This window comes from Abrus precatorius, unplaced genomic scaffold (genome assembly GCF_003935025.1).
Source record: "Abrus precatorius isolate BTA unplaced genomic scaffold, Abrus_2018 Scaffold7, whole genome shotgun sequence".
In the NCBI taxonomy this organism is placed as follows: Eukaryota; Viridiplantae; Streptophyta; class Magnoliopsida; order Fabales; family Fabaceae; genus Abrus; species Abrus precatorius.
In genome coordinates, this window is record NW_020874417.1 from 33024003 (window position 1) to 33146844 (window position 122842).

General features: G+C 31.1%; 12 protein-coding genes across 14 annotated transcripts; 5 read left to right on the forward strand and 7 right to left on the reverse strand.

The window, feature by feature from the left end:
• Nucleotides 1–4168: 4168 nt before the first annotated feature.
• On the reverse strand, nucleotides 4169–6622 carry LOC113872512 (subtilisin-like protease SBT1.3). The gene has a single exon (XM_027510121.1). The coding sequence runs from the start codon at nucleotides 6529–6531 to the stop codon at nucleotides 4189–4191; it is 2343 nt and encodes a 780-aa protein (XP_027365922.1). The 5' UTR covers nucleotides 6532–6622; the 3' UTR covers nucleotides 4169–4188.
• A 6620-nt stretch (nucleotides 6623–13242) lies between these two features.
• On the reverse strand, nucleotides 13243–14709 carry LOC113873736 (3-ketoacyl-CoA synthase 6-like). The gene has a single exon (XM_027512020.1). It carries the CDS (start codon nucleotides 14707–14709, stop codon nucleotides 13243–13245), a length of 1467 nt encoding a protein of 488 aa, XP_027367821.1.
• Nucleotides 14710–20782: 6073 nt separating this feature from the next.
• LOC113873773 (alpha-L-fucosidase 1-like) lies at nucleotides 20783–23275 on the forward strand. The gene is made up of 3 exons (XM_027512079.1): nucleotides 20783–21418; nucleotides 21751–21990; nucleotides 22514–23275. The coding sequence occupies exons 1-3, from the start codon at nucleotides 20871–20873 to the stop codon at nucleotides 23199–23201; spliced, it is 1476 nt and encodes a 491-aa protein (XP_027367880.1). The 5' UTR covers nucleotides 20783–20870; the 3' UTR covers nucleotides 23202–23275.
• Nucleotides 23276–24580: 1305 nt separating this feature from the next.
• On the reverse strand, nucleotides 24581–29383 carry LOC113873771 (DEAD-box ATP-dependent RNA helicase 7). Its single transcript, XM_027512077.1, has 14 exons — nucleotides 28796–29383; nucleotides 28491–28625; nucleotides 28258–28398; nucleotides 28041–28152; nucleotides 27324–27394; nucleotides 27081–27235; nucleotides 26880–26991; nucleotides 26658–26759; nucleotides 26510–26570; nucleotides 26249–26417; nucleotides 26087–26183; nucleotides 25862–25956; nucleotides 25430–25563; nucleotides 24581–25164 (listed from the first exon to the last, which is right to left on the reverse strand). Exons 1-14 carry the CDS (start codon nucleotides 29264–29266, stop codon nucleotides 24911–24913), a joined length of 2109 nt encoding a protein of 702 aa, XP_027367878.1. The 5' UTR covers nucleotides 29267–29383; the 3' UTR covers nucleotides 24581–24910.
• A 2502-nt stretch (nucleotides 29384–31885) lies between these two features.
• Nucleotides 31886–33654, reverse strand: LOC113873774 (embryo-specific protein ATS3B-like). The gene is made up of 3 exons (XM_027512080.1): nucleotides 33446–33654; nucleotides 33181–33294; nucleotides 31886–32363 (listed from the first exon to the last, which is right to left on the reverse strand). Exons 1-3 carry the CDS (start codon nucleotides 33572–33574, stop codon nucleotides 32037–32039), a joined length of 570 nt encoding a protein of 189 aa, XP_027367881.1. The 5' UTR covers nucleotides 33575–33654; the 3' UTR covers nucleotides 31886–32036.
• Nucleotides 33655–40932: 7278 nt separating this feature from the next.
• LOC113873772 (xyloglucan galactosyltransferase XLT2) lies at nucleotides 40933–42807 on the reverse strand. The gene has a single exon (XM_027512078.1). It carries the CDS (start codon nucleotides 42595–42597, stop codon nucleotides 41113–41115), a length of 1485 nt encoding a protein of 494 aa, XP_027367879.1. The 5' UTR covers nucleotides 42598–42807; the 3' UTR covers nucleotides 40933–41112.
• A 10267-nt stretch (nucleotides 42808–53074) lies between these two features.
• Nucleotides 53075–58158, forward strand: LOC113872088 (cysteine and histidine-rich domain-containing protein RAR1). Of its 2 annotated transcripts, XM_027509341.1 has the most exons (7): nucleotides 53075–53252; nucleotides 53287–53392; nucleotides 55711–55713; nucleotides 55817–55899; nucleotides 57065–57216; nucleotides 57333–57574; nucleotides 57700–57997. In XM_027509341.1, the coding sequence occupies exons 2-7, from the start codon at nucleotides 53294–53296 to the stop codon at nucleotides 57793–57795; spliced, it is 675 nt and encodes a 224-aa protein (XP_027365142.1). In that variant the 5' UTR covers nucleotides 53075–53252; nucleotides 53287–53293; the 3' UTR covers nucleotides 57796–57997. The 2 variants fall into 2 exon arrangements, with proteins under 2 accessions (XP_027365142.1, XP_027365141.1); XM_027509340.1 differs by having other exon boundaries at nucleotides 53075–53392; nucleotides 57700–58158.
• A 7563-nt stretch (nucleotides 58159–65721) lies between these two features.
• Nucleotides 65722–75548, forward strand: LOC113871263 (LRR receptor-like serine/threonine-protein kinase ERL1). 2 transcript variants are annotated; one of them, XM_027508248.1, is made up of 27 exons: nucleotides 65722–65948; nucleotides 67118–67256; nucleotides 67361–67432; nucleotides 67541–67612; nucleotides 67731–67802; nucleotides 67885–67956; nucleotides 68139–68210; nucleotides 68306–68377; nucleotides 68474–68545; nucleotides 68631–68699; nucleotides 68828–68899; nucleotides 69038–69109; nucleotides 69189–69260; nucleotides 69337–69408; nucleotides 69494–69565; nucleotides 69665–69736; nucleotides 69834–69905; nucleotides 69991–70062; nucleotides 70155–70226; nucleotides 70325–70396; nucleotides 70492–70563; nucleotides 70663–70734; nucleotides 70811–70884; nucleotides 70965–71096; nucleotides 71182–71520; nucleotides 71714–72081; nucleotides 72365–75548. In XM_027508248.1, exons 1-27 carry the CDS (start codon nucleotides 65813–65815, stop codon nucleotides 72716–72718), a joined length of 2979 nt encoding a protein of 992 aa, XP_027364049.1. In that variant the 5' UTR covers nucleotides 65722–65812; the 3' UTR covers nucleotides 72719–75548. The 2 variants fall into 2 exon arrangements, with proteins under 2 accessions (XP_027364049.1, XP_027364050.1); XM_027508249.1 differs by lacking the exon at nucleotides 67541–67612.
• Nucleotides 73574–74867, reverse strand: LOC113871264. Its single transcript, XM_027508250.1, has 2 exons — nucleotides 74019–74867; nucleotides 73574–73699 (listed from the first exon to the last, which is right to left on the reverse strand). The coding sequence occupies exons 1-2, from the start codon at nucleotides 74865–74867 to the stop codon at nucleotides 73583–73585; spliced, it is 966 nt and encodes a 321-aa protein (XP_027364051.1). The 3' UTR covers nucleotides 73574–73582.
• Nucleotides 75549–75573: 25 nt separating the features above from the next.
• On the forward strand, nucleotides 75574–77804 carry LOC113871265 (mediator of RNA polymerase II transcription subunit 31). Its single transcript, XM_027508251.1, has 6 exons — nucleotides 75574–75693; nucleotides 75754–75820; nucleotides 76183–76280; nucleotides 76782–76878; nucleotides 77130–77208; nucleotides 77506–77804. Coding segments are annotated over exons 1-6 (627 nt in total). The 5' UTR covers nucleotides 75574–75692; the 3' UTR covers nucleotides 77791–77804.
• Nucleotides 77805–79593: 1789 nt separating this feature from the next.
• Nucleotides 79594–83183, reverse strand: LOC113872178 (ATP sulfurylase 1, chloroplastic). The gene is made up of 5 exons (XM_027509509.1): nucleotides 82520–83183; nucleotides 80797–81202; nucleotides 80327–80587; nucleotides 80154–80240; nucleotides 79594–80022 (listed from the first exon to the last, which is right to left on the reverse strand). The coding sequence occupies exons 1-5, from the start codon at nucleotides 83023–83025 to the stop codon at nucleotides 79885–79887; spliced, it is 1398 nt and encodes a 465-aa protein (XP_027365310.1). The 5' UTR covers nucleotides 83026–83183; the 3' UTR covers nucleotides 79594–79884.
• A 21082-nt stretch (nucleotides 83184–104265) lies between these two features.
• Nucleotides 104266–111176, forward strand: LOC113872719 (protein argonaute 10-like). Its single transcript, XM_027510483.1, has 21 exons — nucleotides 104266–104706; nucleotides 104975–105183; nucleotides 105374–105523; nucleotides 105634–105767; nucleotides 105856–105965; nucleotides 106058–106164; nucleotides 106259–106397; nucleotides 106482–106598; nucleotides 107007–107114; nucleotides 107215–107286; nucleotides 107627–107749; nucleotides 107839–107998; nucleotides 108144–108265; nucleotides 108612–108749; nucleotides 108842–108984; nucleotides 109106–109168; nucleotides 109800–109863; nucleotides 109945–110080; nucleotides 110199–110272; nucleotides 110685–110811; nucleotides 110983–111176. The coding sequence occupies exons 1-21, from the start codon at nucleotides 104266–104268 to the stop codon at nucleotides 111174–111176; spliced, it is 2931 nt and encodes a 976-aa protein (XP_027366284.1).
• Nucleotides 111177–122842: the final 11666 nt, after the last annotated feature.

A 122842-nucleotide genomic window follows, 5' to 3' on the forward strand; every position in this document is an offset into this window, starting at 1 on the left:
TAATATTAATAATAAACACACTTGTTCGTATATTGTATTTTTTTAAATACACAACTTCATTATTAGGAAAAAAATAAAAATAAAAATAAAAATTTTAAACCTTAAAACATTTATATATTACGCATATTTTAAATTCTTTTTGGTCGTGAAATTTTAAACTATTTATATAAATAAACACTATGGTCTAAGAAAGTATGGTATTACGTAAAAGTTGAATAATAAATTAATAATAAATCCACGTGTGCCGCATGTAATGGGGCCTATATTCACTAATGGTGCTTTTGACTTCAGATTTGATTGATTAATCAAAGCAAGTAGTTAAAAAATGTGTCCCTTCTGCATTGAATAACTTGATTTTTTTTTTTCTTAATCATAAACAGATGGTGGGAAGAGAGAATAGGCCCACCTCTTCATATTATTAATGTTTCTTTGGTTAGGAAATAAGCTATGCCCTTTAATTTAATGCACCTGTTGTAACAGCGTACAAGTTTTAATTATTCAAACTTTCAAGTAACAATTATAATCTCTTAAATTGCCGACTATATAAATGATAAAATCGGTAAATATAGTTATTTTTTAAGGTTTATATATACATATATATTAAGTAGTATTTATAGGGCATTAGTTAAAAAATTAGAGTAACCTTTTTTTATTAGAAATTGAGTTAGATTGTATTGAAAATAATAGGAGGTTTATATTAATAATATATTTCTATGTTTTGCTAATTTTACAATATATTATGTGTGTGTTGAATTTTAAAAATAATTGCTTGCGATCAAACGGATTGTTTAAAGCCGTCCATTAGTGTTTTCGCTATTTGGCGGTGGAAGTCAAAACAACATAAAAAGATGAATAATGAATTGAGAAGATGAAGTTGATCGCACTTTTGGGAATTAGCTACGATTGTTTATGAATATTACTGTAAGGCTAACCCTTTAAACGATGTTGCAACTCAAAAATCACTCAAACAAATATTTTATTTCCCCAAAGTCTCATAATTTACTTTATCCAAGAAAACTAGAGAATAAGAATGCGCGTGAACTTCAATAATAATACTCACACATTCTTATCGTTAGTTACACCTGTATTACTTTGGTCCCATCAGGATAAAAAGTTTTTATAAAAAAATATTTTTTCATAAATTAAAAAATATACATATATAAATTTTGGAAGTCTTTTCATTTATTTTTTAATTTTAAATAAATAAGTTGTTTTTAATTTATGTAAAAAATTATATTTATTGTTCATAATAAAAAATTTATAAAATCTTTTTTAAAAGTTCATCCAAATAAAATATTTATCGTATGCTTCGTTGTCTTTTAATTACTGTTAAGATAAGCATAACTTATATTCGATAAAAAATAATAAATCTCCTGATGTGTGCATTGTATCTCGGGGCAGAGAGGGGTTCAAAACATTCAAGCAAATCTCCCCAAACATTATATTTAACTTCAAATTTTAAAGCTATTAAGTTGCAAGTTATTATTATTTATATTTTTTTTTCATTTTTACTGAATATGAAATATCTTCACGCACTTTTAGTATCTCAGAAAAAAAATTATTAAACTAAATCAAACACTTTCTGCAGCTTTTTTATTTCCTATGATTAGAATAGCGTTTATTTTAATTAATTTTAAGCTTAAGTCACAAGAAAGATAGCAACGTTATGCTTTCTTTGAAAAGTTTATTTAAAGATAATGTTGATCGATATATCAGTGAAAATGACATATTTTAAAGTAGTTTTTAATGTTTGGAGTGTATTTTTAAAATAGGTATAAAAATAAAATAAAAAAATTGCTGCTTTCAACTAAACTTTTGTGGATTCTCTCAAACCGAGTACAAAGGAGAGACATGGGAGATGGTGCAGCTACGTGAAAAGAGTCTCGAGGGGTAGATGCTGCTTATTTGCTTTAGGAATGAAAAACGAAAAATTGAAGTGTGGAGTTGAACACAGCTACTGGTTGGACTTGGGCCACAAAAAGTGCAAGGTTTGAGATCTAATCAACTCGTTTGGATCGCTTCGGTTATGGTAGTCACAAACACCAAAACTACCTGTGATATTCATTCAGATAAATTAATCAAGACACCCTTTAAACAAACAGTAAAATATAAGTTATTTTAAATTTTAAATTTTTTTAAGTTAATTTGGATAATTTTTTAAAAAATATTATAAAAAATCAATAAAAAATTTCTTTAAAGAAAGAAACATAAGTACAATTTATGAAATAAATTTCATTCAACTTTTTATACTAATTTTTTCAATTTTCTACAAGTTTATCCAAAATGGATTTTATTTTTTTATATTGATTTTTTTCTTGTATAAAAAATTCTTTAAGAATTTACCGATTAAGCTTGAGTAGATTTTAATTAGCGTTTACTTCTAATCATCAGCTAAGTTGGATGGAATGGTTTCAAAGTTAAAATATCAATACACAAGAGGTGAGCACTGAGGGTTGAAAATTAGGTTAAGTTTTCCTCTTCTTGTTTTCTTCTTTTATTCATCTCTAATTACTAATGGTAATTTATACATTCTAGCCTAATTTTAGCATGCCTTGTTTTTGGACAAATAGGCATCTTAACTCTGGTGTCATTAGCCATTTTAAAGCATAAGGTACTTGCATCAGCCATGTCATGTCAGTTTCTAAGGTGAATAGTTAATGCGACAGAACCCCATTTCCATTTTTCAGCGCTACCCTCGTCCTTACTCAATTGACAATGACATCCTGCATCACACATTGGTATTTTTACCATAGCATATGAGACAGGTGTGCATTTGTACTATAGAATTGTAGGCCTACTATTCCCCGTTGCTTTGAGAATAATACATAGGCCCAAAAAGATTGCCACGTTCGCAGGTTGAAGTTCTCAAACGAGCTTTTTTTTTAAGTCTGAATGAACTCCATAAATGCTCGTTTGAACGTCCCAAATATCTGTTTTGTTTTGTTTCCTTATATATCTTCTTTTCTTTTCTGTTCCATCTGAAATGAAGTTAATTTAACTAACTTTTCTATTACCCACAAGCGCAGTTAGGTTTTAGAATCCTGAATAAAATAGGCCTTAAATTACTCTCATGATTGACAGATACCATCCATAAACAACGCTCCTACTTTCCGAAAAGAGATTGAAAGTGGTTTACAGGATCATTGCATGCATATGAATGGAGTTATCTTGCATAATATCAAAACCTTTACCGGCAACACTTTGGACCACAAATTCTTGACGGACCCAGCTATTCTGTTAAAGCTCACATGCAAGGTGTACCTTGTGTCTTACTCAGAATGTATTCACCAGCAGCATAAGATGTGAATAGTAAAACAAAGGAAGAAGTGAAAATTCAATGTGCAGTTATATATTCATTAAAGACAAAAGTACAATTCCTTAGGTCTAGTTTGTATTGTTTGATAATCAAAATTATTATTTTTAAAGTAGTTTACAACAATATTAAATGTAAAATATTTTAGTAAAATAAAACTCTAATTTTAATCGACTAGTTACTTATAAAATAGCACATAAGTTTTGACAATTAAATGCTTCTCATTCTTCTCATGTTATCAATTAAATATTGTTTCATGTAGTCAGACGGGTTTGTTTAAACTATCATAATGGCAGAGTGAATGAGTGACCCTTACTTCTACACTAAGAAAATTAATTATTGTAACAATTTAAATGTAAATGCTACGAAACCTTAACTCATGATGTCCAATACATGATTCTATGATCTTAAAAATAATCAGTATAAACAAAATACAGGAAGTGTAAACGAATGATCCTCCCAGTGTTTAATTCCTTCAGCAAATGAGTACTTATGCTACATATGAAAAGCATCAGCTTCTCTTATATTGAATTCTTTAACCTATCTTTTATTGATGATAAAAAAATGTGTAAGATGAACGTTTGTGTAAGTAATAGATGACATCGATGAAACAGAAGATCTCGTGACTACAATGTTTGAGATAAAATCCATTTTGTTGATTATTTTAAGCAGTCTGCAACTAAGAATTGCATAAATGAGAAAAATTATGGTAATTGAGTTCTAAGATGCGTTAAGAAGTGTGAAAGATCATTATTGAAAGCAGGCAATATCAAGCATTTCTTGTAATAAAATTGCCTACAATTCATAGTACAGAAAATTTGCTTATTGCAAAAAAGAAATACTGCTGAACTTGAAGGTAGTCCAAGAGTGAAGTTTCATATTGGTGGCAGATATGTTATCACAATTGGACTTCTTACCCTGTGTGCACCATCCTTCCATACAAGACCTCCAAATTCAGGTTCTGTTTGCCGAGATTTTGTTGTGAAGGTAACCTTGTAAGATAGTTTCTGGTATTTTCTGGTGAAACTCAAGATGTCTGGTTCAACTTTAACAGAAGCACCTCTAAATGGTGAAATCATGACATGGTATTTGGAAGTAGGAGAACCAACATTGGTGGCAGTTCTGTGAAAGGTCAAAACTGAAGTGGAATTTTTCAGTGGAAAAACTACTGATATAGCCGGGTAGTTCAAGTCCCCTGGACTTGCAAGAGTGTGCTTGCAAGTTCTGTTTGCATGTTTGGCAAAAACTCCAAGTTGGGATGGAGTTAGACTCTGTGTGCAAAGGAATTCAAAGTAATCCTGTGGCTCAATATCATAGACTAAACCTGGGTTAAGAGCTCTTCTGGGGTGGATGTGTCCAGCACCATGATCATAAGGAGTTGAAGGTTCAGCAGTTGAGGCATCTTTCAGAGGCTTTATGGTATTGTCATGGACATAAGCTGTTGTCATCAATGCAGATTTTATAGCAGCAGGACTCCATTCTGGATGCCTAGCCTTGAGCAAAGCAGCAATGCCACTTACATGAGGGCATGACATTGAAGTTCCAGAGAGAATATTGAACTTCACCTTCCTATGATCTGTTGGCAAACTTGATGGACCAATGGCTCCACTCCAAGCTGCAAGAATGTTCACCCCAGGAGCCACCACATCAGGCTTCAGAATTTCAAGGGTAAGAAAATTAGGTCCTCTTGATGAAAATGCTGCCACTACAGGAGATGGTCTAACTCCCAACCTTGTATCCAGAAAAGCTAGAGTTGCAGTGGCTTTTTTACTTGTTAAAACATAATGTTTGAGTTCCTTGCCTTCTTTCTCTCCAACTGCAATTGCTGGAAGTAGGTGACAGTCCGCAACCAGCTCTTCCCCATTGGTTGCAGTGTTAGCAAGAATCATTCCCACTCCTCCTGCATTTTTCACCACTTGACCCTTCTGCACCCTTGGACTAATGCCTCTGTCACAAATCACAATCTTACCTGAAACCATTTTGCGATCCAAAGTACCTTCTAAGCACAAAGATCTAGGATCAGGAATGCTTGAGTTGCTACTGCCCATGTATACTAAAGGGTATTGTTTCTTAACCGAGAGCATGCTTTTCCCTTTATAGAGTGAGGTTCCTGTTATCTTCCTTCCATTTCCAAGCTTAACATCTGCAGGAAAATCTCTATCCATTGTGCTGGCTCCAACTGTGGTGATCCAAGGTGATACATTTGTGAGGCTGACAGGGTCAGGGCCTGCATTTCCAGCAGAACATGAAACAAAAACACCCTTCTCCATTGCCCCAAATGCAGCTACAGATAAACTATCTCGGTAGTAAGAGGAGACTCCACCACCCAAAGAGATGGATAGAACATCCACACCATCAGCTACAGCTCTATCAACAGCTGAAAGAATATCTGAGCTGAAGCATCCACCAGTCCAGCACACTTTGTAAGCAGCAATTCTTGCTCCTGGTGCCATTCCTCTTGCTGTGCCATATGCATAACCAAGAAGATTAGCACCATGCACTGGAGACCCAGCAACTGTAGCTGCAGTGTGAGTTCCATGACCATCTTGATCTCTTGGTGACTTGTATTCTGTTTTCTCATCAATTTTACCTGTTGCTGCTTCATATCCATGGTAGAATATTCTTGCCCCTACAATCTTCTTATTGCAGTGATGTTTTCTGAACCCCCTCCCAGTCTCACATGCACCTTTCCAGTGAGCTGGTACTGGTCTCATGCCTGTGTCATTGAAGCTCTCACTTTCAGGCCAAACCCCCGTGTCCAACACTCCCACTACAACATCATGGTTAGCTAGCTTTTCTGACGACATGTCAGTGCTTTGTACTGGTTCAAGCCCAAGGAAAGTTGGACTTCTTGTGGTGTGCAGTTGATACTTTGTATCAGGAAATATGGCCACAACACCTTCTTCTGCTTCTAGCTTCTCAGCTTCTTCTTGGCTCAACTTGGCAGCCACTCCATGAAAAGCAGTTTGGTAACTGTAAATGATTCTCTCTTCACTGTGCATCTCAGCTTCTACTGATTTGGACAGAATTGATTTCACTTTGGATGAATACCACTCAAGGTGAGTGGAGAAGGTGTCTGGCTTTGCTGACTTGTCCATTTGAATGATGTAAGTGTTCTTGACAAAGTGAGCACTTGCAGATAGGACTATACACAAGAGGAGATAGCTTGATAGAATGCAACCCATCTTTTCCATTGGAGTGATTGTACTAGTAGTCATTTTTACATGCTAAGAAGAAGGAAGCCAAGATTTTTCAAGCATTGGGTTTGAAGGGGCAAAAGATGGGTGAAGAGAATTTAATAAGGGTTCATGATTTATTGAAATGAGTTGTGTGTGTTCTGATGCCTAAGATATTTAAGAGAAGAAGAGAGAGGAGTGATCTTTGCTCTGCCACCAATGCGCAGGTAATAAATAAAGGTGAGTGGTTGTTTCGTGGATGGCAAGTTGAATGGTGAGTTATAAGAGCTACCTTGTGGTTGGTGCTAGAAGTTAATATGGTTATGGTCCTCCTCTGAATCTGAGCAATACTATTTTCACTGGTTTTGCTATTTCACAATTCTTACATCACATTTACCAACAAGTAGCATCATGTGAGTTTGAGGACCTCAATATTTCATTTTCTCTTCCAAACAGTCGTATAATTGTACACAGTAAATTTGAACAAAAAATTAAATCCCAAGTTAAAATATAATTTTTAATATACAAGGTAATGAAAGGTCTTTTGAGGACTTCAACTCTCTATAAAGATACTCAATTCACTTTTCTTTATTCTGACAATGGTTTAAAAGCTTTCTGATCGAGTATTTCACTAAGCACTCGCATTGCCATGGTACTGAGTCCCAGAACATCTGATGAAACATGGTTAAAATAGTGACTCTTGTTATCAAGGATCAACGTTGTTGTCCATAGGAGGACAAATTCTTCAATAGATTTAGTCCTTCTTACATGTAAACAAAAATCTGATGATGAGACCCCACCTTTACAGAATGCATGTAATACATCTGAGCACTGCTGAGTTCAGATTCCTTTAGTGGTCAATTATTCATCCACTTACTCAATTATTTGTGTTGAAGTTGCGGTACACATACTCGTCTGTTTTCATGAAGCATGGTGTAATCTTCGACTGCCATTTATGTAACTATTTACTGTAATATTGATATCTGCTAAATAAGTATTGGAAATGTCAGGGGAAGAGAGAGAATAGTTGCTCCTTGAGCTGAAACAAAGAAAAAGCCTATAAAGTAGCAGAATTCCTTTAACCATTTGGTTTAAAAGATGCAACACTTGGTCTCTTGCCACATGCAGAGAACATGTCAATAAAAAAGTGGAACTTTCTTAATTATGAACGAGTTATAAGCCAAAGGGATTAATGGGTGTTTTTCATTAGCCTAAGGCAATGTGAGGCTTTCTTCTTTGTACCGACACTATTTTCTTGTAAGAAAAATAGTAACTATCAAGACATCTCTCGCTAGTCACTGTCTTAAGAGTACGAGATTAATATATTTTTATTAAAAATCATGTTAAAATGTATTAAAAATCATAAAATCAGTATATATTTACTTTTTTAATAAATATTTGTATTTTTATTTCTTAATTAGTGCTTTAAAGTCAAATTTAGCATTTCTTCTTTTAAATTTATAAAAAAACTCTTCCGACAAACAAATGTCCCCAATAATGGTTAAATTAAAATTATTTTTTTTGTCTAAAAATATTATTAATATACATTTCTTTTTCATTATTTTAATAAAAAAATATTTTTAAAATCTGAACTGATGTGGTACTAGTTAACAAGACTCTTTTTCTTGATACTAAAAACGAGTAAACGGCAAAGTTGAATCTACACAATATTCTTTTACATTAATTTCAACTATTATTTTAAAAAGAAAATAATTTTTTTACACTAAGTTTAAAAATTTCTTACATTTAATTTGAGCCTTTTATTTAATTTAAATCTAACGACTAGTGAAGTAATAAATTATAATTCATTAAATTTAAATTAAATAAAAAAACTCATAAAATTTTTTAAACTTACATTATTTTAAAAAAAATAATAATTAAATTCAAACTGGTACCATAAATCTTATGGAACATAAATGTAGTCTTCATTATCGAATTACTCAGAGGAAGTAGTTGACACACAATAAATTTGAGCGAATATAGTGAAAATAAGGCAAGTTGCTTGATTCATTATCTTTAATATGTCTTTTCCTCAAAATGACAATTAGTGCTAATGTGGGTATCCTATCTGCTAGCCTACAACCCACTTTAACAAAAGCATAAGCCAAGTCCATATTTAGTGCTGACCTTAGCAGCATTAAAGGAAAGGACAACTCTTGTTGGACTTTAAAAGTAACCATATCCTATTATCCTTTGATCACAGCTCTATTGTTTCTATTTCTAATGATTTAATTAATGCCAATAATCGTTTCTTTCGGACACAGTGTTTGTTATATTAATAGTTAAATGGTAGTGAGACAGGGTCAGAATAGAAGTTATGGAACTTATTTTTTAGGGTACCTTTTCTTAATTTTTATGAAATATGTTAGATAGTACAAATTTAGTTTTGACAAAAGTTAATACCCCATTACTGATTGCTGAGAGCTGAAAAGTATCGATCTGATTTTAATTAATATTATATCTATCTATTGATCTGTTTGAGAAAAAAAAATATTTTATTCTTGTTTATTTTTGTAGAATATTGAGATAATGTTAATTTTTATATTTTTCACTAATATCATTTTCTCATATAGAAACTATAAGTACTCCTTCTATTCTTTTTTATCTGTCTTCTAATTAAAAAAATTATTTAATATTTTTGAATTACTAAATTTTAACATCTATTTTCATATTTTAGTTTTTTTATTAAATTATTTCTAAATTGAATTTTGACTACTCCATGACTTACTTAGAATTATTAATATTAATAAATATTTTAAAAAATTAACTATTCACGAGATATTTCTAGCTCCTCCTTTTTGACCGTGTTAGCTTTCCATTGATATTCCAATCCATACTGTTTTGATGCAATTCATTAAATTATCTTATTCTACCATAAACTTCAATTTGTCATTTTCTCTTTCACTTTATAATTTAAAATTTGTTACCACTAAAATTTTTCACTTTGAATATAGTTATAATCATGATGCAATGCTTGATGAGTAGTCTAAGAATTAAATCTATCTATAAAAATTAGGAAACAGAATATATTACTAAGAATTTTCTTTAATTTTTGAAATTTGTATAAGTTAATTAACCATTTCATTTATGTAAAGGGTAAGAGTATAGTAAAAAAATAATAATAAATGTATTCTTAAAATTTTAATGAAACAAATAAAAAAGAACAAAAAATTTTTAAAACGGAGACTAATAAAAAAGAACGGAGATAGTATAATAAATAAAATATTTACACAAGTAATCTAAAAGTTTTAAGAAAATCCACTAATAAAAGTTTAGAAAATGTAAACTAATGTTGGTTAATAAAAAAAAATTATTGAAAACGTTAAAAGACTCACATTTCTGTAATTTTTAATACATTTTAATGTGATTTTTAATAAAATTTACTATCTATTAATTCCTTAACGGGATATTGATCAACAAAATCTTAATGGATATTTAAAAATTTTATTACATAATTATAATAAAAAAAATTATATGAATAGTTATTTTTCTCAAAACCGATAAATAACATGTAAACATGATGTTTGTGATATTTTTTTGACGAAAAGCTTACCTACTATGCATAATTATGATTGTGCAAAAATCATTTAAACAAAATAATTTAACTTATACTACATTTTAAAAAATAACTGTTTTAAAAGAAAATTAGTATGTTTTTAACAAACGGTTTAGTTATCCTGTTCTTAAAATCAAGTTTTATTTTATAATCAGTTTTTAAATTATTTATATTATGAAATTAATTTTTAAAATTAATATTAATCCAGTTCAAAATCATTTTTAAAATAATTTTGCATTTGAGGTATATACTTACTCTAGTCCTCTTTATACAAATCTTTTACCTAAATCATACTTACAAAAACAAGTTGTTGTAAGTAGTTAATTTATTAATTTTAAAAAATAATTACGGCATTTTAATTTTGTATTTAGTTAAATTAATATCTATTATTATATTAACAGTTAATAATTTAAAAAATAATAATTAAAGGTAAGTATAAAAATAATAATAAATATTTCTTAAATTTTATAAAATGTCTTATATTAAATACCAATAAAAAATATTTGAAAAGTTCAAGTAGCGAAATAAGTAATATAAATGTTATTTATTTTTCGATACGAATATACACATGTTGGTGAGGCCCCTAGTTTTAGAGTACTCAAACCAGAAAAAGAAAATTGAATTTTATTTATACACATTGGTTTGTAGTAACAAATAACTGTAAATAATTTCTTCTATTGTGATACATATTTTTTTTTATTGTTTTAAAAAATTTGTCAATGATACACTCTGTATACCATATTGTGAATTGTCTGTTCTTAACGTCAAATTTCCGATTGCACTTTCCATGCATGAAAACCTTTAACTTTTAGCCTTTCTCTTTATCAAAGAATGCATATATAAATAGACTCACCAATGAAGAACAGCGAATGAAGAGGAGAGTTCGTGAGCAATATTACTTTGAAAATTCTAATGTGTACGAGAGATTCTTCTTACGTCTGAAAAAGAATCATTTTATAAAGAAAGTAAAAGTGCATTTAAAAAGTAATCAGACATGTAATGACTTTGAATTTCCCAATGATGCCTTTATGCTATTGAAAAATTTACTATGAAAAAAACGAATCAGATATAATCACTCTTTAATAGATTTAATGTATCTTCTGTTCATGCACGTTCATCAATTGATGACCATTGGGTACACTTAAGGTTCTTTCGTTCAGCCGTGGGAAAAAGAAAAACCCTTCAACTTAATTTGGATCAATTGAAGGACATTATCAATTGTAGAAATGTCAGTTTTAAACAAAATGTTATTTCTACACAACCAAAGTGACCAAACAACAGCATACCAAATATAACCTCCATGATGAAAACAAAAGTGCCTTACACTCTAATCCTTCCGTCGATTTCCATTATAACAATGTTGAATGTAGTTGAAATCTAGGTTATTTAACCAGAATCTAAATAATTAGTGAACATAATTATTATGAAATATAATATAATTTAATAATTGTATTAACAAAATTTAACTTCCGCAGAAGGTTATTTATTTTATCAAGTTAAACATTTAATGTTATTTGAAATCATATATTATCTAATCAATTTAAATAACCCATCCAACCGAGCCTAGTTGAGTTTGTTCGGGTTAATTGAAAAAACTGATAAACTTAATTTTACTTAATTAAATTTTATCTAATCAATTTAAATTTTAATTTAGTTTTGCCCAAATTAACCCAATCCAACTTGTAATCGGCCTATAAAGCACATGTTTGGTGGCACAGAGAAGGCGCACGGAATTGTAAGATTGGGCTTTGGGCTTTATAATCTTACTGTAGTTTTTTTTGGAGTTGGTAGAATGCGTATCGATGTAACACAGTAACATTGACAAAAATTTAATTTAATAAATTAAATTTAAAAAGGCATCCTAATCATTTAGCTAACTAATGTTATAATAAAATAATCTTAGTATCAATATTTGTTTCATATAAAGATAAATTACTAATAAAGTTTTAGTTTATATTTGAATATAATAAGATTTTAATGTTTAAAAGTAAACTTCTCTTTAATTATTTGACTAATCATTTCATTTAATAATATTTAGATTGATGTATTGAAAATTTGTTACATCTAATAATATATAAGTTCAAATATTTTTAAAAAATAAAAATACCAATCACAATAATTTTGCACAGGATACAGATAACATACCTTAGTAGTTAGAAAAGAATATTTCAGATCATGAATAATTTAGTTTTCTTATACATAAAAACATGGGTGTGATAGCGTGAATGAAGTAGGTTATAAAATGCAAGCAAAACGAATTTGGTGAAACTTGATATTAAGGCTGAGGAGGAAATGTGGAGAATTATGACTAGGTAGTAGTTAGCATGCATGTAGCAGAAGGGTTTTCCGGTGCCTAGGGTAAAGGCAACACCGCAACAGTGGAGGTGGAGACAGTCCCAACTGGTGTCATCACTTCCTGAGAGAAACAATTAATGATGCAAGCAACCACCTCAGTCCAACCCGTTTACCATTTACTTCTACAGATACCAAAAAGATACACAGTAGTAAATGTAAACTCACCCTACTGATTCATTTCTCAACAAATCACTTCTACAACTGACACCCTTGCCACTCTCATTGAATATGAATTCAGTGATATTAGATTTTCTTAGTTATGAATACTTCTTTCGCTCATTTTACAGTTCACTTAATTGTAAATTGTTATATATTATAAATTATTAAGTCCTATGATAATTATTTTCTTTTTATTTTTCTCAATTCTTATAATTGGATTTAAATAATTAATAATAACAAATATTTATTATATTATAAATTTTAAAATTAATATTAACAAAAGCATTGCTTTAAAAGTAATATTTAAAAATGATTTTAACCTTTCAACAAAATAAAAAGATTATAATTTTTTTAATCTTTGTAACATGATTGACTATAAGAAATTGTATACACTAATTCTTTAAAAAAGTTATATAAAATTCTTATATTTAATCTAAATCTTTCATTTAACTTAAATATAATAGTTAGTAAAATAATAAATTATAATTTATTAGATATAAATTAAATAAAAAGTTTAGATAAGTGCAAAAGTTTTTAATCTTACTCTAATATAAAAAAATATTGCCCATGTATATACTTAAATGTTTACTTAAGTGCATAAAAATGCAAGATGTGAAATGATCTTCTAGCCATATACAACTCACGATAAAAACACTGAGAAATTTATAATCAAATTGGAATTCTTAATTGACAGTGAATACTGGGTATTGATGGATACAATCAGCCCAGGGCCCCTTCTGGTACTCTCCAACTATAGGCCTAATACACTTTAAAACCACACTGTTACACTTGGGTCCACTTCCCATGCCAAGTTGCCAAACCATGTCACCCTTATGCACTCTTTCCTTGGCTTCCAAGTAAGCTAGTTCGTACCACACTGAGGAAGAAGACTGATTTCCAAACCTGTGCAGTGTCATCAAAGCAGGTTCAATGTCTCTGTCTAAAAGCTTCAACCCTTTGCCTACTTCTCTTATCACTGCCCTCCCTGAACAAGGCAAGCAAAAGTGTTGCACCACTGTCTTGAAATTTGGCACGTAAATTCCCTCAGACTTTATAAACCTCTTTTTGATCACGGAAACCCCGTACCAAAATTTTTCTGATAGAGGAAAGATTTCATAACCCAAAACGGAGATGTTTGCACGGAGAGTTTCACCAGCTACTTGAAGTAAGTCTCTCTTTAGTGTCACCCCAATTTTTCCTTTAGAATCTTCTTCCCTTACGGCAGAAAAATAAGCTTGATCATCAAAGGCTCTCTGGGTTCTGAGTGTCCTAACCAACCTGTATTTTGCATATTTCTTTGCTTCTTTCTTGTTTGAGAGAAGGATCGCTGCACTTCCCATCCTGAAGAGGCAATTGATCAGCAACTTGGACTTTTCATTCCCTGAATACCAACCAGTTGACAAAATCTCTGTGCTAAGAACAATGGCATTAGTGTTCTTATGAACTCTCAGAAGATTCTGAGCCAAATCAATGCAAAGGGCACTTGCACTGCACCCCATGCCAGAGACATTATAGCTCTTAATGTCACTTCTCATAGAGTATTTGTTGGTGACAATGGAAGTTAAAGAAGGTGAGGGGCAAAAGCCACTACAGTTTAGGATAAGAATGTCTATATCAAGGGGTGAGACATTGGTTTTTGCAAGAAGATCGTCCATGATGGGAAAAAGTACCATTTGCACCTCTTTGATGGATTCTGTTTGATGGGTCTTTGGAGGAATGTAGTGCAAGGAAGGTGGGAGGCAAGTTTCTTCACCTTGTCCTGAGGAATGAAGGACTTTGGCCATAAAAGCTATGCTTTCAGAGTCGAAAATCTCAAACATGGATGCATTTTCAAGAAATGCTGCGAAAGGCACCCTGCAATAGCTGGGTGGCTTAAGACATGAGAAATCCACAAGGTAAATGGGAGAGGGTCTTGAGAGAAAGTACTTAACAAGGAAACAAAGAAGGAGGAAACATGGTATCAGAAAATGGAACATCAGTTCCCAGTTTTGAAGAAGTAAGAAAACTTCAGCAGATGCTGCAATAAAGAAGATACAAGCCGATAGAAAGTTGATGAGTTTTGGAAGGAAGTGATTTGAGAAGAGGGTGAATTGATCAGGGGTGGTTGGGTTGAAGGGAAGGACATGGTTTTGCTTGAGAATGGCTTCCATTATACGATCATTTCATTGCAGTGATGATGGCAAGTTATTAGGGTATAAATAGATGGCGTAAAATATAAGGGCAAATAAGAAAATAAAGCGGGGAAGTTTACTTATTGCCACGTAGAAAGAACCAATATTTATCTATTCTTTTTCTTTTTAAACTTTGTGTGGCAAATGGTCATGACTCATGATCTCAACCATACTAGAAATTTCCCTGAAGAAGAGAAAGACCACCCTAGCTTTTTGTTGTTGTTTTATTCTTTTTGGCATGTTTTTGCATGGTCACACTAGAAAAGTGTGTGCGATTGGTTGCGAAAAAGAAATGATAATATATATTGTTGGTTCGGAGTATGCATATGAAATAGTGTCATGCCACCTGATTCATTAATGAATTGGCTGACATTTTACAGCGAAAGGGCTTGCGGGGTTTTTTATGGCTACAGACTTGTACAGAAAATAAATGAGGACAAGTTCCCAAAAGTTCTAGTCGTTATGCATCTACAGATACAAAATGAAAGAAAATTTTATTTAAGTTGAATAAGAACGTGGGTGAGGGCTAAATTATTTTTGGATATTTAATGTAGCTGTATTGATATTTTTTGTTAATTAATTTGTTATGGTATTTAATGTGTATATTTTAAAAAAATAAAAATTATGAAATTTTATTAAAAATTATAATTATAATATTTTAATGTTATATATACATTATGTGATATCATATTATTTTATTAAAAAGAAACTTTAGTTTTACTGTTCAACGGGATTAATAGTTCTTACTACTTAAACAACAGCAGAAAAAATTATGTACAATATTTTTTATAATAAAATATTATAAATTTTAATCTATTAATAATATTGCATTATTAAAAAATAGAAAGAAGAATAAAAATATTGTTGGTTGAAGTCGTATCAATTGGCACCAATTGTATAACAAAGGTAACAGCAAGGTTTGATCTTATATAATATGCAGAAGAAAAAAACAAGGAATGTAGGACGTACCTAAGTAACGGGGCAGAGATGTTTTAATGTACTTTTTGTTTTCTTTTAAGAAGAAAACAAATCCAGTCGCCCCAACACTGTTGGATATTGCTGTTGTTAATTGGAAATCTTAACGAAAACGAGCTAAATGGTAGGAAATTATTAAAAAAATATATATTTCTTATTAATTTAAAATTATTTGCATTTATAAAAAACTTAAATTTAAATTAATAATAAAATAGTTTTCACTATAATTTGTATACATCTGCTTGGTGGTAGAATTTGGATATGAGAAGCCTCTCTATTTGATTTGTCTGAACTCTGAACCCATTGTGAATTGCGAGAAGATATTCTCAATGCTTTATGGTAACGATGATACCGAAATCTGAACCCATTGAAGTGGGCTAAATCCTTCATAAATTTTCTAGCATGCTTCCTGCTAATCTTTTTATAAAGTTTTTATTCATTAATTTTAATTGTTTCTATTAATTTAAATAATTAAATTATAAATTAATTATAAATAAATAATATATTAACATTTCTATATTTTCATACTTATCATATCTTACATTTATTTTTTTATTATGTCATCAATCGCATCTCTTATACTGTTCTCTTTCTCACCAACTTCACACACACAATTTATTAAAATTATTTTTATAATTTTTAAAATTTAATTAACACTTTAGTGAGTGAATTTATTTAATATATAACATATATTTTAAAATGTAATTAAAAAATAACTATAAAAATTATTTATCAATTTTAATTTATTTAAAATTTAATGTATAATCATAATATTAATATCATATTATTTAATAGTTAAACTTATTAATTAAAATGCTATAAATAAGACATCAAAGGAAATAACATTTGCAATAGTAATTTTATTAGTTATTCTAAATAAATTGTTCTATTTTTTAAATAGTGATCCTACTACTTTATAAAATAGATATTAAACAAAAATATATATTGTGTCTTGAAAATATTTAGAAAATTAAAAAACACAAAATTATAGATATTAAAAATGAAAATATTATTTTAAAGTAATATCATCATCTAAAATAATCGTGTTACTTTTATGTGTATGTCGAAAAGGAAGTGAGTAGTTGACAGTGGCTGCTTTTCTTTTGATTTATGAACAAGACTGGCAGGTTGTATCTTTCACCTACGACAGATCATAAAGAACCCAAAAATTGTTGGGTTGGTTTAGATGGGCTTCGGGTCCTTTCTCAAGTCACTTGCAAAGTTTCCAAATGGCGGTTCAGTGTACCATTGAAGGGATAATCTTATTTTAAGACAAGAAAAAGTCCTTAAATTTGAATGATAATTACAGTTAACTTGTTCTTAAAAACTAGTCCTTAAGACTATTTTAAAACCTACTTAATTAGAAATGGCAAATTTCAACTCATCCAAAAAACTTTATAGGCATAACTTTTTAAAGCTTTATTAAGTAAATTCAAACTAACGTTTTATGTTTCTGAAACTCGTTTAATGGATGATCTTATCTGACCTACTTATCCACTTGACCTCCATGTCTATCCTTTCTTAGTGGGTTATTTGTATTAAGCTTAGAATCTTTTGTCATTTACAAAAAATAAAATAAAATTAATGTCTTAAAACATCAATTTAATCGTAAAAATAATTTTTTTATATATAATAGTGCCAATGGAAAATGACACTCCTGAAAGTGACATATAAGTGTGTAACTCACATTAAAAGAGGACACGTACCATAGGTCACCACGTGTTCTAATTTGGTCTATGGTTCTCTAATGCAAATCATGTCATATTTTGGTTCGTTACTCTTTTTTATTTGTTTTACACCCTAGAAATTGATACATCACACGTTTTCCATTTAACTAAAATTTAAGATTAAAAAAATTAATTTTAAATTTAAATTTTAGTCAAAAGGAGAGCAAATTAATATTTAAATTTTAATTAATATAAAATATTTTGAATTTAAACTTAAATTAATGTAAAAGAAAATTTAAATATAATTTTTTAATTCAGTTAAGATTGGAGGAAAATTAAAATTAAATCTGAACATTAACAAGTAGCACAAAACGTGACATGTGCCAATTTCTAATGTGTAAGTAAAATTAAAGAAAAATAGATCAAAATACAACAAGTAACACTTTATAATATATCGTGTGATTCGTCACGTTTTGGTGTATGATCTCTTTTCTTTTACAATATTATTTATACAGTATACACTATTAAATTCACATATTTTGTAATTTCTTAAATAAAATTAATTTAATAAATAATTTTAAAAATTATCTTACTGCGGTTAACAAAAGAGCAGGTAAATAGAAAAAAAAAAAAAAAAAAAAAAACAGGTTAACACATACTTTTGATGAGTCCCACACCAAACCTAATCTTACTCTTCATAAGAAGTTAATGTAAAATTCAAATGTCAAGATAAAATAATAATAATAATAACAACAATAACGTAAGATGACTTATGCGTTATATTATTATCTCATAATATAATATTATAATTATTAATTATAAAATAAATTTTTTATAATAAATTTAATTTAAATTTTAAAAGATATTGTCACATTTAATCTTTGAAATTTTTGTAATTATCATTAAATTTAATTTTTATCTATGTTTGGTGATTCACAACTTCTTTTAAGAAGTATTTATTATAAAACTTTTTCATAATATACATATTGTTTTCATGCAGTAATTTTTTATAACTAATATAATATTATAACAGTACAATAAATTCTTAAATAATAAGAGAAAATAAATGAATTAAATAATAAAAAAATTATGCACTTTGACTAAAGAAATTTAACAGTTTTATATTTTCATTAGTCAAAATCACATTCATGCTATTAACTTAATTTTTATTTTCAAATTTAGAAAAAAAAAAACTGAAGATGAATAATTTAAATTATTATCTTCTAATATACTTCCTAGGTTATATTTTACAAAGCATTGAAATTGTAGTCATTTTGGAGAAATATATATATTTTTTACTAATAAAAATTATTATTTTAAACAAATAATATATACATTTTCTTATATATATTAAATAAAATATTTTTTTCTGTTTATTAAATGTTTTACGTCTATCCATATAATTCTTTGTACATGCATTATTTAAATATATTTACAATATTAAAATTATTTAATTATCTATAACAGATTTAAATATTTGAAATATAAATTTATATTAATTCTTATTCATCTCATTATTACATAACCTTTCGAATGAATAAATTTATTAATTCTTATTTAATTATTCTACTATTCTTTCTCATTAATTAAATATCAATTATTAATTTTTAATAATAAAATTTATAGTAAATTATTAATATTAAAATTTATAATTGTCTTAAACTTTACAAGAATAAATACAGCAATATATTAATATTAAAATAAAAAAGAGATAGATATATTAATCGCACTAAATTGATATTAATTCATATTCATTTCATTAACTTTTGAATATATAAACTCATTAATTCTTATTCATTCATTCCACTATTATTTGTTGATTATATATTAATTATCAATTTTCAATAACAAAATTTAAAGTAAATCACTAATATTAAAATTTAAAATTATCTTTAACTTTGCAAGAATAAATGTATTACTATATTAAAGTTATAAAAAAAGGTAAATATGTTAACCACACTAAATTAATATTAATTCTTATTCATTTTATTTTTACATTAACTTTCGAATATATAAACTCATTAATTTTTATTTATTCTTTTCACTATTATTTATTAATTATATATCACTTATCAATTTTTAATAATAAAATTTAAAGTAAATCATTAATATTAAAATTGACAATTGCACTCTACAAACTTTACAAAAATAAATAAATTAATATGTTAATATTAAAATTATAAAAAAATATAGATATATTAATCACACTAAATTAATATTAATTCGTATTCATTCTATTGCTGCATTATATTTTAAATATATAAATTCATTAATTCTTATTTATTTATTTTATTATTTCTCTTTAATAAGATACTAATTAATCAATTTTTAATAATAAAATTTAAAATAAATTATTAATATTAAAATTTAAAATTACTTTAAATTTTACAATAATAAATATATTAATATGTTAATATGAAATTATTAAAAAATATATAAATATATTAATTACACTGAATTAATATTGCTGTGAAGATAAACTTATCTCAAAAACTCATCTATTTATATATAGAAAAATAAAAATATAAAAATAAAATAAAATCATTATTATTAACATAAAACACAAGATAGTTATAAGTGTATTACATGTTTCTTAATCAACACTACCGTAAAAGACAATGACTCATTAAGTTATAAAAAGTTTAACACGCCGACATATATGTCATACGTTAACAATAATAAGTTGAAGAGTGGACAAAACGACAATTGAGAACACAAGAAAGTGAAACCCCATATAATGCTACGTTTTAGTCTTGTGAGAACTGAGAAGGAATCGAGAACAGGAAAACCAACCCGTGAATAATTGGAATGCATCTAGGAAATTGAAGGAGGGAAAGAAATTTATTGTTAAATAATATTATTTTTAAGGATTTATTTATTTTAAGATATCGTAGAATTCTTTAATATGTAGATTTTAATTAAAAATTAAATAATTAAAACATAAATTTTCCATAACTTAAGATATTTTTTAGAATCAAGAGTGAGAGAAAAAAATTATACATCCCTTTTTAAAATAATAATATTATTATAATTTAAAAATTTAGAAAAAATATCATTATGAAATATAGTTTACAGTTAAGAAAATAAATATGCTAATAAAATATTTTTTAAAAATATTAATCAATTCAAATAATTTAATGATTAAAAAGTAAGATTAATTAATTAATAATACTCATTAAGTATAAATGATTTTAAAATTTAATGATACTATAATTTAAAATTTTTAAAATACCTATACTGAAAGAAATAGATGTAAAAATATTAAAAGAAATGATGCATATATGGTACGATGACGACAATCAGAATAGTAGGAACCAAACAAAGTGCAAACCAGAATGTTATCTTTATTTCCCGTGTGTCCTTGCTCCAATTGAACATCCCCAAAGAAAATCAAACTCCACTTAAACATCCATTCTCTTCCATTTCCAAAAGCACATATATATACAATTATACAGCATTAACATCTGGAAAGGAAACAAGTAGAAAACAATCTAGAACATGGCTAGGCTATGCTACATTTCTTTCTTAATCACACTAATATTCCAACAACTCAGATTCTGCATTTCATGGCATGAGGAGCAAGTACCAACACCCCCTTTGCCACTTATCCCACTCCCAACATATTCTCAGTTGAAATGGCAACAAAGGGAGATCATAATGTTCCTTCATTTTGGTGTCAACACATTCACTAACAGCGAGTGGGGCACAGGCCATGAAAGCCCAGAAATCTTCAACCCCACAGGGATCAACACCACCCAGTGGGCCACTGTGGCAGCAGATGCAGGAATTTCATTGATGATATTAACTGCAAAACACCATGATGGGTTTTGCCTCTGGCCTTCTAAGTACACTCAACATTCTGTCATTAGCAGCCCCTGGCAAGGTGGCAAAGGTGACGTTGTTCAAGAGTTTGTTAATGCAGCTACGTCGCAAGGAATTGATGTAGGGATCTACCTTTCTCCATGGGATAGACATGACCCTAGATATGGCCATGACTTGCTCTACAATCAGTATTACTTGGCTCAATTGCAAGAGCTACTCAAAAAGTGAGTTCCCACTCTTCTATTATTATTATTATTACCTTGGTGCTTTGTCATATTTTTGATTCAAACGGATCTATCATATATATATAATATTTTTAAAATTTTAATTTTTACTCAAGTTTAATGGCATCATGTCATTCAAGCAGATGAGCTAAACTAGTAGAATTATAGTTTTTCCTGTTGTTTTGTTGGAAGTCAATTAATTACTTTTAGCATTTTTGTATTCGTATTTAAATGTGTTTTATCTACTTATAATGTGTTAGATCCATATTTACAGATTTCAAATGTGAATCCAAAACACATAATTAATTAACCTTATGTTCTATGGTTTGTAGATATCAAAATGTTAGAGAAATTTGGTTTGATGGAGCAAAGGATCCAAAGACACAGAATGTGTCGTATTACTTTTCAGATTGGTTTTCCATGGTGAAGGAGTTGCAGAGTTCTATCAACATCTTTTCTGATGCTGGTCCTGACGTTAGGTGGGTGGGAGATGAATCAGGGTCTGCAGGGTACACATGTTGGTCTACCATTAATCGAACGTCTCTATCAATTGGAAGTCCAAACATTACTCAGTAAGTTCAGCTTTTATAAGCAAAGCACTACAAAATACAAATAAATAAGGTGCCACTTTTTCACTTTGTTACGCTGAACTCCATATTGATCTAGAATGATAAGGTACGAATGGTGAAGCTTCACTGAATGCTCACTTTTCTTCATTAGAAATAAAAAAGCCCATCTTTCATTCAAAAGGCAAAAGTAAAGAAACTGCAACCTATTTTGATAATTGAGCGTGTGCTAACCGACCAAAGCAAATATTTTGTGGGTTACCAAACTTTGTCATCATAATGCTTTAGGTAAAAGATAAGAGGAACTTTTAGAAAAATATCACATCAACTTAGCATCAAACTAATAATTGATAAAACATTTATTGGAATCTAAATCAAATCTCTTGAAATGTTGAACCAATTACCCATTCCATCATGAAGAAATTATAGCGATACACCTAGAGTACCTACCATTTTTTCTTCTTAAGCTTAGGAGTTAATTGATGGGTTGATTTAATCAACACTTGACACTTGTTTATATCCATTGCAGGTATCTTAGCACTGGTGATCCAAAAGGGACAGATTGGCTACCAGCGGAATGTGATGTTTCTATCAGAAATGGATGGTTTTGGCACAAGTCAGAATCCCCAAAAAAGCTAAGCGAGCTACTTGATATTTATTACAATTCAGTTGGGAGAAATTGTGTGTTACTTCTCAATGTACCTCCTAATACAACTGGTCTTATATCTGATCTTGATGCTCATAGATTAAAAGAATTTAGAAGTGCAATTAATACAATTTTTCATCAGAATCTTGCTCAAGGTTGTTTTATTAAAGTTAGTAGCCAAAGAGGGGGGAATGGGGGAGGTTTTGGACCAGAAAACATGCTAGACAGTGATCACGTGTGGTCCTATTGGGCCCCCAGTGAAGATGGCGATCAAGAGGACCATTGGGTTGAAATTTGGGCCAAGGATAGAAGTGTAAGATTCAATGTGATTAGAATACAAGAAGCAATTGGACTTGGTCAAAGGATCGAACGGCATGAAATCTATGTGGATGATAAATTGATCATCAAAGGGACAACAGTGGGTTACAAAAGGCTTCATAGGCTTGATGGGGATGATGTCAATGCCCATGTTGTGAGGATAAGAATCACAAAGGCAAGAGGAGTGCCTCTTATTTCTTCTATTGGCCTGCATTTTGATCCTTTCTGGCACTCTAAGTTTACTGTGACATGAAGAGTTAAATCTGAGAAGGAAAAAAAAAGGAGCATGGAATGTTGAAATCTTGTTTTTTAAGTAAAGAACAATAAAATAAAATTACTTATTTTCTTTGGCGAAAATTTTACCTACTTTTAAGTTTTAATTTCTCCATCCAATGTTTCTATTGCTTGACGAGCAACAAAATAGTATAATATTTTGAGTGCATATGTTTGGGAATATTGTACTTCTACGTTATGATTTTATTTTATTTTTTCACTTTTTTTAACATGATAAGAGTAGAAATCGACAATTGAATTCACTACACAACTTATTCTTAAGAAATGTCATATGGCCACTCATTCGAATGTGGATATTCTGATACTGTTTCCAAAGAGTAGCATGTCTACCATTTCACCGCAGCAGCTTACTCGTCAAGGTTTTATAAAACTGGGACGGGAAAATATTATCATTGATTGCTTCATTATATGAATAAACTAGGAAGATTTGAATTTCTTGTGTTTTACCTCTTGGGGAGTTGAATCCTCATCAACTTGGCACAAAAATAATTCTCTCATTTATGATATATGTATAAAGATTTAAGAAATGGGTAGAAATAGAGGCATAATTTTAAATTTAACAGTTAATATTATCTTGAAAATTCAAATAAATAAATACAAAATTTCTTTTAAAAGTGAACAGATTAAATGAAAGGAACAATTAATATTTAAAATAAAGATATTGTTAAAAAAGAGTAATTAAAGATTTCTAGTATTTAAAAAAAAGAATTCAAAGTAACATATATATATAATTCACTCTCAACATAATCATTAACACACTCTAATGTACTTTTTATTAAAAAAAAAATCTTAGCTACACTACAGGCATTGATTAACAAAACCCAATGACAAAGTAAAATTTTCAAAAAAAATTTAAGCTAATAATGTTTTCTCTCCCTTTATTTGTCCACTTTTCAAATAGATCTTCATTTTTACTTATCTATTTATTTAAGAGTTTAAAATAATATTAAATCTTATCTCTACACTTTAAATGCTGATCATATATATATATATATATATATATATATATATATATCATCGGATGTATGCATCTAAGGTAAAGATACCCTAGATAGGAAGAGGAAAGAGAGTTGAATAATGTGACAAGTAATGTGATACAAAGGAAAATATAGAAAGAAAAATGAAGTGACAGAGGGAAAATAACTAATCAAATGTATGAATGTTATTTTTTATTTTGTTAATAATATTAATTATTACTGTTATTTCTTTTTCTGTCTCTTCTTAAGAGGATCATTCATATTTTAAGAAATATAACTGATATTCTTGTTTATGTTAAAGTTTTATATATATATATATATAACAAATTCTTCTGCAAAAGTAAATCACATATATATATAGAAAGAGAGAGAAAATTTCCTTTACCATTCCCATTCTCATGTATTATAAAATTCTGATCTTACACTTCCCAGTCAGGAATAAATAAAGAAAGCGGTATCAATAGCAAAGCAATAAAACATAAAGAATACTATACCAGAAAAAAAAATGTGTTAACGAGGACAAGTTGAATCCATCTGAAATTGGATCCTCCATAGCCTATGAAACAACATAAAATATTTCGTCGGCCAGAATTAATGTTGTAGTCTCCACGGCACCGCATGCAGTTATGCTCCTACTTGGAACAAAAAAACAATGAATTGAACTCCCTAAGTCCCTAGCTCCCTATCAGCTTCACCATCTCTTTCCACCCCAGTTGCTACGACCTCTCCCACCACCATTGGAAAATCTATCGTTTGAAAATCTACCATTTCTGCCGCCGCCACCCCCACCTCTTCCCCCTGAAAACCTGTTTCCCCCACTTCTATCACCAAACCCACTTCGACCACCGCCATCACCAAATCTACCACCTCTTGATTGATCTCTCTGTTGCAAACGTGGCAATGTTTTCAACACCTCTAAACTCACATTCGAGGCATTTTCCTGACCTGAAGGACAAATATGATTCAAAGAAAAATATGGACAAAATAAAAAGCGATATGTAGAAATGTAGATCCATATTCTCTACTAGTGATAGTTCCTGAAAGATACTCATTTAAATGTGCTCAAAATCCTAAGTCAAGAGTTATGTGGAATTTTAAAAGTGTTCAAAATTCTTTTTCTCTCTGTCCCTACCACTTTAACAATTAGAAGATTTTTTCTTCTAAAAATGTGCTCAAAATACCAAGTAAACAGAATTAAGTAGACGTTTACCAGTAAGATATGTATCTAAATCTTCAGCTGGTACATCAAAAACAACACCATTTCCATCAGCAGTGAGTGAAAGACCTTTCACTGCCTCAACCTTCTCTTCAGGCAAGAATCTCCTCAAGACTCCGTACGCAAAACTGATAACATCCAGCAGTTGAAGAGCAAGTCAAACAAGTTGAAAATGCTCAAATAAGTGATACTTCAAATGTAGTTCTATTTTTATTCAGATAATCAGCCTATTTCCATCACAATGATTGTAGTATGCACAACCAAATAAACCAACAAGCAGCATATACACTTACACAATATAAAGAGATAAAGCATAATTATATCACACATTAATTTGAATGTGCTTGATTTCTTAAGTTTCGAGATTCAGAACTAAAGCAATATGTAAATGCCATAATGTGTAATCAGGTTTATTGAGGTTCTCACGATGGGGTAAATATTGGTCTTCCAATCTCAAGAAGTAATGTAACATAGTTCTCCATGGAAGTGAGAAGGGATCTTTTCTTTATTTCAGTATAACCCTACAAATGCATAAGACAAATTTTTCCAGATTAGAGAAAAGTAATTGAGACTAAGGATTCGATGTATTTATAAAAAGACAAATTGCAAGGAAAAATTAAATGGAGAAAATGTGGGAAAACATTGACTCACAACGGCCTTGGCAAGAGCCTTTGCAAGCAATTCAACAACTGATAAACCAGAACTGTTTAAAAGCTCCTCAGCAGCAGGCTTGAATGCAGGAATCACACTGCATTTATGACATATGTTAACAGCAAAAGACGGTGCCAAACAATTAGCAAATAACAAGAATACCTATCAGACACTTGAGTAATCATTTCAGCAGCTTCACCACCAACAGCTTTGGCAATATCATCAGGCTGGGGGGCAGATATATGTTCAAATTTCACGCCAGATTCTCTTTCTATTTTAGATATATTTGATCTTTTTGGATCATAAAGCATAACAGCAACCCCAGTATTACCTGAATAAAAACCAAAGCCCAGTATAACACTAAAATTGATAACTCCAATATCACAATCGCATCATAAACCAATAGCAAAATCCTGTACAAACCTGCTCTCCCTGTGCGGCCAGAACGATGGATATAGGCTTCTACATCCCTTGGGGGTTCACACTAAATCAAAATACAAATGTCAGCATATCAAATTGTGACAAAAATAAGGATGATCTGATACATTGCATGTATATGCATCAAAAGTACCTGGATAATTAACTGAACGTCATTAATATCCAGCCCACGAGCTGCCACATTTGTGGCAACCAATGCCATGAATTTCCCAGACCTAAAGCCAGACAAAGTAACCTGCAGGGACAGGACACAATTGAGAAACAATTAAAAAAAACCACAAGAGTGGCTCAATGCCACACACTATAATTTACATATATTGTGAAAAAGAAAACACAACGTCAGGTAAGAGCTCACCTCACGTTGTGCCTGTTGTATGTCACCATGGAGAGCTCTTGCTCCAGGCAACATCCCTGCAAGCTGAGAAGCTGACTCCTTTGTCTCGGTAAATATAATAGTCCTGCCTCCACTGAACCAGAACCATGAAGATTAAATCCAGTCGACTATAAACAGATATCATATGTGAATAGAAATCACAAGTTGAATAATAAAAATCACCTGCTATAACAGCGAATAATGTCCGGGATAAGCTGGGACCTGGCAGCACTTGTACAAGGAAGAACAATATGCCTAACATTGGTGCTAGCCTTCATTTTTGTATTTCCAACAAGGTCAGCAGTTTTCTTATCTGGCTTCAGAAATTTTCCTGCAATCTGGCATGAATAGCACTCAGACAATGTTAAAGACCATAAATATAAATTCCAGTCAGCATATAGAAAAACTCATTCAATAGAACCATACATGCTTAACCCAGTCTGGCAAAGTAGCACTGAAAAGAAGTGTCTGAACTTTACTAACATTTTCTACCTTACCTGCAAAGATCAAATAAGAGACCAATGTGATACCAAAACATCCTCTCATCTAACACATGCGATGAAAATGAAATATTGGGCAGTCACAATTAAAAAACATCATGCACAAGAAGATGCGAAGAAACATGTTGAAATGATACTAGGATTTGCAAAAAATTTAGTCTAGTCGAATTAAAATAGCTCAATTTATCAGAATCAAAGAGAAAAATGAGCTACCACTGAAAGAATGCTATATTGAGAAAGCATCCTCAAAAGTATAGTGTAATTAAATAAATTAAGCATGAAAACAATAATAGAATGGGATGTTCTAAGGAAGCTGTTTACAACTTGCAATTTTCATTAAGATGATTGAATAGACATCGTAAAGTAGAGTATTAGACAGGAAAAATAGAATAACCAAGGAACAGAAGCATAAAGATTACTACTGTTCCCCACAAAATGGTGAATGTTCCAAATTATTCTTGCAAGTTGCGACAACTCTAACAAGAATTAACTAAACCAGGTCAATAATTTAGAAGGCAAGGTGTAAATAGTCTTAGCATCACAAATTCACAATGAGTTTAATACATGATTAATTGATGCAGAAAATGACACTTAACAGCATCTAAATGCCCCAAGCATTGAAAAAAAATACAAAAATACACACCTAGAATCAATTCAACATCTTCAACAAAACCCATCCTCAGCATCTCATCTGCTTCATCAAGGACACGAAACTTTAGTTGGCTCAGGTCAATATTTTCCCTCTCTATATGATCCTGCACCAATACAATGTCATAAACACACAAAGCAAAGCTTCCCAGCAATCTACTTTTGCAATAACAAAGCTTCCACACATAATAAATTAACATTACTGCAATTACCTTTACTCGACCTGGTGTGCCAATAACAATATCAACACCTCTCTTTAGCTTAATTTCTTGACTTTGATACGGAGCTCCACCATATAAACAACAAGAAGTCAACCCCATTGCACCGCCATAAACTTCAAAATCAGCATGCACCTAATGCACAACACTCCTCATAAGTGAAAAAATACGCGAACACAACAAGAACAATATTCACCCCCTGCAATGACAACTCTTGCACACAATACCTGACAAGCCAATTCCCTAGTAGGTAGAAGCACAAGAACGCTCGGAGGCCTCCCATAGCCGATCTTTCTGGACGCTTTTGCAGGACCATTCGTTAAAGACTCTAATATGGGTAACACGAAGGCCAGAGTTTTACCCTGAAATTTCCAACAATCGAAATCAAACAAAAGGCTTCAAAAAAATCAAAAGCAGCACATTGAAGTGAATTTAGTTATAAAAAAAATAATCAATAAACACGTAGCCAAAAACAACCACATTTCTAAAGAAAAAAACTAATAATTATAAAGAATTAAACACTGCACAAGACCTGACCGGTGCGAGCCCGACCAACCAAATCAGAACCATCGAGAATGGTATCGAAAGTCATGGCTTGAATGGGAAAGAGCGATTCGATTCCCTTTGCCTTCAACTTTTCCCTCAACGACACCGAAATCCTGAATTTGGAAACCGCATTGGGATCGTCCTTCCTCTTTTCTCGTTCTAGTTCTTGTTCCTGTTGCATTAATGAAGGTTCCTCCGACTTGGATTTTTTCTTCTTTTTCTTCATCTTATTGTTATTCTCGTCCAGGTCGGAACTAGTCTCGTCGATCGTCATGGCCTCTAAGTCTGAAGCCTTGCGCTTCTTCGTCTTCTTCTTCTTCCCCGAAACCCCATCTTCGGGGTTGGAATGGAGTATGGGTTCGGTTATGGATTGGTTTTTGGTTTTCTTGGCTTTGTGTTTCTTATTAGTAATATCTTTGGGAGTGGCTTCAGCGTCAGAGAGAGGAAGAGAAGGCATGGCGGCGTGTGTAGAGAGAGATATTCTTCTGCTTGAAAGGAGGGAGTAACAGTGAGGTGCAGAAGAGGGAGTAGAAAGAGGAGCAAAGAGTGTCGAGTATTTCGGTTTTATGGTTTTGGCGGTGGAAACTTTCTCAGCTCTTACATCCTCAAACCCTAACTTTTTTTGTCTTTTTTTTCTTAGCCGTTGGATTCATTATGAACCATCCCAACTTTCCTTATTTATTTTCCATTTATTAACAATTAACTAATATTTATAACAACCTTTTGTCGGTTTCACCGCCCGGGAGTTAATTCCGTCAACGTTGGAAATAACTACTAGTGTTATTTTGACAAAAAACAATACAACATGTTCGAGAACAGATTGTAGTGCTTATTAAGATATATGAAAAAATTATAAATTATTTATTAGAATAGTTTATGACTCATGTAAATTTTTTTATCTTGTATGGTTGTGTTAAATTAAAATAAAGTTTTATATAAAATTTTAAAATATATTTCATAAAAAAATTAGTTTTATAATTTAAGATAGAAATATTTTGGTTATTAATAATAAATATATTGGTTTCTTAAATGAAACTAAATTAAAGAGATTGAATTTTTAAAATGGAAAAAAAATTTAACTAAGATTGAATTAAAATAAAAAAAAATACCTAAAATGATTTTTTTAAACATATGACTCACAAATTATTATATATTCAGATAAAACAAAATTAGTATAGTTTATATAAAAAATTGTCCTGGTAAATGTTATGATTGAATTCATATTATAAGTTTGTGCGATAAAAAATGATTAAATAAGTATTTAATGGAAATTTTATCCAAATATATCCAATGTCATAGGTTTTCACACTCTCAAAACTACTATTCTGAATAGAAATTGTCTAACTATTGTTTGAAAAATATGATTGGATGTAAAAATAATAAAACATAAGAGTTGAATGAGAATAAGATTCGATAAATTATAAAAAGTCTTATCTTAATTTATTATCAATGTTCATTGAAATAATAAACTAAATATGTTGTTTTGTTTTGTTTATTTTTAACCCGAGCTCCCCTTCGTTTTATAGAAAAAAAATTACACTAAAAATAAAGATTTAATAAACCCATAAAATAAAATTATCATATATTATTGTTAAACTAAAATTAATTATAAAAGAATAATCTTATTATATTCTCTTGTATAGTTTACTCAACAACTCTGAATACCCTCAATAGTGAAAAAAATCAAGGCCTACTCCTATAAAATAAAAATAAAAACCATACAACAGCATATGTGACCAAATAAACCTTTTGAAATAGTTATTTTGTTCCACATTCGAATTGAAAAAAAGAAAAACGGTTAAAGCTACCTACATTTGTCACGACTTTAAGGATCAAAGAATACACTTCACAGTTTAAAGAATCAACATCAAGCTCGAGCTTTAAATGCACTTCCATCACTCAAAATTTATTGAATATCCACACCCATGACCTAAGGGTCTATAATGTCTCCGAGTTCATATATAAATGAGAAAAAACAAAGACTTTCATATCATCATTGGCAAATTCGAAATCACATTTTATTTCTGTCTCAATTATCATTAATCTATTGTTTTTTAAGAATGTATGAAGAAGAAATATAATTTTTTTATAATATCAATGGTAAGGGTGGGGGGGGGGGGTGTTCAGAGGCTCAAATACTATAAAATATAGTAAAAAAAATTCATAAGCGAACAAATAAGTTTGTTTATCAAATGCCTTTATTTAGGGTTTTTTTTGGCAACAATTGAAAATAATATCTAGATGAAAATTATTAGGTTATCTTATTAAAATTAAAATATTTAATAAACTATATATATCACATTTTATTATGTTTACTGTAATTTATACTTATTCTCAAAACATGAGTTTTTCCTCACTTAGGATATCAAACTTTACTTTTACATTAACTTTAGCCGTCATATTATAATCATAGTGTGTTATTAATTTTTTAACATTTACTATACCTTAACATCTGTCTTATAGCACCAGTCAATATGTCGAATGTGTGTTTCCTAGATGTTATACTACATTATATTATCCATCCTTTTACATGATTATTCTCGAGAGTAACGATTGTGATATAGTTTTAGCAAGTTAGCAACCATAGCTTTAGCATCCATCCAACCCACCAGCATCCAAAGGGGGAAAAAGAATTAGTCTAAAATCGTAAAGGAACCTCCATTCCATTCCCTTTTGTAGCCATCAATTAATTGTCTCAAATCATGAGTTACGAGTTATTATGTCATTTAAACTTTTCTTAAACGCACGTTACTTCTCTTCAAGTTAAGCTCCCAGTTTGCTATGATACTTACCAACCAGTTAAGCTAACCTCTGAGAGCTTAACTTGAAAAGTCATCGGGGAAAGAAAATCAGGAAGGGCAGTGATTTGGATTATCTCATTAAGTTGCTTAAAAAATTCAGAATCTAAACAAAATTATAAATAGTATAACCATTGTAATTCAAAACTCTATTGCTCCCTTTCAAATTAAAATTCATTTTGATAAAACTACCTCTGACGAAACATAAATTGTTCAGCAAATACTAGGGTGATTAATTTGTTTTATTGGGCCATCAGTGTTCAAACATTAAGTTCATCATAAACCAAATAAAATAAAATAAAATAAAGAAAGCCATTAATAAACAGAGTTTAGGTTCGACAGATCTGGTGTCTCTACCTCTTCTGCATACGATACTAAGTTTCATGACTACAAGCTATAGGAAACATAGAAGATGGAAAGTATATAAACTTACAACCAAAAACTAAGAACAAATCCTAGAAACATAAATATAAGCCACTTCTGCATAGATAATTGGGATGAAGAAGAATAAGCACCACTGCACAAGTCAAATCCATACCACGTATTTTGGGGGATGTATGTGTTGTAATAGAAAGTAACAGGGCTTCCGTTATAACTATTGATCTTCACACTTTCAGGTTTCCAACCATCAGATCCTGATCTATACAGATACAAGTAACATATCTGATATGCACATGGACCACTTATCTGAAATGTATCTGAAGAACAGCTCTCAAATGTACCTGAAGCTGGATCATCCAGTCTTGGTACATATATCTGGTAATATGTAAAAGTAAAAAATGAGTTTCCAATTATTCAAATTGAAGTTTCCTTGGTTAGGTAGAAGTATAACCATATTGAGACCCTATTTTTCAGATTCTACATTTGAGTTTGTTTTACTTTTATCCAATTTACAAACATTGATTCAAAAGCCACGGATCTATTCAGTGATTTGGCCATTTCACAGTAGAAACCCATCTTTCAGATTTAAGACAACTTGGATACACTTATCTTTGCAGATCAAGTCATAGGACGTTTGACCAAAAGTAAACAAGGTTCTAATCTTAATGCTTATGATATATAATATAAAGGCTTTGTCAGTTATAGACTCCAAAATAAAAGAGCTGAGCAACAAAACTACGTCTGTGTTAGTCAGTTAGCCTTTCCACAAACAAATATAGAAGCAATAAATAATTCCATATACTTTCGAGGCCACAAGAAAGTGGTGATACATAAGAACAAATCTAAGAAGGATCTAACAAAATATCTGGAAATAAAATTGAAGACTCGTGTGCATAGATGCTAAAACCATCAACCCCACCAGCAAAAAAATAAGAATCAAATACTGAAAGAAACTTATCATGTAACAATAATGAACTCCAAAAAGATACTAAATTTCCACGATTCTAAGTTCAATTTCAATAGTGGGTTGGTACATCGGTCCTCAATAACCAATATAGTTGGAAAAATCCACTCAAAATCCGATCTTGGCCCAAAAAAAAAAAAAAACTTCAACCCTTTAATAATTAAGACAAGCACTTCCACTTAAAAAACAATAGATAAGAGGAGAAATTGAATGAAGACAAGAGAAAACCTGGTTGCCGTAAGCATCCCCAAAAGCAATACTGATCTGATCCCTTGTATACTTAGGAGACGAACAACTAGTGGATATAACCACCAAGTAAGAACAACTCCCCACGTTCTTCAGCTATTTAAGGAACAGTTATTAAAAAAAAAAAACTATTCAACTTCATATTAGGCATAAAAGTAGCAAAAAATAGGAAGAGGAAAAGTGAGAAACAGCAAAGGGTTTGTATTTTATATTTTGATTCATGAGAAGTAGTAGTTAGCACCAGAACCTGGATATAGCTGACATTGAAGGACTCAGCTGCGTGAGGCAGCAGAGGAGCAGATTGGGACTCGGAGACTGAAAGGGTCAATCCAGAAGCCAAGAAGAGGAGATGAAGAAGAAGAACCTGTTTAACCATTTTGTTGTTTTCAACTCTGAAAGCCGAAACTTAAGCCAACAAAATTTTAACAAGAGCAAAAAGAGTGGACTTATAAATGAAAGGGAAAATGGGTTTTCGATGAGATTTTATAATTATATTTATGGTATAATATTTTATATAATTTTCTTACGTGCATAAGACAGGGGGCAAGACTCAGCAAGGGTAATTAGGTGAATGTGTCTTGATCATTTGTCAAGTTTCCATGAGTTCCACGCTTGTACTAGTATTTATTGTGTTTCGAGAAAATGCCGGGGCCACACAAAATTTGAAGTACCATACGATCCATAGTTAAAGAATGAAAGTGCCATGTTAATTTTTAAACTAACACAAACACTCAAATTCATTTGTACATGGAATTCTAAGGCAAAAACAGAGGAAAAACACGTAGCCTTAGTTGACAAGAATGTGGATAGAACATTCCAAAAAAAAAAAAACGGAAAAGAGAAACATTCTTGAAGTAGGAATTTTTTTCAATAATGTGCATACGCCCTTTCTTTGTATAACAATATCTACATATACATAATTATTTTTTTCTTAATTTCAAAACTTTTAAAATTAAAAATAAAGAAAAAAATTATTAAATAAAAAACTACCACTGACAGAAATATGGAATACCAAAATTTACTCGATAAAGAGCCGTACAGAGAGAGGCCACTCCGCAAGTTTACAAACCTACCCACGGATATCAAGAAACTTCGAGTGTTTGTTTTTCCATAAATGTTAAATCATTTTATTTTTAAAAAAATATTATTAAATATTTTTAATTATTTCATTAAATTACGTGGATTTTTTAAAATGAATCATTGGGTTTTATTTATAATTCTTTATTTTTTAAATACTGATATTTAAATTTAAATTATCATATTATTAAATATTATTGCATTATTAAAACTGATATTATTATTTTAAAAAAATTATTTTTTATCTTAATCAATATTAATTAAAATAAATTTAAAACCTTAAGTTTTGACACCTATGTAGCTATGTTGATAAAAATGATGTCTCCTAATTTAAATAATTTAATTGTATATTTTTCTTTTGTATTGAAATACTTCTTTTTTCCTGGACACGGTAGCTAATCAGCCCAGAAACAGAACTAATTTAAAAATCTAAGAGTCTAAGTACTAACAGTATCTCAACTTAAATAGGAGTACCAAAACAGGGGAGCATTATCAAAGATAATATAAAGTGAAACAAAAAGTGTGAATATTCCTTAACATTTAGAATTTAAGAAATAAAATTCTTTGAATCACTCTTAATTTAAATATTATAAATACCCTTCTTAATGTCCTTCTTAATAGTTAAATTAAATTTAAGATAAATACTTCACAAATCAGCTTTTAAAGGGAATCAGAATAGGAATGGCAATGGGTAAAGTATCCAGGGTCACCTACAAAATTTATCCGGGTATGATATTTATCCACTATGGGTAGGATATTTACCCACTATACGGGTACGGGTATAGGTGTGGGTAAAAATTTACAAATTTTAATGGAGATAGATGTGGGTATGGGTATCTAAGTACCTATCCCGCCCCATACACACACATATTATATATATATATATATATATATATATATATGCTTGAATTTTATTCTACAATTATGTATTGAATTTTTATATTATTATATTATTTATGTGAAGTTATATAAGATTAATATAAAAATATATTTAATAATAAAGTAAACTAAAAAATTAATTTTGGTTTATATTTTTAATAAAAAAATTTATTTACTATTTTATATCATTTAATTAGATTAATACAATTTAATTATTACATCGTTAATATGAGATTGACTTTTTTTAAAATATTATTTATATATGACACACATAAAATATTTTTTACACAAATATTTTTGTTAATAAAATCATATTGATGTTTAAATCATAAAGTGAATGATAAATAATAAATATATTGTAAATATTTTATAAATTTTATAATCACCTACTATTACCGTAAACTTATTATTTATTAATAATATTTATATTTTAATTTAAAATAATTTTTTTATGCAACATATGTATTACAAGCACAACTACAATCTATTGAATCTAAATAATATTATTTTTACTATTTATTCACATTCAAATAAGTTTTTGAAAAGATATAAATTTTAAAAATTATTATTAATTTTTATTTGTTAATTTTTTTAGATAAAAAAGTATAATTTTTTTAATATACACATATATTTTTTTACTATAAAATTTTATTGTAACTATTTATCTTTTATTCAAATTATTTCTTTAAAATTTATATACATTATAAATATTTAATTCATTAGAATAATTTTTCAAAAATTTGTATTTTTGATAAAATACTTTCGTATAGTATATGAGTTAAAAATATTAGTATTAATATATATATATATATATATTATATTATTTTAATTAAATCTATTATTTTTCTTACAATTTCAAATTCAAAAGTTAAAAAAATATTTTATGTATCCACTTTCTGTTATTAGTATTAAACTTCTCAACTTTAACTTTATTCTTATTCTCAATGTTTGTCTCATTAAAACCTAACAACTATGAAATATTCATTAGAATTAGTTGTCAATGCCGTCACAAGATGTCACTAAGTGATCCCACACGAAGGGACAACCATTACATAGATCTATTTCGTTGTCGACATTACCAATCGATCAAATCTCACACAAAATAGGGTTATCACTGACAAATAACTTGTGTGTTTAGTTTCGCTTATTGTTTCTAAAAATTTTAGTTTATAAAATTATTATATTATGATACATTTAACATTTATGATATTTGAATATTTATTTTTTATCTATGTTTGTACCTTATTCGACAACTACATATTAAATTTTTGTATTATTATGTTACTTATGTGAAATTATATAAGCATATATTTTTTTTATAAATATTTTTTTTTTCAAACAAACGCGGGTAATGAGTACAAGATGAGTATGCGAATACCCAGAAGGTACAGGTACAGAGATTAATGTTTATACCCACGTGAGTATGGGACCGGTACCGGTATTTTTTAAAACGCCCTAAATCAGAAATCCAATTTGTTGTTGGAAAAAAAAAAAAACACTTTAAGCGTCTTTAATTTGTCCTTCACTTATTGGCTGGGGAAGATAACTCAATCACCGTCTAAAATTTAAAGTTACACATTTAATCAGTATTAACTGTTTAATAATTCTATAAAAACATATAGAAAATTTATTGAAATAATAATTAAAATAATCAATACATAGAATAATATTTTGAATAAGCAAACTAGGTTGAATAAAAGAATTTTAAAATATAAAACAATTTCTATCCTTTCATAAATAATAAACAATGATCTTAAAATCTTATTACTAATGAGTTATTTTTAATTATAACTAAAAATATTAATGATATTAAGATATTGAATGATCAAGCACACACTCTGAATTTAATCGATTAAATTAATTTTTAAATAAATATATGACCTAAATACACGTTTGAACAAATTATATGATGATAACTGCATGTTAAATTCATGTTTTATTTTTTAAAATGTTTTATAGTAAATATTTAATATGGATGTCATTCTACAAGATTCAAACAATTAAATTTTTTCAAATTTATACTAAATATATTCTAAACATAACCTTCAGCGCTATGTAAAATATTATTTTTTTAATTATTAAAAAGATAACGAAAATAGAATGTTAATTATTGAGGAAGAAAAACGCATAGAGTAGTATAGAACTTGAAGTGCAAAAATTTTGTAATTATATGTTATTATACAAATACTATTAAATTAAAACATATTTTTTTAAAAATAATTAAAATATATTATGTAATTATTTAAAAATTAAAAAGTTTTAAAAATATTACAATTAATAATAATTATTATTATATCAAATAAATATTTAAATTTTAAATTACAAAATAAATTAATTTTTAATGTGGAAATATCACTTGCCATGAAAAAATTTTTGTTAAATGCTATCTTTTAAGAAACTCCTAAAAATATGTTTAATTTATAAATCGTATTCATAAATTGTTTGTAGAAATTGACAGACAAAAGAAGATTTTGTTATGATATTAAAAGAGTTTAAAAGTAAATAAATTGTACGTTTTTGTCTTTTATTTATAATTTAAATTTCATAAAAACAAACAATTTTATTTGTATTAGCATGTATTTTTATTTTCTTTTTAATGCAAATAACAAGAACGATATTTTATGTTGTTATATTTAAAAAATTATATTTATTTAGTAATAATATTTATATTTTAATAGTTTGTAAAACATATTTCATTTCAATTAATAACTTGCAATAAATAAAAATAATTATAAAGATTTCGATACTCACAAACATAAAAATATATATAAAAACGTGAGTACAGTGACGAGTATTGTGCTCATTCATTTTAACTTCATCCCTTGTTATCTCTAACGTGACAAGACTCTAAGTGAGAATTTTTTTTTATAAGTTTTGTTATATTCTTTTGTACAGAGTATTAAACAAATAAACATTTTTATTTTTTATTTTAAAATATAAAAATATTTAATAGTTTATTTATTTCACAATTAAGGACATGCATACAAAATAGGGAGGTTTAGAATTATTATTATAATATATAATATAAATTTTGAAAGAATAAATCAGTCAAGCTCCATAATTAAAAGTTTAATTACTCGATGACAAGTGATTAGACCTTGACGCAATTTAATTTACATATTTATTTGAAAAATGTGCTTTTTCATTACTTTTGCGTACACGGATTAAATAATTTATCTGTTTTTGTAGATTTGCTTATCTTTATTTTTAAAATTAATAAAAATATATATATAATTTCGCCATGTAACCACTTTCTAAAGATTCAAAAATTTTAATGTTTAAGATACATAATAAAAAATCATATATAATTCTTTTAAAAATTATAATATATTATAAAATTTAATGAACAACATTAAATACTGCATGTTTAAAAAATATTATGTATAATAGTTTGTGCTATTATATAGCATTCAGCAGATGTCAGTAAAAAAAATGTCAATGATGAGGCAATTACCATTTTGTATCTGGGATGATTTTTACCATTCATAGTTGGGATGTACTAAATTATTTATCCTCTCATTAATGTCAAGTTGGGTTAATTGGATATATATTAAAAATAAATAAACTCTCATAAGGTCACTTCCGATTTCGGGGATTATCGTAATCAGATACAAGGAGGAAATGGAAGAGAATAAAATGAATATTGGTCAAAATCAATTCCCAATGAAGTTAGTGGATATAATTGCAGTATATCTGACATTTAATTTTTTTCTCTTATTGGAGAAACGCTTTGCTATTTAAAGAGGCAATGGTTCAGCCATGGCACGAAAAGAGTGTGTTAGAGGCAAATGAAGGGTATGGGGATGAAGAGTAGGCTAAATATGTTGAGGGCAATATTTGTAATGGCATTGACAATATCAGTGTGCATTTCTTTTTCTCCGCTGGAAGCAATGAGTCTCAAAAGGGTCACAACCTTTGGCAGAGAGGGTTTGGATTTTAGCATTTTACCGAAAGGTATGGTTATTCCTCCATCTGGGCCTAGCACAAGAACTTCAGATCCTCCCCCCAATGCACCTCCTCAGTCAAACTTTGATTTTGGTATGTTACCCAAAGGCTTTGTTCCTCCATCTGGGCCGAGCCGTGGGAGTTCAGATACTCCACCTGGTACACCACCACATCCTGTTGTTTAAGCCTACCAGTGGCCCATATGTTCATCCACCATCATTAGGATTTTCATGTTGAAATTTAAAGGCTTGGTCCTTGATGCTCTGGGCTTTAAATCTCCTCTTCGTTTTAAGACCAATAAGATGGTGTATTAAATTAAATAAAAATATTTTGTAAATTTAAAAATAGCTTTATCCAAAGAATTCTCTTCTTTTTCTTTTCATTCTTTATTTTCATCGTTCAGGCCTTCGTGTTCAAAAATTTGAAGATATATGATGATATTTCCGTTTCTCGTCCAATAATCGTGAGAGACATAAAAATGAATTATTCACTAAACATTATTTGCTGTTTAGTGATTTTTTTCAATACTAATCAGATAAATTTGTTGCGCAACTTTACAGATCGAACTGTTCTAAACAAGCTATTTTTTCTTGCGAAACTTTCGCTTGAACAAGATGGTTTGATGTCTTCAATACACTTAGTTAACGTTCTGCACAAGAGAAAAATAGTAAAAAAACTAATACAGACAGTGTCACTTTCATCACCATGATTTCTCCTCCCACTTTAACGTGTCCATACTTTTCTGTCAATTCCTTCTTCACAGTGCAACTATTATGGCACCGTTATAAAAGGATTGCCAACGAAAGAACGTAAAAAAAATTGTGCAAATTCCTTTTGGTTTATTTTTACTAATGAACTTTACTAAACCTAAAGGTCTTAAACACGAGTGGGGAACTTAATAGCGCTTTATTCTTGCGCCTTAGCAGATTGTTTAATATGTGGGCAAAGGACAAATAGACTGAGATTCCACTCAATTTTATGCTTCATTAACCCTTCGAAGGCCCACAAGGTCACCGAAGAAATTGAATAGATTCCCCAATTTGATAAAGGCACCATCTTTCAAAACCCTTCCTTTTATATTGGAAGGCACAAATTTTAACCTTTTGTGTTCATACCTTGCGGCGGTATGCATCTATTCCACATGAACCAATCAAACTATAATAGTAACACGGTAATAAGAGTTGGAAACGGGATTGGCAATTGAGTTTTCCCTCGATCCACTCACAGGCACTCAACTGGCTCCTCATCGCGTACCTTTTAAGCTCTTAATCATTGCTTCATTTGCTATAAGGTGAAACTGATGCAATTAGGCAAGTGTATTAAAGATAGCATACAAAATTTTATCATTGCATAAGAAATGCGATACATTGTTCTTTCCTCCCAAAAATAATAGTAACAGATAATAATATACAATATATACAAGTAGCAGACAAAGTTCATTATTGTTACGCACATACACTTCCTGAAAGCTCACCAAAATCATTAGCAACAACAGATAACAACACATATCCAAGACGTAGTTTTTATAATGCGATTTTTTCTGTCATGTTCATGTTGTGTCTATTTCCCCTATCCCATGATTGCACAGAAAAATAGAGTGAAACCCTGAAGCAGCAGTGTGAAGTCAGAGTATTGTTAGAAAGATATGGATCAGCGAGGGCCACCAATCCATAGCCAGTAACAGCATTTTCGTAGCGACGTAATGGTATGCCATTTGGTACGTGAGTTGGACCGGATTACATGCAATCATTTAAAAATTTATGCAAGTAATCTTGGGTGTCTATGATATTGAATTGATTTCTGATAAAATTGACACGATTAAGTATTCTGAAACAATAAACATCAATGTCCATCGTAGTAAAAAATATCACAATATCGATATGATACATCACATTGTACATCTATAAATTATATGCCTTGTAAGAAAAAAAACTAACCTACCAAATTTATGCGAAACAAATATATAGTATATTTTTATTAATTTGTACTTTCTAAATCTAATCCCAGGCTTAGTTATTTCCACTTATGAAACTCCGGTTCTTGCTGATCCTTAAACCTTCTTAGCACCCCTTCAATGGCAACATCAAATGCATCATTCACACTTTCCAAACCTTGTTTAGGTTTCGCATAAACCAACCTCGGAATGTACTCGATCACTTTCTCCCTCATTTTCCTCACTTCCTCCTTGCTGAAACTCTCGAGAACGGTTTTCACCGAAGTCCCATTCTTCACCGCATTCCGGTCTATGAAAACCGAGTAACTCTCCGATTCATCCGGCAAGAACCATTGGTACTGCCAATACGCGGTTCGCCGCCAGAAAAAAACTGGAATCGAACCGGCCACCATGCAATCGAAAATCGAGCGGCGCGTGAAGCTATCTCCTCTCGGTTGCAAGCAGAACTCCGAGTCCAGAAACGTTTCGAGGATCGCCGACGTGCCGTTCGAGCACCGAGTCCCGGTGCAATTCACGGCGCGGCACGACCCGGCCGAGTCGCGGCACTGACTCAGTAGAACTCCCCTGAAGTCGTTACGGAACGCGCGACGAGGCGCGCCGGCGAAGCAGAAGAGCGCGTGGCGGCGGCGCTCGCGGACGAAGCTCTGCCAGCGCGTGACATCAGAGATGGAGCGGGGGTGGAATCCGGTGGGGTAGGGAACACCGACGTCAAAATAGTCCCAAGGGTTACGCTCGATGAGAAGGCGCGTGATGTTCCTTATTCCTGGCTTATGGATGCAGCTAGAACCCCAATCCTCATCCTTAGAGCGCCGAAAATCCCATGTGATGCGCCCCATGGTAATGAAGTGGTCCCAACCGTTTGATCTTTTGTAGAACGGTTGTTCCTGAACCCAGCGCAGCATCATGTCGCAGTGGCGATCGCGATCCTCTGCGGTGGAGTTGAACCACAGATACTGCCCCACCGCGAGTCCAGCGTAGAACGGAATGTAGAACGCCGTAGCGGACTCTGGCTCTGTGACTCTGCACTTGTGGTTCATTATGCGGTTGTGGAAGATGATTTCGGAGACGAACTGGTCCGTCCAATGCCACGCCGGGAGAAGATCCTCTGGCACGATTCCGGCGACCACGGTGGCGCTCCGGCCGAAACCATCGTTGGAGAGGGCATCGCAGCGGGAACTCCAGGGATTGAGATTGTCGCAATTTTGGAGAATTTCTCGGTTGAAGGTTGCAGGAAGGTCGTAGACGAAAACTTTGCCGGAGCTGCATTGGCCGTGGTGGTGGACGGCGGGGGAAGAGTCGTGGAGGGCGGTGAGGGGAGTGGGAAAGTGGTGGTGGGAGAGGGAAATTGTGGAGGGGAAGCTACGGAGGTTGCAGAGGAGGAGGATCTGGATGAAGAGGAGTGTGAAGAGAATCCATGAGCGAGGGTTTTGAGGGGAGAGAAGTGGTTGGAGAATGGAAGTGAGAGCAATAGTGATGGAAGTTTTGGAGTGAAGTGTTTTACTGGGTTGGGATTCCGGCGAGTGTTGAACTGAATTGGAAAGCATGAGAAATAGGATTTCCCGGCGAAAGTGAACCGGAAAATGGGGGATTGGGTATGAGTGGGTGCGTAATGAAAGTGTTTAAAGGTTGGGTTGTGTGAAGATGGGGTGTGTAGGGACTGGGGATAGAGAAGAGGATTATGAGCGTCCTGACACGTGTCCACTGCCTCTACCGTCTGCGAAGAGCAACCGACAAGGGATTCACTGATTAGGGGACGCGTGGCGATTTCTGTTGCAACTGTTATGCCTCCGTTTTCCCCTGTAATTTCTGCGGTGGTTTTCTACTGATTACTGTTGAAAACTCTCACTGATTGGTTCTCGTTTTCCCTTCATTAAAAACGCGAACAACTACATATATAAAAAAAGAAACGCAAACAAATTTCTGTGTAGTGTTGTTCTTAAAAATAAATTATTAAAGAATTTTTAATATTTTTTATTCAAACATGTAAAATTCTCTTAATTTTTAACATATCATTAATATCATTTTTTAATATATATCTTTCATATAAGTTTAATAAAAAATATTAATTATTACTTTTAAAATACTGATTAATAAGAATTTAGAAAATGATAATAAATGTAACCACTACCAATTTTCTCATTTTCAGTTTTACAGCTTTAGGTTACACGGCAATTTTATGAAAAAACTTCAGCATATGAAGCTGAATAAGGAAGGGGGAAAAGTACAAATGATCTCAGTTATAAATTTACTTAACATAAAAATATATAATTATTTTATTTACGATGTTTAATTTATATTATTATCAATGTTATTAAACATAATACACACATCTTTATAGTTAATTACGTGTGTCATTAATATAAGATTTTGTTCCCCTATAACTTGTTCATGTTTCATATAATTTATAGCTAGGCTGTTTTTTTTTTATACAGTATTTATATTTAATAATAAAAAATATGATTTTTATTTATTTATTACATAAATATAAGATCAAATCTCTCCAATGACATTTTTTAATTTATAAATATCAAATCACATAAAAACTCGTTAATGGCGATATTTAAAAAATATATTATATATTTATAAAATTGGTAGTGACAATGTTTATGATTTTGAGAAAATTAAAAATTATATATAAATTGTCATTGGCGAGTTTTAAATATTTAAAAAATACATAAAATCACTTGTGACAACTTTTGAGAGTCTAAAAAATTAAAAGTATATAAAAAAATTACTATTGGTAAATTTTAGATGGTATTAAATAATCAGAAAAAATTAAAAATCGTTAAGGGAGACTTTATGATAATTGCCTATAAATATTAAGTTTTTCATTCTTTAAAAGTTGCAAGAGTAAAATTTTAGATTGAGTAACGGAGAAGAAACATTTTAGATAGAAAAAATGAATTTATCGTTAAAAAAAATATTAATTTTATATACTTTTATTGATACCTGTGAAGGTGTGTATTTTTATTGATTTATTTTAATTGTGAGATTATTACAAATACTTGTGAATGTGTGTTATTTCGATGTAAAATGACAACATGTGCATATACGAGAGATAATCTATCATTTGGAGAAATGTTACATTGACTTATTGAAAATATTATATTTGAGTTTTTAAAGGCAGTAAAAAATATTGTTTGAGTTTCTAAAGGCAATGAAAAGTATTGTTTATAGATGTTCAATATCAATATTTGAAGGTTTCATACAAATATCAAACACTTTCAATAATGAATGAGGTTGATGTTCTACAAATGTTTCAAATACATCAACAACGTTATCTGCAAACTCTTGCCATTGAGTTATATGTTTTTTTCAAAGACATTGCAGTTAACATTGATGAAGAAGATGCAGATGAAACATATGCAAGCGGTATACCAAATAGAGATATAGAATAAATTAATACTAGCAATGAAAGTGTTGACTATGACTCTGAAGGGGAATACGGAAGCACTGAGTTGAGTGAAGATAAAGATATGGATAACAATGGTCATGATGAGATCTATTTGTCAAACACAGTGATTGATCAACATCCATTAGGGAGCCATCCTTTATGCATTCATTAAATTTTGATACTATGTATGCAACTGAGTTTCCAGAGTATGCAAATTTAGGCATGTCTTATTTTTAGAAATGTTGTTGATGAATTAAATTATAGTTTTTAAATTTGTTATATTTGTGTTTGCATTTCATAGGTTTTTCTGATGTAGATGGAGACTTGTATGTTGGAAAGTAATTTACATGTGCCACTAACTGCAAGAATTTTGTATCCATGACCCAATAAACAAAGTATATATCCGCGTGCATATTATGCTCTTCTAGCATTGGAATTAACAGGAAGCCAACAAAGATGTTGTATAAGCCATTTTGATTTAATTTTTGATAATTCAATATCATTATTGACAGTCGACAGTTTAATAACTCATCACACATGTTTAGAATCACTGCAGAAAATGGATTAGTTAACCCAATCACTGGTAGACCATCAACCCGTAGTTCAAGTAACATACCAACATCTTCTAATGTAATTGTGCATTTTTTGCAAAGTAAATGAAACGTGTGTGTTTCAGGTCTAAATCGTTCAACAAGTGCATTAATTAAAGGACCGTTAATTTGTATATGACAAATTTTAGAAATCTGATAAAATTCAGCATCACGTAAAATTTTATTTGTTTCTTCTCTAGGTGGCATTATGGATAAATGACGGGACCATAATAGTCTAATTTCCTGTTATAAAAAATAATATCAATAAATACAAATAACAAATAATTTAGGTGAAATTTATAAACAAACAATAAAACAAATTATAAATTATGATATTTACTAACTTGTAAACAAAATATTATGTTGATAAAATAAAATAACATAATTTTAAAAATACATATTGTAATTTATTATATTTACTAACGTAATTCTAAAATTTATATGAAAAAAATTGATAACACTTTAACATAAATTACAATATGTTAATAAAAGACAAAAAAATAAATAACAAAAATTAATATAAATTAATTTAATACAAAATTAATTATTATTTTGATTCTAAAAAAAATTATTTTTCAAACTTTTCTATTTTTTATATTAAATATTTTCAATTATTACTTAACATTATTTTCTCCCCAAGTTTATTTATCAACATAAATACAATAATAACAATTAATTATAATACCATAAATGTATATTTAGCAACTTAATTTTTACTTACTCACTAATTATTACATTACCATAAATATTTATAATAAATTTGTAATCAAATTTAAATTTTAATTAAAATAAAAATTAAAACACTTACATCTAAATTGCAGATGCTTTCTGAAATATGCTGACTTAAATCACATGTAATATCTCTAACAATCTTTCAATTTTAATTTGTTTTTGAATTTAAGTATTTTTCACTCAAATATTCTTTCATTCACTCAGAACACTCCTTCAAAATGCTCCCTGAATGCTCCTTCTTCTTCCTTCATTTTTACTCCCTCGCTTCTTCATGCATGTCTTCTATTGCTGCACTGGAGTGGGATTTATAGTCATGGTAAGCAATAGTGCATTGTGACAACAAATTTCTAATGGGTCAAACATCTCCAATGGCGATTTTTCAGAAGCTTTTCAGAACAAAGATCGCCAATGACAATTTTTCAGAGATTCATTGCAGTGTTCAATGACTTTTCGCATGGGAACGATGCTTCCTGGTCAAACATTGCCAATGACGATTTTTTGAAAGATTTTTCAGAGATTCCTGCGTATATTCGCAAGTAAAAGAGTCAAAGATCACCAATGACGATTTTTCAGAATTTACCAAAAACATCATATTTCTATATATTATTTATATTTTACCATATTTAAATTATTTTACCTTTTATCTTCTGTATGTTAATTTTTAAATTATAATTTGTTACTAAAAGAGGAGTCCTTTATTATAGTAATTTTGTTCTTTATAATATTTTATAAATAATAAATTTTACTAATTCAAGCACTGGTTTAAAAGTTTTTAATAAGTAGATTGAGTTTTATATATATATATTTTATTTTTTCTTCTTAAACAAAATTTTTCGTATGTATAGTATATTTTTAAAATATGAATAAGTATTAATTATAAATTTATATAACTATAAAAAAATTTCGTACATATTTATAAAAATAATATTATATAATTTAACAGTTAAATAAATATTTTTTTTATATTTAAAAGATAATGGAGGTAGGCAACGAAGACCTGTTCTAAAGGTTTTTAGTATTCAAATTCTTTTTTTTAGACTTTGTTTCCTGAAACCCATGTTTATTAGTACTTATATTTCTATGAATATTAAAATATATTTAGCATATTTAAAATATTCTTTAGAATATTATATGATATTTTATATAGATGTCTCTATCTCAGGTTTTAGTTTAAATATTACTTTCTAACATATTAATGTCTATTTAAAAAATAATTTTTTTAAATAATTTTTTTACTCAATGATGATTGGTGAAATTTTCACATCACTAATTAAATATATGCTTTATTAAAAATATAAAATCAAACTAAATTACAAAATAAACAAATAAAACAGAATAATTATAATATAAAAGTGTGAATGCATATGTGTATAAAAAAATAAAATTATATAAAATTTCAAAATTCATCAATTACACATGTTATAAGAAGATTGTTATTTTCTCAGTGCACTGTCTTCTATGAAAAATACATTTCAGTTTAAAAAACGAAATTTAAAATATCCAAACTTTATTATGTAAAATTACTTTTCTGGAATTATATCATTTTTATTTCTCACGAGTCTAATGTATATTCTATAATTTAATTGAGCTTTTAACCCATTGAATATATTAAAAAAAATGAATTTAATTAACTTTCACGGATAATGTAAAAACTTTCTACTATATTAAAAAGTCAGCATTTTTTTTATTTTACCGCAAACGTAACAAATAAATCGCAAATGTGCCAACGTGAAATGATACTAAGTAAAGCTTCCCCCTCCCCAGGTTTAATTTTCTCAACATATATGGCGAGGGAATGACTCAAGTAATAATTATAGCTGATTCTCATAAAAAAAATAATTTTTAAGAATAATGAAAAATACACATAATTTTTTAAATTATTATGTGATCATTCTTAATTAACTTTAATTTTTATCATTGATATAATATTTAATTTTATAATTTTGATAATCTCAAAATAATAATTATTTACACTAAATACGCCCGTATAACCTCATATGTATGATACATACACAAGCAAACGCTACTCGTATACATGTGTACAAGAACACACACATCATAAGCTGTAAATATACTTGGATTGATAATATAGACCGTAAGAAAATAAAATAAAATGTATATTGCATCATTTCCTTAAATACTTATTTTTGTTGTCAGTTTTTGTGAGTTATGTAGTCCTTTTAAGTGAGTATGTAATTTTTGTTATCAACATTTTTAAATATTGAGATAATATTATTTTGTCTTTTTTATTTCACCAACTTTTTATATTGTTATTTAAATATAAACTGTTAAGTAAAAAAATGTGTATAATAAATATTATAATTATATCTACTATACAGTGTATGTTTATAATGACATTACATTAAAATTAAACTTTAATTATTATTAGGTTTCCAAATGTAACTGAATATATGATAAGTGTTAATTAATGATGGATGATTTTTATGAAAGAGAGTGGGAGAGATAACTCAGATAAGATTGAAATAAAAATAAATTGTTGGGCAGAATATAAAAGAAAACATTGGTTACATGCGATCATGTTAGGAATCCAGAGAAAACACAATAATTAAAGTTAATTAAATTCACTGTATCTATGTTGGACCATCGAGATTCGCCTAGAAAGTGTGCCTTTTGCGTCAAGGGTCCTGCTACGTGGAGGTATTATTAATGGGCCCCCACGTCGACAAGTGCTGCTGAATTAAAAACGAGGTCGTTTCTAATCACATTAATGGTTCTAGACGCGGTCCATTGGCCATGAACATGTAATGATAGGTGCGGCGGTGACATGGGCACTGAACGGTGCGTAGCATTGGGGCAGCGGACAACGTTGGTGCCCCCCATATGTGCTGTTCCCAGTGGAAGATGCGTTCGTTTCGTGTGCACGTACCCCTTTCCGTTCAAACATAAAAGAGTTACTGTGCTGGCTGTGAGGTGTAAACCTTTGACAATTTGAGTATGCAAATCTTTTCTATAATCTCTTTCACATATAAAATTCAATTGGATCATAATACCACAATTTTGATGTTGATTAACATTATTTGTAATGAACTTTTAATTAGGTTTAATAATAAAAAACTTAAATATATTCTCAATTTTGAATTGGAGAATTTCATGTACACTTCCTTCTCTATATTCTCACGGAGGCATGCATGGCTAACATTCAATTGATGTAGATATCAATTATGATAAGATGCTGTGGTTAAAAGAAGTCTGATAGTCGTGAATTTAACTAATAGAGCTAAAGTTTCATAGTGATCTAAATCCTCAGTTTTGCGCTTGTTTTTATCACAAATCTTGTCATATATCTCTCTCAATAATCTTTTATATTTGGACAAGTTATTATATGACATTTTTTAAATAAAGTTACATTAATAAGAATTATGAAAATAAAAAAAAATCAAAAAATGAGACTAAAGCAAAAAAACATTATATATATATATATATATATATATATATATATATATATATTATTCTGTAAAAAAATACCTGGAACATTAAATATATTTATGACCATTCTGTAAAGTTTATTCTATCCTTTTGTACTACAAAAGATTAACAACGTTTCCGGAAGCGATCTAAGAAAAAGTCATTTTCATCCATCACAACATAACAGAACATCGTATTTTGTCTTGGATGAAAATAAAAATTAGTCCAACTTTTCCAGCAAGCCAGCTATTTTCCAGTTCATTAAAAAAAAAAAAACAAACCTACATCCTTTGAATATGAAAAATTCCAAATCCGCTTTCATGGTTTTGGTAGATGGGTAGGTTGCGGGTCTAAGCAAACTGCTAATTACTGTTAGAGCAGACAAAACGCGCTTTATTTGCTTTCAACAACTTTTGAACTTTGAATTTGAAATGCAAGGTAGCAGCACCCTATTGGGTTTTGTTCTTGGATTGATCCCTCGGTTTCTTTTTAATTTTCCATTAGCATGTCGTGAATGAGTTGGAGGTACAGGGTGTTCAAGTCGTCATCATTGGCATCAAATAATGTTATACAATTATTATATATATTTTCTTTCCAAATAATCATATATGATGAAATTTGAATTATTATTTTGACAATGAATTGATCTTTTAATGTTTTTTTTTCACACAGTTATTTATTTTTCAGTTTCATTTTGTTGTACATGTCTTCTGGATTTTCATATAAAACCAAAAAAAAAAATACTTTACCAAAAAATAGTCTTTACAAAAAAATTAATAGTAAAATCTCTTTAAGTTATTTTTTTAAAAACTTAATTTTTCTTTAACCAAAATTAGGCATGATAGTGTATTTATAAATTAAAAGTAAGATAATCTTTATCAATTCAACTAATCTTTTAAGATTTTTTAAATCTAAAATGGAGTTTTGTAATTTAGATTTCTACACTGATCGATGAGTTCGCATATGAGAAAAATGGGGCAAATTATTCTTTTCCAGTAAGACAAATTTTTAAAAAGTGAAAATCCGAAACCCATCTGGGTGAGACCCATTTACTTTCTGTCTTGTGAAATGCATCTAGGTCCCCGCTTATGTCGATTTTAAAAAAAAAATCCCCCACTAATGTATTCCATAACTTTTTTTAATTACAATTTCAGTCTCCATATTAATTTGCGTATTATTCTAGTTTTTTTTTTCTAATTTTGATTGTACATATTTAATTTTTTATATTTTTAAATATTTAAATTAGATTTTATCTAAAAACTAATAAAGTTAATATATTATCAACTTAAATAAAATTTCAAAAATATAAAATAATTGAATAATTTTTATCATCTTTTATGCATTTCATTTATTATTTTATATAATTTTTATTAGTTTATAAAAATCAATAATGCATGGCTCTATTATATATTTGTTAATTATTTAAAAAAATTTCACATACGAAACTTAATTTAAAAATTAAAAAATAAATACAAACAATTAAAAATAAATAGATTAAAATTGTGCATAAATTAAAGTACAGAGATTGAGAAAAAAAAAATCACATACCACAGTGTGGTGGGACTAAATTTCTAGCATTTTTTTTATGGACGAGTTTTTAACCTAAAATTTTATTTTATTTCTAAAGATAAGAATATGATATCTATAAAGTGCTACGTTATTTAGGCGAGAAATTATTGAAACTTTATACATCAATGTTCACTTTGAATCTATGAGAGTTTATTATTAAATGTTTGGGTTGGTTATTCAAATTGGTAGTTTAATCTCCTCGGCGCATGATATTAGGGCCAGGCAATTTAATCAAAGTCATGGTTACATTCGATCTCGTTAACCGTCCAAATAAAAGGCCTTAATTTAAGGGAAATGCGGCAAACAATAACAGCAAAGTTAATAAACTAATAAATAATATAACTGTGTTGGACAATTCAGATCAAAGCGAACAACCATCAAACCTAGTATTTATAATACTGTACCTCAAAAAACTTTGCATTTATAATATCATTGTTACTGTTTCGTTTATCAACAGGTGTAATTAATGTTGTTCAAAACTTTTAAGAGCTACTTATTTAAACAATTTAATTTTTATTTTATAATTTTTTATAGTCTTATAATTATATAAATATTTTTTATTATTGAAGAAAGTTTTATCTTTATTAATAGTATTTTTTTTAAAGCTTATATGAATCTTATAGTTGTATATCATTTTTTATTTTTAAAATAATATGAATGAACTTACTTTTTACTCAATCTTTGTTTAATAGATTGCTCATATTAAATAGTCAAATATCAAATAAGTTTAAAAATATGTTAAAAAAATTAGTAGTTTTGTTTTGTCTAAAAACTAAAACGTCATAAATTAAAGAAGATTTAATATATATAATCTTTAAAAATAAATTTATTGTTGCGAGGGAGTCAGAGGCCGGTGGCCAGCATCTATAGGTACCGAGCTTGCTAACAATTTATTGTGTTTGGCTTCCCCCAACCAAGAACACGATTCTTATCATTGTGTTGCATGTTTCAATTATACAAAAAAAATAACAAAAAATAAAATATTATAAATATGTGATGAATCGTTTATATTACATATTTGTATATTTATGAGTTGAAAATTCGATTTTTTTATTTTTTAAAGGAAATACGTTTTTTTATAATAATAATAATAATTTACAAAACACATGTTCATCTGATCAACTCCCATACAAACTTAAAAAAATCTCGATAATCGCTCCTCGCTGGTTCAAAATCAGTAAGGTTCCAGAAACGCTGCTCATGACAGATGGAAAATTTTGTAGGAAAACTTGATATTTTTATTTTTATTTTTTGTCAATAAATGCTTCCATACTTAGCAAATTTTTGGTCAAGATAGATGAAATGCATTTTTAATCCATTAGTTGTTCATTATCCTGAAAATGAGCTTAGCCCAATAGCGTGACTATATATTACCCATACCCAGCACACAGCATTTATTGATGGGCCTGATGCAGTGGAGGCCACAAGCCCATAGCTAGACTCATGTCATTGTTGAAAAAAACGTACTTGTCCAAATTGGAAAAGCAGTCTCGATCCACTCAAATATGCATCATACAAGTAACTAAAATAGGTTTTACAAAAAAATTATTAAGAAGATTAATCCCCGAGCATTTGATTTACATGCAGCATTTTGATAAATATTTATTTCAATGATGCAACATTACTTGAACTCCAAAGTTTGTTTTTTTGCATTACGAAGGTTCAAAATTTTGTATGGAAGCTTTGCTCAACTCTTAAATCTTCACCGGCATAAATATTCACAATTCCAAACGAGTTTTAAATTATTGAGAAAATACATAAAACCTAATCCATGTTTTATTTCCACCGTTTACAAAAAATGCTTTATTTATTATTATTATTATTATTATTTATTTTATCATAACTCAAGGTAAAGGTAAAGAAATCGTAAATTTATGTAAATGAGTGAAAGAAAAGACATGATAAAGTGAAATAGTTATCTAATCAAGTGAAAGTTCAAGCTTAATTGTTTTAATCAAATTCAAACGCCTCCGATCAATTTAAAAATAATATTTTATTAATTTAATATTTTTAAAATATGAATTTTACTAACTTTAATTTTTAAAATTGAGTTTAAATATTTATAAATATTTTTTTATAAAAAAATTATATAATTATTATATTAAAATTATAAAATTATAATAAATATTTCTCTTTCTAATAAAATTTTATTATTATTAATTATTTATCTTCTTCCCTAAATTTCTAAATCCTCATTCCTAGCTGTCGATGTTAACAATTTTTTTTTTTAAATTTTGAAAATAATAAATTCGAAAGTCACCATTTTTTTTTTTTTATAATTGAAACTACTGTTGGCATGATTTACATGCTTACTCAGACTGGAACCTGCTGGAAGTTGGAGTGGAAACTGAGAAGAATCTGTTTTTTTTTTTTCGTTATTTATTTTACCTGAACAGCTTCAAAGCCCAACCCGTTTGAGTTTGGCGAGTCTGATAAATAAAACCACAACAATAACGCTCCAGGTTTTCCATTGTGCTTGAACCTGAAACTGTCTAAGACAAAACGACAGTGATCGTGTCGATTTTGAGAATGGAGATGGGAGTTAAAGTTCGATGCCAGAGAATTGGGTGCGACACTATGTTCTCCGAGGACGACAATACTGAAGGTTCTTGTCGATACCATCATTCGGTACTCTCTCTCTCTCTCTCTCTCAAATACACACACCCATGTACCCACATGTACCCAAGTTTCCACCTTTTTCACGCATGTGTTCTTCCCCCTTCACTTCAAGCCTTTCACTTTTCAAATGCCCACTTTTTGCATCGTTATTGAATTAATTGATCTTTCTGTAAATTGGGCAGCGTTCAACTCTGTTCTTGCAACTTTTATATTGTATTTGTTATCTCAGTGATTTGAGATCTTGGTTTTGTTTAAGTTTGTGCCTGTTCCTGCGGGATTTGGCTTAGTGAAAGTTCAATTTAGAGGAAAAAGTAAGAAATCTGCATCATTGATGGAAAAATCAAATGGAAGATATTGCCTACTCATGATATCATCTGATATGATATTCACATGCATAATAAATTCTGAACTGGATTTCTTGAAATTTACTCCTTTGATTTTCTCAATAACGGTTGAGATTTTTCACTTTTCTCTCTAAAATGGATTACTCACATCTATTATTTTGAAAGTATTGAGATATGGTATTTCAGCTCAGTGACACACGTATGGCCAGGGAGACCGAGACTAGTACATTTAGTACTTTGGCCAAGGATCCATAGAATCACTGAACAAAATGATTTAGGTTGACAAATGACTTAAGTTATTTGAGACACCGAAAATCATTTTCCTGGTCTTTCACTCTCTTAGGTCCTGATTGAAAGTGCACACATACACATGTATAGGTCCAAGAACTTGGGAAGGGAATTCTAACTAACACTTTAGGGTGAGGACACTTGGCACCAATATTGTCAAAATCGATATTTTTGGGGGATTGTGAAGGGGATGAAAGATTGTAAATGTAGAAACATGACATGGATGATAAGATTTTACTAAAAATGCAAAATTATATTTAAACATATACAAACGCATAGAAAATAATGTAGATAATGAAAATAACCTCAAAATCATATTCATTAAAACTGAAAATTCGTAAGCATAACGTCCGAAACGACCCATAAGTCATAATTACTCACTTAAGTTTATCATATAAAAAACAAAAAATCAGAAACAGAGAAGAGAGGAGGAGGGGCACTTGATGTGAGAGAAGAGAAACTTCTCTCTTCTGAGCCTCAAACCAAAGCGAAAAGGTGAGAATTGAGAGAACAGGGGGTTTTGGTTGGGGTCTTTGGAAAGGAAGAGTCACCAAGAACTTTGTTTGTGAATGGGAGAGGGCTTTGTATCCAATTGGGAGATTATATATATTTTTCAAAAAGGGTTGTCAATTGAGTCAAGAAACCCCTTCTGGTGCCTGCGTTTTCATGGAATCATGCAAGTTGATCCAAGCTCATGATTTCACGCTCAAACTCGACGATTCCACTGGAGTACAAGCCTGCTTGTGTTCTGGATTGCAAGGGCACCAAAAAATCTCAAAATCATGCGGTTCCACAATTTAAAACACGAAGTTTAAAACACTGCTTGGCACCATAATTCTGACTTTTTGTGATCTTTGCGGTAATGGGCGCAAACCCAATGTTAAGAATTTATTAATGATCTTGTAGTTTTGTTGGATTATTATGTGCCAAAAAAATAAACTTTGTCATAGTGCTCGATAATTTCTACTTGTCAATAGTCAACCCTTCATCATTATGTTGTATTTTTTTCCTAATAATTGGTAAAATTGATTCTATTTTTCTTTATGTGTGGTTTATTTTCCATTTTATTAAATCTATATACTGAGTACCTAGTATGCTTATTGCTTATTCCCTTGGAATCTTTATGTTATTTGGTTATAGTTGATTAGGCGTGCACTGTATTTTTACCTACAGGCATAGTTGATTAGGCGTGCACTGTATGGATTCAAGAATGAGCAGCTCTTGCAGAAAGATCTATTTTATCTTAAAAATGGTTCTTAGTTTGTTATCCCTGTCAGATGCTTAGACCAAAAAGTTGGTTCCATTTGAGGATTCTGTTTAGTGGCCTTATTGTACATTATATTGTTATGGATTCTTTCCAGATTTTGTATGAATTTAGTGAATTAATTGTTTCGATGTCCTGTATACTTTCTTAAAACAAGTATTCCATCCATACTGTTTAGCTTTTGAGAAATTATTCTCGAACTCTCCTGATTAAAATTTTGTTTGTGCATTGATGTTCTATGAACACTTTAACATCATTATTTTTGCTAATATCATCACTAAGTGCATACTTGAACTTGGTAAAACTTCTTATTCATTGGTACATCATTGTGATGACTTATGACATGGCATCTTATGGGATCTTACTGAGTCACTTTCCATCTGGCATGTTTGGGACTTGGATTTAATACTGGGGCATCTTCATTTGTTCAGGGAGTAAGTCCTGCCTATTAATCTATTTTTTCACAATGTTTCCTTTTGTATGAAGATTAGTTATCAGTTTTTTTGCAATTGATTACGCTTTCACTTTAATTTCCAGCCTATATTTCATGATGGGATGAAAGAATGGAGTTGCTGTAAGAAAAGAAGTCACGATTTTAGCTTGTTTTTGCAAATTCCAGGGTGAGAGATATTCTCTGTTTCTTTTTCTAGTCTCCTATTTTGCAAATATTGAAGAGTTCACTTTTTTTAGTAGAATTATAATCTATTAATAAATCATGGAGTTTACTTTCTGTTACGGAGAAAGCAAAAGGAACATAGTGATGAGTTAGGTTGTCAAATTTTGTATGGTGGATTTTGGATGTTTTACGCTAATTTGCATAGACTTTATTTACCACTTCTGCATGGGTTGATTTCCTTTACAAATTTACATAGTGAAATCACCACCCCGTTTCAAGAATAATGAAATGTATTTATAATCTCTAATGTTTGTTATCATTTGTATAGTTAAGAGTTCAATCTTCATTGCCAATTCATACTCTGAAGGTACTTGTGGAGGTAAAATGCTCCTCACTGAGGAAAATATGGTTTTCTAAATTCTAAATGTAATAAGATTAATGATTTAGAAATTAGAAGAGGGAATCCGCCTAGCAATAACCCTTGTTAAATTTTCTTACAACATTTGCAAGTGAAATTATCTGCTGCTCCTCAGAATATCTTGATTATATACTGTAGATGATTATGCTTGTGTCCAAGGAAGCATGTACACAACATGAGATATGGATACAACATGATACAAATATGGTGACGTGGCACATTTGAAAAAAATAGAATGCGACAAGACTAGGATACGTTATGTCAAGAAAAAAAAAACATATTTGAATAGCAAAATAAAATATCTCATATAAACTTTGATCTAACATAAATTAAAAAAAATATAATATATTAAAATCATTACAGAAGTTAATGTATTATCTCATCTTAAATATTCACTAAAACTACTAGTAATTAATAGGACATGTATTGGAGTGTGTCATTGATCTATTCCTATTTGACATGTGTCTGACACCAGTACAACAACTGTCTTGCCACGTCCGTGCTTCCTGGCTTGTGTGTAAATTTGTATCTGCCAGACCTTTTTAGTATTAGATCTTAATTTCTGTAATGAGCATAGAGAGCGGTTCAGCTTTGCAAATGTTGGTTTATTAGTTTTCATGATGCTAGTGATTAAACAGCTATCCTGGGAATATATATAGAAAAAACTAACTATACTATTCTATTCATTTTCATTTTATTTTAATGTTCCTTGCATTTGTTGATTGAAGTTTTTCTTTTCTTTGTAATCAAGATGTATGACAGGAAAACATACAACAGAGAAACAAGTAGCTGCACCTGTTAAGAAGAGCACCATGCCCCCTCCAACTGTAACTCCTTCAACCAATGCATCTTCTAAGGACTCTTGTTCAAGGTGTCGGCAGGGTTTCTTTTGCTCTGATCATGGTATTCATATGCATCTGCTATTGACTCTGTCTCGAGTCCTTAGATATTTTTTGAGTAATCCCCATTTCATACTTCCAAAGCTAAATTTTCTTCTCGTGTACCACTTGTATTTTCAGGTTCCCAAAGCAAACCTGTAAATATTGTTGGAGACAAATCCGTAAATCTTGCTGGAGACGCCTCTGCTGTTAACAATTCAAGTGTTCAAGCTCCAAAACCTCCAAAGAAGATAGTTGATATAAATGAGCCCCAGGTATGTAAAAATAAAGGATGCGGTCAAACATTCAAGGAAAAGGATAATCATGACACTGCTTGCAGCTACCATCCTGGCCCTGCCGTCTTTCATGACCGGATGAGAGGGGTCAGTATTGAATATTCCACTGAATGTGCTTAGTTCATTTTTATTTCTTTAATGAAATAATGCCTGTAGCTGTGATATGGTTCTGAGAACTACATTTATTTTCCCTTCCTCACATTATCTTGCAGTGGAAGTGCTGTGACATTCATGTGAAAGAATTTGATGAGTTTATGAGTATTCCTCCTTGCTCAAAGGGATGGCATAATGCTGATCCCGAGTCCTGATCAATGAAGACACCAAAGGAGGGGTTATTTTCTTGCAGTCACTGAAATGGAAAAGGTGCTGTTGATTGATACTGTATTCGGGTCATTGCTTAATTAGAACAAAACATTGTCTCCTCTTTTTCATCAACTTCATTCCCTTTCAATTGGTCAACCTCTATAGTTAATTTGCTGAAAGTCACTTCATAAGGATGATTATTGTGATACTGTAGGACCTGAATTTTTTGTCATGTGTTCCTTGAATATTGCAATTTTCTTTTTCAAGTTTGGACCCAGCTAATGTTGAAAGATGTTAAACTATCTATAGGTTATTTTTAAAATATGGCAATGAGTATGATTTGGATAAGATATAATATTTTTCATTTTTATATTTGCATCTGAGAAACGTATTTGAGCATGGATTTATATGGGTAATAATTTTAGTGTCTATAGTTGAGCTTTACAAATATCTGTATATATTTAGACTTTTTTTTAATTAAATTAAAGTTTTTTAAATATCTTAATTAAAAATATCACAAAAATATTAATTAAATTAAAATTCAACATAAACTTTATCTCAAAACGCAATGTATTTTTTATGTAAGTTCAGTACTTGTAACCATGGCATGTGAGAAAATCATATATTAACATTTATTGGGTTATATATAGGGTTTTGTAAAGCCAAGAAGATAATTTTTTATTACATATCAATTCGGGTAATATTTTTTACATATAGGGATTTGTTTAATGTTATTCAAAATAATACAGTTAGTTATGTGAAATGTTTGTGTAACATTACCTTATTTTAAATTTCATATTGTAAATAACATGTCTTGAATTTCAAAACAAAAATACATTTCGTTTCTCCTTTGGTCAGTGTCAAAGCTAAATTATCAGTTTTGTGTGTGTGTGTGTGTGTGTGTCAAGAAAGATAAATTACTGGAGGAAATTGGGTCCAATCGCCAAACCCTAGAAGGCATCACAAGCAAGGCTTCCTCAGCTTTAGATGGCCCAACAGTTATGGCTTTTATGTCTTTACAAATCACCTAACCTCACTTGTCCATGACCAAAATTAAATAAAATACCCTCTGTTGTGTAAAATGTCAGTCCGTTATATCATAAATAAAATATCGATTGAAATTGTGAAATTTATACAGTGAACTAATCTTGAAAATTTAAAGTCTTTCATTATAATAAATTAATATATACAGCGCATTATTAAAAAAATACATGAAACGTGTAAAACTTTCATTTTAATGCCGCAAGTTGGAGTTGTCATTCAGTATAATTCTACAAAATCAAATTTCTTTTTTATAAACTGAACAATAACTCAATAAGACTTTTGAGCCTATGTAGTTAGTTGTTTTAATTGTTTTATATATTTAACTACCTTAGAAAACCTGTTTGATTAATTTAGAGGTAATTGTATTTAAATAATTTTGTTTTATAAATATGGTTAAATTTTATTTTAATTATTTATTCAATTTTATTTTTTGAATTTTATTTTACTTTTAAAATTATTACTATTCTTAATATTAATTTGTCATATAATAAATATGTCGCATTAGTAATTATTTTAACACGAGATGCCTGCAATTTTCTGAAAACTAAATCAAAGAAATTATTTTAAAATATTTTTTTAAATTAACAATAAATGAATCTATTTTAAATTTTCTGCTATGGCAAAGTAGTGGGTTACACATGACCCAAAATGTCCATGATTGGTAGGGAATTAGTGCTGAAAAATATTGGACTGAAGTCTTATTCTACACTAGAACGTGATTATATAATTATACTATAATATTAATATGTAATCATGTATGCTCCACCTCTATGGGCCCCCAATGTATGATAGTGTAATGAAATATTTAATATGTGGGCATCATTGAAAGTATCATAGCTTCACATCACATTATGATTATACAAAAACAGCATCAGTTGCATGCAGTTGAGAGGGGCATGGGCTTCACGGGTCCTATGATGTGTACAATCAATTATCAATCACTTTCTATTCGCTCCCCTTTATGTCTCAACTACATCTGCGGCCATTATTATAAGTTTAAAATAAACAAACAAAACAAATACTCTGTTTGAAAACCACATTTTGGGAATTGACGTCTGCAATTCTATTTGCTTTCTAACAGTGGAGGAATTGGTCTTCTTCTACTGTTTCTCTTTCTTCAAATTATGAAATAATGACTGACATGCAAATACTATTTACTTTATAACTCTACATAATTCCATCTTTTAATTTAATCCAACCACAACTTACTCTGCTACTACTTGTCCTTCACTGCTTCCTTTGTAAGACCTTTTTGTTTGACTAGTTAGCTACTATTTTTGAAAAGGGATGTTCTTAATGTCCTACTTAACAAGTTATTGGGCTACTACCTTTAACATTATTACAATTATTATTGACTAATAAATGTTTGCTTTTACTTTTCCGGTTCATAAAAATAAAGTAAACATTTATTTGACAATAATTATAAGTGCAGACTTTAATGATTATTTATTGAATGTGGTTGTCACATTTGAATCAGCTTGTGAAATCAAATTTCATTCGAATGTACATGTATGTTGTTTGGATTTTTACATATTTTAAATTGCATAGAATTTATAAAACTTGTTTATAAGACAGGGTGACTCGCAGGCTCCAATTATGTATATTAGGCGAAATTTTGAGAATGATATTTAATCTCCTGATCATATAATTTCTTTAAACAGTTGATATCACTCAACTTGGAATTATTACATTTTGTAATTACTTGCGAAATGATCATTGAGGTGGATCTGCTGTGAGATTTTTGCAGGTGAATACGAAAAAGTAAATGACAAATGAAGTGTAATAACATCTTGAAAAGAGATTCGCAATTGCCATCCAGAAACAAAAAAGTGTATTTTTATTTTGATTTTTTAAAATGTGTGTTACCGAAAAAAATATCATTATTAGTCCATCTTTTAAAATTTAAGGATTATTTAAATTTTAATTTTAATACTTGAATATAAATATTTATATATTATTAATTAATTAAAAATAATATAAACATGTTTTACACGCGTTTCGTAGTCAAAGTAAAAGAAGATAAGACTTAAACTAGAATTTAGGTCCAACGGCATTAGAAGTCGAGAGAGCGGTGAAAAACTATTCCTTTCAATCCTAAAGTCACTTCTAAAGAGTTTCGGTATTTTGAAACGAGTTTTATTAGATATGACTTTTATAAAGATTATTAAAAATTAATAATAATACTGTGTAGGTTAAAATCACAAAATTTATAATATTTTATCTGAGTAACCCGTAGGCTTCTTGTACTTCAATGTCCATGAATTATTTTTGTGGGGACACTTTCCTTTATCTGAATTCCATTTTTTTAGGTAGAAAGCAACAAAAGTTTTTGATCTGTTTTTGCTGCGTAAAAACACATTGTAGTTGGAATTTGGTATTGTTTTAGTAAAGGAGATAGAGACGCATGTTCCACCATTGTGGTCGAGACTCAATATACCAGATGCACACACATGAGAGGACGAACAATTATTTGATTTGATGAGCATCGTGTTGCTGAGTGCTGGTTCCCCCAAACGACGATGATTTTGGGTGTATTCTAAAAGTTATTGTACATGTTACCAAATATAAATTATTCAAATTTTGTTGTATTCTAAACATTTATTATCCTGTGACGCCTGTTTCTGATTTACTCTTTTATTTTTTATTTTTTTAAACATTTTCATTTAGTAAAAATTTATCTTATTCTTATATACTCATCAATACACACATATATATTAATTATTAATTATTATTAACACAAAATCACACCCTACAAATTCATGAATAGTATTAAATATAATAATTTTAAAAAATATTATTTTTTATTTTTTAAATGCCAGTTTTGAACACATTAAAAATTTTGAACGAAAAAAAATAATTGTTATAGAAATTTATTATATTCCATTCATTCTAATAATATTTATCTTTTAAAACTGATACATTTATATTAGAAAAATATTAATTGATGTAAAAAATATCAATAAAAACACTTTGTTTTGTCATTTTATCAATTAAAATCATTTTCAATCAATCATTTAAGGGTTCGTCAGAAAAATAAACGGATCTTACTTGTTCAAAATGATAATAGTTTTAACAATCTTTTAAAATTTATGTAACGTCAAATACAATGAGAATTTATATATAATAAATTTATACAACTAAAAATTTTAAGACTTTGTATAATCTAATGCATTAACGTTATTGAAAGGTACAAATTTATTAAAAATTATTATTTAGTTATTTACTAATTTTTATTTATAATGTTTCATAAATTAAAAAAACTTTTTAAAAGAAAACAAAACTCTAGAATTTTAGTAGAGAGTATCTCAAGACTTTTTTTTCTAAAATGGTTTGTAAATAAAATATTTAAAGTTCAAATTGCCTTTTCATAATTAAGATTTTAATCATCTTTAAATATTTAATGTATTAGAAATTCCTTCACATTTTCATATTATGTCTTATTTTGTTGTTTTATTTTTGAAGACCCATATCATGTTTTGTTGAAGAGTACATGACTAACGAACTTTTCTAGGAAATTGAACCCTTATTAAACCATGTCGCAGCAACATGCTGGAAAAAGTCGATGGCTTTATAAATCTCACTGAATCATTATCTGCACTGTTCAGAGGCCAGTTTTTATTTATTTATTTCTTACAAATACAATTTATCAAATTTCAATATAAATCTAATTTTTTTTAAACATATAACAAAAATAATATTAATTTTGTATTAAAATTATATTAAATTCGATCTTGAAAATAAATAAACAACTAAAAATAATAATTAAAAAGTAAATTATTATTATTATTAAGATCAAAACATTACTAATTATTATAAATAGAACTTAAAATTCAAATTTTTTGATATATTTATGTCATGAAATATTATATTTTTTAACAAAATTTATTATTTATTATATATTTTTAGGCAAATTGAAAATTACAATATATTATTGAATATTAATAGTATAAAAATGTAAATTTTATTATTTAAACTATCCACAAACATTCCTCTAATGTCAAACTGTTACTCAAAGAATTAGATCTATAATTATCAAGCCTATTTTATTTTCTATTAAAAAAAAATGTAAGTTTGTTTGAGGTTGAGCGGGGCCCACGTTACGGAGTCACGCCGGCCAGCCGTACGCTGCTGACGGCGGAGTACCGGCGGATTTGGTGCCGGCCGAATCTCCCTCTGAGGTCTGAAGCACTGCCTCTGCCTCTACGGACAGTACTACTCTGATGCTATTCATAGATTATCACAGGCCTGATGCACTCCCATTGTGATCTTGCCACGTATACGATTTTGTCTTCAACGCAATAAAGCAAAAAAATTACTTGATTGGTGAAAATATGAAAATTAAAATGAGTCTAAAGAACAAGTAAAATTAATTGAACACGGAGGAAAGATGCAGGCAAGTTGAAGGTTTACAGTGGAATTAAGTTGAGAAGCTATTTTACAGTGTGTTTGGATTTAGTTTGGAGTGTTTATAAATTTATATTAATGTTTTAGAAATAACCGTATTGAAACAAAGCACAGTATAATTGTGTTGTCGGTGGATGGCAAACAACGCAGAACAACAATGTCTGTGAAAGCGCAGTGGGTGTTTGAAGACGAAGTTGAAGGGATTATGAATCTGCCATATAGTAATAGCAATAGCAGCTTTCCGCAGTTCAGCAATAACACATGTTTGCATTTTGCATCGTATAAAGCTGCGTCCTATTCCTTTTCAATTACAACTGTCTTCTCTTCGTTTGGTAATTATCCTTTTGCCTCCTTTTTACTTACTAGTATTTTTATATCTCCTTCTCTTCCTTTTATTACGCTCAAAAGCTTTTTCCTTTTTATTTTCTTATGGCTACAATGTAATGCCACTGTCTAGCTCCACTTCCTCGTGCCTTCGCATTCATTATCATTATTCATTCACCCAATAAACAAGGTCTAACCCCACCCCACTATCCAAATCCATGCCAAAGCCAAACACCGTTTGTCCTCTCAAAGATACACACACATCTTTTTCAGTTTTTCTAAATACCTAGTCTTTATGTAGTATTTTATTGTTGTACTGTATGCTAAATTTAAGCGTAAACTGTATATATAGTTTGTTGTAATGCATTATTTTAATAGTCGATATCACAAAGTATCAGATAATTTTTAAAATATTATAAAATTGATATGCTGGATAAAAACACTTAAACTAATAGATGAATTAATAAAATTTATTATTTTTGTACCTACACTCTTGAGTAAATCTTTTCTCACTTTTTACATTATATTATGTAAGAGGGTAGTAAGTAGAACTAACCTAATAATGTTCTAGGATAAAATACTTTTTTTATCTATAATTATTTGATACCAATTAAATGATTTCATTTTAACAAGGGCGATGATCGTATAGAATAGTAAAGTTTAAAAATAGTAATGAAAAAAAGTTCCTCTTCATTTTACTGTATTTAAATATTTTGGGATTGGCAAAATTGTGGATAGAAAAGTGGGCCCACGCCTGTTAGTTTTCATCCCTGATTCTGATATATGGTTTGCATAGGAAGAGCTAGGAAGCCATGCACAACTGTAGCATCTGCATCAACGCAATAACCACACGCCATTCCTCACATCATGCATTTTATAAAGTTTTTTCATCTTTGATAAAGGTATAATATTAATATTCATTAATGGATTGGAACTTATAGACGCTCTCACAATGCATTGGTTTTCATATAACGACAAACATCCACAAACTCTTCTTCTTCCTTTTTTTCTTTTTATGAAAAAAATAAATAAAACCTCAATGGCCAAAAATGGCCTGGCAAATAAGGACAAAACCTTTTTGAAAATGATATTGTATTTAATATATATATATACACATTATTTTTTGACAGTTATTTTGTAAATTATATTGAACCCTTTCATAGTTTGTTTAGATGAATGCAAATTAATAATAGTAATGTTTTTATTTAAGTAAAAAATATTCATTTTCTCTACAAAGATTTAAGGTTTAATTATCTTAAAAAATGAAAGCACAATATAACAAGAACGGATTGAGCATTTTTAAATGACGTATGTTTATATTCATATTTTGTTCATTTTAAAAAATAATTGATGTAAAAGTTGCATATAAATATCTTTTTATTTACCCCATTAAATAAAATAGCTTAATTATTAACTCTTAAGTTAATTTTAAACAACTTAAAATGTCAGATTTTTATGAAAAATATTATATTATTATAATTTTTTAATGTATGTAAATGTGTTAATTTTGAATATGTTGTAATTTTTAATAAAAACTATTATTCATAAATTGTTATGGTGTGTTCTTCTATATATTTTAAATTTTTTTCATAATTGATATTAAATTATTAAAGTTTTTTAATTTTAATAGTGATATTTTTTAATTAAAAATAATAAATTTTTACGTGTATAAAATTCATCTTAAACATTCAGATTTACATTTTCTCGTAAACTGTCAACTGTTTTTATTGGATTCACTACAGCTTTAGTAATTTTCATTTTGGGAATCTTATAGTTCTTATATCTTAATCTAACACGCGCCACAAACACGCGCTCCATGCTCCACGATTGTTCGAACGAGGTCTCAGCAGCTCTTTGAGCGCGTAGCTAGAGTTAACCTTTTATCACAGTCATGAATGTGAAAACAGAAAGAGGTTATAGTGCACGCAGGGACAGGCGCGTGTGGAAAGAGCTAAAGCCTATAGCTGTCAAATATACTGGGAAACGGCAAGTACGAATGACGGCGGCTACCACCATATATACAGTGATAGTCAGCTCAACTAACGTCGCTTCACCGCCGTTTCCCATTCTCTCTCTTCATTACACTGCCTTCAGTGTCTCCCTTACAGTTCACGCCAAACGCCTGCTCTCTCTCTCTCTCTCTCTGCGCACAACAAGAACAACAACAACAAACAAACAATGTTATTGTAATCACCACATTTTCTTATAGTTGGTCTTTTTTTCTACCGAGTGTTGTGGGAAGAAAAAGCAATGGAAGATGATGGCTTGGTGCTGTTGTTCTATGCTAATGCAGCTAACCATCGCAGCAAGTTCAGCTCTATCATGGTTCCTCTTCTGCTCCTGCTTTTCCTCCTCTCTCCACTTGCCTCGCCATTCAGTGAAGAAGGTATGCTTTTGCGTCGTGTGTATGTCTCTGTGTGTGGGCATTGTCATTTTGACTAACCCCTTTAGTCCTTTTCGTTTTCTTCTTTTACTGCACCATCAAAATTTTGTGTTGCATCTATTCTGTTCTCGTTTTTTCTGCATCTGAGTAGCTTTCTCTCACTTGTTTGTGGTTTGGTACTGTAAATGCATCTCAAAATTTAGCTTTGTTTCCGTTTGTTTCCCCCCCCCCCCCCCCCCCCGTTTGTGCTCTCTAAAGGACTTTAAGATGCTTTTTTTAGATGTTTTTGCACAGCAAAGTGAAGTGAAGCTTTTTTTACATTTTCTTTGTGTACTTTTTTTTTTGGCACTCGGTTTTCTGATGATTTTGTCGGGGGCTAAGTAGATATTTTCGTTGTTGGATTTGGTGAAACATTCCTCGAGGAAAAGCTCTTTTCTGTTCGCAGAAAGAAATAAACCTGTTATGTTAAGACACCGTGAATCAGAATCGAGCAATGCTCTTGTCCTCCTTTTGGAGAGATTCACCGCCGTCTTCAGGTTCCCATTTTATAGTCGTTCAATTTTGTGGCCGCTTAGTGTGGTTGTTTCGATGTGATCATTGTAACAGGAATATGCTCCATAAGATAATCTTATCATATATTATGATTACATTATATTATGTATGTATTAAGTGAGGTTTAAGCAATATTTAATTTGATAAGTGTAAGTTGATTTATGTAAATTTGACCGTTATTCTTCTTGTTCGGCGTATTCCCATAATTTATATTTTTTATTTATGTGGCTTCCCATTTTCGTAATTTTATATGCCTATGTTGTTATTTTTGTTCTTATCATAATACTTATTATTATTATTATTATATCAAGTTTATCCTAATCTTTCTATTTCATAGTGTATTGTTTTTGGATTTATTTCCCATATATTTTTTTCAGAGGAATGATTTTATTTATGATTACTTTACGGCAAATTAATTGCCTTGGCTTTTCGAAAGTATTTCTATACTAGAGTGTTCATTTGCCCAAAAGTATATACTTTTTCAATTGTGGTATGATGTGCTTTTGTATGCATCCTAAGCATAAATAGTAGAACTTCATAATGGATTAATAATGATAAATTCATACGTCAGTGAGGTTATATAGTGTGCTTGAAACTTGAATGCCCTTGAAAATGCACAGGACAAGCATTAATGGTGATGAAGGCTTCCTTCATCAATATGGCGGACGTACTCCTTGACTGGGATGACGTGCACAATGACGACTTTTGCTCTTGGCGTGGAGTTTTCTGTGATAATGTCAGCCTTACCGTGGTATCTCTGTGCGTTTTCTATGCTTTAAGACACTTTTCTATATTTGTGTTAATCTCTCATTAGCCACATTTTTCTGATAATTGCTCAAGTAATTTTCCCCCTTTTTCTGAAGGAATCTGTCCAGCTTGAACCTTGGTGGGGAAATATCGCCGGCCATTGGTGACTTGGGAAACTTGCAATCTATGTATGTTTGTTTCGGCGGATATGGTTGCATCTCTTAAAATCTTGTGTCACGTAATTATGTGTTAACTTGAATTTGTACCTGAAAAGTATGTTTTTTTCGCAATCACAGAGACTTGCAGGGGAACAAGCTAACTGGTCAAATCCCAGATGAAATTGGAAACTGTGCAGCACTTGTTCATCTGTAGGACTTTCGTTTTTTTTTGTATTACTACTTATTTGCGTGTTGATTTTGTCTTAATGTGAATGGCTTTTGCTCTATGACATTAGTGCTTATCACTTGCTTTTTGGTGGAATTGAAGGGATTTGTCTGACAATCAGCTATATGGGGATATATCTTTTTCCATATCAAAGTTAAAGCAACTCGAGTTTTTGTAAGTTTGAAAGCAGAATAAGGAATTCAATATGTCGTGCTGTTCTTAGTGGATGAGTTCTGAGTCGAATTGGTGAATGCAGGAATTTAAAGAGTAATCAATTGACTGGTCCAATTCCTTCAACTTTAACCCAAATTCCAAACCTGAAGACTCTGTAAGTTCTGTTCTTTTTATCGTGGTTTGAATTTCAGTGGTTGTGGCCTTGTATTTCAAACTCAGACGTATTCTCATGCGATGGAAATGGTAGTTTTTTATTACACTTCTATTTGTTTTTCATGCCTCCCAGCATGAACTGCCCATAAATTTGTTTTGATAATTGTTCTGTCATGTTTGCAGGGATCTTGCTAGAAATAAGCTCACTGGGGAGATACCAAGGCTTCTCTATTGGAATGAAGTCTTGCAGTATCTGTAGGTTTCATCTTTTTATCTGTTATTTTCGTCTGTACCAGGATGTTTCTGAATTATTCTGGAAAAAAGTTTATTGTGATTGCACATTTGTGCAGTGGGTTGCGAGGGAACTTGTTGACTGGAACTTTGTCCCCTGATATCTGTCAATTAACTGGTTTGTGGTATTTGTGAGTAATCAAACCCAGCCACTTCGTGGTCTTTCTTCTGTTTTTTCTTGTTGCCTTAAATCTTTTTTGATCTTTTTGTTTTCCACGGGTTCTCAGTGATGTGAGGGGCAATAATCTGACTGGTACTATACCTGACAGCATTGGGAACTGTTCAAGTTTTGAAATCTTGTAAGTTTTAATATCTGGTGTGTTTAATATCTCGTTTCCAATATTTTTTGGCTTCGTCATCACTCTATCATTTCATCGAGTTCAGGGACATATCATATAATCAGATTTCTGGGGAGATTCCCTACAATATTGGATTTCTGCAAGTGGCTACTTTGTGAGTACTTTGGTGTGGATTTGTTATTCTAATGATAACGATGTTGTGAATATCTCGCATTGCATTTTTTATGATGTTTATTTTCTTTATAGACAATGATGATCATTATCATTGCATTTTCTGCGTAGGTCACTTCAAGGAAATAGGTTAACTGGGAAGATTCCAGAAGTCATTGGTTTAATGCAAGCCCTTGCAATATTGTAAGCATACTTAATCTTTCTGTCAGTATAGCTTTTATGCTTGCAAAGTAATGGCCGGATGATCCAATTCAGTTTTCTGTTTATTGTGCGCTGGTAATTGAAATGTGGGTTTTCTTGTATTTTGGCATTGTTGTGTAGGGATCTGAGCGAAAACGAATTAGAGGGATCAATTCCTCCAATACTTGGCAATCTGACTTTTACTGGCAAACTGTGAGTGTACCTTACAGGTCACACGACTAAAACTCCTTTTAGTTATATTGGTTATTGCTTGAGCTGTGCAATTATTCAGGTACCTTCATGGAAACAAGCTTTCTGGTGCCATTCCTCCAGAACTTGGCAATATGTCCAAGCTTAGCTATTTGTGAGTTGATCAATAATAACCTTTCATCATTTTATTAATTTCTGGTGTATGTAAGTAATGATTATAATTTTTCCAGGCAATTGAATGACAATCAATTAGTGGGTAAAATTCCAGATGAAATAGGGAAGCTTGAACATCTTTTTGAATTGTGAGTTTTATTTTCTTTTGTTGCATCGTCCTTTAACAGTTGTTGATGTCTGTGGTGTAAAGCTGATTTGTTAAATATTGTTTAGGAACCTGGCAAATAATCTTCTTGATGGATCAATTCCGCATAACATCAGCTCCTGCACTGCCTTAAATCAGTTGTAATATTTCCCAGCATTATTTATACTTGGGATATTTGTAATTTTCAATACCCAAGCATGGGTTATCTTTTCATTTATTTGCCTTTTTTATTTTTGCAGTAATGTGCATGGTAATCGTTTAAGTGGATCCATTCCATTGAGTTTCCGCAGCCTGGAGAGTTTGACGTACTTGTATGTTATTGTAAACTGTTTGTAGTGTTTATATTATTTTGGTTGTAGGTCATTTCTCTTTTTAGTAAATCCCATTGTAAAATTTTTTGATACCCAGAAATCTATCTACAAACAATTTTAAGGGGAACATTCCAGTTGAGTTGGGGCATATCATTAATCTTGATACACTGTAAGTTATTTGGACAAAGAATTGTGACCTGCTTACTTTCATTGTATGGCAAATATTGATCAGTTTATTTTGTACTTTGTTTTAGGGATTTGTCAAGCAATAATTTTTCAGGGCATGTACCAGCATCTGTTGGTTATCTTGAGCATCTCCTGACCCTGTAAGATTTAAATTGTAATAAAACATGTGATCATACTATAAATGGGTCCCCTATTGCCCCAGTTGAGTGAAATTTTCATTTCATAATTTCAGAAACTTGAGTTATAATCACCTTGATGGGCCCTTACCTGCCCAATTTGGGAATCTCAGAAGCATTCAATTAATGTAGGTTTGCTGGACCTTTTCTGATGATGAAAATTCAATCTCTTATTAGGTTATCTGTATTTGTGATTTCATTGAGGCTCAATTTATTCTTTTTCCAGTGATTTGTCATTCAACAACTTGTCTGGTAGCATACCTTCAGAAATTGGACAGCTGCAGAATCTTGTTTCTCTGTATGTTTTACTGTAAATATTTTGTGCCTCATGAAGTGCTGATTAATTACTGGATAACTTGGTCATTAATTTGTTTTACCTTGAACTTGTGATAGGATTATGAACAGCAATGATTTGCAGGGGAAGATTCCTGATCAGCTGACTAACTGTTTCAGTCTTACTTCCGTGTGAGTGTGCCTGCCAGCCAGCCTGTACCTTCATGTGCTTGTTTTACCCCTAAGTTGAATTCTCTGATTTTTTGTTTTCTCTGTTTTTTTGTGTTTTAGAAACTTTTCGTATAATAATCTTTCTGGTGCAATTCCTTCAATGAGGAACTTCTCTCGGTTTTCAGCTGACAGGTATTTCTGTGAAACCTAGTATTTTTGTAGTTTTCTGTCTTTTATGTGTCAATGATCCAAATGTTTCATTTTGCAGCTTCATCGGAAATCCTTTATTATGTGGAAACTGGGTAGGATCAATTTGTCGTCCTTACGTACCAAAATCAAGAGGTGTGATTCAATTTTAATGCCTTGACAGGATGAGTTTTTTAAATATAATGAGGTCTTGATTTGGATGTTTTATTTTTCAGAGATATTCTCAAGAGTTGCTGTTGTATGTCTCACACTGGGTATCATGATGTTGTTGGCAATGGTAATTGTTGCTTTCTATAAATCCAGCCAATCGAAGCAACTGGTTAAAGGATCTAGCCTAACTGGGCAAGGCACGTTGATTGCTAGCGTTCATGTTATAGTATTTTAGTGTTAGCCTGAATTCTTATTGATTTGTTACTTTGTGCTTCTTTTCAGGGCCTCCTAAACTTGTTATTCTTCATATGGATATGGCTATCCACACCTTGGATGATATAATGAGAAGTACTGAGAATCTCAATGAAAAATATATCATAGGGTATGGTGCCTCTAGTACTGTATACAAATGTGTTTTGAAGAGTTCACGACCTATTGCAATTAAGCGATTGTACAACCAGCATCCGCACAATTTAAGGGAATTCGAGACTGAACTTGAAACAATTGGCAGCATTAGACACAGAAACCTTGTCACCTTGCATGGATATGCCCTCACTCCCTATGGAAACCTCCTTTTCTATGATTATATGGCAAATGGCTCACTCTGGGATCTTCTTCATGGTAATTTTGCTGAATTAAAGATGTTTCCATCTTAATTTTGGCGGATGATTTTGGATTATTTGGATTAAAATTGTTTATTTAAATGTGTTGCTTTGGACATTTTTATTTGTCAAGATTGAAAAATGCATGTTTGTTTATTTCTTCACATTGTTGCAATGCAGTTTCAACTTTTGTGCCTTGCCTTGTATGACAGGTCCCTTGAAGGTAAAACTTGATTGGGAAACACGCTTGAGGATTGCTGTAGGAGCAGCTGAGGGACTTGCTTATCTCCATCATGACTGCAATCCTCGAATTGTTCACAGGGACATAAAGTCTTCAAATATCCTGTTGGATGAGAACTTTGAGGCTCATCTCTCTGATTTTGGCACTGCAAAGTGTATCTCAACCACAAGAACTCATGCATCAACTTATGTTCTTGGAACTATAGGCTATATTGACCCAGAGTATGCTCGAACATCTAGGCTGAATGAAAAATCAGATGTATATAGCTTCGGCATTGTTCTACTAGAGCTACTTACAGGGAAGAGGGCAGTGGACAACGAGTCTAATTTGCATCAATTGGTACGTATATTACATGCAGTTAAGCTTTTTTTTTGGTTCATCATAGTCATCGTAGTTACCCTTTGTAAAAAGGAATACATTTTGTTTATTTGTGTTAATAGCCCTTTGCAGGGGTCATAATAATGTAGTTTTGATATGCTTACGTTACATTTAGTATGAACAGTATTGTCATCTTGGGGAGCTCAGTCGTTAAAATAGTGCTGATATATGCATAAACTCTTAGCTTTGTTGATACAATAAGCCTTTAAGTTTTATCTCGATTAATTTTAGCATTGATTTTCAGATATTGTCAAAGGCAGATAACAACACTGTAATGGAGACTGTGGATCCAGAGGTCTCCATTACATGCATTGATCTGGCTCATGTGAAGAAGACCTTTCAGCTTGCTTTGCTTTGCACGAAAAGGAACCCTTCTGAGAGGCCTTCCATGCATGAAGTAGCCAGGGTGCTGGTATCACTACTTCCTGCACCTCCGAGTAAAATCCTTGCTCCCCCTGCAAAGAACTTTGACTATACTCATTTTGTGATTGAGAAGGGACAACAAAAATTGGAAGCGCAACAACCTCAGCAAGATAACAATTCATCCAATGCTCAATGGTTTGTTCGTTTTGGAGATGTTATATCCAAGAGCACTTGACCCCTGGTACCTATGTACCTTTAGGATTCGTGTCAGACAAAAGTGATGTTTCGGTAAAAGATAATTGTTTTTTGTACTTTTTTTTGGTGATCAATACATCATCCTTTATATGCCTTGAACGAATAGAGGATGGACCACATGGATATAGAACGTATTATGGAGCTCAAGTTTCTACTGTATATCTTATCAGCACTGGTTATTAATATTATTACCTGTTGAATGATTACTCTTTTTACCGTAATACGGTAGAATATGGTCTGGCTATTTTTTTTTTCTGAAAAAATATACGATACGATTACTTCAAGTATAATCTTAAATAGCCAATGTGCCCTTATTTATACTATGAATTGTGAAATTGAAAATTAGTTTAACAATAACTTTATCAAGGGCTACATATTACGAGTTGTACAATTTACGAAATAGTAAATGTGCTGATTCTATTGAAGAAGCAAAATTAATGTAGTTTTGACTGTTTGAAAAAGCAAAAAAGTTTTATTTTTGTGCAGTACTAGTTCATTATTTTTTAAAACATGAAGTGTAATATCATTTCAGTAGATTATTCTTGCTCTATACTATGGATGAGGTATATCTTATAATTTCTTCGTTTGTGTCGTTAATACAATTAAAATCTGACAAAGGAAATATGTAAAGTTCAACGTCTTAATTATAATATATAGTAATGAGTAGTACAGCTATGTTTTAGGCAAAACCTGAAGATATGTTACAATGTAAGCAATCTCATCAAAGAAAACCCATAAATTGTACAAGACTTGACAGTAATTTAAAGAAAATCCATATTCAGGAGGCAGATGGGCATCATGGTCTAGAGAACAGTCTTGGTACTTGTTCTTTTCAACTACATCATTACTCTGACCAGGCCATTTTCAGTCTAGGGAAGTACTTTCTCTTCAGCAATGCTTCAATCATATGGCTGCTGGTTACACTGGAGAAGCATCCAAAAGCTTGCTTTCTTGTGATTTTCTGCACAATTCATTGAGAGGCAAAAGAGTACGAGTCGGTTTGAAATATAGTTTTTTGCAAGATCATAACCACATTACAATTTAACCGCACTTGAAAGGGAATCAATATAGACAGGGATTACATGATTTCAGAGATTGTCCCATATGGCCTGATAAAATAAGATTGCAGATTTCCTACTTTAGAGGGAGTCCTAAAATCTTATAGTCATGCATATTCAGGTAGTAAAGTAAAGAAATGTTCCTTATTGATCGTCGTCCTGATTATTATTATTATTATTATTATTATTGAAAGAAAAAAATGGGGTGTCGGATGTTGTTACCTTTGGTGGATCCCATTTTTTCATTTGAACTGCTTTTCTTCCGTAGCTTCTTCTACTCATCATAATTAGCTCTCCAAGTGTTGGTGGCCTCCTAACCATGTCACTGACACAATCTTCATGATCAAAATCTTTCGAGGAAGCCAGACTTGAAGACACCTGTTCTAAGTGCTCATCCCTTTCAAGGAAGCCAGACTTAGGTGGATACAAAGGAAAGAGGCATTCAAGGAAAGTGGCACCAATTGGACTTGACCTGCCAGTTGCATAACTACTTGTGCTACTATCTGTCTCTGAGGAAGCTGGGGAAGATGGAGTTTCGAGATGGTCACTGTTACGTTTACACAATGAATTTTTCTGCAGTGGAATAGCTGTTGCAATTTTTGTTGATGACACAAGACAATTTGCAAGTAATGAGGGAACTGAGCTGAATGATTCGTCAGCATCAAAACTAAATGCTTCAAAGTCCAAGCTAGTTATGCTTTCACTGTCATTATTGTAGCTTCCACCCTGGTGAACATTCTCAATGCTGCTTTCTTTATGTTTGTCATCATCATGGCCATAGTTGCATGCAATAGAGTATCCTGAAGATGATGCTACATGAATAAGTATTTTGTGTGGTTTTGGAGGCACATGATCTACTGATACATGTGAGAATTTAGGAAGGGGTTTTCCAGGTTTTTCTTCCCAAACAAAGGGAACTGAGGCTATTTGTTTGAGTGGAGTTTTAGGGAACTGGTCAACTGAAGATATCTGTGGCTTCCAATCTTTCTTAGGAATGCCTGGCTTTACTTCCCAGATGAAAGGAACTGAAGGTGGTTCTCTAACGTGTTTTTTCTTTCTTGTTTCATCCATTTTTCATTGCTCTTGTGATTTTGCACTAGTGCATTTTATAGTAGTTGAAAAGTAGTGGTTTAGTACCAACTTTTGTTAACTGTACCATTTTGTTCTCCTAGAGATTAGGCATACCTGCCCCTCCATTTATCCTTTGGAGCAAGTTGACTTGGAATATTGCTCTGCATACTTCGGAATCCATAACTCAATACTTTTTTTATTGTCCTCCGTATTTTCTTTATCTTTTTCCACCTTATGTTTATTTTTTCCTAAACATATACGTACACTTTGATAATTATTCTTGTTGTGTGAAACTAAAAAAGGTTGATTATTTAATTTTTTAGATTTTTTTTTCAAGAAAACACAATTATTATTGTTTTATTTTCTTTTACATTTTGTTTGTACATCAGGTTATCCTGGTTTGGGCCTAGCTTTCAGACTTAAAATGACTTGATCGAATCTGAGTCTTTAAATATTAACATAATAAAAACATAATCTTGTATCATGTCAATTTAAATCCAGCTCAATTTAAAAATTAAAAAGTCTTTTTTGATGCCCTCAATGTGCAAGCAGAGTATTCACTAGACCGAAGTGTTAGGTATAATGAACGAGGTTATTACAAGTGACAAACAGTTATCGTTTAAGTAAACGGAAGATTCTACCACACTCCCTCTCAGAATCAGTCTCTGAAACCCAATCCCTCACGCAGAACAAAAAAATAAAAAAAAGCCTCTAAACTCTAACCTACACCCAAAAATAAAAATAAAAATTAATCCACACCCAGATTCATGCATCAAATTCATATGTCTGTGTCTATTTCTGATTCAAAAGTGAGCAGGGTCGTATAGCAATTCCAACCCCTCCATCGTTCGTGTTTGAAACTGTGTTTTGTTGCTGTTCTTTGTAGTGGAGGGTACCAATTCCATGGCCTCCAAAAACGAAAGCGAGAATTCCACCGATACTACTCCATCATCGTAAGCAAAATTTTCCACTCCACCCCCCCCCCCCCGCCTCCATGCTTTGTTCACATCACACTGTCATAGCCCTAGATATTTTATTTTTAAAATTGAGGTTGTGTTTGGCATTGGTTCAAAAAAAATGTTTTTTATGTATTGAAAGTTAAGTGGGCAACCATGAGGAGGTGAGAATTGATAAGAAACAAAGGGTTTGGTGTTGTGTTTGTTTGAAGCGCATACCCTTTTTCTAGGGCTTTTCTTGTTCTGTTAATTTTTTATCCCGGCTTGATGAATTTCTTCTTTTATATATAAAATAGGTGTGATTTTGGGTTCCGTGGGATGTGTTGAACTGAGCATAATGGTTGTTGCATTTTATTCAGGCCAAAGAACATATACAAAGATCCAGATGATGGGAGACAACGGTTTTTGCTTGAATTGGAGTTTGTTCAGTGCCTTGCTAATCCTACCTACATCCATTGTATGATTTTTCACTTTACCTATACGCTTTGAGAGTTTGAGCTTCACTAAGCAATAGCTGCATCTGTTGGTTGTTTCATTTGATGTATTTGAAAGGTTATGAATTTTGTTTGGTTGGAAAATTAGAAATGCACGTAGTGAAAAAGGGATGTTGCTAGTAATTGGTAGTCTTTGAAACAGCTTGTTTAGGACAAGATTAGACATTTGGATTCTATTTAGTATAAAGCACTTGGTCTTTTAAGGAGGTTTCTCTAACAGATATGTTCAGGGATTTGACAGCTTGCTCAATTTGTGTTTTCTTTTATCTTTGTTGTTTTGTGTTTTGATTTTTTTAGGAAGCTTCCTTATCCTCCCGACTCTCTGTAATTTCTTATCTTCATCTTAATTAGTTTTTTTTTTTTTTAATATATATTTTTTAAAAGTGGCATGCCTTGTCATTTTTATGTGTGTGAATTACTTATATTTTTAACCTTATTCTTATGTTTGTTACTCTTTGGAACAGATCTGGCTCAGAATCGATATTTTGAGGATGAAGCATTCATTGGATACTTAAAGTATCTTCAATATTGGCAACGACCTGAATATATTAAATTTATTATGTAAGCATTTTCTTCAAATTCCAGATTATGTGATACAGTTCTACTGAAGGGCACTGACTTATTTGAATAAGCATAAGTGGATTAAAATTCTTGGCATACATGAGATTTGAAAATCAATGTGAGTCATGTGACTATGATTATGAACTGGTTCAGGCATATTTTTGTGCCTCTTCCTATATTTCAGTGATGTTTTCCTCAAGTCTAGCTGGGTTGCTGCTATCCTTATTTATTTATTTTTTTATGATTGCTAGGTATCCTCATTGCCTCTATTTTCTTGAACTGCTTCAGAATGCAAATTTTCGCAATGCAATGGCACATCCTAACAATAAGGTAAATGGCAGTATTATTTAAGTCATTCTATTTAATTTGAACAATCTCTTTGTAGGGAATGGGGAACCTGCAGTCTTATGTTGTATTTTATTGTGAGGGGATAGGTATAATGCCACCCTGGTATACCTATCATATTTCACTTTTAGATTGTGAATCTAGTTGGTAAATTATGGACATTCCTGGATCAATCCGGATGGCTTGCATTGCACTTATTTGAAGCAAATAACTTCGAAGAATTGCTTTGCCTTACTCGTGGCTTATGGATTGTCCAAAATACTATTTCTCGCTGTATTTTAGGAACTGGCGCATAGACAACAATTCTACTTCTGGAAGAACTATAGGAACAATCGGCTAAAACACATTTTACCAAGATCACTTCCTGAACCTAGTGCTGCTCCTGCACTTCCTGCTCCTGCTTCAACTCAAGTTGTGTCTGCACTACCACCAGTACCTGCTACAAGTGTTGCGGTGACAGCAACATCTACTCAAGTTCATTCTCCAATGTATGGTATGCCCCCTGGCTCTGCTCTTGCCAAAAATGAGATGAGGAATCCTGCCGTTGATAGAAGGAAGAGAAAGTGAATGCTTTATTGTATGACATGTAAATTGATTATGAAACGATGCCAGGTGGTTGGATTAGGTAACTAGTTTATTTTTTCCTTCTCAATTGATAGATGAAAGCAGTGATAACGATAGAACAATTTTTTTATGCAGATGGGTTATCTTTATTACTGTTATTGTAATATTAGTTAGTTTTCAGTTGGGCTAAAACAATTCTGATTGAAAACCAACATGCAGTTAAGTCAAAATTCATTATGTTTTGCAGAAATTGAGTTGTAAAATGATTATACAATTGACAAATTGCTTGTGATGGTTACCAATGCCTGAATTTATCTCTCCTTATTACTTCTTATACGTTCCTAAATTTGTTTTTATTGTTTGAAATAGTCAATAAATAATGATAAAGGAAAAAAAAAAGTGAAATTCACGTAAAATTTTTCTCTTCACAATAAATGTTATTAGATATAAAAATAAACTTCACTTTTCTTCTTTTTTTCCCACGTTAATCTTATACCAAACAACTTAAATATCTTCTTATTTTATAATTCTTTTTTAAAAAAAATTCTTTTAAACTAAACAAAGTGTTGAGTATACGATCTAATCTTGTCAAAAAATTTCTACCGCTGTATTAGTCAAGCCAATGGTTGATCAAATGTTGCAAACTACGACAGTGTATGCTTTGGATTCTCGCCTTTTTCTTTCTGTAAAATTATTCTATACCTTTTTACTTAACCCGTCATTTACCTTTTTACCACACTTGTTTTGAGCCGTAACAGCTCAATGAGTATTTCCATTGCTTTGTCGTATACATGACCCGCTACATTAGTTCATATCAGAGTATGCCAAGTTGTATTATAACTGGGCCCCATCTTGTTGTATATCCCAATTTTTTTTAGTATTCTATGCCCACGAGCTTCTACGCAGTGGAATTATAATTTCTGTAACAAATTTTACTACACCAATTTTCCTATACCTTTCTCCATTGCATCACCATTTTATGACTCTTCTTTCTTTTACATTTAGAATATGTTTTGAGAGTTAGATTTAAGAGGAAAGAGTAGAAGAAATGAGAGAAAAAGAAGAATTAAAAAAATTTTAATCTTATTTGAGAGTTGTTTAATTAGAAGTAGAAAGTTTTAGAATTTTTAAAAAATTTTCTAAAGTTAATTTTGAATTTCTCTATTTTAGAATTTTCTCTCTCCTATTTTTTAATACTATTTTACAATAGAATTTTATCTTTTTTTTAAGTGTTAGTTTTTTTAGTGATAATTTTTTTAAAAAAATTTTAAAAAATAAAAAAATAATTTTTAGAGAAAGAAAAATATTTTTTTGTAAAAATAAAAAATAAAAAATAAAATATTATTTATATAATTAAACTCTTTATTACTCTCTTCTCTCAATATTAAACATTCAAACAAGAGAGAGATTTAATTTTTTTTCTCTTCAAACTCTTTGATTTTCTTTCTTCAAACTCTCAAACAAAGCTTTAGTGATTTTATGTATTTATTTTGATAATTCTTGTTATTACAACGTGATGATTTGTGCATTTAATCCTCCACAAAACTTGCTTTCTCCCCCAAAATATCCTGAGCGTGCGACATACACAGCACAAAATATTTAGTAATCGCATGTGGGAATAATGTGGTTATAAGTTCATAAATGATGCGTATCTAATATTTATCTTTATAACTTACTAAGAATGTAGCACGGCAGCAGGCTTCCAAGTAGTAGGTGATGTTAATGGACCATAGTTTATGAGAGAATCATGAGTATTGTCAATTTTATGGCTAAAATGGATTTAAATTGAATTAATAGGACTTAAAGCCAAAAACAATAATGAATAAAAGTGTAGAGACGAATACCGTAAAACCAAATCCTTAGCACAACCACATTATATTACAGAGAACTAGCATGCACAATTGCACTGTAGGTGCAAGAGATCATACATAAAGGGAGAGGCAATGTGTCTATGTGCCGGTGCCACCCCAACCAAAGTTTTCATTATTATTAAAGGATTTGGGGCAGAAGATCCTTGTGGAATCTGGGTCGTAGCAGGAGAATATGTAAAGTTTAAAGTTTCTCCCAATCATCAGATATACACATTAAAATACATCATTAAGCTGGAACAGCTTCTGGCACTTTGCCGTTACTTGAGAGTACTAAGCTATCATAATAATCAACCAGCACCTTCCAGCCACCAGGGCACATGAATCCATCTGGAGGACTCTCTTTGTTCCTTGCAAGCGTGCGCATCTGTAAATGCAAAGTAACCTTTATTAACATAATACTACAAATAGGTAAGAAGATTGTCACTATCACAATGAGAGGACTAATGTTCTTTTGAAACAAAAATTAAGGTTTCGTATTTAAAAGTATAAGCATACCTTTGTGCCTGATATGAAGAGGAAGTCCTGAGGCCTTGAAGGATCAAAGAATGCCATTTTACCTTGAGTCTTGTCATATGCAGCAACCTGCAATGAATGGACATAATCATTACACATATAAAGTGGTGTAAGCGAACATCACTGTATTAGTGAGAAGGTGAATTCTCAATTACCCTAAAAGGAAGAATGTTTAAACGCTCTAGTCCTGGTGCCATGCTCAATACTTTCTTCCCATGGTCGGCATCATATAGATCTCTTTTCTCAACTGGATGGCTCATGCCTGCGGGGTCACGACCTACAATGTAGAAGTTAGCCCCTGCATTAATCCTAGCCTTTGCATGCCACTGCACCTCGGTGGGTCCTGCATAGTGCATGGGAGAAGGGAATATGGATACAACAGTTGTCTCTGGATCAAGAACCCCATCCTCAAGTACCTAAAGAAAGACCAAGGGATACAAGTGAACTTTTCTGGTGAAAAGCATCAATTTGAAGCATTTGGGGGCAAGTCACTGTTACATTACATAGAATAGGGGCCACGTGAAGAAAAGTAGGAAACCAAGGGGATTACAATCAAAACAAGAAAAAGTGAAGAAAGTGACATAGCTCCAACAATGGGACCCAGTATTCAGTTTGGTACACATACCTTCTCGTGTTGTTTCATTCGCCAATCAAGTGGGACATCATCAGCTTTGGTATATCCTCCCAGAGGATGGAGCAAGAGGACAGGATTCTTATAGCCCATCTCCAGAAGTCGTTTACGGGTGTCAGTCATTAGCAATGCATGACCATTGTGAACAGGATTCCGGAGCTGGAAGGCAAACACAGCATCTGCATTGCGTTTTGTGAACTCGGCACGGTGTTCTGTGGGGGACAGGCGAAAATGATCAAGCCCATCATGGTATTTGATGGGTTCAATAACCTCAAGGTCACCCCCAATCAGCCAATTTCCAGCATTAGTTATAGTTTCTTCAACATAAGGTAGGCCGGGGGCAATGGTCCCCCATGTTCGGGCAATTCTTTCTTCTTTAGGGTGCTTATAAATTTCAATACTGAAATAACCCAAAGAAAAATATAAGCCATAGGAAAGGAAGAAACAATTCGAAAGAATGACTATAGAATAAATCATGAATCCCACGTAATGGATATAACTATCAAGCACACAGTAAAGGTGTTCAAAAAAATCAACAAGAAACTACAATAGCAGACCAAAATTCTGCTAGGTGTAAGACTCCTATTGATCTATAAAATCATGTCTAGTACTTTGTCAAACCATATTATCTTAGGTCAAGTTTCGTATCAGTTTTGCATTATCCAATTATGTGCATGTTTGGTCATGAATGTCTTACTACTACGTGTCAATATGAATAAGGCATGGGAACTTCATTTTCCAAGAACCTATACACCAACATCCCTTTTAGCCTGAGAAGCATGATCAAACTTGTTAATCTGGTGGTAATTTTGCAACAGGAATTTCAAAATACAATCTGTTTTTGTTAAGTATTTTTCTGGGACCACAAAAAGGAAATAAAGTCCACAAAACCATGTACATATATGTCCGTACAAATACTTTATCGATTGAATACACCTCACGACATGCTATTTAAACTTTCTTATCTCGATCTTCTTATATTTAAGTTTTTCAATAAAAATCATCAGGTGCAATCGGAACCTAATATGCCTCAATAAGATTGGATTAATATTTATACGAAAAATGCAAAACAAAAGAACGGGGGCAATCAACGACCATAGTGGAAACAATCTCAAATTCCATTACGGCAATCTGTGAGTGGTTGACTATCCCACCAACCATAGCACTACAATGCAAAATGAAAAGGAATTGAACAAGGACACAGAAACACGTACGAAAATAAATAATACCCAGCACATTCGTTCCTAATTTTCGTATCTCTACCCTCAGACCCTCCCCCTTTCCCAGTATTAAACGCAATCGCAAACAAAAAAAAACAAAAACTCCAGTTCTCAATAATTGATTACATAACTGAAGAAATCAATCACATTCACAACAGCTGCATATATGAGAAGACCACAAAAGCATACCTTTCTCACAAGCAAAATTTTTGTGCCACTATAGTACCTTTTTTACAATTAGTACTCCTAATTTGATGACTTTCTCTTATTCTTATTTGAAAAAAGAAATAAAATAGAAAAAATTATAGAAAATATTAAAACCTTAAAAGTTCCAACTCCTAATTCCCCTCCTTTCCAATCAAATACACAAAAATAAAACTGAAGTTACGAATTTGCCACAGCAAAAGGCAAAAAAAAAGCATGCTAATTGAAGTTTAAAGCAACACGGGGTCCAAACTAAAACAGAAAGAAAAAACCATGGGAGAGAAGTGTCTTACTCATTGAGAATGGCAACAGGGTTGCCCTTAGAATCGAAAAGAGCAACCCTTTTGGAATCCCCGATCCGATGCTTCTGGGCATCATCAATAGCCAAAACGATTGGCACTGACATGTTCACCACAGACCCATCATGGAGTCGTAGGGAGTTGAAATGAAGCGTTTGGAGGAACTCAGCTTCCTTCATGAAGCCGCGTAGTGGTGTGGCCCATCCTTCACTCAGGACATGAACCCACTCAACGTCAATCCTAGAGAGCTTTATCCTTGGCAACGAAAAAGCCTCACCCTTCTTCAAATCTCTCTGTGAATCTTCCACCAGAAGCTCCACCAGCTGCCCTCCATCGGGTTCGATTAACCCGTTCGAAACTCGAAGGCCCCGGTGGTTCCTGGCCTTGGTTCCGACAAAAACGTTGACTTTGCGGGAAGGGGCGAAATGGTTATCGAAGGTTTTGGAGAGAGAATGAGAGGGGAAAGAGGTTTTGGCGAAAACGGTGGACATGGACGCCATTGAAGGCTTGGTGGGTTGTGAGTTGGGAATGAGTACCCTTTTGGGAATGTGCTTTTATGAAGCAAAAAGGAGTTGTTAGTGGATGAACAGGGGCATAAGGGTCATTCCACAACGCACTGGTTTGATGCTGATCCTTAAACAACAACCTGAGCTGAGTTGCTGAGAATGAGGTGAGTTTGGGTTTTTATATTAAAGGCTTGATTCGACAGAGACTGGTTCAGGAGGATGAACCTGGACACTTCTTTTTCCCACATGTGTGCCCGCTTTCGTCTTACCTTGTATTCACCCTAAACTAATTATGTATAGTGATTACTAATTACTAATAATTAATTAGCAACCTTTGCTGACCTCTTTGATTATCTCAATAATAACTCCTCTTTCACTTTTATTTTCTTTTTTTGCTTTTTCTTGAGATATATATATATATATATATATATATATTTATTTATTTATTAAAATTATTAACAATTTCAATAAATTTATAAATAAAAATTTATATTTGTGTTATTAATAATAAATAAATAAAGGTAAAATTAAAAATATATATAGAAATAAAATATTTGAATAAAGATGTATAATCTTTATAATATGGTATATTAAAATTCAAATTTAATTTTATTAAGATTGATTAAAATAATAATAATCTTCAAATTTAATATATTTTAAAAAGTACAAAAGTGTAAGGTCGAAAATAAATAAAATTAAATATTCAATACAAGAAAATTTATGATTTAATAAATAATTATTAAAAAATTTCTCGTTTAAGAGTGACGATTCAGATTTACAACGAAACAAATATTAGCATTATTCCTTTCTACTGATTGTTGCCAATTAAAATAATATTTTTATTTAAATTTTTATCATAATAAAAATATTCTAAAAGCTGTTTAATGAAATTTTATTGTTTTTAATTACTTTAAAGCAGCTAAGAAATAATGTTAACAGATTTGTTTAGAAATAGAATACAAGGAGATGGATAAGGGTGGATTAACTTTAATGCTTAGTCGGACAAAACAATCATACATTATATATATATATATATATAAACAGAGGAGTTGAACCTCAAAAACAAAACAAGTAAAAGTAAGAGCAAATAAAGATTAGATTTGAGTAAAACTAATCCGATTTATTTTAAATTTAATTATATATATATATATATATATATATATATAACTTTAAAAGATTTTAAAAATTTAATTTAATTTAAATTAAATTTTAAATCTAATCATATTAATATTTATATACTATAAAAATGTTTATAATATTATTGAATTTTTATATTAAAAAATAAAATTTATAATAATTAATATAAAATTATATTTATATATTTTAATAAATTAAAAATTATATTTTTATCTTCATATTGTATTAAAATCAAATTTATATTTTCTATTTTATATTGTCTATCTATCACATAACTAATTATATAAATAATATTTTAAAATATATTTTTTTAAAAATTGGGTTACAATAAATTTTAAATTTTAGATTTAATTTAATATTTAATTTTAGTTTAAATCATTTTAAAATTTAATGTTTTAAGTTAAGTTAGTTTTAAATTTATTTTTATTTTAAATTAGTTTTAAATATAAATTTTAAGACAAAAATGATTTTCAATCTATTTGTAAGTTTAGTTTTTAAAGTAAAATTAACTTATTGTAATGCATAATTGCATTGAATTTTTGTATTTATAAAAAAATAGTAATTTTTATTAATTATAATATATTTCATAGAAGTTTTTATAAAGTATTTATTATCTTTTTAAACTTATTTTTAATAAATAGAATGATGAAAGTTTAAATTAAAAATAAAAAAAAGTTAAATCTTAATAATAATAAAAATACTCTGTTATAATATTTTGGAAAAAATATATTTTAAAATAATAACAGTAATTAATTAAAAATATCTGTTATATTTTTATATAATAATTATATTTAAAAAATATAATTTTAAATATTTAATACTTAATTATAATAATTAATGTTAATAAAAAATATCAATGATAAAATATAGTTACGAAGAAATTTTGTAATTTTATAAAATATATATTTTTATAATTTTATTATTTTTGAATGCTTGAACTTAATTTAAAAAATAAGTTGACTACAAAAACAGTAATATTTGGCAAGGTTGGAAATTTGAATTGAATGTGTGGGTAGTTAATTATGATATGATTGTTGTTGCATTTGAAACATTCGCAGCAATGTTAGTGCCACTTTCTCCTTGTGAAGCATCCTCCCTATCTTCCTTAGGGCAAACAAGTAGCCAAAATCAATTGTTGCAAAATAAAATTATTATAATCATTAAAATTTAATATCACATATAATATTATTATATTTGTCCAAAATAGTACATAAAGCATTTTCCTTTTGCAACCATCCAATTATAAGGAGAAACAGCAAAAGTCAAACTAATTGGATTTCATTTCTCATGTTTTCTACTGGCAGCTAAAGAGGTCTTGGGACATCAATCTTGAAAATTGCAAATAATCAATGCATTATCTATCTAATCACATCATCATTATGCAACGGAAAAGCCTTTTAAGCATATGCACCACATCAACCCCATAAATTTCAAACACTTATTGACGTTTTAGTCAATTCACCATCCAAAAAAAAAAATATTCCCGTAAATATACATGGTTTTACAAACTCTAATTAAAACTAGTCATATATCTCCATACATGTTATTGAACGAGAAATGTGGGTGAATTTGATATGGTGATGACAGCATCTTCTTCTTCTGCAGTTACCATGAATCTTCGTGATTTGAAATTGAAGATTCAAAAAGCAACGACATCTGTATTTGATTTGTGGGACAGAGACAACAATCCACAAAAACAGTGACCTCATTCGTTCGCTAAGCGAGACGGTTCATCCCATGCCCCTTACTACCAAGAAACTGAACCTTCCCTCACTCACGTCCTCGTTCATACTTTCCAAGTCTTCGTATGTGAAACAAACACTTCCACGCCACTTTCAACTTTCAACTTTCAACATTCCTATTTTACGTGTCCCATTAAGTAGGAGGGTTTAACAATGTTAAATAAATATAAAAATATAATATATACTTAAAAAGTTTTAATAATTTCGATTATAAGAAACTCTATAACTTCATATTAACATGTATATAGACTTTAAAGATTAATTAGCCACTAGCTAATTAACATATGCAATTAATTAATTGCCGACAACCTGAAGTAATGCACTTTAATTATCTTACACATGATAATTCATAAATAAGTAAGAATAGCAGTGAACTTTGCACGCGACAAATGACGACGGACACGACAGTAGTCATTCGAAAACGATTGGAGGAAACACACTGAACTTTATAAAGATAAATTTAAGCCTAAATAAATGAATTAAGTTATTAATTAAAAATCATTTTAGTTTTTTTTCGTTGTACTAGATAGAAAACTGCTCGGTCCTACATATAGAAAAAAGAAATTGAGTACCTATTAGGTCCAGTTTGGCCGAATACTTTTTTGTCATGATTAAAAGATAATTAACCTAATTAAGGGTAATAATCATAACATTATCTACTTTAAGCAAAGGGCTAAAATCAATGTTGACTCAGCAGGCCCATTAGCCTATAATAATACCTATAAAAAGAAGATAAGAAGTACATGTAAGAGGTGAACTTTCATTATTAAATAGCATTTATTGCTCATAACTGAATCGTGACTTCAGCATCGGAGTGCCTTTTGCAGGTACCCTCTCCACGTCAGCAACAGTCAGAGGGACGTCATCACTTCAGAGCAAAGACTTGAAGACTAGTATTTCCCTAGCAGGAATATTTTGGCGCTCACCGTGAGGCACGATTGCCTTGCTATTTTGATCGATATGGTACTAACAAGAAGCCAACAGGACGGACATGTTCAGCAGGGGGAACTTCTCGGCAACAGCAAGAAGATATCACTCCTACCTAACCAACACCTGAGGTTCTGGTGGAAGGACGAACCGATGAGAGCCTTTTAGCAATGTTGATGCAGCTCAAAACAGAAATAATGGAGATGAAAACGGAAAGGAAAAAAGATGCCCTGGAGCTTTCAGTTTTTAGAAGGGAAAACACCCACTTAAGAGAAGAAATAAGAACGCCTATCCCTTCTCAAACTACACCTCTCGCCCAGGATCAGGGAGAGTCCTCGGCGTTACAAGAGAAACTGAGACTAATTCAGCAATCTGAAACCAAAAATGATTGAGATGATGTAGTGAGCCGAAACCCGTTTGCTCAACATATCTTGGATGCTAAACTATCTGACAACTGGAAAGGCTTAACAATAGAAAAATATGATGGCACAAATGATCCCGGGGAACATCTTGATGTTTTCACAACTCAGGTTGGCCTGTACACAGAGAATGACTCCTTATGGTGTAGGATTTTTCCCACTTCACTAAGAGGACCAGCTCTCACTTGGTTCACTCAACTCTCTCCCTCATCTATTGACTCCTTCACAATCCTCACAAGACGGTTCAATTTGCAGTTCGCCACAAGCCGACCTCACTCCTTAACATCCCTAGCACATGTCAACATTTGTTAGGAAAAAGGAGAATCACTTCGAGCGTTCATGGAACGATTTGGCAAAGTGACCCTTTCCATCCACAATCTGGAACCAGCCGTGGCCATGCACCACCTTACAACGGCTCTTAAGCCTGGGCCTTTCGTTAACAGTATTTGCAAAAAATCACCAGCTGATTTGGATGAATTGAGGAGTCGAGTAGCAAAGTATATGTAGATGGAAGAATTAGCCTAGTACCGAAATCAAATTCGGATGGACCAAGGGTCCAATTCAAAAAACATAGAGAAGAGAGAAACTTTCAAATTTCAGCAAGAAAATAAAAGAAAGGATGAGCCTGAGAGGCCACCCAGGGTGCCTAAATACCCCTCATACATCACACTTAATACTAACAGATCCAGGATACTTGATCAGGCCCTAGCAATAGAAATCTTAACTATGCCCAGGCGGGCTAACACTCCCCCTCGGGCAGATAAGAGCAAATTTTGCCGATATCATCGTAATAGGGGCTATACGACAGAAGAGTGCACGATCCTAAAAGATAAATTTAAGATTTGATCAAGGATGGACACCTTAGAAGATTTGTTCAAACAAACCCTACCAGTCACACCGAAAGGGGAAGAGATCAGTATCCCCAATCCTCAAGAAGATACGAGGAGAAACAGCCTGAGAGACAGCAGAGCCGGTCAAGAGAGCCCCTTGTAAAAAGATATGATGAATGAGAAAAATACCCGAAGAGGGTGATAAACACCATAGCTGGTGGGTTCGCAGGAGGAGGACCTACTCATTCGGCTAGAAAGAGGCATCTCAGGCATGTTTGCTCTGTTAATAACGTTTCATTGGGTAGCAGAATCCAAATCCCACCTATCACATTCACAGATGATGACTTTCAAGGAGTGGATCCGGTACAAGATGATCCCATGGTCATTAGTGTAGACATTTTGAATTACACCGTCTGTAAAACACTAATTGACCAAGGGAGCTCAGCCGATATTCTGTACTGGAATACGTTTAAGCAACTAGGCATCCCAAAAGAAGAGCTCAAAGAATATCACGAACCACTGGTTAGTTTCTCTGGGGAACGAGTAGAGACTCGGGGGTTGTATTGACCTGTACACTTCATTCGGATCAGAGCACGAGGGAAAAAGTATAAAAGTCACTTATCTGGTGGTATATGCGAACACCTCGTATAACATACTACTTGGCAGGCCATCCCTCAACAAATTCAAAGCAATAGTATCCACTCCACATTTGGCTATGAAATTTTCGTTAGAAAAGGGCTGAATAGTCACAGTCCATACCGACCAAAAGACAGCGAGAGAATGTTATTTTGCAAGTCTACCCCTAAAACCACTCCAAGATTATGGACGAGATGTCAACATTGTGTCTCCTCAGTCTGGAGAAGATTTGGAGATTGAACGGGATCCTAGGGTTGACGAAGAATGTCGGGTCGAGCCTAAAAAAAAAAAGTAATATTTCCAGCTTGGACCAAAGCCTGAACAAGTTACCTATCTAGGGGTCGGTTTGTCTGAACAAGAGAAACAAGACCTTCAGAAAACATTAAAACGAAATGCTGATTTATTTGGTTGGTCAGCCTCGGACATGTCCGGCATTGACCTAACATTTCTTTGTCATCACCTCTCGGTTTATAAGGCGGTAAAACTGATAGCACAAAAGAAGAGGAAGATGGGAGGCGACAGAGCGAAAACAGTAAAGGAGGAAACGACCAAACTACTACAAGCCTGTTTTATCTGAGAGGTCAGATACTCTACTTGGTTGGCCAATATAGTCATGGTCAAGAAAGCAAATGACAAATGGCGAATGTGTACCGATTACACAGACCTTAATAAGGCATGTTCAAAAGATGCTTACCCTCTCCCAAACATCGACACCCTAATAGACGGTGCAGCAGGCCATAGGATGCTTAGTTTCATGGACACATACTTTGGTTACAATCAGATCCGAATGTACCTACCTGATGAGGAGAAGACAACGTTCATCATTGGCTCGGCTAATTTCTACTATCGAGTAATGCCTTTCAGTCTGAATAATGCAGGGGCAACATATTAGTGGCTGATGAATAAAATTTTTGAAAAGCAAATAGGAAAATGCATGGAGGTGTACGTCGACGACATGATGATCAAATCTGTTAAATTAGAACATCACCTCAAGCATTTAAAGGAGGTGTTCGGTGAGGCTCGACGACATGGGATGCGGTTTAATCCCGAGAAGTGTACGTTTAGAGTAGTTGGCGGCAAATTCCTAGGCTTTATGTTATCCGAAAGGGAAATCGAAGCAAACCTCGATAAGTGCCAAGCAATTATTGAAATAACCAGCCCTCAGAACGTTAAGGAGGTCCAAAGACTAGCCAGCAGGATTGCTGTCCTCGCTAGATTTTTGCCCATAATGGCAGAAAGATCTCAACCTTTCATTGATCTACTTAAAAAGTCACAAAAATTTACGTGGTCTGATGAGTGTAAAGCAGTCTTCCTTCAGTATAAAAACATGCTAGCTTCTCCTCCCATTTTAGCCAAACCAGAATCGGGGCAAGACATGATTATTTATCTGGCTGAGTCAAAAAATGCCATAAGCTTGGTCTTACTACAAGAGACACCCGAACCAACCCTAGTATACTTCATTAGCCGGATACTTCAAGACCCCGAATCGCGATATCAGCTAATGGAAAAAGTGGTACTAGCCCTAGTCCACACAGCTCGTCGGTTAAGACACTATTTTCAAAGCCATCAGATGGTGGTACGAACAGATTGTCCAATGTCGAAAGTTTTGAGAAAACTAGAGTTAACTGGTCAGTTAGTAGCATGGTCAATCGAGTTATCCCAATTTGATATACACTTCAAAAATCGACGCCCTCTTAAAGCTCAAGTCCTTGCCGACTTCATCAATGAGTTCACTGCCCAGCCATACACCAGCTCGGATATGTGGAACTTGCACGTTGATGGATCATCAAATTGACTGGGTAGTGGAGCAGGAATTATACTGGAAGGGCCGAATACTGTAACAATCGAACAGTCTATCCGGTTTGGATTCAAAACCTCTAACAATCAAGCTGAGTATGAAGCTCTACTGGCCGGTCTCAAGTTGGCAAATGAGATTGGAGTAAAACGTGTCACTTCTTGGAGTAATTCAAAGATAGTGGCCGAACATGTTAATGAAACATATCAGGTGAAGGATTCGGTTATGCTCCAATATTATCAAGAATTTAAAAACATGAAGGATGCTTTTGACGAGATACATGTTCGGTACACACCGAGAACTACGAATGAACAAGTTGATAAGCTTGCTAGATTGGCTAGTCAAAGGAAATCAGGGCAACTGCAAAGTGTCATACATCAGGAAATCTTTCAACCTAGCATGACCAAACAAGAGTGCATAGACATAGAAAATACGCCTCAAAATTAGATGACTCCAATCATTCAGTACCTCACTTGCAGTAGCTTACCAAAGGATTTAGTTTTGGCTGAGAAGATAAGAATGCATGCAGCCATGGCGGAAAAGGAAAAGGAAACTACTCGGTCCTACATATAGGAAAAGGAAACCGAGTACCTATTCGGCTCAGTTTGGCCTAATACCTTTTTATCAAAATTAAAAGATAATTAACCTAATTAAGGGTAATAATCAGAACATTATCTACTTTAAGCAAATGGCCAAAATCAAGGTTGACTCAGCAGACCTATTAGTCCATAATAATACCTATAAAAGGAAGGTAAAAAATACATATAAGAGGTGAACTTTCATTATTAAATAGTATTTATTGCTCAGAACTGAATCCTGACTTCAGGATCGGAGTGCCTTTTACAAGTATCCTTCCCACATCAACAACAGTCAAAAGGACGTCATCACTTCATAGCAGAGATTTAAAAACTAGTGTTTCCTTAACAGGAACAGTTGTAAATAAAAACTTTTTTATTTATTTAAAATAAAATTATTTAGTCTAGTGTAGTTTAAACAAATCCATTTTGTTTTGGTAGTGGTTACGAACAGTGTTTGTGGAAGGATGGAGTTTATTTGGCAATGGGGTTAGGAAAGTATCACCACCGTCAACAAAGTAAGTAAATAATTGTTGATTGAATATCAATTGAAGTATCTTAATAATGCTTATCTGACAAGCATTTGGGGCATGGCCCCCCATAAAACAACAAGGGCAACCAAATATATATATATATATATATATATATATATATATATATATATATATATATTCCTGTTAGGAAGTGGCGTGATAATCACCAGCAAAATAAAAATAATTTAATCGTTTAATCTGGAAAATATGCTCACAGAATTGCATAGCATACAATTGATACACTCAAAGGGGAAAATAATTCAATGTAATCTCTCACAATGTAATAACTGGAATAATATACAAGTTTCACGGTCTTGATATTGATATCTAATTTTATCCATACTCTTGAAGTTACAAGCTGCAGAAATGAGCGTATAATCTGTTCTGTTTTTCTTTTTTGAATGTTTAGCACTTATATCTAAATGCTTCATCAAGATTATTAAATCAAAGACAACAAAATAGAATTAAAAAAAAAACGCAAGAAACCAACAAACGAGTCCCACTCTAAAACAATTATTATTAATTAAACACCTAACTTTGATTCCATCGTCTGATGTGAGAATTGAAATCAAATAATATCTATCAAAAACCAAAGTGAAGCTGTGAAAGATTCTATCATTGAAAAATATTTGGAATTTATGAACTTTTCGGAAGCTACTGCATTTTAATATAATTCAAAATTGCAGAAAGGCTCAAATAATAGCTTCTATAGTAGCACGTGTCAATCAACTAATAAAGGTACAAATATAATTGATAGACAGCTGAATTTGATGTGGTTTTGAAATCATTGAAAAAACATTTTTCTAAAAGAAAAAACGAGTCATGGGCCAGTATATTTGGTCAATAATCTGCAATATAGGTCAATAAATTAAATTATTTGACTAAATGCACTTAAAATAGAAAATATAAATAAAAATATCATTATACCCAGACTTTTTTTAAGGACATAGTTATTTATTTTAAATTTTTACTCACTTTCTTTCATTTTTTTTTGTCATACCAAATAACATAACAAAAGAACGTTTTCTTATTAGTCATATTTTTTTTTTTTTTATCAAACCAAAAAAAGTATTAACGGCAACATTCTTTAACCATATCATAAATATTATATTTTTCGTAATCAAATGTAATGCACGTCTTTTTTTGGGTCCATTTTAGTGCACGTCCGGGTCCTAATTAATTTGGTGGGTTCTGATGGACCGTTCAATGATGTGTATGGGCCATAGTTATTCAATTTGCTTGAGCCCAAGCTAGTTGAGTCCCCCAACAATCAACATTACTCGGATTAAACGGGGCCCAACAATCTCCCCATTGCGGTCCACCAACAAACATATTTTCTATTGCATATTTCCAGCCACATTAAATAAAAGGTTATTTTTCAAAAATATTTATTATATAAAACTACAAAAGTATATTAAATATTTTATCAAAATAATTTGAAATATTTAATAAATATATCTAATATTTTTGTATTAAATACTTAGAAACATGCAATGAATTCCTTAATTCTGATATTACTAGACTCCATGACTGTCTTGTCTTTCCTTTAATAGCTTGATTGCAGTACCATACCCTCAAATTCATTGAATTCTGTGTGTCATATCAGTACTTAATGCTGGCTAATCAAATGATGTACGCTTAATTACTCCTTCGTGTTTTTTTAGTTTTGGTTATGAGAAGATTTTATTTTCAACTATTTTTTACCTAACTAATTTTGAAATAAAAAAAATCTACCTAGTGCAAATCATTTTTGTGGTTACCCCTGGGATCTAGATTTTAACTGTCAAGCTTGCTTATAAAATAATATTATTATTTAGTTTAACTGTCAATTTTTCTAACTCTAATTTCAAGTCACAAATATGCAGAAAGCTCTTCATGCAATGAACAGTTACAGTCAAAGTAAAGCAAAAAAGGATCATCCTTTCAAAAAAATTAAAAAAAAAGCCTAGAGAATCAACTTGTGTTTTAAATCTTGCTGATTCTCTCCCTCCCTCTCTCTCTCTCTCTCTCTAACTCACACACATACACACACACACACACACACACACACACACACGAAATTCACCTTTCACTGTGCAGCTCATTGGTCCCATCACCACCTACAACCTTTTGTCATCTCCAATAAAAGTATAAAGTGGAAACTAAAACACTTGCAAAAGTTTCGCACACTTTAAATGAAAATAAAGCTACACGTTGTTAATCTTTTTCTGTTCTTTTCTTTTCTTTTGATTAACATCATCTCCATTATTAGCTTTGAAACAGAACTGCCAAATTCAGAGTAAAACATTTCACCCAATATGAGAAATTTGCATTCTAATGTTGAACACTGGATCATAATAATTTATGTCTTTTATCATCTACGTGTTTCTATTTTCAAACTTTAGTGTATAAATATAATTAAATGTCATATTCAGCAACCATCCCATTATGGTATTGGTATGGGAGCATTGGTAATTTGGTAGCCCACAATACAACTGTACGGAATGTGGATTCCATGACCCCCCAAAGAAGTGATTCATTAGCCCATGGACTTTTGGGCTGCTGTGGGGCCCAAATAAGAAACCTAAAAAACAAATCTCTGTCTGAGCAATGGACAAAATTGTCCCTGGGTATTTGTTTTTCAGAAAAAAAAAAAAAAAAAGGTGAGTGAGGTGGTTGGCCTTTGTGGATAATAATAAGATGAGCAATAAACAAAGAGGATGAAAAGGAAGATAAAGTGAAAGTACTAGGCCTTGTTTAGGGGTTTCTGACCATTTTGCTTTTGAATGAATGATGAAAGTTTTTGGTGCCTTCTGATACCGACATAAGCTGTGTTCGGCTCAAAGTTATAAGGCATGCAGATGCAGGAATGGCATCTGATTCTACAGTGTAAACAGAAAAAAGAGACATATTCTTGGCATCAGTGAAACTATTTTGGACCAACACATGCTATAAATAAAAATAAAAATGATAAAATACTAAGTTCCCATTAGTTGAAGTAAAAACTCAAGTAAACAAAACCCAACACCGTGTTAAATGGCAACTTTTGTGTGGCTCTCAAGGCTTTTAAATTGCAACCCAACAGCAGTGTAACTTTGGTTCATTTTGATTGAGTAAAAGATCTAGCATGTGACAATAGACTTTTCCATCGAAAGAGGAACAAGGTTCTTAACAAGTCTGCAGTTTTATATAAGGGAAAAAACTGTCTTCTTGTCATTTTTGTCGATTCACTTCTCTAGTCATACCGCTCTGGACAAAGTTAAAGGCAAAAATTTAATTTGATACCATATATAATATAACCAACTCTGTGAAAGTATTTCACTGCCACTGCTTTCATGTTTGCTTATGACATGACAGTGAATTTTTGACATGTTCGGTAGAATGAGATAATTAATAATTTGATTCCTTGTTTTTGCTTTTCAAACATTTTTATCTTCAAAAATAACTACGTTGTGCTTGTGCATCTTATATTATATGAGACAATGGAATTAAAAAAAAAAGTTGAATGGAAATTGATTCGATTAATTTAAAATTTAATAATAATTTTTTGGATCATAATAATATTAAACATGAAAATCACAACATAGCTAACAAGTTCCCGAAGAAAAGGTAAAATGTGTAACTAAGGAAGCAAACTTTTCAGGATAATTAATTAACCAATACAAGCTTATGTGTGGAAATATACTTTTTCATCTGGGTATCCAAACCTCTCTATCCCCGTGCCTAGTTTGAACGCTCCATAATTCATCAAAAGCAGAGTTTATAAAGGGAACCATAATATATTAGTATATATCGCATATTTTCGTTCCCTTGTTTGCCTAAATTCAAATTTTCTGCAAAAGATAAAAGACCAACATTATCAGTGTAATTTTTAGCAACATTTTTTTAAAGATTAAAGTACGATTTATAAATAATAATAATAATTTATAGAAGTCGTAAAACAACAATTATATTGATATAAGTTATTGTTTTTTATTGTTATTAATTCTATATAAAATATATATTTTTTTATCGATCTAACATCAATTATTTATATCAATCTCTTACAAAAATTAACAATTACAATAATGTGATTAAATGATTTTTTCGTATACTTAAAAAATATATTACATTAATTTTAATGTACATAAATAATGTGTTAAATTATTTAATAAAAATTAATTTAAAATATAAAAATCAATATAATAATAATATATTATTGTATAACGCGAATCAATAAGAGAGAATAATATATTAAAAGTATGTTGGTAGCTGGTATTTATTTAAGATGAATGATGCTTAATACATGGTTAATGTACTCCCCTTGTTGCAATTCTTCCAATTAATGCATTTACTAATAAAATTTGAAACAGACTTGCATTCAAGCCAAGCAAAGAATATCACATTCCCTAGCTTTAATAAGGAAAAAGTGTTACATAGACCAAAAAGGTAAAAAACAAAGAAGGTGCTATTCAATGAATGATAAGATATAATAGGTTTTTAACGAAAATTGGTTAAGAAGTTTTTAAAAAATATTTAAAGAAATTGACAAAAGTAAGTAAATTTTCATATAAATAAGTTGAATTAATAAACTCTTAATATTAAAAAATTATTTTATCTGTTCTATTTTAAACTCTTAATTAATTTCATACTCTTATTAATGTTCACTTAGCAAGTAAGTGCAAATAGTAACCACTTTAAAGTTATGTTTGAGTGAATTTGTAAAAAAATAATATAAAAATAAATGTTTTTTTTATAAATTAAAAACAATTTATATATTCAAATTTTAGACAACTTAAATGAAAAAATTTCTAAAAAATAAAAAAATATTTTTTTAACTTATAAAAAGATTTATTCAATTTATATACTAACCTTTTCTTCTATAAAAACTTTTAAATTTTTTTTCACCAAAACAGGGTCTAAGTATTTTATAATAATTCATTTTCCACTTAAAATTTATGAAGACATTAACTGTTATTTAAATTTAATTTTTCAGTAATATTTCCATAAAATAAAAATAAAAATACAACAATAAATTGAGAGAATATCATAAAAATTAGAAAATTTTTGTTTAATGAATTGTCAATAATTATATAAATACTTTTTGCCAACTCATGATTTATCAACACATTTTCAATTTTGAAGTGATAAGATGAAATTATTTTAGATGAAATTATAAATGATTTAGTAAACATATAATACAATTATATTATAAAGGTACTAGCATCAAAATTTTTATATGTTGATTAAAAATGTTATTTGATGTCGATTACAAAACTAGACTTTTTATATCCATTGTTAATGTGACATTTTATTTCAGTTATAAGCAAATGATCTATAAAGTATAAAATGTTTTTTCTGTCAATATTTATCTGATAATTTAATAATAAGTTTTTCAATGGTGTTATTATTTATTAATGTTTTTATAACTATTTAATAAATAGTTATTTAATGGTGTTAATGTTTATCAATATTTTTAGAGATTTTATTTTTGTTAAGTCTATAAATAAAAAACATGCTAATGTCATGTATCAAAACAAATATATTAATAATAATAAAAAAACATAATGAACGAAAATAAAATTATTAACATACTTGAATGTAAAAGTCTGTGTTAATTTTTATTAATGGTGTAACCAATAATAGTAATCAAAATTTGAAAATATAAATAAAAGGTCATTTTTATTATTTTCAATTTATTTTATTTAAATGATGTGTGCATTTGAAATCTTATATTTAAATTACTTTTAATATTAGTTCAAAAAATGACTATTATAAAAAATAACTTTTACATCAATTATATAATAATTTATCTAAATAATTATGTAATTTCTCACTTATTATTATAAAATTTGAAAGATATAATTTTTAGTATAAAACTTTAATTTATCAAAGTTATATATTTATTTTATATAAATTTTTAGGATCTATTGTTGTTCACAAGAAATTTGTAACAATTATATATGTATTTTTTGTTGTTAATAAAAATTAAATAAGGTATACATATTTATTGTCTACAAAGGAAATGGGTATGAAATATAAATATCATCATATCGTGTTAAGGTTTAATATTAAAGGATCTATTGTCATTCTAGCTCTTAGAAAAGGACCATTTCATATGCACGATGTATATATCATGCTGAAATATGTGTCCGTTATTTTTAACAAATATGAAATATTCTCTTATTATTTAGTTAAAAAAAGAGAAAGACGTTAAATTTGATTATGATCATATCATCCTAAAATTTAACATAAAGAATAGTAGGTGATGGTGAAATCTTACGCCTATTTTTCTTCCAATATATATTATCTATTTTACGCATATGATAGGTCATATTATCTATCTTTTTAGGATAAATATTTATATATATTACCTAATTATTATCTACTGAAGAAAGACATAAAATTTAAATATGACCGTAGATGTTAAAATTTAATACGAGAGATTCTCATCCTTTGAAAAGTTCTGATCACAACGAAACAAGTAATGCTAAAATCTTATATTTATATCTCTTAGTAAATACTAACTAAAATATTTTCATTCTCTTGAAAAAAGATCCTCCTGCATGCGAGAACAAGTTGAGTGTGTCTTTAGTCTTTCAATAAAAAAATAATATATATTTATCAAGATGTAATTATTTTTTATTTTTTTATCAATATGCTTAAAAACTCTTGCTAATATAAAGTCAAACACACACTTACTTTTCTATGCCGTTATCTTTCTTTTATATTTTAACTCGTGTATGGCTCAGTTTAGCTACATGAGAATACCCAGTTTCGATTACATACCTTAACGGATCGAAATGTTACAAGTGTGTGCGTATTTAAATGCAAAAAGCCACAAATTGTTGTTGCAATTATTATCCCAACCAAAGGTGCAGGCAGAAAGGTTAGAAGCCGAAACAATAATCCATAACCATCATGAATGGAATTGCAGGCGTGCATTGACAAACACACATACATCTATTGACATTATCACAATGTTCGTTTTTTAAACACATTCCACATTAATAATTTAAGAATAAATTAAAGAAGATTTTTAACGGGGACAGAAGGACATAAATTCTGCGCTTATGTGGTTTCAGAGAGTATAATATTGATGGTAACCTTGCTTCATCATATTGGGAGGATTTCATACACATTATATTAGTATTTTATATTCCTTTAACCATAATCCTTCCCTCACGTGTCACTTTCTTTAGCCATATCCATCTCTTTCATTGACATTCCCATGACCTCTCCATTGGTTGGTGACTATGCCTCACTTAATTCTTGCAAAATGTTTTTTTCGATATATATCACATGCAGACAGAGATGGGTCAGTATTCATATTATATGCACTTATAACCTTCAGAGGCAACACAATATGTGGATAATAATAATCAATCTCAAAACCAGACAATTATAAACTGAAAAAATAGGATTCTAGTCCCATTTCGTTCTAGATGTATTTGATATTCCCATTCGGTCCTTGGGGTAGCGTCCATATGAATGATTATAGTCATATTTCGTTGTGGAAGAGAGAAGGGACATCTTAGCAAGATGTATTTTTTACTTTTCCTCTGCAGAGAACAATTAATGGCGATTTTGTTTGGTCATAGATGTGGTTCTTTTTCTCTCTGCATCATTTGGCACTTTAAGAAGGGAGACTCGTATGTGGGTATGCTTTTCTTTCTGGGCCCTAAATCATATTTGCTTTAAAGTTCATGTTCATTGCAAGGACGAGAACACATGCATTATGTATTCTATTCTACGGGTATGAATATGGCATTATTGAATAAAGTTTTGTACCATGACATTTCCAACTAAATGATGCCTTTAGCTTGCTATAGTCACCTTTTAGCATACCAAACGTTTAACAATCAATTGTCACTCTATGAGGAGTAAAAGAGTAGCTGGAAGTGCTTTGCCGAGAAGGGCAATAATGTCTTGGTATGCCTTTCACGTGATGGGGAAAATGTTAAAAAATCAAAAGCACATAGGTTACTTAGGTTCATTGTTTTTGATTATATGAAAGATGAAGGGTTTGGTGGGTCGTCTATGAATGTACACACAACACAATGGCCACCACTAGTACATCCTTTTCTACGAATGCAAAAACAACATTGAAATGGGTGGAGAATCATAGGGTGCAATGCAACAGTGCAAAATGTGCAATATTGGGATGTGTTATGTCTGTGGAAGATAGGGCCCCACCACACGCACTTCCCCCTTCTTTGTTTTGCTTGGGAACTCCCACCTCACCTCACCTCACCTCACCTCCACCACTACAAAGCATCGTCAATCTCAAACATGCCCCTTCCTTGTCCACAGCCACGACCACAAGTGAAACACTCCCACTTATTTTAGTTCCCAATTAAAAACAAATCCCAAAGCCCAAAAAAGAACCACACTTGCCCATCATCCAACATCCTCATCCATCCTTGTCCTTCTTAATCCACTACATCTTTTATGTGATAAAAATAGTTATATTTATATTATATTATATACTGCTATACTAAATTACAGAACCATGTGTCTACGTGCCGGAACAAAACATGCCCATGCCTCCTAAGAAAAACAAATCTTTAGTGCAATAAATGTGTCGTGGAACCTTGTGAGCATGCAACCAAATTAACCAAAATTATCTAAAAAAAGACCCTGGTTATGCTAGGTCATAGCTATGACCATTATATGTGTATGCTCCTCACAAACTCTTATAAAATTCTCCGAGTTATAAGTATATGTTTAGCTTCAATTCCTCGACCTTCAGGTTCGATTATATATACATATGGGATTGTGGTGAGTGGTCCATGCGCTATTGGTGTTGGGTTCAGCGGCCTCAAACAAAATTGTCTGCACATGTTTGGGGTCAAAGATACAATCTTTTGTACTAGGCTTTAAGAGCGTGTTTGTTTTGATTTTTAAAAATAGTTTTCTCTTTTTAAAAATCAAAACAAACATGCTCTAAGTCTCACTCTCTACCCCTGTTTTTCTTTTTAATCATTGATATTCTTAACATTTATGATGATAAGGATACATTAGAAAAATTATGACTGAGCATCTTAAAGTTTCTAAAGTGGTTTAAAGATAAAATATATATTTATTATAATATTATTAGATATATATCAATGTATAAAATAAATTATTTAAATATTACAATTTACTCAATTAGTTTGTAATTATCATTTATACTTTTATAATATTTATCTGCTAAAATATATTTCTTCATGTGAAAACAGTTACTTTATAATGTTACAATATCAATTGATGGTTTTTTAATAAAATGGTGGATCAATTTGGTAAATTAAAAATTATTTTGGTATTTTTTGATAGTCTATTTTCCGCTGTCTCTTGCTTATTTTTTATGCACAGATGAAATTTTATAATTTTATCGTGTGATAAATTTATCATTATTAGTGAGTTTTTTTTACTGCAGAAATATTTTAAATTTACATAGGTTTTTAATAAAAATAATTCTCTCTATATAAAATATGAATTCTAATTTTAAATACAAATAATTTTAAGAATATTTTAAAATGAGAGTAATTTTAACTTATTATTATTTTATTATATAAAGTACCTTGTGTTTTACTCAACATTTGATTTTTAAGTTAATTTTAATTAAATATTTATATTTTATTTTAAAATTTTATCGGTTAAATTTTTTTAATATAATAATTTATTTATTATTTTATTAAAAATATTCATTTTTTAAATTTTATAAGATTTAAAAATAGCCACACTTTAATTTTTATTTAATAATAACAGTATAATGAAACTGTTCTATATATATTACCTTTCTCTCACGCTTCTTTATTATCTTGGCACCTGTCTCTCACAAACACCTTTATCTTTCGTAAACGTCTTTTAACAAAGCATGTATCGGGACAGGAGTGATAGATGAAAGTTAAACTATAAACACGTTATATGTCAAATGGTTTTGTTGCTGAAACTGAGTTCCTATACATTAAAATTTGCATTTATCTTACACTTTTAAAAAAATAACAATCCTTCTTTTTCGAAGGGTATTTTTTATTTTCTCAGTATTTTTTAAATTAATAATTTGTTAATATTACCCCTAATGTTTGAGTTCGACTAAATTAATTTAGCAATAATATATTGAGTATTGCAATGAAAGATAATTCAAACAGGTAAACTTATTTAGTCTATATAATGAGAATGTTTCAATCACTAGACTTCCTTAATTCTAAACAAACTTAAAAAGATATATTGCAGCCAATACTTAATTGTTTGGGTGATAATTCTTACCTCTATTACTGTGCTGTGTAATTTACTCCTACCTCTCAGAATCCTCTCACAAATATAGAACCGTAACAGAAAAATATGAAAAGTTTGTGTAATTTATTTTTCTTTTTTTCTGAAGGAAAATTACAAGACTAGTGCATAAAATTAAAATGTACCTGTAATAATAGTAAGTTGAACTTGAATAGGCCTTAATTCTACAAAATAAATGACGATAGTAACACTCTTACTAATGGATAGTGTGAACAGTATCTCATGGGATGTGGGAGTCAAAAGGCAATGATGGATAGACCAAATTTCCAAAGGGCAACCTTCCAAATTATAATCGAGTGGGCTTTGATGAAACCTAGTTCATCACTCATGTCCCCAGTGATATGATTTCGTAAAGGACCCAGCTGGTAGCCCCATTCCAGTCCAAGACCATCATCATTCATCACACATCTAATGTTCACACCTCTCACAATCCAATGATTAGCTCTACCCAAAGCCAACCCAACCCAAGTATTCATCATGATCAAGATCCCACCCTTTTGTTCATGAATCTCATGATATGTTTTGAATAAAAGCCATGATCAGTGTAGATCTTTTGGGGCCCTCCCTAGTCAACAACAAAATGTGGTAGACCGTCAAGTACTGAATCATTCAGAGTAGTCATAGCAGAAATGTGGGCCCAGACATGGCCAAAGCAAACCCACCGAATGGACCGTTACCAAGCCTTACCAAAGCACTACACTAGACACTTCACCAAACGAAGGAGAGAAAACATTTTTCTTCATAGGAAAAAGAAAGAAGTAAAAAAGAAATCACACACACAAATATAAGAAGCCAAGCCTGCAAGTGAAGAAAGAGCACTGCCACTTCAAATTATTCTTCTTCCTTATATGATTGCTTTTATTATCCTCAGTAACTCTTTTGGACTCATTGCCCGCTACGCTACTCTCTCTCTCTCTCTCTCTACAAATTTTATATATTTTTTCTTTGTTTTGCATATATCATATATGGGCATGGTAAATCCCCGAGGCTGCGGAAGCAGATAGGAGAGAGAGAAGGCAACTAAACTAAAAAGCAAAGAGAGGCAGGGAAAGGTTTTTACACGTGATAAAGAAAGAAGCAAAAGTGCTTTGCATGCGTGTATAAGATCATCATAATCATAATCTCCATCGCTCTTTCTCCCTACTCACCCCTTCATCCCTTTTCTTTCTTTCTTAATATTCTTTGAAAATTCTGAATCTTCTGCTGGCACCAACATACCCTTCTCTACTATTTCTACACCCTCTTCATTGTTTACACGTCTAACTTAATACCCATACTTCACAATCCCTCCTTCTGAAAGAGGGTGAGTTCAAGTTGTGTTCTTTTTATATATGTTCCTCCGTTTTCATGGTCACTGTTACTTTTCTGAATAGCCTTGTTGGTGGGTGGTTTAAAACATTTTTCTCTGCTGCTTTAGCACTCTTTTTCTTTTCTTACTGAAAATGTTTCATATAGTGATTTTGCTATCCTTCTAATGTTTGTTCCTTCTCTTAGGATGTTGTCCTTGGCCTTTTGTTTTCTTATGGTTGTGTCTTTTTATTCTTCTCTCAATTTCATTGAAGTCCCGTAAAGTGTAGGTTTCAAAGTTGTCTTCACAATCCATACATTGTTCTGTTGTTTTATTTAAAGTGTTCATATGTGGCTGTATCTGTTCGTCGTCTTTGTAATTTTCAGTTTTTGGTAGGGGACAAGCCTGTAAGGAACTGCTTTTGTCTTCTGGCCATTTCCATTTTCTGAGTTTCTCATATGTCTAATCACATTTTATTATTGATTCTTCTTTTTCTTGCTCATGGTCATTGGCTTGCTCACTGAACAATATTTCTTTTTTTTTTGCTTTTTTGTCTTTTGCTCTTTGTGATATTTCGTGTTTGCAGCTAAATGTTTTGTGCTGCAAGTATGCACTGAGATTTCCTTGTCTCCTGGCCTTTTCAACTTTAAGCAAAGAGCAGAAATGTTGTTGTCAAAATTTATTTTTGTTTGGCTCTATGGACTTCTACTACCATAACCACTTTTGGATTTACTTGTTGAAACAAGGGTGAAAATTTTGGACTTTTAAGTTTTGCAAAATAATGGTAATACTTGTATTGTTAAACAATGCCAGTTTTTAGTTTCATCCATACCATTTTTCTTTTTCTGACTTCATACATCAAATCAAACCATTGATCATTCCCATAAATGTACAATAATTGATACTCATTTTGCCAACTTGATTGCATTTTCCATCTTTGTTTCTGCATTAGCTGAAACAATTGGTACTGTTTGGCAGATATAACAAGCAAAGGCTATAAGAGAATAGTCTTCCTGTGAATTTGGTTTTTGCGCTGAAGCTTAGCACTTTTGAAAAGTGTGCTGTTTATTGTATACATTCCAGTGAGAATAAGTAGCACTCATCAACAAAGGCAACATGCCAGTGAGGCAGATGAAAGAGAGCTCAGAGCAACACCTTGTAATCAAGCCCCATTTGCAGAATCCTATGAATCCAGCTAAGAAAACAACCAAAACTGCACAAAACGGTAAAGGTCCACCGCCACAAGAAAATCATGGCCAAACTTCGCCTCACCCAAAGAACAAGGGAAGAAGAAGGGGACGAGGTGTCAGAAAATCGGATCAAGAAGTTTTGATGAGGCCTAGTTGCAGACCATGCACTGCAACACTAACAAGTAATGCAAATGGAAGTCTTGGAAAGGGTTGCATCTCTGCTGGCATGGATATGGGTTTTCCCACTTCAAGCAAGTCTTTGAGTTTTCCGCGTAGGCCTGGGTGTGGACAAGTTGGGACAAAATGCATTGTGAAGGCTAACCACTTCTTTGCAGAGTTACCAGACAAGGACTTGAACCAATATGATGTAAGATTTTTTTTTTCCCTTGTTGTTTATCACTCTACTGGTAAAATCAATTAAATTGGATTTTCTGAGTGCACAACTATTGGGCCCTCTATGGCAGCATGCATTTAAGTTCATCCTGTGCTTTTGCCTCTTATAGGGGTTCTGCTTTTGCAGTCCTTTTCTTGTAGTGCCATTAATGACACTTAAATTTGGCCTGAGGCTTTTGTTCCAATTATTATTATTGCTTTTGCTTTAATTTAATGCCATTATGCAATGCTATATTTTGAAGGTCACTATTACCCCAGAAGTGTCTTCTAGAACAGTAAACAGGTCCATTATAGCAGAACTTGTGAGGTTGTATAAAGAGTCTGACTTGGGGATGAGACTTCCAGCATATGATGGCAGAAAAAGTCTGTACACTGCAGGGCAGCTTCCCTTTGCTTGGAGAGAGTTTAAGATTAAGCTTGTGGATGAAGAGGATGGAGCTAATGGCCCCAAGTAAGGATTTATTGCCCATATTCACGTTTGAAAGTTTCTCTTTTCTTCTCTCTCTCCACCTCACAAACACAAACTCCCTTTTGTGCTGTAACCGGATCATCAAATGAAGTAAATGACAGAAGATAAAACTGAATAGTTTTGATATGTTTGAGTATTTTCAATTTTAATAAACACTTTGGTCATTTTTCAGAAGGCAAAGAGAGTACAGGGTGGTGATCAAATTTGTTGCTCGGGCAAACTTGCATCACTTGGGCCAGTTTCTAGCTGGTAAGCGTGCTGATGCACCACAGGAGGCACTTCAAATTCTTGACATTGTATTAAGAGAGCTATCAACTAAGAGGTAGTATTAGTTGTGAGACTTTGAACTTTTAAAATTTGAGAAGTGGTAAATTGAGTGAAGGTATGAAACTTAAGTTCTTATATATCTTACAAAAGCTGCATATTGTAAAGGTATTGCCCCATTGGGAGGTCCTTCTTTTCACCTGATATTAGAACACCACAACGGCTTGGAGAGGGATTGGAGTCTTGGTGTGGATTTTACCAGAGCATAAGACCTACTCAGATGGGCCTTTCCCTCAATATTGGTATATTACTAACTTTGATTTTATAAGTATTCCAATGAAAATACAAATAAGTTTTTAATTTTCTTCTTTCTGTTCATGCATTTCATAGATATGGCATCTGCTGCTTTTATTGAGCCTCTTCCAGTAGTGGAATTTGTTGGCCAGCTATTAGGAAAAGATGTTCTGTCAAGGCCATTATCGGATGCTGATCGCATTAAGGTACTTAGTAATATGGACCGAGATTGCCAGGTTCATCTTTTATGTTGTTAATATTGATCAGTTTACAGAGCTAATTTTTTAATGTCTAACAGATTAAGAAAGCCCTTAGAGGAGTTAAAGTTGAAGTAACACACAGAGGAAGTGTGCGAAGAAAATATCGTGTTTCAGGGTTGACTTCTCAACCAACAAGAGAACTTGTGTAAGTTTTTTTTTTTTTTGTGGTCTATCAACAATCTAAGATGTTATAGTGATTTTCCATTAGCTCACTTAATAATGAAGAGGTATTTCATTAGGTTTCCTGTTGATGAGAACTCAACTATGAAATCGGTAGTTGAATACTTCCAAGAGATGTATGGTTTCACTATCCAACACACTCACCTTCCTTGCCTTCAAGTAGGAAACCAAAAGAAGGCTAACTATTTACCTATGGAGGTAGGGAAGTTCCTAATAATTGAATTAGCCACTCAATGTTCTCAAAGTGATTTTATTTATACTAAAATGCTTCTGTTTCCCCAGGCCTGCAAAATTGTTGAGGGGCAACGTTATACAAAAAGATTGAATGAGAAGCAAATTACTGCTCTATTGAAAGTAACATGCCAGAGACCTCGTGATCGGGAAAATGATATTTTACGGGTATTTAATTTTGAACCTCACAACAATCAAGCCTTTCATTTAATGTATTCCTTCATTTAAGTATGTATTATACGGACATCTGATTGCTGAACAATTAGCCATTAGGAAATGAAGGGCCATTAAGTTAATATTGTTTTCATGATTTGTTCCAACAGTACTTGGCAAACTTACGTTCTAGTCATCATGTGTTTGACAATGCAGTAATTGCAGTGTTAAGATAATTGTTTGAAACTTATGTAGGTTTTATATGACATATGAAACAACAGTTTAGATGAAGGAAAAGTGCATTCAACTATAGTCTATTCACACACACATGTACATTCTCTAAGTACACGATAATGTTGGCCTTTCATAATAATGATTCAACTATTTTATTTTATTTTTATGTGGTGGGGGTGATACAAGCAGACCATTCAACATAGTGCTTATGATCAAGATCCATATGCAAAGGAATTTGGAATTAAAATCAGTGAAAAGCTAGCTTCTGTTGAAGCACGAATTCTTCCCGCCCCTTGGGTAATGTGCTTCTCCTTCTAAAGATCTGGTTCATCATTTACTGAAAATTTAATTTACCTTTTCCATACCATTCATTGATTTAAAGCACTTCTGACTGCAGCTTAAATATCATGAAAGTGGGAAAGAAAAGAACTGTTTACCTCAAGTTGGTCAGTGGAATATGATGAACAAGGTAATACATATTGGGATTACTTTTTTCTGTTCCCCAGCTTTCATGGAGTGCAACTGTTGTCAGCCAATTCCTGGGTTTAATCTAGTTTTCGTTAGAGAATTGTTATGTTGATCTTAGGCATATTTCATACTTTTTTTTCAGTTACTATTCATATTCTAAACATACACAGAAAGAAATTAATATTATTATTAAAAACCTGTATATGCTTGAACTTTTTTTTACTTAACTTTGGCCTAAGTTAATTGAAATTATGAAATTCCAAGGTTTTTGATATTCTTGTTTGGGCCTAGAGATTTCCTGTGATAGTTCACAGTATTGATATCATTGTCTTGAATGACAGAAAATGATTAATGGAATGACTGTTAGCCGGTGGGCATGCATAAATTTTTCAAGGAGTGTGCAAGACAGTGTTGCTCGCACTTTTTGCAATGAGCTTGCCCAAATGTGTCAAGTATCTGGGATGGTAGTCTTCAATCTATCTTATTATTATGTCCACGTTTAAAGTGTTGAGAGAAAATTTTCTGATATTTAGGAACATGGTTTTCCTTGTAGGAATTTAATCCAGAGTCTGTTATTCCTATCTACAATGCCAAGCCTGAGCAGGTGGAGAAAGCCTTGAAACATGTTTACCACGTGTCAGCGAACAAAACTAAAGGAAAGGAATTGGAGCTATTGTTAGCAATATTGCCAGACAATAATGGATCTCTCTATGGTAAGCCACAAGGGGTTGATACTAATTCTACAAGGTTGTGGTATGGTATTGAGCACTGATTGCTATTTGCTTAAGTTGTCTGAAACAGAAGGATATATTCTGAGTTAAAATGCAGAATTTTCATTTAAATATCTTTTGTTTTCAGGTGATATTAAGCGTATTTGTGAAACTGACCTTGGCTTAATTTCACAATGCTGTCTGACAAAGCATGTCTTTAAAATCACTAAACAGTACTTGGCTAATGTGTCTCTGAAGATCAATGTGAAGGTTTGTTTGCTCTCAATCACAAAATGACATTCCTGATTAAACCATTGTTTGGACTTCAAAGCCCTCTTTGAATATCTGTTAACTATCATTCTATTAGACATTTTCCTGTCCTTATTTTCCCTTCATTTTTGCATGAATAACCACATTTGTTTTTAATAAATAAGTGGATACTAGTTAGAAAATTACACGGCTTAAAATCCCAACCAGTGGCGCACACTATATGTATGCATGCATGTTATTTTATCTATAACCAATGCAGGCTTCCCTACTTTTTGGTATTCACATCAAAATTGTTTTTAAATGCTCTCTAACTAAATAGTGGTCACTTATCCTCCTCTTGATTCAGATGGGAGGTAGAAACACTGTACTTCTCGATGCTGTAAGTTGCAGAATACCATTGGTCAGTGATATACCAACCATAATTTTTGGAGCAGACGTAACCCACCCTGAAAATGGAGAAGATTCAAGCCCCTCAATAGCAGCTGTATTTATCTAATCTTTTATATTTATTTTTTTTCAATAGCATTACATAGTATTGAGGGTTTTTGCAACTGATATGTGTTGCCCAATCTGTAGGTAGTAGCATCACAAGACTGGCCTGAAGTGACAAAATATGCTGGTTTAGTGTGCGCTCAAGCTCATAGACAGGAACTTATACAAGATTTGTACAAAACTTGGCATGATCCTATTCGTGGCACAGTTAGTGGTGGCATGATCCGGTACTAATAAAAATCAAAATTACTATTCTAATTCTAAATGTTGTTCTAGGTTGTGTTGTCTGATGGGATTCAATTGTATTAGTTCTTAGTTTATCATTTTCACGTGTCCTTCTTTGTGCAGAGATTTACTGGTTTCCTTTAGAAAGGCAACAGGACAAAAGCCACTACGAATTATATTTTACAGGTCAATATGTTTAATTTATGATGAAAGTTTTGTAATGCATGTCATAAACTTCCACACAAAAAATTTAGGAGGTTGAAGTAGAGTTGGTTGTTTTTAATAGAATTAAGCTAAACATGCTACTTTGTGCATGTCCTTACAAGGAATATGCGATTAGGAAACTCAGCACCATTGATATGCCTGAAATTTGTTGGTGAGCTTCCAATAAATGGCCAGCTAGGGAGGAATCTCCCCCCTCCCCCTCTATTTTTCAAATTATAAATGTAATTTTTAGCCTCCAGGCTTATCATTTTGACTTCTAAATGACTTTTATAGCAATGCAATTGTGCATGTCTAAGATTTGAGCGCCACCCTGATGTTTCAAGATCTATGACCTTGGGCCAGCATTGCAAGATTGCATCATTGGTCATGGAAAACTTCACATAAAACTCTGTTACCTCTACTTGAGTGACGATGTCATTTTATAACTTATGAAGTACATAAAACATTTAAAATGCTTTATCCCTTTATCCATATATTTCAGGCACGTTCTATTGAAATCCTAGCTCACATGCTTACCTTGGAGCCTGGCCTTCCAAAACATTAGAGTTTGATAAAAGTGTTAATTACTGGTGTATTAATGAAATTTGAACAGGGATGGTGTCAGTGAAGGGCAATTTTACCAAGTTTTACTTTATGAGTTGGATGCAATTCGGAAGGTCAGCATCATTTGCTTTCTCATCATGCCCTTGTATTCTTTTTATAATGAAGATATGCTCTGAGAAGCAATATTTGTGTAGGCATGTGCTTCCTTAGAACCAAACTACCAGCCTCCAGTAACTTTTATTGTTGTGCAAAAAAGACATCATACTCGGTTATTCGCAAACAACTACAGGGACAGAAGCAGTATGGATAGGAGTGGGAATATATTGCCTGGTATGTTGCACATTCCTGAAAACTTATATACGGAAATGCAATTTTTTGAATCATTCTTTGGCTTTTAAAATGATTATCTAATGAGATTACATTTCTCTTGGTTTAAATTGTCTGTCAGGGACTGTTGTTGATTCTAAAATTTGTCATCCAACAGAATTTGATTTTTATCTTTGCAGTCATGCTGGCATCCAGGTACAAGATATATTTTTTTTTCTCCCATTTATACCATGGTTTACGAATTATGATTACGAATAAGGATTGATTATAAAAAGAAACACATTTTCATAGTTGATAACTGTCAAAATTAGAGGGAGAGTGAGCAAAGTATCAATAATAAATATTTTGTTGGCTTTTCATACGTCTAGTATTCAATGTTATGCAAAATCATTTGCTGGATCTTGAAGGAATATTTAGGATTGATATCCCTGATTTGAAATTATCAATCTTATTGTTTAGCACACAAGTATCTCTTAAGATATAGACTTATTTAATTTTAACATGAAGGGATTAAAGATGAACCCATAGTGAAACTCCAGATCTGCTTTATCAATATCTTGGAAAATTCTAAACCTTCATATTTTCCTCAACCGCTGATCTCATGCAGGGTACTAGTCGGCCAGCTCATTATCATGTCTTATGGGATGAAAACAACTTCACAGCAGATGGAATTCAGTCTTTGACGAACAATCTTTGTTATACATATGCCAGATGTACAAGATCGGTATCTGTTGGTAAGCCTATGTTTCGATTAATATGCATCTAGTTTTTCAGTTTTTGGCTCAGTTATGACACTTGAAGTCTTGTCCTTGCCCTTAAGACTAGTTATAGAAGCTATGATATTTTTACAACATGGCCCATTTCATTATTTAAAGTTTAATTGGCTGGAAATACTTCTGGTGCAGTTCCTCCAGCATATTATGCACATTTAGCAGCTTTTCGAGCCCGTTTCTATATGGAACCAGATATGCAAGAGAATGGCTCCGCCGGTGATGGCAATGTTCATACTTCCAAGGGAACTCGAGCAGCTGGAGAGTGTGCTGTCAAGCCATTGCCAGCCTTGAAAGAAAATGTGAAGAGAGTGATGTTCTACTGTTAGACTGGAACTGGCTTGGCCTCGCCCTTGGTGGATGATAGGCTGAAACAGTCATGGAATGCAACATGCTCACCTCACATTACTTTGTACATTAGTCATGGTTCATGCATAGTGGTTGGTTAGGTTTCCCGTGATAGAACCATGATATTATAGTTCTTGAGGCTTAGGTTAGAATTCTTAAAAGTATTAGGTTTTATAGATGTCAGATTTGGCATTGTAAAGAATATTTATTCTATGTCAATCTTCATTGTAGAAAATTTTGCCCAAGGGCCTTTTACACAGGTTGAAGAGTAGAAATTTTCCTACTTTGCAACATTCGTGTTTAATCTGCACTGTAGGCTTTAGTTGAAGCAAGGTTAGTGTAACATTCCCTTGTCTTGAGATATATATTTGCATGCCAAAACTCTATAACAACGTATATATTTCTATTTAACTTGTGGTAGTCTTACCTAAAGAGTTTGTTGCAAATTTATGGATCCTAGGTTGTATAAGTACTATTACATAAGTTGAACATAGTTGCAAATAAGTTATGTTTGACTCAGGTGATAGGAAAACTTGAAATTCTGAGGGTGATAATCTTCACAACGTCAAAAGTATGAGTAGTAAGAAATTTTCTTGTGCAAAATGATAACTTCAATAAACCCTACCAATAAAGCTTTTGTTGTATTAAAAAAGGATGGAAAGGCCTACCAAAAATGAATTCAAAACTGTTCTACAAATTAGTCTTCAACTGAGCTGAGCAGTGCAATTCTTCAGTGCGATGAGACGGTACATGGTCTAATTATACGTTCAATTGAAAAAATCCAACTACAGGGAAACGACGTTTCAATTTAAGCGAGCTCGTTATTCAGCAATTATTTGCGATTGGAAATTTGTAGCCATACGTACACAATCATATAATATATTTTCTACGTATTTGGTGTTATAGCATTGCCAAGATAAGAAGTGACACTATACGCCAATGACGAATCCAAAAATTTACTTCTGCGTAATAAACTTGCGGAAACAAGGATAAGGTCAATATTACATCTAGACGATTATGGCAAAATTTAAATATCATCAGCAAATTGAAATGTTAATTACTGCCATGAAAATAGAAGCTTTCGATATTGATGCATATGCGACACTGCTTTATATATAAATCGGTCACTATGAGTTTTTCTAGTCTGATCGTAGACATCTTTTATTAAAAAAAATTGAGTTAGAATTCATAATATAGTAGAATTAACTCTCCCAACAACAAAAAAAATACACAAAATTCAAACTCAATACTTCACTTAAAAGAAATTAAGCTTGCACCACTTGAACAAACAATCCATTAATTGTATGAGTTGACATGAAATTTATTTATAAATCAGAATATAGATTACAGATAATTCAGTGGCTCTGTCTTCTACTTTTTCGTTTTCTCACATTTACTCGTTAAGAGCTATCCCCGCTAAGCTAATAAAGTGTATTTGACATAGGTTTAAATATATAATTACTATTATTGATATTAGCCAAAGATTCATAGTTAACATGACTTTAGTAGTAAAAACTTGTTTGGGAAAGATTAAAGTCAGAGACATAAATCAATATTTTTTGAAAAATAAGTTAAGCTAAAAATACATATTAAGGGTGCATTTAAAAACAATTTAATTTAGTATTTATTCAACAAATTGTTTTTACACGAGTGTTTATACAATAAAATTGATTATAAAACTTCTTAGAATAACTTGAAAAAAAGCTTAGTATAATGAGCTGCATTGAAAATTTTATTAAAATAAGTTAAAAAGCTTATAAAAAGGGTTATAAGCACTTTATGTAAGTTTTGTATAAGCTCTTTCAAGTGTCCATAAGTCATAAAAACAGCATTGGAAAATCCAAAGTGTGCAGTAGATGAAGAGCACTGAGATGTGGGTTAAATCAAACATTTCATATTCACTGTTGTCACTTTTCCGACCTGTTCTTTTGCTATATAGAAAGGGCTGACTGAAAGGTACACAAACGAAACATGCCGACAAGGGGGAAGCTTTGGACATGGCAACAACACAAAGATCGACGTTGATTTGAAAGCCCAATGCTAAAAGCACTTGTCTCTGCACATGGACGAGCCCATATTCCCTGCTTTGAGGCTTCATAAATATTGTTTTAGTAATTTGAAGTAAGTTTTTAGTTGACCCAAAAGATGTCCATAAAAAACCAAAAAACTTTACCATAAAAGAAGTATGTTTTCGGAACAAAAGAAGTCATAAAAAAATTAAAACAAACATATCATAGTATTCACATTCTTATAATAAATATAATTTTTCTGTATAAACACTAGATTAAAATTAATTTATAATTAAATAATCTCACTGCAAATGAAAATAAAAAATAAAAATAAAATCTCATCTATTACAAGCATTTTTCGGCGCTTAAGATAGTGCTTGTTTGGATTCACTTCTTCCCTACCTCCAAAGCTGATATAACCCGTACTTATCCATTAACCATCCAAGCGTTGATTAGATTTTAAAAAAAGAGTTAGTTAGTACTTAACATAAGTAATGAGCAAAAGGTAAAATGGTTTATGCATCATCCACACATGCGGTGATTTAATACATTTTCACCACTTAGAACTTTTCTTTTAATCATAGAATGAATAACGATCAATTGCATTTTGTGTCAAGATGAGGATGGTGATTTTGTTGTAATTAATCATCATGGTTCAATTCTGCAGAACCCTTCGTTGCTCTATCGGTTTACTGTCAAGTATATTAATGGTGTTCGTAAGGATGGTGTTGGTTTTGCTTCTGTGGTGTGCGGGGTATTATGGAGTGTGATGCATAATATATAGACTTTTATTAGTTTTAGTTTATATTAATAAATTTTATAGTCAAATATAAACTCTTTACGCAATAAAAAATTATCAAGTAAATATTTAATAAAGTTATTGTTCAAATGCATCTTTAGAACATAAGAAGTTTGTTAATTTTAATCTTTAGAGTTGGTGTTTAAAGATATAAAAATAGTAAGTTTTTTATATAAAAATATATTTAGATAAATATTTTATTTGTCAATAAAAGTTTACTATTTTTAAGTGTTTTAATTCAATTTTAAAGTTCAATGTTAACATTTTTCATGAGTTAAAAGGAGAGGAATTTATTGGCTCATATAGCATTGCTCAATGTTGCAAGACAAACTGAAACATTGGTATTATGTGCTGTTTTAGTCCGAATTAATTAATAAACTATGCATTTTATACCATTTGCATAGAGGTTGGGTTAATTTAACTAAAATATCATAATTAATTTTCTAAAAATGTGATTGTATTAAAATTTTAAAAATAAAAATTAATTATTCATAAGTCTTGCATATCTCGATTCAGAGTGGTGAAATGCTCAATTTAGGATCCAAATATTGGTGGTTAAAAAAATTACGCATATTTTCCAGGATTTTACTAATGAGTTTCTTTAAAATACTGGATAAAAAAAATTAATAAATAACTTTTTTTGAAGAATCACGATGATAGAAATGTATTAGATTACATGATAAGTGTATTACCACAATTGCTGGAGAAGTTGTGAAAGATAATTGCTTTAGGCAGTACTCCATTCAACAGGGATCAAACAGAATAAAGTGCCTTTTAAAATATTGAAACAGCATTTGAGTCTTCCCATTGTTTTGTTAACTCCTGGTTCTCAGTGGCTGGTGTAGAAGTAAAGGAAGATACACAAATTGGAATTGGGTTCGTAATGGAATTTTAAACACAAGTTCTAAAAGTTACGAACCTTTTTATGAATTTTGCCTTCATATATTATCCCATCGGGCCCATAAGCATTTGCATAATTTTATATAATAAGTTAATGAGCTATTTCATTAAAGATTGCTTTAACTTTCCTATTTACATTATATTAAATTAATTAGTAACTACTTTTTAGACTCAATAATCAATATATATATACTCTCAATATTTATAGTATGCCAGCAACATGACATATTCTCTCTCTCTCTCTCTCTCTCATGAGATTTTTAATATCTGTAAATCACATTAGATCCTGATAATCTAAAAAGAATGTCCTATGTAATTCAGCAATTACTACATATTTTGCGTATTGCATATTATTAAATTAAAGTTTTAAAAGTACATTTAAAAATATTTAAAAGCATAAGAGAAATATAAATAGTTAATTGAAATAAATAAGCAGGTTGAGAAAAATAAATAAATAAATAAATTGATAATTTATTTTAAAAGATAAAATAAGTGTTAAATAATGATGATGTCACATGTTCAAATAAAGTATGGTAAAAAATATTGTTAAAATCAATAATACAAATACAGATTTATAACGTAGTGATTAATTATCCATATAAACACCATTAATTACACAATTTTTTTCCATGATCTTTTGAGCGTGTATTTGTGTTTCTTTTTATATATTTAATAACAAGGACGAATTATATATGTTAATTAGATTTTGTATCCATAGTTTATCATTCTAGTTTCTGTGATCTTCTTCTATTTAAGTATAGGCAAAATATAATCCTATAAGTGAAAGGATGATCAATTATTGATTAATGTCCACATTATACAAAGTCAACAATTTTTAAAAGAACTATTTTGTAAAAAAAATCATCAAACAGAATATCAATTATCAACTAGCAAAGTTTCTTTTATACAAAAATTAAATAAAGATGCGATTTAAAACAGGTATAAAGCATTATAGTATTTGAGTGTCGGCAACAAAAATAAACTTCAAATTAAGCTTAATGACAACAATGTTGAAGATTAACTATCATGATCACAACATAGGGTTATTTGCTTTTTTTTATTTTTGAACAAAATTTATGTACAATAATATTAGTGTTTTTAATATTATTTTTAATTGAAAAATTATCATGATAAAACATACTAGCTTTTATTATACAAAATATTAAGACAAATTTATTTTTAACTGAAGAATAGTACTAAAAATTATCATGACACTAAACTTAAAATGTATCTTCGTCTTTAATTAAGAATAAGCGATCTTCATTTATTCCCAATAAATCCATAGTCATAATGAATTTTCTTTTATGTTAGAGAAATATTGTTCAGGTTTTGCATGGGTGAGTTTTCATTCAAATAAAAAATTAAGTTAAACATTTAAAAAATTAAAATGAATTTTTTAAAAGATATTATTAATACTCATTTTATCATAATTTTTAGTATATCTTTAATATGACTTTTAATAAAAATTATTTGTTAATTTTTTAAAAATTTTCAAACACCTGTGAATAGTTTTCAATCAATAAAATCTCACGAAATAACATTTCGTGAACCGTTCTTGTGTGATGAGAGAAGCTTAATTAATCAAGAGAGAACTGCTCATTGAACATAGACGAAGATAGAATTGTTGATTTAAATTTTTATGGATATGAGTTCCTTCAAGGGACCAAGAGAGACAAAATTTTAGCATCACGTGACCTTCTGCATCGATTCAATAATTTTGTTATGAGTTCTGAATTGAATCCGTCCCTTATATATGCACTCTGACCATTTTAAGTAAAGGGTTATAATACACATGCGAAAGCTTTTGTTTGCATGTAGAGGTTTTCAATTTAGTGTACTTTAATTCCGAGAAGCTGATTAATTTAGTTTTGATCATGATGCTAATTATTTTGAATTCAAATAAAGGGTTTGTGTAAATTATCAATGAGGTAGATAACTCATCCTAAATGAAATAACGAAATTTTGTCTATACAAGAGACCAACTTAGCAGATAAAATGAGGCATCCACGGTAGAACATTGTTGTGACTGCAACATTCCCACAACAAAGGACCGCAGTTCTAATCAATGAGGTAAATTATTTTTAAGATACTTATGATGCCTAAGCAGAGCTCTTTTCAGTTACAAACTAGACTTCTAACCAGTGTATACACAACACAACTTGGGTCTGTTACAACTAAGCTTTCAAATTATACTTGCAAAACACAAATGCAGGTCTTTGAGAGTGCAAGACCAAGCACAGAAATACAACTATAACATAAAGAAAGGGTTTGTAAAATATAAAACCAATAGGCTACTCTTAGTCATATCAAGCATGTTATGGGTCTCATAACGATTTAATTTAAACTTGTCTCAATAGTTACCTAGAAATCATCAGCTAAATAGTTCATAGCTAAAAATATATGCATATATGCTCAATATTTAAAGTATGACCAAGTGGATACAAGGGACTTCCCCCAAAACCAAAGTAGATAGATAACTGCAAGCTTAATTAGTTTCATACATTATGTTACTTTATAGGTTTTATTTATGGGTTCATTCAGAATATACTTGTCTATCTAGCAGTAATGCACGACTCGAGTACCGGTTATTAGATCAAGATTTATTTTAATGTCTCTGGTGATATATATATATATATATATATATATATATATATATATATATATATATCGAGGGAATAACTGACATATAAAAACATACGGAAAGAATTGGGAGAATCAAACCACTCATGACCTATTATGTCATTTAAGTACTCATAGCAGATTGAAAGGTATGTGGAATCTTATCCAAAGAGAAATAAAAGAAGAAAGAAAGAGGAGGCTTCAAATCCAAAGAAAACCCCGCGAGAACCAAAATCGACAAAGAAGATAAAAAGAGAGGGAAAGAAACTGCAAACATGTACAACTATAACATCTAGATGATGTTATATTATGTAGACATGGTGGTTCATGCACTATTTGCTGTCAGAAACGTGCAGATCTTGGTGATGATGAAATCAATTAATTGTCCGTACGAGATTCTTCCAAGGAAGATCAATTTTCAATGCAGCAGAAGATTATAAACAGTAGTAGTAAAGAATATTAAAGTTTAATACTTGCTTTCTTCTTGATCGCATACTCACTGGAGGGTTTTTTTGTTTTTTTTTTTGGGGGGGGGGGGGGGTGGGTGGTGGTATTACAAAGCATATGATCGTCTCATCATGTAGGAATGATCCAAATTCAAAAACCTAAGCCAAAAGGCTGTACTCAGATCCTAGCTAGATGAGGAAAGTACATTGAGATATTGAGAATCTACCATGACTTCAGCAATGGAATAGTTATTTTGTCTCATTTGAACATTTGTCTCGCGTACCAATCAACATGAATTGGCTTAAGTACATATGACTCACCTGTACTGTGAAACATAATTACAAATTTGCATTACATGGCTTAATGTTTAATCAATCCACACACTCAAGTTAATCTATAGCTATGAACAAAAACACAGAAAAGTCATGTTAATCCCAAAGTGTCATGGGGAAAAATCACAGAAGTTCAAGATACGACTAGCTTTATTCTCTTCCAATCTCTCTCTCTAGTTAACTAGTCTCCCTCTCCAAAAAAATAAAAATAAAAGAAAGAAAGCCAAGGTAGCTAAAGAGTTCAGAGTATCTTAGTAAATCCAAAAAGTACATTCAACCATCATGAACCCTAACTGCAGAATTTTACTACCATCATCACCACCAAGAAAAGAAAAATAAAGAAACTAATGGTAAAGGACCATATTAGATAAATCAAACAAAAAAAAATGTTAGTTACAATTCCAATGTAATGGAGGCTCAGACACCGAAGCACGAATTGGATCTTAAAATCACGAACGCATTGCACCGAGCCACACAAAACAATTTCTGTCTTTCAAAACCCTAACAATCACACAATTAAGATATCGTGCCTAAAGCTATTCAATTTCACGCAGTGTAGAGCAGAAGAAAAATAAACATAAATCCTCTTATCCTTGCTTTATCCAAGAAAGAACCATGGGTAAGGAAGAATAATGAGCTATTATATAGACTAAAAAAATTTGCAAACCCAGATGAGAAAAAGAGGAAGAATCCATTAATCACTCATTATACTTTTGTTCTGATATATATCTTGATTAATTACAAGCAGCAAAAGAAAGTCCTAAAGGGCACACACATAATTAAACACATATGGAGAACGTAGCAAACTATAACTAGGGTTCATGCTTCCAACAACAAGGTGAAACTGCCACATGATCTGATCTTCCCGCAGCCAAGGAGGGAAGTTAAGATCATGCTGGCAGCTTCAACTGGTAGTGGCGCATGATGATGGATATTGGAAAGAATAAGAACAATTGCAGATAGGTGATGATGATCTGAGATTGGCAATTGAAGAGAGGTTTGTTTTAACAGCTGCTTTTGCTAGCTAGGGTTTGGATGGAGAAGGGAGTAGGAAGAGGCACTATTATATATAGCAGCGTTCAGGGGAAATTAAGAAAGAGCTCTTTGTGAAAATTGGAGGTTCTTTTACTTTTTTTCTCTCATCCCCCTCCTTTGTTTAAACTTTAAATATTTGTTATCTACAAGTAACGGAATATTAGGGGAGTGTAAAGCCATAGGAGAAATTATTAAAATGAAAACAAATTAAAAGAGGTAAAAAGTGGTCCCTAGTGATGCAAATTGAATATTGTCACGCCAACACTACCACCATGCAGTTTGCAGACAGGATAGCGAGTGTTTTCTATATATATTACAAGTGCATTAATAACTTTTGGGCTGCGTACTAAGGAAGTGGGGAACCCTTTACATTATCTCTCTCTCTCTCTCTGTGTTTATGTGTCACTGAGAAGGAAAGCAGTGAACATGAGCCAAAAGAAAAGGGTGTGTATCTGAGGGGACCATTTGCATGGCTACATAGGCATTTGCATTACTTCACACATCATGCATCAGGAAGAAGAAAAAAGCATCTCAACCCAACAAACATTAAGTATCTCTTTTTCTCTTTTGCAAAATTGCCATTTGTCGAATACTTGCTTCTGATGTATCTGGTAGGTGCCAGCTGCATATATACCACATACCGGAAACGTTTGATACTGGTGATTAGGAAAATGACTTATTAGTTATAAAATTAATGCTATCTGGAACCCTTTTTCCTTGTTATAGATAGAGCTAGTGACATGATAGATCTAAAGTATATATGTCATTATTTATTTTATAGCTTATGTGTACCGTTTTTTATTTTTATAATGGGAAAGGGCTAAAGAAGGAAGAGGAAGATGTTATTGCAGGCCGTACTCAGTCGTTTTCTTTTTGGTGTCTATATATCAAAAGCATCACAAAATATGCAAATTTAATACTCGCATACTAGCTCTAGCCAAATAAATAGAATTGGCCGTTGATTAACATTCACGTACCATTTAACATTCTTATTACATTCATTTGATAAATAAGATAAGATAATTTTTTATATTTTATTTTATGTATTTTTTAAATTAAGAATATAGGATAAATTTATCCGATATAGATAAGGTAAAATAATATAATATATGTAATTTATTATTTTAATATAATGTAAAATAAAATATGAGCACCTCCTACTTTTATCTTATTTTATTTTATCTAACTCTTATATTTATTCTATTTTTTTACCAAATAAATAATTAATAAACTTATATACAATATTAATTTCATTACATTATAATTATTTATCATGATTAATTATATAAAATCTTGCAAGAATGAAATGATAATAAAAATTAAAATTTTTATTTTATATATTGATATTATTAAATTATTTTATATACTATAAAATTTATGAATATAAATATATATGTTACAATCGAACTTCTACCAAATCAACGTAAAATCTTATAACATAACTATCTAATATAAAATGAAATATAAATATTGTACCGATATAACCTATTTTTTAACATAAAATGTCAAATACTTATTTGAATTAATGTATGTAGATGCAAATGTAAATTTTTTTTTCTCACATTTTTTTTTTGGTTTAAAGAATTTTATTTATATTCATAATGCTTTAAATTTTGAGTTTTAAACTACATGAATTTCAAAAATATTAATAGAAATTATTTAGTAAGTAATTTTGAAATGTATTTGGTGCTGACATTTATTTATCACAAATTAAAATATAACATGTATGCAATTTTTGCAATATGTGCTTATATTAATTAAGAAATATATATAAACTAAAGTTTTTTAAATTGTATGAAAATTATAAATCTAAAAATTCTAAATATATTGTAGGTATATTTTGTTTAATTGTAAGATAAGTTTTTAAATGCTTAAAAGATCAAGATATGAAATTACCAGTCATCAAATTTCTCTTAAAAAATATTTATTTAAAATTTCTAAAGGATTGGTTGATTGATATTGATGAAGGAACAGAAAGCACGTGGAGCTGTATGTGGCAAGAATATATAGCTTCTCAAGTCTTAAAGATTCTTTGTTATATTCCGAATAAGTATTCTGTATTTTATTTGGACTAGGTATTTTTTTATGGGTACTTTAAAATGTGGGGGTGGCGGCTATAAATTTTGTGAAATCAGAATGGTGCACGGTGGACTAGAGTGTTAATAAGAGAATATTTACATACATATAAAAAAAAAAAGAGAATCACATTTACACATGGTTTATTGATACTTATTGCTTTTGTAGATCTTTAAGTGCAATTATACTTTCTTTCATCATTTAAAAAAAAATTAAAAAGGAAGTAACTTTTTCAAAAGAAATTCATATGATTGTTATATATATGTCAACCTCCATCCTTTTCATCTTTTTATGATTATATCAAATTTTTTAATAACTACGCCTTATAATTGGGAGAGTTATGATTAAGAGGATAATTCTTTTAAAAATCAAGAGCTAGAAACTATAAGAAGCTAGCAAAAATTAAATAAGTGTTTTTTTATTCCTCATTTGTATATGTGAATGTGAATTGTGGAAAATTGGAACGGAGGAGATTTACTTAATGTATATAAAAAAAATGCTTAATTCTTCAAGGTCTAGTGAGACGGCACTAAACTCTATATGTAGGTTGTGGGAGTGCACCTCTGCATTGAGAGATAAAAAAAAAAGTTATATATATAAATCATATGTACAAGTCTTTAAAACTTTTGAGCAGGAGAACGAGTTAACTGTTAGACGTTAGGATTGTAAGGAATATTTTAGAACAGTAATGTTTATATATATAATTTAAGATAAATTATAATTAATAATTTTTATATACAATAATTAAGAAATAAAAATTAAAAATATTAAAAAATAGAAATATTTATATTGTAGTTTTTAATATACTTTTTAATGATTTTTTTTTATTTTTAAAAATTTGAAGATATTAATTAACATGACTCTTAATTTACTGAAAAAGTTTTTGTATTAATGAGATTGCTTATTTAAAAACGTCAGATAATGTGATGATAGGCTTCTAGATAGGAATTATGGGTGGATTTGATTCTGATTATTGTCGTTGGATGTTTAACATCTATTGGCCACCAAAGGCGATGTTGGTATCTTGCAAATAAAACCCCTTTCTCTATATACTTGTCTATGTTTCAATGCACAATTCATCACCAACCCAACTTAGGCCAGCATGATGCTGATGCCTCTCATGAATTTACTAATAAATAATCAACATGGTTACCCCAGCACATACTCCAGTTTAAAAACTATATTCAAATCCTCAGAGAACGGAATTGTATGCCTTATATGCGCATGACAACAGTCTCATTATATTCGAATATATGCAAACAAAGAATTTGCTTTAGGATAAAATTAAAATTTTTTATTATTAATTAAATTTTTGTATAACACAAGCAAAGAAAAACATGACCCTATTATTATTATTATTATTATTGTTATTGATACATTACTTAAAAACTAAAGTTTAAGTTTCAATCTAAAATTTAAGCCCACCGTTT

Coding starts and splice junctions, on each gene's coding strand:
- LOC113872719 (XM_027510483.1), top strand. CDS start 104,266: ATGCCAGTGAGGCAGATGAAAGAGAGCTCAGAGCAACACCTTGTAATC. Junction 105,966..106,057: donor CGGATGCTGATCGCATTAAG/GTACTTAGTAAT, acceptor AATGTCTAACAG/ATTAAGAAAGCCCTTAGAGG. Junction 110,273..110,684: donor GCAGTCATGCTGGCATCCAG/GTACAAGATATA, acceptor GATCTCATGCAG/GGTACTAGTCGGCCAGCTCA.
- LOC113873771 (XM_027512077.1), bottom strand. CDS start 29,266: ATGCCTTCTCTTCCTCTCTCTGACGCTGAAGCCACTCCCAAAGATATT. Junction 26,760..26,879: donor TACAACAGGCACAACGTGAG/GTGAGCTCTTAC, acceptor CTGTCCCTGCAG/GTTACTTTGTCTGGCTTTAG. Junction 25,564..25,861: donor AGACCAATATTTACCCCATC/GTGAGAACCTCA, acceptor GGATGTTATCAG/TTTTGCGTACGGAGTCTTGA.
- LOC113873773 (XM_027512079.1), top strand. CDS start 20,871: ATGGCTAGGCTATGCTACATTTCTTTCTTAATCACACTAATATTCCAA. Junction 21,419..21,750: donor TTGCAAGAGCTACTCAAAAA/GTGAGTTCCCAC, acceptor TATGGTTTGTAG/ATATCAAAATGTTAGAGAAA. Junction 21,991..22,513: donor GGAAGTCCAAACATTACTCA/GTAAGTTCAGCT, acceptor TATCCATTGCAG/GTATCTTAGCACTGGTGATC.
- LOC113872512 (XM_027510121.1), bottom strand. CDS start 6,531: ATGACTACTAGTACAATCACTCCAATGGAAAAGATGGGTTGCATTCTA.
- LOC113872088 (XM_027509340.1), top strand. CDS start 53,294: ATGGAGATGGGAGTTAAAGTTCGATGCCAGAGAATTGGGTGCGACACT. Junction 55,900..57,064: donor TTGTTTTTGCAAATTCCAGG/GTGAGAGATATT, acceptor TTTGTAATCAAG/ATGTATGACAGGAAAACATA. Junction 57,575..57,699: donor TTCATGACCGGATGAGAGGG/GTCAGTATTGAA, acceptor ATTATCTTGCAG/TGGAAGTGCTGTGACATTCA.
- LOC113871265 (XM_027508251.1), top strand. Junction 76,281..76,781: donor TAATCCTACCTACATCCATT/GTATGATTTTTC, acceptor TCTTTGGAACAG/ATCTGGCTCAGAATCGATAT. Junction 77,209..77,505: donor TGGCACATCCTAACAATAAG/GTAAATGGCAGT, acceptor GCTGTATTTTAG/GAACTGGCGCATAGACAACA.
- LOC113871264 (XM_027508250.1), bottom strand. CDS start 74,867: ATGGATGAAACAAGAAAGAAAAAACACGTTAGAGAACCACCTTCAGTT. Junction 73,700..74,018: donor AAAAATGGGATCCACCAAAG/GTAACAACATCC, acceptor TGAATTGTGCAG/AAAATCACAAGAAAGCAAGC.
- LOC113873736 (XM_027512020.1), bottom strand. CDS start 14,709: ATGGAAGCCATTCTCAAGCAAAACCATGTCCTTCCCTTCAACCCAACC.
- LOC113871263 (XM_027508248.1), top strand. CDS start 65,813: ATGGAAGATGATGGCTTGGTGCTGTTGTTCTATGCTAATGCAGCTAAC. Junction 67,957..68,138: donor ATTCCAAACCTGAAGACTCT/GTAAGTTCTGTT, acceptor TCATGTTTGCAG/GGATCTTGCTAGAAATAAGC. Junction 68,900..69,037: donor ATGCAAGCCCTTGCAATATT/GTAAGCATACTT, acceptor ATTGTTGTGTAG/GGATCTGAGCGAAAACGAAT.
- LOC113872178 (XM_027509509.1), bottom strand. CDS start 83,025: ATGGCGTCCATGTCCACCGTTTTCGCCAAAACCTCTTTCCCCTCTCAT. Junction 80,588..80,796: donor GAATGAAACAACACGAGAAG/GTATGTGTACCA, acceptor GTCTTTCTTTAG/GTACTTGAGGATGGGGTTCT. Junction 80,023..80,153: donor TCTTCATATCAGGCACAAAG/GTATGCTTATAC, acceptor TTGCATTTACAG/ATGCGCACGCTTGCAAGGAA.
- LOC113873774 (XM_027512080.1), bottom strand. CDS start 33,574: ATGGTTAAACAGGTTCTTCTTCTTCATCTCCTCTTCTTGGCTTCTGGA. Junction 33,295..33,445: donor TCAATGTCAGCTATATCCAG/GTTCTGGTGCTA, acceptor TTCCTTAAATAG/CTGAAGAACGTGGGGAGTTG. Junction 32,364..33,180: donor GGGATGCTTACGGCAACCAG/GTTTTCTCTTGT, acceptor ACATATTACCAG/ATATATGTACCAAGACTGGA.
- LOC113873772 (XM_027512078.1), bottom strand. CDS start 42,597: ATGCTTTCCAATTCAGTTCAACACTCGCCGGAATCCCAACCCAGTAAA.